This window comes from Dysidea avara, chromosome 7, assembly GCF_963678975.1.
Source record: "Dysidea avara chromosome 7, odDysAvar1.4, whole genome shotgun sequence".
NCBI lineage: Eukaryota > Metazoa > Porifera > Demospongiae > Dictyoceratida > Dysideidae > Dysidea > Dysidea avara.
In genome coordinates, this window is record NC_089278.1 from 35,678,188 (window position 1) to 35,800,083 (window position 121,896).

At 38.6% G+C, this 121,896-nt stretch overlaps 5 protein-coding genes and 1 long non-coding RNA gene across 10 annotated transcripts; 4 read left to right on the top strand and 2 right to left on the bottom strand.

The window, feature by feature from the left end:
- The first annotated feature begins 11,106 nt into the window (after positions 1–11,106).
- On the top strand, positions 11,107–38,663 carry LOC136260350 (ABC transporter G family member 23-like). 3 transcript variants are annotated; one of them, XM_066054041.1, is made up of 13 exons: positions 31,239–31,342; positions 31,467–31,557; positions 32,048–32,166; positions 35,162–35,209; positions 35,591–35,640; positions 36,161–36,226; positions 36,516–36,586; positions 36,635–36,723; positions 36,819–36,922; positions 37,178–37,250; positions 37,334–37,420; positions 38,159–38,263; positions 38,375–38,663. In XM_066054041.1, the coding sequence occupies exons 2-13, from the start codon at positions 31,535–31,537 to the stop codon at positions 38,479–38,481; spliced, it is 942 nt and encodes a 313-aa protein (XP_065910113.1). In that variant the 5' UTR covers positions 31,239–31,342; positions 31,467–31,534; the 3' UTR covers positions 38,482–38,663. The 3 variants fall into 3 exon arrangements, 2 of the variants coding, with proteins under 2 accessions (XP_065910114.1, XP_065910113.1); XR_010703507.1 differs by lacking the exons at positions 31,467–31,557; positions 35,591–35,640; positions 36,161–36,226; ... (5 more) ...; positions 38,159–38,263; positions 38,375–38,663 and adding exons at positions 11,107–11,333; positions 20,756–20,915; positions 24,185–24,339; ... (2 more) ...; positions 30,975–31,049; positions 31,109–31,192 and having other exon boundaries at positions 31,246–31,342; positions 35,162–35,184; XM_066054042.1 differs by lacking the exons at positions 32,048–32,166; positions 35,162–35,209; positions 35,591–35,640; ... (6 more) ...; positions 38,159–38,263; positions 38,375–38,663 and adding exons at positions 11,107–11,333; positions 20,756–20,915; positions 24,185–24,339; ... (2 more) ...; positions 30,975–31,049; positions 31,109–31,192 and having other exon boundaries at positions 31,246–31,342.
- Positions 16,206–19,235, bottom strand: LOC136259745 (zinc finger SWIM domain-containing protein 3-like). Its single transcript, XM_066053266.1, has 5 exons — positions 18,913–19,235; positions 18,233–18,341; positions 17,235–17,463; positions 16,286–16,866; positions 16,206–16,244 (listed from the first exon to the last, which is right to left on the bottom strand). The coding sequence occupies exons 1-5, from the start codon at positions 19,152–19,154 to the stop codon at positions 16,206–16,208; spliced, it is 1,200 nt and encodes a 399-aa protein (XP_065909338.1). The 5' UTR covers positions 19,155–19,235.
- A 2,430-nt stretch (positions 38,664–41,093) lies between the features above and the next one.
- On the top strand, positions 41,094–68,550 carry LOC136260763 (RNA cytidine acetyltransferase-like). The gene is made up of 25 exons (XM_066054622.1): positions 41,094–41,256; positions 41,303–41,394; positions 42,751–42,919; positions 43,067–43,189; positions 43,355–43,416; positions 43,468–43,582; positions 44,332–44,439; positions 44,866–45,093; positions 46,056–46,154; positions 47,058–47,194; positions 47,571–47,668; positions 48,017–48,167; positions 48,288–48,384; positions 48,674–48,790; positions 49,129–49,305; positions 50,440–50,556; positions 50,995–51,183; positions 51,444–51,531; positions 51,784–51,888; positions 53,356–53,469; positions 53,516–53,571; positions 53,629–53,679; positions 53,725–53,898; positions 67,734–67,807; positions 68,286–68,550. Exons 1-25 carry the CDS (start codon positions 41,149–41,151, stop codon positions 68,467–68,469), a joined length of 3,033 nt encoding a protein of 1,010 aa, XP_065910694.1. The 5' UTR covers positions 41,094–41,148; the 3' UTR covers positions 68,470–68,550.
- Positions 68,551–81,116: 12,566 nt separating this feature from the next.
- LOC136261533 (ABC transporter G family member 23-like) lies at positions 81,117–91,172 on the top strand. Of its 2 annotated transcripts, XM_066055547.1 has the most exons (10): positions 81,117–81,549; positions 86,353–86,512; positions 87,286–87,440; positions 87,778–87,885; positions 87,944–88,037; positions 88,105–88,179; positions 88,240–88,323; positions 88,379–88,472; positions 88,682–89,949; positions 90,649–91,172. In XM_066055547.1, coding segments are annotated over exons 2-9 (678 nt in total). In that variant the 5' UTR covers positions 81,117–81,549; positions 86,353–86,446; the 3' UTR covers positions 88,684–89,949; positions 90,649–91,172. The 2 variants fall into 2 exon arrangements, with proteins under 2 accessions (XP_065911619.1, XP_065911618.1); XM_066055546.1 differs by having other exon boundaries at positions 81,118–81,549; positions 88,379–89,949.
- LOC136261534 (uncharacterized) lies at positions 87,192–91,700 on the bottom strand. 2 transcript variants are annotated; one of them, XR_010703936.1, is made up of 4 exons: positions 88,372–91,700; positions 88,231–88,321; positions 87,737–88,184; positions 87,192–87,595 (listed from the first exon to the last, which is right to left on the bottom strand). It is a non-coding gene; the product is annotated as an uncharacterized lncRNA (long non-coding RNA). The 2 variants fall into 2 exon arrangements; XR_010703935.1 differs by having other exon boundaries at positions 87,737–88,321.
- A 2,447-nt stretch (positions 91,701–94,147) lies between these two features.
- On the top strand, positions 94,148–120,384 carry LOC136260011 (ABC transporter G family member 20-like). Its single transcript, XM_066053605.1, has 23 exons — positions 94,148–94,378; positions 96,476–96,635; positions 107,000–107,154; positions 108,698–108,805; positions 108,866–108,959; positions 109,025–109,099; positions 109,239–109,322; positions 109,375–109,471; positions 109,602–109,692; positions 110,410–110,528; positions 111,598–111,662; positions 111,710–111,813; positions 114,587–114,639; positions 116,647–116,694; positions 117,060–117,109; positions 117,621–117,686; positions 117,984–118,054; positions 118,112–118,200; positions 118,344–118,447; positions 118,799–118,871; positions 118,958–119,044; positions 119,889–119,993; positions 120,105–120,384. The coding sequence occupies exons 1-23, from the start codon at positions 94,242–94,244 to the stop codon at positions 120,209–120,211; spliced, it is 2,142 nt and encodes a 713-aa protein (XP_065909677.1). The 5' UTR covers positions 94,148–94,241; the 3' UTR covers positions 120,212–120,384.
- Positions 120,385–121,896: the final 1,512 nt, after the last annotated feature.

The window sequence follows — 121,896 nt, forward strand, 5'->3', positions numbered from 1 at the left end:
TTTTTCACCATATGAAGCTTGAAGTTTGTTGTGCTCATCATACAGCTGCATTCATGACCTATGCTAACTAGTCAGCTTATTTCAGAGGTGATATGTGAGTCAAGAAAAAGTGGTTTAGTCATGTGAGACTGTAGGCACCATGACTTACAAAGATGTCTAGTACAAGTATAGAATGTATAATGAAATATAATTTTTGGATCCTGGGTAAACTGTTTATACCAATCTTTTTATCACATCTTTTTCACACTAGTCTGCTAAACACTCATAGTTATTGCATCCTGTTGCATTGACCTTTGTGGTCAATTTTTATGTAAATGTGACCATAAAAGTCAAATCTGTGATGATACCATAACATGCATATCAGAATTCCATGCTTTTGTGAAAAAGTGTATGATTGTTTGGGTGGTGTTGTCTGCAGTGACCTTTTGTGTGCAGTTGCAACTACATTAGTGTTAATGGATTTAATGGACTCTAATGCATTGCTTTTAGTTATTGTGTTTACCTCAGCTGGTATTCTAATGTATAGTGCATTAGTCCAGTCATCTTATGGGTTGTGATAGTTAATACCTGAAATTATGCAACATCTGGTGTCCTTCAAAATGTATTGAAGATAAGGTAACAAAACATTCACTGGGGCCTATATAAACTGTACCACTTGTATTCTTAAATATAAGTATGAATGTAATATCACAACGATATATTACAAAGATTCACTGTGTTGTAATTAAAGCATTTGCATGGGCAAAGATCAAAGTGTTATTATTTCCATACAGCAGTGAAAGGAAAGTATAGCACTGCGTATAGAAAATACAGCAATGTTGATCACGTGCGTAACATTTTAAACCACCAGAAGTAGCCAAAACAATATTTATCTGTTTGTTTTATGACCAAACTTGTACTACAGACACCTACCAATTGTCTGGTGGAAGAAACTGACATCTACAAAATGAACGCTCCAAACAAAGACAACCAGAAAGCACTTTAAACCTGTTAAAGTATTTTAAACCAGTTAAAAGCACTTTAAACACTTTAAACCAGTTAAAGCACTGCCACACTCATGCACTATAGCACTCTGGTGTGGTCTCTAGCTAAATACAGTGCTCGGCTTCGCCTCATGCTATACTCGTCTCTTGCCCATGGCCTCATGCTATTTTTTTCATATTAACTCACAGCAGTGCTTTAACTAGTATAAGAAGAGTTTTTATCATTATAGTGACTTTGTTTTCAGCATGTAGAAAGTCTACCTAATTAGGAAAAGATTGTTACTACATTTATACAAGGCTAGAAATGTTTAGCAGACTTGATGATCACTTTTACATGCTGCACTGTGACATGCATCATTTATAGGAACTTTGATGAGTTGTAGTGTTATTAGTATATATGTATCAGATAATATTATTGGCATCAACTATCATTCCACCACTCAAGTTAATTATAAGTATCACTGCAACACTTTAAAGATAAGTACTGTGGAGCATAATGAAGAGCAAACTCCATAAAATACATTTCCTGCTTTTGCCACATTTCCATGACAATTTGGAGTGTAAACTGAAGTTATTGGGTGTACTTACACCATAACCTGTTATGCATCTTGCAGATATTTACAAAACAAAAAAAACCAATTTTCAGAAGTTTACATCTTGGTGCACTATTATATAACAATGTATAAGGAGAAATTTACATTTGTGTAGGGATCATAGCAATAAAACAAGGGAGGTCATCTACATCTGCAGCTATACTATTGCACATTTTACTTCAGTCATGTACAGAGTATAGCCATGACCAAAGTACAGATTAGGTATAGTTAGCATAGCTGCAGATATAGATGACTTTTATTTCTATGATCCTTACTCAAATATGTACACTTGTTTGTTTATTAATCGTTTTATAACATGATTTATGGCACACATACTGCGTTGAAGGATGGAGTGGTGTCAGCATTGAAATTGAATGACAGCTATGTTCTGACTAAGGAAATACAGACAATTCTTGCAATTATGGACAATTGTCATGATAGCTGGCCATCACGTGTTAACACGAATCAACATCTATGTGGTAGTGGAGAAAGAAATGGGACCAAAGGAGGATAAAGATAAGTCCATGATGCATGCACTGTAGCTGCTGCAGTTGGTAAAAAAGCACATCTCAAGTCGAAACAATGAATAGTGAAGAAATCAAGACCATAACATTATCCATAGTTGAGTTACACATAGTTAAATAGAAGTTTTGAAATTTTATAAAAGCTTGTTGATTTGCATTGGGATTCCTTTGAAGGCTTATTTTGAACTCAACTATGCCTAACCAATCCTGTAGCTAACCAATCCCCGCCGTGCTGGTGTGAAGAGAAAAACATGAGGCTGGTGTTTTGGGCAGGATAGCCCAAACCATCATAATCCCTACTATACGTTACTTTCATACTGTATGATACAGTTGTTGAAAATGCCTCTAGCCTTCCCTTGGAGTGATAACGTAAATGCCCACTCTCTATTTGCAAAAGCAAACAAATTAAATGGCACTTTAGGTCTAACTGATGGCTGATAACTTTGCTTTAATATGATCACTATAATATGCAGTCGTACATGGCATTAACATTTTACAAGCCCAAAGACTCTTTCAATAGCATACAGTGGTGGGATAGTTGTTGGTGGGATAGATGGTGCACAGATTCTCCTCTCCTGCATTTAGTACAGTGGCGGATCCAGGATGGGGCATTTGGGGCAAATGCCCCCCCCTTCAAGAAATTGCATACAAGATCGATATACTCTAATAGAGCAGTCAATTACTCTAATAAAGCAGTCACAATGTTCATGAGGCAGTGTAGCTTACCTATGAAGCTACAAATAGGATTTTATTTTACATAACAGACGTGATATAGTAGGTAAGGATAACTAGCTATTATTGTTGTGACCTTTTTTTTTTTTTTTTTTTGGTCTTCAACTGGTTTTCAGCAAGTTTTTTTGGTCTTCAACTGTTTTTCAGAAAGGTGCCCCCCCTCTTTCGAAACTCTGGATCCGCCCCTGTAGTAGTGGAATAGTTTGAGAGTGTTCTTTATTTTTAGCCTATATAATTACAGAAAAATCTGTTTCATGAACTGCTCTAATGTGGCCAACTTGCAAGACATGCTAGCAAAAAAGTGATGAGTTATTGTTTGTCTATCCCATTGCTCCCTCAGTTTGAGCGCTGCCTGAGTGGAACATCAACTAAAATGTTACATGATGTATAGATTACTGTTCATTAGGATTACACCGATTCCAGTGTCAGTTTCAGGCCAATACTGCTGTTTTTATTAAGTATTGGAATCGGCCATTGTACTCCATGTGAGAAAATTAATAATTTTAAATTGTTTGTGTACTTGCTTATTTTACTGGTGTAATGGATGCCTGAAAGCTTCAAGCATAATGCTAATAACTACCAACAGAATTACTGATCTATGCTGAAAACTTCTCTACACATCCAAGAAAAATTGATATACAGTAAATAACTCTAATAGAGCAATCAGGTAGCAGTTTGTCATAACTGCTTTATTAGAATATTAATTTTATAGTTGTGAGCACTACACTGCCACGTAGTGTGAAGTTACCGTGTGCAAAAGTACAACGTGATAATGGTGAAATTCAAGTTCCTCTCTGTGCAACAAATGGGATGTGCTGGAGATTCCTAAAAACAAACTTGCAGGTACCAGGCTGGTGGGGGTCAATATGCAGCAAGTTTCAATATGTTTGTGAGAATGTGCAAACAAACCTCTGCATGTGATCGTTGTACTGTAAGATAATATCAGAACATGTCTGTTATAGCCAATTTAAATTATCATTACAGCCTGATGTTGAGCATACATCCATATGCAAATAGTTAATTGCAAGACAGTTGTCAGTTACAATTATTTCCATTAGTGATATGACATGAAAAATAGCTAATAGGATGATTTACCAGTATTTGCATTTGAAATGTTTCTGCTCGACTTCATTGGTTGATTTACACTTGAGTCATACTTAGGTTTTGTAGTATAGTAAACCTCAGTTATTCTACACTCGTTTATCCATACCCTCATTTATCCGAAATTGAATATAACTGTTCTATTAGAGTATCTTTAGTACAAGTGTATGTTCTATTAGAGTACTTCAACAGAGCTCTGTATATATAAATGTATGGATTTCAGTTTTCTAAACAGTTCACTTATGTGAACTCCTTTATCATTGCATGAGACACATTGGGGTTCAGATAACCAAGGGTCCACTGTACAACTAATAACAGTAGGACTGCTTACTTAATTTCATACACTGTATTGGTATTTCATGTGAGCCTCAATAATCAATCAACCAGCAAACAATGGGTTTCACTTGGGCTCAGTAGATATTTAGATAGTGCTTCACATATGCTTGTAGGCTTTTTAAAAATTTATTTTATTACTGTGGAAGACCTCAAAATTGAGTATAAAAAGCACACTATATTTATAAATTACATAGTAAAGGTTTTAAAATGTTCTACACTTGAGGCTATGCACTTGTAAGATTTCTTATAAAAAATAGTTTTAAAATACTCTTTTCTTTGCCTATCAATGGGCTCTTTCAAAACAACATACAATTTGTGTAAAGCTTGCACTATGTGAGTGTATCCACTGAACCAAAGTGAACCCCATATAGTTTGCTGATTTTGTACTACAATTACTGAGACCCACATGAATACCAAATGGTACAATATTGCAACACGCAACCCAAGTCCTACCTCTTCTGCTTCTGCATATCTACAAACATGCAACCATGAATGAATGAAAACATAATATTCAGAATTTGCAGCATTACAATCTTTATCGTAAAATTTGACCTGTAATATTAAACATAAGGAGTTGTAAGTAAGTCAGCAAGCAAGGCTTAAAAGAGGCTGAACTTTATTATTGCAAATCTAAAGGAGATGTTCCAGACCCTACTAAATTGAGCACTCGCTTGGCAATGATCTTGTGCTGTACCTAAATAAAGGTGAATGTATGCCGCTGTTTACACATTGAAATGCTAAAAAATTGCAATACTTATTTCAGCCAAGTGTATAGTAGAAAGAATGTTTAGTATAGACTATTCTTGTGACAAATCTATCACCAAAAAGAGCAGTTTGGAGAGAAACCATACTGTCAATTAAAGAAAGTGATCATTATGGTGCTACCCTTCGCATTGGATGACCCAAAAACTATGGAAGACATCGGAGAGCTGCTGATTCCAATGTGCAATGGGGAATTATTGGGAAACTTGAAAATCGAGCTGCAAAAGCCAAGATATATACCACTATTCTGCTGCAATTTTATATAGCATGTGTAGTGTGGAAAGGTTTGTGCAACATCATAGTATATAAAAAGCATGTATAACTCTAACATTGTTCTCTACAAAATCAGAATATAATTGTATTTCCTCTGAGGCCTAATCCTATTCTACGTGGCTGTTGCATTCAATAATATGGACTAATAGACTACACTAATTGAATTGTTACCTTTCTCAAAGCTTGATCAGGCTGTTTACATGAAAAATGAACTTGAAGAGTTCCCTTGAAGATAGAGGGTTATGCTCCACACAGACATGGATTGGATGGATCCCAAAAGTCATATAGTGCATTGCACAACGAAGTGTTGGAATGGTCTGTTACAATGAAACAAGAACATTGGCTATACTAAATTTTAGTGTTTGCTTCATGCTCTGCTAGCACTCTATACAGGTGCTGCAGAGTTTTAGTTTCCTATCAAGGAAGGAAGGAAAGTGTGATATGCTTGGAAGATGTTCATGACATTCATACACATGATATAACGGCAATTAGGGAAGTGGTGTAAAGCTGTAAACTAAGAGCCAACAACGTGGCCCAGGGACTTTGGATAGCAAGAGTAAGAGAGACGTAAACTCACATGCAAAGTGATATGGGAGGATGTGAAATTTGTGACTGATGGTAATATGACATTGTATGTATTCAAGTATGTGCATAGGTCTGTACGATATTTATGTCACAGCTATATACATTTGTGGAAACTCCTACTAGATGGCCAGAGCCTAGGCTGGTCAATGAACAAGACAACAGCACTGTTAGTAGGGACCCACAAATTATGCTTTTAACCTATTATGCTTTTGAGCAGTGCTCAAAACTTTTGCCTATTATACTCAATTTTTCCCTCAGTTCCTATTAAATGTGAAGTAGAGCAAATCTTTATTTGTCAAAATGCATGTCAGAGAAAAGATCAACATATTCTAATAGAACAGTCAGGTGCTATTAGTGTTGCTGACTATTCTATTAGAGTACATGGATCTTTTTCTGTGAGTTTTGGATTTATTATGGCACAAGTATTCTGCCTATTATGCTAGCATTACGCTCAATCCTTTCAGGCACCTATTATGCTTAACATTATGCCACAGCATAGTCAGTGGATCCCTAACTGTCTGGATTTGTTATGGGCAGGCCTGTCTAGCAATGAAAATAGTACCAATAAGTGTTCATGTGAGGTGTGAACCTATATGGAGAGAAAAAAGATATACCGGTATACGTAATTGACAATATTATAAGACCCAAGCAAGATATTGCAATTGTAATTAGCACTCTAATAGTTCCATCCTTGCCATACCTTTGGTCTTTGTGGTTGCATGCGACTGAGGAATCATATGTATATTTAACAAATGGTCTAATCAATCTGTCAAAATATGGTTAAATAAAAATGTTTAATTGTACACAGTATCCAGCACAGCTGAATATGAATCTGGTAGTAGTCAACAACAACATGTACAACGCTGGTGGTTATGAAGCACTTTACATTTATTAAATAGATTCAGTTTACTGTTGTTACATGCAGTAAACTAGCAAAAGTGAAGAAGACAGTATGTTGTAGAATTTGGTAGTAGAAGGATAACACCACCCGACCAAAACAAATCTGATACTACAAACATGCAAGAGATGGAAGAAAGCACTACCCAATTATGCTATTTACAATGTCTAGTGTTTATTTTAAACATTTAACTAATCTTGTACGTACAATGGAGCCTCGGTTACCCAGACCCCACTTTTCCAGATTCTCGGTTAAATTGAACTACAGAAATTTAATGACTGCTCTAGTGACTGTTCTTATATGGTAGTTAAAATACTAGTATTTAAAAAAGAAATCTTTATGCTATTTATACACAGTTTCAGAGATGTTGACTTTTCAGAATAATTGACCTCCCCTGGTTCCAAGGAGTTTGGATGAACTGAGGTTTCACTGTATATATACGTCCACAACATGTAAAACCATACAGTACAGTATTGTTTACAGATCACTTGATTATTCAACACTAACATAGACCTGGAAAGAGAAAAAAGCAATAGTTCATCTACCCGTGTAATCTCACCACTCCCACAGCCTATTAGCTCTGAATGGTGTGACTACCATTTCACATGAAGTGTTGAACACCTTTGGCAGCACAATGGTCTCCACACCTATCAGTGCAAACAGCCACAGCAAGTTTTTAACACTGAAACAATCTTAAATGAAAGCCCTTGTGAAGTGCAGTGATTAGCACGCAATGTAGCTTATAGCTTGTGTCTCGTATGATTTTCAATTTAGTGGCAGATTTTTGTGTAAACATGAAGACATGCAGACACTACATATAGCTAATAACGTGGATCCCTTAAGATGATTGACCACACTATCTCTAAAACAGCTATTAGTGGTTTTTTGGTGTCCTAAGTAAAATCTTTCTGGATATCCTAAGGATAGTGACATCCTCACTTGTTGGAAAAGCTGAAACATTCATTTACACCACATCTTTGATCACATATAAATTGACTCTCAAAAGCAACAGCATATCGTCTGAGCACACAAAAACTAGTATTGTTTATTTAAAAATTAAGTAGGGATGGAATCCAAGCAATAGAATCTAGTGAAACAACATGTACAAATGATGGTATTGCAACAGGAAAGTCCCTACATTAACATTTAGTTTGTTCAATGTCATAGTAGCTACAGGGCTATGCTGTAATACCATCATTCGTATCTCCTGTTTCACTAGTTTTCATTGCTTGGATCCCTATACACTTCATTGTATTTTTTTAATTACACTAGTTTGTTAGTTTTGTGCTACGTATGATATTCACATGTGACTGTATTAGAATATTGAACATGGCTGTTGTATCAGGGTGGCTACTTTATTAGAGTATCTCAAGTGGGCCTCAGGCAACTAGCCTATGAGACACATGCAGTATTTTAAAGGGGCGTAATCTTTCCATCCATGTGCTGTGCCAGTCAGAGGCATGTGATCAATATGATCGATTGCAATAAATATGACTATATCATTGCAGTGCTTGTCTGCTCGATCATTATTGGTGCTGCTAAGAAGGCATGGTAAATTGTAAGAAGCAGCTACAAGTCTAGCTAGTATACTTCTTACAGCAGCATGAGCACTTTAAATATGGAAGTGTTGATATGGAAAATTATTGTCTCTGGTGAACTCGTTAACGTGGTAGCATTGTTTAGTCTCAAATTGCTGCCTCATATCACTGCAATGCTTGAACTTAAACATAAATGTTCCACCATACAGAGGACTACTCACATGTAACACAATTATTGTGATTTGTTGACTACACTATTCACCATAAGCATGTCCTCACTATTTCATGTCTACTGATTCAGGTGTCAATGTTAGGTCTGTGTAGTACGTGCCAAACACAGGTCAATGCCTCTTTCATAGTGTATATATAGCCAATCTGTATGCAAATTGAAGTGCTCCATTGCACACTTGTATAACAAAATTAATTATGATTATGTAGCCCTAGGACCTGTCGTCCTTGAATTGTCTATGTGGTGTGTGGATGTGACATAATTCGCCTTTTTTTTTCAAGGAATAGTACTCTGGTGACATTGATGTAACAGTGATGTAACAGAACAAACAATGGGGCCATTTGATTATGCGTACCAGTTCTCAGTAAGGATCATGCAAGAGCATGCATAATACTGTTACATGCCTCCTTTGCGGGTCAGCGTAGCTATGCCTAACTATTGTTTCCTCGCATAGGGGACATGAGGCAAGATACACAACTCAACTAACATTGTACTTTCTTGTTTGCCTTTGTAAGTCAAAGGCAAGCAAGACAAAAACTTCAATTGGTCAAATAAAAAGTATACCACAATTCATAGCTTAGTGTAAATGTGATTTTACTAGAAATCAACCAACAGTCAAGTGCAGTTTTTATCATTACCACGCAAAGATTGCAGTAGACTACAGGATTAGAGTGCCACTCCATATATGTATCAGGCAACCACCTTACCTATCAATCTCATGCCCCACCCCCACCCCTGTGTAGCAATACTGACAAAGCCTAGCATCAAACTCCCCAGTATAAGAAGCTTGCCAAAACCCCACTATTTCCCCACCTCAAAAGGGGTTTCATAGGGGATTTGATTTATCTATTAAAATAATTTTTGGCTGCTATTAAAAGCCCAAGGGGTGGGGGAAAGATGTAGATGTCAAGGTGTATGGGGATCCCCAGGGATGGGGGTGGGGCTTGACATTGATAGGTGCATGTAAATACAGGCCGGTATTAGTTTACTTTAGCTACAGGTGTTTTGTAATCACTCACACTGAAAACGTCATGGGCAGCATCTCGAATTTCATGGTAGCTCTGAGACCAATACTACGATTTATGACTCTCTCACCTTTTTGTCAGATGCATTTAGACTTGGAGTGCGTTATATAGATATCGAAGCGGCCGGTTGTGGAAGAAAAAACTGTGCAGCGGCGCCGCTCACACGTGTCTAACAATTTTCGCATGCGTAACAGAAAATAACCAAATAAGGAAAGTTTAGAAATGAAAACTATGATGATCATAACACACGTACATACTGAAAACTACAACATACTACTACTTATTACCTAACTATAAACTTATTACTACCTATACGTACTTAACTTAACCAATGTCAAAGTCAGGAAATTCGTCCTCAGCAGTAAGCGAATACTGGCGGAGTATCATTTTTGCATTGTACCTCCACAAAGTCATAGACAGTTGCTGGAGAAGTTGGCGCCTAGCAAACTTTCGAGGTAAACCGTTTCTAACAGTTGTTCTGTCAGCTATGGATCCTAAAATTGATAGGGCATATGGTGACCAAACACCAAAGGTCTTACATACAAGAGGGATAAAATCTCCTCCATTATCATTCACAATGTCCTGGTAGTGGTTGTCCTTAGCTATCTCACCAACAGCAGCGGCCACCCCAGCCTGAGAAGAAGCAGAAGATATGACAGCAGACTGAGTGGTACTCCTGACGGAGAGATCAAAATAGGCAGGACGACCAAGATGAAAGTCAGGGTGGTATATGTCGCCAGGACGAGATCGGTCAGATAGAATGCCTTGCTCCCTAAGAACACCAGGGTGATCTTGGAGCAAGGCATGGTGTACAACAGACACTAAAGTAGGGTCCGCAACGTGAAATTTCGACCTCCGAGAATCAACTCCAAACTGGTCAATGACAGATAGACAAGTACAGAGTGGTAAAGAAGGGAACAAAGGAATGCCAAGCCACAAACGTAAAGCTATAGTAAAATCGTGAGGAGGAATAGCTAGACCCAAAGCAGGCTGTGGAAGTGCTTTAAGCCAACCACTGCTGGTGCCAGAAGAATGTGATAAAACATGCAGACGTGCTTGATCACGAACGGTGGAACTGCTTACAAGCTGTTTAAAAAGTGAATCATCTAAAATGGCTTGAAGGTCAGTTTGAGAGGAGTTTTGCAACACAGAAACAGACATACCCGGCTTCGAAGAAAGCGAGGGAACAATCCTCCCAGGGAAATGGCATAAAAACATCAAAAGTTTCCACTAAACGTGACACTAAAATACGGGAAGAATTACAGGATCCCACAAATGCAGGAGCAGCAGAACGCTCAGATTCACGTAGGTCCAAGCCTCCTAACCTAAATGGCAAGGTGGCTTGTGTCCAACCACTATCAGAAATTCCACAACACAAGATTCTACTAAGGCATTCTCGCAACCTAAGGTCAAAATGTGAGGGAAAGGAACCCAAAGAGGAAGATGGCACACAACGTAAAAGGTGAGTGACCTTGCAATAAGGAAAGTTTTGCTGCTTTTTAAATCTCATTCTTTCCGTTTACGAAGTTATCCGTCTCTCGTCCTCCGGACTCTATAAGCCTCTTCAGTGCGTGGAGTGTGGGTGAAATCCAAACCTGGTCTAGCGAACATTGGAGGATGGATTATTCAGCCGTCGACAGTGACGCGAAGACTTTGGCAATACAGACACAAGATCTGCACAAGTTTTATGGAACTGGGCGGAACGCATTCCATGCACTCAAAGGACTCAACTTGAGTGTCCCGTATGGGACGTTGTGAGTTAGCAATAGTGTTATGAAGACTGTTAACCTTTTCATTTAAAGTACGTTCAACGGCTAGTGTTATTTAATAAGATCCGGTCAGGATGCATTTTATCTACGGCGTATGTGGTCTTTAGCCCAAAACGCTTCCTTTTTTAATTAGTCTCGTGCCCAGACCCCACCCACTGCGTTGAACAGGGTCTGGTGACATTCGCAGGAGTTTTGGGCCCTACGCCATTTTCCTTTTCTGACCAATCGGACGCCTTGATTCAGGTACAACACGATTTGATAGGCTGGAACTAGGAAAATGGCTGACAATAACTATGGATACAAATGCGTAAACAATATGGCGGCGGGCCCAAAAACATAGTGTAAGTCACCAGACCCTACTCAACGCAGTGGGTGGGGTCTGGGCACGAGACTATTTTTAATAGGCAGTTGCTATTCGTACGTGACCGTGCAAATAGTACAGAATCTCGCTCAGAGCTATTCGCACGGTTACTAAGAAAATGCAGATGCAGTTTGCATGTGTGTGCATATAGATCCTTTACTATGGTGTACATCTTCCGGGTGTGTATATACGTGCATTCGGGAAGTATAATGGATACGGCACTAAATGTGATCGTGCGAGTCCAAGGACACCCGTTCTCTCTGCTATGCACCACTCCCTGTACGGGTTGTGTACTTAAATAGCCATCGTTGTACGACATGCAAGCATGTCTCTGAGTCTTAAAGACACACCTACCCAACTTGCAGTCACGCAGAAGTTCATAGCTAATCAGTTAGTCATAAGAGTTTATAAACTGATACGGTAAAACTAATACGTAGATTTACAAAATAATACACACTGTAAAGTTGCAGATTAAGTAAATCAATAGGAGTCAGTCTGAGTCAAAAACATCACCAAATGCATCGTCGCATCCCTTATAGTCACAAAACCACATTTCTCTAATAGTATTCATTCTCTTTGCCTCTTTCAAAGTGATGCCAACACAAGAGTAATGGTATAAATTGTCACAAATGTAGCACTTAATCATTGTTGTAGCTTCCTCAGCAGGTGGATGTTTTACATGTTCTATTGCACGTGGTAGCCTGCAGCAACAGTACACATTAAGCTGTTTGACTAACGGCTTTTTCTTTGCAGTGACTGTTGATGGAAATGGTGACAATTGACCATTCTCTAGACAACTTATAAGATGATTACATAATTCTACAATCCCAGCATACTGACAAGATGCTGGGTCTTTTCCATGACACAAATCAGTTAAAAAGGCGATTGCATATACACCACAATCAGTACTATTTCGTTGCACTTGTACCCTTTCTAAGTTTAACTCTATAGTGGACGTTTTGCATTGAGCGATGGAAGCAATCTGCTTTAATGTATTGTAACTTGGCTCCAAAAAAACACTATCATATACGTCCACTTCATGGTCTGAATTCATTTTAATTGTAATCCAGTGGTCTTCACCCGTGTGTAAAATTTGAAAATAGGCGAATCCTGCAAATCCTGCCAACCAGTCAAACTTTGGAAATGATAGTTTTAGACCCAGTAAAGGTGTGGACAAGCCCTGGAAATCTTTGAATTTATCATACAGTAGCTGATTGATGGCATTAATGTGATCATCTCCAAGCTTCTCACCAGCTTTAATGTCTTGAACCAAATGTTTAAATCTTTGAACCACATCATGTCTATAAGAAGGGCCCTGGAGCATTTTTCTTTTCCGTCGCCTAGTCTACTTTGTTGAATTCCCTTTGTGTTGCCCATTTTGTGATACTGATGTAACATCCTACAGTAAACAAAGAAAAACATCATTATATACAAGCCCAATTTAACGTATACAAGGCTACTATTATGCCAAATGCAGAATTTTACCTTAATTCCATTACTTTCATTGTTTCTCAATACATCAGTAGAACAAGTAGCATAGCATAACCCACAAAACCACTCTGCCTTTTTTGAGGCAACATTTAAGCCAGAACATTTAATATGGTACCACACCAGGCAAGATTCACATACAATTGATGGTGTCAATGATATGTCTTTGTGACAAACTCCACATTTCCACTGAGGATTCTTCTCTAACTCAGCTATCATGTCTGCTACCTTTACCCAAGCTGCTTTTGTAAAAAATTGCTGAACTGACACCCAGTTGACATTTTCATCAAGCAGACTTAGAGAAAGTTGAGCATCGCTAATAATTTCTTTTTGTCCTATCTTTTCACCTGAAAGAGCTTTCTTTACCAGTTCATCAGGTAACATCCAGCTAAGTATTTGTTTATCCCGTTCCAGACAAGGTTTCTTTAAAAATTTTATTGGTTTCATGGTGCACTTTTTCTTTCTTGGCAATCCTATTACTGTTAAATCTGCACCTTTAGGTCTACCTCTCTTTTTGATTTTTGGTGGCAATTTTATTGAATTGAGATCCGTAATTTCATCATCACTGATAATTTGACAGTCAGTAGGATCAATGGATTTCTGTGAACTTACCAGTAAGTCCTCTTTGACATCACTATGATCACTGTTAAAATCAGCAGCCGCTGAATCATTTTTGTGACTGGGATTATCAGAGTCATTGCTGATGTGAACACAATTACTGGAATGCATCTTGACATGGCAATGGTCATCGGAGTTCTTAATACAACTGTGATTATTGGAGTTAGGCTTGGTGCAACTGAGATCATTGGGGTTCATCTTGACTCGACCGTGATCATCAGAGTCCTTTTTGACATGACGAAAACTACTGGAGTCTTTCTTGGCACAACTGTGATCATTGGGATTGACATGACTGTGACCATCAGATTCCTTCTTGACTACATGATGACAATTACTGGAGTCCTTTGTGACATGACTGTGATCAATAGAGCTCTTCTCAGCTTGACTGTGATCATTGAAATCCTTCTTAGCATGACTGTGATCAGTGGGATTCATCTTGACATGACCGTGACCATCAGAATCCTTCTTAACATCTAGACGATAACTAGAGTCCTTCTTGACACAAGTGTGATTATCAGATTCCTTCTTAGCATGACTGTGATCATTTGGATTCATCTTGACACGACCGTGACTATCAGAGTCCTTCTTGACATCAACATGATTACTGGAGTCTTTCTTGACATGACTGTGATCATTGGAATCCTCCTCAGCATGACTGTAATCATCAGGGTTCATCTTGATATGACCATGATCATCAGAGTCCTCCTTGACATCAACACAATTACTGGAGTCCTTCTTGGCATGACGATGGTTACTGGATTCCTTCTTGACATGGCTATGATCATTAGGGTTCACCTTGACTCGACCATGATCATCTGTGTCCTTCTTGACATCAACATGATTACTGGAGTCCTTCTTGGCATGACGACGGTTACTGGATTCCTTCTTGACATGGTTGTGATCTTCAGGGTTCATCTTGACACGACCATGATTATCAGAATCCTTCTTGACATCGACACGATTACTGGAGTCCTTCTTGACATGACTGTGATCATTAGAATCCTCTGCATGACTGTGATCATTGGGGTTATTGACACAATGAAGACTACTGTAATTGTGACTGATCATGTTGCAGTCTGCCACTGAAGTATCATTCACACAACTATGGTCATAATCCATTAGGGATGACTCTGAGTCCCAACCATTGTCACAAGGGGCATCAGTTGCAATAGCAGAGAAACTAGCAGAAGTTGAATCCTCCAGATCAGCAAAATTAGTTAACGATTCATCAGTGTTGGTTAAGTCATTGTCATCTTGTTCCACTACATCAGAGCTTGCATCAACAACTTGAACAGTCACTCTTTTCCCTTGTTCCCAAGCCTTTTCAATATTCTCCAAGCACTCTACAGCATAAGAAAATTCTTGTGTTGAAATGTAGGAGGCCAAATTAGCCAGTTTTTGTGATATTGTGAAAACTTTCCGGTACTTATCATGCTGAGATAGGACTTTTTTAGTTGGTAAACTGTCCACAGTAGAGACCTTCACATCAACAAACTTATGAGCATTAGAAATGAAGACACAATGACTACTCTTATAGTAGTTACGAGTCCATCTTTTAGCACACAGCATTGGCTCAAAAACATCGAGTTTAGCATAATTGCGAAATGAGAAAATGTGTCTACATGGTAGCTCCATAGCTGTATTAAATCCACAGTTACAATGATGGTCTGATGTATTCAAATTTTTCCCTTTGGAATGGATAACGATTGTCCGTGTATCACCATCTAACCTTTCTGTGCTCTCCACTTTTTTGGATAATTCAAATTGTTTTACAACAAATGAAAATGCATAAGGCAGAGCTTATGATAACGTCCGGACACCGGACAAAATCCGGTCAAATTGCATAGATGTCTGACCATAATGCAATTTGTCCGGACACAGTGTCCCATCAAAGCATAAAGAAGGAGCCTAAGGGCTGAGCTGGCATGCTATCAACAATAACATTCACTTGGTTGCCAGGAGATAGTATACATTCTTACAACCCAAGGGAGTGACCATAAATGTACCATTGCCAACCCACTGGTGTACTTTAACCACATAACAGCTGCAGTAAGGCATGTGATGTCTTACCACTATAATGTTTATTTGCTATGCTACAGTAGACATGTTGGGCATTCATCTCATGTCCAGTCAATTTTGGCAATTGTCCGGCCGATTTTGGTTTGTCAGGACATTGTGGCAGGACAACAGAGAATTCTTATCATAAGCTCTGATAAGGTGTTAACAACTCGCGGTACTCAGAAAGGGAATTATGTCCAGGGAATAAATTCACAGGTGTCTTCTTAAAAATCATAGCAGCACGATGATCCCGTTCCAAAGCCAGTGAATTTAAGCATTTCATCAAATCTTGAAAGAAATTCAAAACAGATGAATGCTTGCTAACAACACTTTTAATCTTCTGATTTATGCATTCCAGCCTGTTGTTGGTACTGTTCAAATAATGGCATGATTCCCGTTTAAGCCCTTCTACCCATTGCTCCCTAATGTCATGCCAGTTAGTATCAAAATATTCAATCACTGCTGTAAGCTTGGTTTCCTTTAGTTGTTGATAATACTTAAAGTACTCATCCTCGTCTCTGGCATAAACAAGTTTAGAGATGACCTCTAAAACTGTGATTCTTTGAGCAGCACTTAAGTTCAATTTTTCAGTGGTGATCTCCCGACGAAACGTTCTTAGTGTATGAAATAAACATATCATCAAAGCTGCACTTGGGATCTTTTCTGTAATAACGTCTCTTTCTGTCATGTCTTTGTCAGCCATTATGCACCTCACCTTAGAAGTGTCACAGTGCTTAACAAAACTATCCATCATACGGCTGATTGTAACCTTGTCCTCATTAACTACCAGCCACAGTGCTACCACTTCACTTTCTCCATTGCCATCAACAACCATGATAATGTACAATGGCATATTCAGATTATTCAGTTTATAAGTTGCATCAATCAAAATCAGCTCCGGAAACTGTTCATATGTGTTTTGCCAAGACTTAGTTTGGAAAAATATACTTGTAAAAACATTATTATCATCCTTGGACACTTCAACAATAGCACCTACACAGATATTGAAAGTACATGTATAGTGATATGTACATTATGTACATATGCGTACCTACATACATACATAAAAGGGCTATAACTTAAATACTAGAAAACAGCACATCGTCGCAACACTTCAACTATGTATGCAGTTCAATTATCTGGTTTTATTTTGTGGATCAATTGTTAAACCAGGTGTGTGCCAACAGCCAACCACAAAGGTTGACTGTGGACATGTACCTACTTTTCTAAGTTCTTTTTGAAAACGAATGTATGCATTAGAGATGGATTAGACAGGTGACTTTTGATACAGACCACAAATGTATGGGAAACACTGGCTTTTATGCAAAAGGTTGTTACTTTATGATCCCTGTAATTCTTACCATCAATTTTTCTCATTTCATCAACAAGTGTGTTAACACTAACAACTGATTTGTCCTTTATCCTGTCACTTATATTTTGCAAGTCCTTCAGAGTAACAACTCTGCCAGCCTTTTCAACTATATATTGCTGAACCATTTTTTTGTTTCCTTTAACACTTAACATGTTCTCTGTCTCTTCAAGCAGTTGTCCCTCCATTCTCCGTTGCTTAGGATAGTGTCTAAATGTGTTCTAAAAGCAAAATTATAGTTAAAGCAGCATAACAAATACAATGTAGAAAATATAACCCAGACTAATATAGTGCAATGCAATGCTGGATGTTTATATAAGTACGCTGTGTATAGTTGATAAATAACATGAGGAGTGGGTGCTTAAAAACTAACACCCATTTGTTCAGACACATGCAAAGCCATCTTCAATATATAGTATATAGCACACGCTTGATGATAAAATGTATCTGGTATTGGAAATTGATTCGATAATAATTCACTCTTCTTTGTGTTAGGCCCACAACCACATCTAAAAATGAGATTAGATCTTGGCAAATATCTCTAAAATTGTATCTGCTAAATCTGTACCATACACCTGAAGATATCCTAGTGGACATTCAATCCTTATTTTAAGCTATACCCATGACTTAAGATACTATTATGCTATCATTATGACACATGATGTATGCATTATTTGTATTACACTAACAATAGTATGCCAACAGGCACTAAAGTGATATCTAACAGTAAAATATCAAACCCATAGTCCTAGCTGTTGTTGATTTACATTAATCTGAACGAACTGTCAATCATTAGAAAATTCTATAGCAAATCTTGGAAATGTTTTGGCTGCTCTTAAGTCACTTTTAAGGTTTGATTCTGTCTAATCAAAACAAGGGGTGCTATGAAAATGTTGTTAAGCTACTTTACATATTTGCGAAAAAGTATAAACCTTAATATATGGTAACTTTCTACAAATACGACGCAGTATAAGTGTTACATGACATTACCTCACTAATTTCATGATTGTGTTCATTGACCACTGACCACACAGCTAATACTTGGCCATCACGACTGCAACTCAGTTTTAAAGAGAATGGGCACTCCCTCTGAAAAGTCCTATAAAAGAAATGCATATAGATTTCACTGTCTGGACTAGACTCCTGCAAGCAAAAGCAATTGCAGTTAATCAAAAACACTATTATTATCATGACATTTTGTAAATGAGGTGACTGTTCCATTAGGGTACAAAGAACCCTAGGTTAATTATCTAAATTTTGAACATAAATGTTTTCAGACAAAGGGTATTTTTGCAGCCTATACATGTACATTTACAGTAAAATACTCTAATAGAACAGTCATGGGCATTCCAGAGTAGATAAACAAGAGTATGCTGTATTTTGATTTCTGGAAATCTTTGAAGCCATTAGGACTACTGCTTAGACCCCTTATTTAGTTATTGAACTGTGGTTTAAAAGCATTCCACCATGCACCAAAAGATGTTGAGGGGTGTGTAACTCTTGAGAAATTATGACAATGTTCAGAATTCAATTCAAACATTGGAAGTTTTCTCTGATACCTGACAAGCAAGAGTCAGTGATTCTGGCACCAGGATTCACTGGGAATTAATTGTCAAATCACAATGTCTCTGAGGACAATTGAGACACGGCAGTAAAACAAACACACTTACCATTGATTCGGCCGTTCACCCTTAGATGCAGTCTTGAACTTTTTCCCTCCTTGTGAGCAAACAAAATCTATTTCTGTATACCTTAGATTTTCATTGTACACCTTCGATGGTGCACGTCTCACTGCTGAGTCGATTGTTCTAGATCGCTGAACGTTCAATTGGACAAATTCAGTTCTTTCAAACACAGAAACTTTGTCTTTAAGGTCATTGTAACTAGCGAACTCGTCTCCTACACAAAACATCTGGCATCTGACAAAAAAGATCCAGAAAGAAACGTGAAAAAACCTACTCAAAGCTAGGTGTAGTTTTCGAATTAAATAAACCGTGTACTATCCGTAAAATAATAACATCACGTGACTGCCGTGTGAATAGCACGGAGCTATTAGCACGTGACCGTGCGAATAGCCACTCCGTTTTTCTGTTGCTAATGTGCCTATCAATGTAGTCCCCAGATTCGGGATTGAGGTGGGGGAAGGTAGGAATTTGCATCACAGAACTCACCTACTGGGGAAGTATTGGCAATAAAAACCCTGACCAAGCCTCGACTAGCAAAACCCGGAGATAGTGGGGCTAGGAAGGGATTTGTATGATTATGTGGCGTTCAGGCGTTGGTCAAGAGATTTGGGTTGTGAGTGGATTCTAGTAGCTAGCTAGCATCTGAGAAACTCCTTTCTAAAGGTACACGACTGCTTCAGTAAATTTCTTGTGAAGACAAACCCTCACCAAGTTGCACTGAACTGATTAAGGGCAGTGATTAATTGGACAGCATGTTTATGGTAATGCACAAACAAACGTGGAAATCCATAGACAACAGCTCACAGAACGAACTCTTATCAGACTTCCCAGCTACTGTTGATATAATTAACATTCACGCTTTAAAAACATTAACTCCAGCTGCCATCTGGTGATTACTGTTATATGGAGCGCACCCTGACTAGCCACACGGTCTCTCTTGCTGAATGACTTCAAATTATGCACCACAGACCATCAAATTTGGTGTGGCCATCGGGTAAGTGTTACTCTACACTTTGAATTTTCATGATTCAGGCTTGATGGCATTGTTAGCCAATGTTGTAGTCCATGGGTATGCATTTTCACTACTTTCCATGTTGTCATCAGTAAAAAGGAAAGCATAAAATTGTTCTACAAGGTGAGAAGTGGTTGAAATCAAAACTCCTTACTGTCCTTAGCACTAGATTGTTCATTGGCCAAGTTATCTTTAAAAATTGACTTGAAATTTATGGGTTATATAAGCGTACAATGAAGGCACGATATTTTACGATGGTCCAGCAGTCTTTGTATAGTCCACTGTTTAGTTCCAATGCTGCGTGCCATATGGTTTGTTAGGGGGTGGCAGATAAATATTCTGATTGCTGTTGCACTTATTCCATGACCACTGCCAGAATGAATAAAATCACTTCGCGGACTTTAAGATGAAACAAACACCAAAATTCTTAGCGGCTGATTACCGACTACTTTTACGAAAGTGTAAAAGTGTGATGTGCTAAGACTCTTTGTTCTAGTCAAAAGTGCAAGGAATGGAAGAAGAATGGTTTGCTATGGATTTGTGAACAGCAGAAAGGCCTTCAACAATGTTTCAGATATATCACCAAGACATTACCAGTAAATCTTTGCTTGGTCAACCTTGGTGCAAAAAAAAAACCGTGATGTAATCTAATTGCATTCTGGGAAGTATGCAACATTACCTCAAGGATGAACGAAAGTAGATTTACTGTACTGTAATTTATACGAAGGATTAATATCATTTTACTATTATAAGCATAGTTAACTTTTGCTGCCAGCAGGGGTTAGGGTTTACTGTTGTGTTTGTGCTTTTCTTTAGATATGGTCTCCTTGGTGCCAGTGGGTGTGGCAAGACCACATTGTTACGTTGTGTGCTGGGACGACTACCCATCCATTCAGGACAAATCTCCTTCATGGGTAAACCTCCTGGAGCTCCTGGACATACTGTACTTGGCAAATATGTGGGCTACATGCCTCAGGTATGCATTAAATAGGGTGGAATGTGTTTTCCTTTATGAATGCACTCACAACAGGATGGTGATTAGTAAACTTTTTTGTTCGCTGACAGGTATCACTATAGCTTATTACAGAGTACTTTCTGTTTCATTTGCTGTATTTACTGATCACCTCTGTTGAACCTTTAATAGTAGCCACCCTTGCCGCATGGTTTCATTAAACACTGCTGAATTTGTAGTAGAGATGAGCTAGTGTAGTTCTAGGGAGTTGCTGCTGTGTAGTAGTACTATGGCATTTGTTTTATAGATACTCCTTGTGTTAAACATTTGCACTTTGTGCCTTTTATTGTGTGTATTGACTAATAATGGAAATTGCTCTAGTTGTTGATCTACTCATTATTGTATTACTATAAACACTGCAATACTGTTAATGCGTGTTGATTTGCTGGCTAAGAAATATTGCTATGATTAAAATGCAGAACTGGGTGAAACAGATTCCAAAAGAAGCTTACCTAAGACATCTTCAGTGTATTTACTACAGTTAGCCACTTGGAAACAATATAAACCACTCCCAATATTAGGATGCAGTGTAACTTACAGCTTGTGTCTCATCTAATTTTCGTAATAATCAACTTTTTTTAGTGTCAGATTTTTTGTGTTAACATGAGACATGCAGACACTACATATAGCTAATAACAGATCCTTTACATGATCTTTTCATTTCTTAAGGCAATTGACCACACTAGCTCTGAAATGGGTATTAGTGATTTTACTATTTCGGTATCCTGAACAAAATCTTTCTGGGTATCCTAAGAATGGTGACATCATCACTTGTTGAACAAACTATTGCTGTAGTCTCAACAAATAAAGATAGAATCACTACAACTGCAGCTGAGTGTGGTTTCAGTACACTACTAATCTTAGTGCAGAATTAGAAAGTATTTAACTTTGTTTCATCTACCAGGGTTAGTTGGTAATGATTGACAAGCTCTGAAGAAATTGTCCCAACTACTCCCTTTTTCCACGTTAACATTGCAGCACTATTGCCTAGTGTTGTGGTCACTTGAATGTTGCAAGAAATAAGATACGAAAAATATAGCATGTAAAGAGAGGGCAAGAGACAAATAGTAGCACGAGACAAAGTCAACTCTTGTCTTGAGACCAGTATTTTAGTGCTATATTTTTCATATATCACGAGCAAGGTAATGCTTTAACTAATTTAAATAACTTCCCTCAAGCCTGTAACTAGAACACGCTTGCACCACTAATAGCATTTAATAATAGCTTGAAACAGCCTACTTCATTCCGGATCATGATTAGAGGTATGCGATAAAATCTCGATACAAAGCACTGTAACTTTCAAAGCGTCCAACCTATGGCGGCTGTGTAATTTACATCATTCTACTAGTGATGCAACAAGGATTGAATTGATACCTAGGGTTTTACACTAAATGGTAAGTCCAAAACAAGCTGTGTAAATAACTTTGGTAAGGAAACACGCGGACCTTTTCCATTTCTTTATAGAATGGTCCATAACTTGTTCTCTATCACCTTGCAACAACTTCCATTCAATTCGCCGTTGAATTTCTATCAGGCCTTGTATGACTCGCGTGGGTAAACCCACAATTGAAATTAAACATGTGGCAGGGATTTTGAAACTCAGTCACAAGGGTCCGCGTGTTTCCTTACTGAAAAGTTATTTACGCAACTCAGTTCATCGCTTCATAATGATGTGGCTAAGTGCATTATTGTGGGTCTCATTGTGGTTGTAAACAAGTATATCAGGTTTCCTCATAAATGAGGTACCTACACACTTCAAAGTCAATTCTGCATATATACCATTGTTTGAAATAGAATTAGTGTTATGTTGTATAGGATTATTTAGACCTTTTTACAGCACTAATAATGACTACTTTGCTTGTGACTAGTTTTAAGCTCAGGGCTTAAAGCCTCAGTATTCGCAATACAAAAGGCGGGGGTAACAGGGGGTTGTTCGATATATGGATTGCTCTCGTAAACATTAAGGCAATGTATTTTGTTTTGTAAAAGACCCTAGATTTTGAGGTGAAACTCTCGTATCTTCTAGCACTAATCGGGTATGTATATTCTTGTGAACAACGTAACAATGCCACACTTTGTTGCATATCCCACACATTTTTATTTCATCCCAGAATGTCGACTTTTGCATAATTAATTATAAAGGCACTTATTCGCTGCTGACCTCCTCTGTGTTGTGCTTAATATTTTCAAGAACCTGTTTTATTTTATTTACAATATCATCTAAAAAGCATACAATCAGAAAGTGAGCATTGACTGCTGCTCAGTGATTTGTTGTACCATCACCTTCAAGCTGTTTATGAGCTGTATATTTAGTAGTTATACAGTGGACACTAGTGCTCTGCCTGAATGCAATACGCGCTACGCAATGTTTGAACGGACAGAAAATCCTCAGTGCCACAGTATAACACTCTATGGCTACTTAGCACCTGTTGACATAACCAGGGACAGCCCAGTAGTGCATTCCACAATAGTTAAGAGACAATCTGGCACTAGTTTATGATGCAATATTAACAAGTGAATGATGCAATAGCAATAAAAAGTTTTGAAAACGTTTTCAGTGTGGGGAGGCATAGCACACCAAACTTGTTGTCCATGCAATACTCGTGTCCCTCCCAGCAGGGTTCTGCCCACACTGGTCGGCAGCGGTTCCAACCAGTACAATTCTTACTTATCAATTCATGTTAACATTAGGCCACTACTCAGGAATATCTGGGCAGAACCCTGCAGTCCCAGATGTAACCAGTGAACTGTGTAATGACCACCATTGTTGTACTGTTAATCGGCAAGCCTGAATCCTTTGTCTCCATTCCTACTATTGTAAATTGGAGTTCACGGGCTGTGAAATCATAGAATATCTTTAAATGGCTTCCACTGTCCCTTTAAATCCTGGCCTTTGTGCCTTCCGACACTTGATTTTGTTTTTGGTATGCAACATGTGCTCTTAACAGAACCATCAGAAATGTCACAGTATACCATTCACCCTGTCAAGAAGCACACTCTGATCACCTAGCTCTTAATAATGAGGACAATCCCCTGAAGGTCCATTTGCCTATGTGCAGTGTTATATTTAGATAGTACTTTCTGTTTTTGTTTTTGGGTGAGCACCCCCCCCCCCCCCCCCTCAACCACAGTGCTTGCTACGTCTATGAATATTAAATACTCTGTAATAATTATTGTTGGGGTATACTGCCTCAGAAATTAATTATACAGTTTTAAACTTTCTTTATCTGAAGGAAACTGCTCTGATATATGAATTCACCATGTTGGAGTTGATGTACTATTTTGGTATCCTCTATCGGATGAACATGAAATACACGCGCAAGCGTACTGAATTCTTGAAGGAGTTTTTGAATTTGCCAACTATCCATTGTAGATGTGGAATCATGAGGTAATGTTGTTGCGTGGGTGTGTGTGTGTGTGCGCGCGCGCGTGCGCGTGCACACTATCAAAGCTATGTACAGACTTGTTCATCGTTTACTAAATTTAATAATCATCCTTTAAATTAACTGCTAAGGATATCATATTGCGTCCTAGTGCTATAAAACTGACACCTATAAAGATTTAGGAGCTTACATTATAAGCCTATCAGGCACATCCCTAAAATCATAGGAATGTGGGTAACTGGATCTCTCACACAATATTGCACGTAACATAGTGTAATAACCTGTGTGTTGTCAGTGTCAGACAGATAATGAATTGTGGAAGGTATGGCTTCATTCTCCTTTCCAAATAACTTCCTGATAACAAAGCTATTAATTTTATTGATTTGTGTTTAGGGTAATTCAGGGGCTTCACTCAAGTGCTTCGCACCATTTTGTGGTTTAATGGTATGCTGTACACATGTGCCAATGTGGGTATCAACAATCACAAAATTTTGCCTGTTTCACTATAACTAAGGGTTCCTAGTGGTACACAATGAAAACTTGTCCCAGGCGGTGTACAATGTTTAGTTATTACAGAGTATGGTGATCCAGTACACAAACAGTCTGCTCAAAAAGTTCTAAGACACTACTGAAATTTATTTGCATTCTGATCAAGTGATGTCTAATCCGGCTGCCAAGAAGGGGTGCATCATGCTGACTTTCAAATTAAACTAACCAACTGCTCTCCCTACATTATAGCTTAAAACCTATGTCACCAAGATAAAGACTATTATTGCTTAATGTTTTATGTAATTAAAAAGTTGTTGTTTTTTCACTACATTTCCTTTTTTTCTCATAGTCAGGTGGCTTAGTGAAATTACCGTTACCAAGTGGACAAAAGCACCAAATTTGGTGTGAGACTTCTTTAGGACCTATTAACCAATTTTAGCCTAGGAGCCCTCTCAGGATTTTAAGTACACACCCCCAAATCAAAATGGCTGCTATTTACATTAAAAATTAATTTTTCAATGTCATAATAACTTAAGGACATTTTGCACTGTACCATTTGGTATAATAACATGTCATTTGAGTTCTTTAGTCAGTTACAGTATCTAAAGTGTTATTGCATTTACAGTTGCAAAGTGGTGAACATGGTAGATTAGCTTTTCCACACTTGCATTTTGTACAGTCTCCCTTACAAGCACACTTGATTAATTCTCTGCATGCCTTGGATACTTCTGGAATTGTCATCCAAACTGGCTGCCATGACTGTGCCTTGGTCCAAGCAAAATCTTCCAGAGATGGTATCTCTGGCTGTGCGTCAGTGCTGGTCATCCATACTCCAGCGTGGTACAAAGCCCGCTTTGTGTGCTGGAGAAGTGCATTCTGCGTAGGTGGTATTTTATCCATACTTCTGTTCTTGTGACAAAACAATTCCTTCCTTGCTTCATTCACTGAACTCGGCGGACTGGTTTTGTCATATAAGATGACTATCATCCGTTCGATTTTCTGGAAATGACCACAGTCTGTATTCAAATGCACGAATGGGTGGGTAGCCAGATACTGAAATGTTTCTGTAATCTCTTCATAGGCTTGCCATGCCTGCCATGCTGACTTCTTGCCCTTCCCTCTGAAGGCAGATGTCGTGTCACAGCCAGTCAGTGCATGGAATACTGGTAGTGCACGTGATCTTGGCTCCCCAAGAGTGGCACATATTGCATTAACACTGTACAGCCTGAAATTCTTACCCATACCAAAGGCAATCCAGATATCAACAGGTGATTCCATTGTGGTGAGCTCAAAAAATATGCCGACGAGAATGACAACTACATCAGTGTCTACAGTGCGTACTTCAATTTTCTTCAATCCCTGTTCCAGTGCATGACGTACGTGCACAACAATTCTGGTGTCAGCTTCTTCATGGTTGCAATTTGGCATTGCATTGTTGCCGGGGCCTACAGACACCACAGAGTGACCCAGTGTTATGTAAACTACTTTGTTGGGTGGAAAGGAGAACTCAGAAACCTTGGATGTGAGATATGCAAACAGCTCCTTTTTGTTATTTGGGTCATGAAGAAAATTCATCCAATTGCCTGGGATTTTGGTTGGACCAGACACCTTTCTCCGCACACCTCTACCTCTTTTCTACCGTGTAGATTCCTTCAGGCTGTCTGGCAAGTATAAGTCCCATACAATATCTACTCTTGCACAACCTTGTAGCTGCTTATTTATGTATGGAACAAATACTTTGTCTGCATATTCATTGAAAGTACTCACAGCTTTAGTTGGCAGGAAGTGAACAATTACAGCACCATCAAGCACTATGCAATCATATGTTGATGGTGGATCAGGTGATTCACAATCAAGACATCCCAGAAGATCTGACTTTGAGCTAGGTAAGTTTAGCTTTCCGAAGTCTGAGAGGGAAGGTGGGAAAGATAGTATCTCATGCGCAAAGAATTCGGTCAGGTCTCCATCACGATTCTGCATGGAGATGTACAATTGTCCAAAGAGAGCTACATTGTTTTGAAGCACTTGGATCTTTTTCCCTTGCTTTGATGTTGTTTTTATTTGTGGTCTTTTGAAGAGAGCAAGAGAATTTCTCTTGATAGGCTCGTGAATAGAGGTGGTGCAGTTTTCAAGGATGTTTGTTACAAAATCCTGATACTGCTTGATGCCTGTGTCTTCCAAATTATACAAAGCAAGTCTAACCGATTCATCCGCACAATTTCTACTGTCAAGTGTTACAAGCTCCTCACAATCATCAAGGAAAGGATTTCCCATTCTCTCCATTGTTTTAAACAGACTGTTAACCTGCTTCTGAAACGTCTTCTGTGCTGCACCACCCTGCTCATGATTCTGAAAATTCCTGGGATTGTCTGGGTTGGTTTCAGGTAAGTACTCTTCTTCGAATTGTCTCTGCAGCTTGGGTAGCTCTGGCCCTGATAACATCCAGCGTCTGAATGCAGTAGGGTTTTCTGTAAGTCCAACACAGCCACCAGAACCTTTCACATAGGCATTTTCTTGCTCATGGGCCTGATCAAATGGCATTGCTGAAAACTTGTTGTTGGTCTTGGATAAAACCCAGTGTCCTTGGTTTTCGAACTCATCTCTAATACAACTAGGTAAAGCTTTCATGTCTCTGATGTGGACAGGCACCCATCTTGAGTAATTAGTGTGGTCCAAGGCAAAGAATAGTGGTGTAACTTTCTCTAGAACTTCTACAAACAAAGGAAAATTCTTCTCTCTGTGAGCGCGGACAAATATCAGAATAAGGGTTTCATACCGCAAGATAAGGTCCCAGTACATAAAGGTAGGGCTCTTCTGGCACATGCTATTCCTCCATACACCTTCTGATTCACTGCTCTGGGGCTGGTGGAAAGCTTCCTTTTGTAGCTTCTGGAGAGTCAAGAGGGTGACTTGGTGGGCATGTCTAGTTCGAATGAGGTGCGAAGCCTTCAGAAACGAGTCAGCTGTACCAGAAGTGGCAACCTCGGCTTCAGTTAAAGCTGTAGTCCAACCAGACGATTCCAAGTGTATTCCAAAGGGTCATTTCTATATGCAAACCACCCATCATAACCACATGTACTGACTCACCATAAACATCTGGCCACTTCCACTGCACAAGCTTTGCCAAGGCAAAGAGAGGCTGGTCAAACGTGGTGACAGGAATCTGTCCTGGGTTGAGATATTTAATTGCTTGCCTATGTATGTCCATGCCATGCTTTATCATTGCAGGGGTAGCAGACTTCTCATAGAAAAGAGGCAATAGTGCACAAACAGCAGGAGGGTCTACTGCAAGAGGCTGCTGCGAAGCATGATATGCTGCCCATACCAAGGCATCTTTACTGGTTAGGTCATTCCTGTCCAATAATTCTAATGCATGCTCAGTCCACCTTTTCTCTTTGGATTTTGCTTCCTCCAGACGTACTTCAAGCAGTTCTATGCTGCTTGTTGATTGCTTTGGTACTTGAATAGTATTTGCTGCCAGAGCCACAGCTGGGACTATAGCATAGCTGTCAGGTAGTGAGAACTTCTTGGGTCCTACTGGAGGTACTGTTACATTAATTGGAGGTCTGTATTCACCAGGAGCAACTTTTGTTGGGAGCTGGAAAAGACTTAGGCCAGTGCCATGAAAGGCATCCACAGCAGTAGTTGAGCTAGGGTTGTGGTCTAAATTGTCTAGAGCACCTACAGTGAAAACTCCCTTTCGAAGCAGAGCAGGTGCAACCATGCCATCTTCTTCAAATCGCTCACAGACTGAAGTAGCTAAAGAATCCTCAAGTTCTAAAACCCGGTCATATGAAATGCTAATACCCATTTGGTATAACTGTTGGATGAGCTTTTTGCTCCTTGTCATCTGATGTATGTTAAGACCAATATATATGGGGAGAGGTGGCTCACGATTCAAAGTGTGTCTTGTTTTGACAGAAGAACTGGAAGGCCTTTTCTTTATGTGATAGAGAATGAGTTGGCTGATGGTGAGACAGGCTTGGGATTCGTGTTCATCCTGATCTTTTAAATTAGGCCCATTGAATATGAGGGAAACTAGGGACTTGAGGCTTGATGGTACTGAACTCTCTTGGCAGCCTGGTGAAAAACTTCCAGAAAACTGAATGCATTTATGATTAAAGACATCATTTCGAATTATTGCTGCAGCTTTAGCCAGAATAACAGAAAAATCCCTTTTCTTTAGTGCTTCCTTTAGCATGTGGTGCAAGGCATGATTGAAAATTATAATGGTATTTCTTCCATCATACTGTTCTTGTGCATCTGGGAAGTGCTTTAGTAATAGGTCTTTTAACCTAGTCTTATTAATAGTCTTCAAGATACCTAACTCTGCAAGACGATTTACATAGAGGGAGTGAATCTCAGAGAGCTTGAAGAGTAAATCACCTGACTCTACAGCTTTCTCAATATAGCTTGTCAGCTCTACGAACACTCTAGGCTCATTCATCTTCTCTTCATCCATTCTTCTCTTTTCTCCTTCTTGATTCAACCTCCTGACATTACTTCTGTAACGATTTCTCAGAGCTGTTAGACAATTCAAGTGGTACTTGGATTCTTTTGCAGTGAGATCTCCTCCATCAATTCAAGTGAGAAGGCAGGTATCCTGTAATTCTGTGATCATGGTCCGGATGTTGGAGTCAGCGTCAAATGTCGAAACCTGGTGGAGATCACCTTCTTCTTGTCCCTTTTCACAAAACAAACAGCTGTTAACTTCCATTGCCTGGCGTTTCCTTTGTGGTGTTCTCAAATCATCAGAACTTGTGATGCTGATGCTCCTTTTCTTGGCTTTGGCAAGCTTAGAATTGTTATATTTTAGATGGCATGATTTGTGCCAAGAAGCATTGTGGGTTGCAAGATCACCAGCACTATAATCACATGGAAAAGATAATTTGGTTGGAAGAGCATTAATATCTTGAAACTGTTTAATATTGGTTAAAAATGATTCATAGGCATCTGTCATCTTTTCATAGCTTGTTCCAGGGGTTTGCATTGGACATCGCAATGGTTCACTTTTATCTTGCTGGCAAATAATGCACTTATTCCAATCTAGTTCCATGTTCTAGAAACACATAGTCTTACCACAATGTGACACAAGCTAATAACTCACCAAAGAACTCAAAAGATTCTATCAGTCTGTTAATCACAAAATGAAACACATGGTATTTTACTTTCTTATTAGTGATCTGCAAGCATTACGTCATACAAAATTGTAGTTTACCAGCTGTGTTGTGTATTTAATGCTTGTTTTGAACATACAATGTACGAATTAGATGGCTTCTGTACAACAAAACATAATAGTTTAGTAATTGTAACATGATTTCTAAAAACACTAAATAGAGCATTTTAGCTGAACTTAAATTGTGTAAATAAAGTTCTACAATGAACCTTCGTGAGGGCTCCTAGGCTAAAATTGATTAATAGGTCCTAAGGAAGTCTCATACCAAATTTGGCGCTTTTGTCCACTCCGTAACAGTAAAGTCAAAATATGACGCTAAGCCACTTGACTATCACTAATAAACAACTACAAATTAGCATGTGTTGTCTAAACTTGAGAATCACATAGCAGCAACATTTCATTTTGTTGCTTAGCTTTTTTTGCACAACAAAAGAAGACTTCAGTATGAAATACTGTACAGTCACAACCATTATGATGTACTTACAACACAACTACACACAACCGCTATGGTACAACCAGTGACAACTACTGGTCACATGTACTTTCTGTTATATATGTATGGATTTATCAGTACACATAATTTACAATTCATTCTTGTATGAAGAAGCAACCTATTTTAACTCAAGTAATATTTCTTTTGTTTCAGTGGTGGACAGAAGCGACGTATTTCCTTTGCTCTTGCTCTGCTTCAGGAGCCACCATTGTTGATACTGGATGAGCTAACTGTTGGAATTGATCCCTTGTTGAGAGCTAAGTAATGCTGTGACTAATAATCAAGTAGTGCTTGTATTAGGATGTGTTTATTTATTATTTAGGATCTGGCGTCATTTACTGGAGATTACCTCAGCTGGTAACACAACTATCGTTATCACCACCCACTACATTGAGGAGGCCAGACAGGCCCATGTGGTGAGTTTTAGAGGCTCTTATTGGTTATGTGTCTGTAATTGTGGTACTGATTTTGTCTTAATTTAGGTCGGTCTCATGAGATCAGGTAAACTGTTGGCCCAGTCCAAACCTGACGATCTCATCAGAGCCTTCAATGTTACTGTAAGTTATATAGTTGCATAGACATAATCATGATAGTATCAATTGCTTTGTTATCAAAGACTCTGGAAGATGTTTTGCTAAAGTTATCTGAAGAAGATGAACTTACTGGACAGAAGAAGGCCAGCAAATCAGGAGCAGCCGTCGTACGTAACTGCAAAAAAAAATGATTTCATGTATTTAATAATTCTATTCCCAGAGTTATCCCACTTCAGCAGAGCCAACTGAGAGGACGCCATTGGTACGAGGCTCATAGGAGGAAGATGATGATGTAACACCTCCGCCACTTTTAGAGTGTAAGGTTATATCAGTGTCATCAGAACTCCTGGCTTAGATGGAAGTACATGTATTATGCATTTGTTATATTAGGTCACTTGTGTACTTTATTGATTGTTGTATGTGTTCTTAATGTTATTGCAGTACCCAAGTGTGGCATACCAAATCCTCCCAAGTTTTTTAACTTAGCTGCACTAATTTGAAAACAGTTTATGAAATTCTTCCGTGAACCACTGTGAGTGTGTGTGTGTGCATGCGTGCTTGCATGTGCGCATGCCTGGTAATGTATGTTGTTGGTTGTCATTATTAATTTACTATAGAATATCAATTATGGACAAAATTACATAAAATATTGTCTCTAGCTTTTATTTGTACCTGTTGTTGTATTGGTATGATGAGTATTAATGTATACCGTGATTCTCATGATACTTATTACATTATATCATGATATAAAAAATTCTATATCATGGCATCACTAGTTCCAATGGCCTCTATCCATGAGACTTGAACATTTCTCCTGTTACTGAAGTGCCTGAGTAATGCACAGGTATCCCAATGTTGATTTGCTAGTTGGCAATGGCTGTGTGTCACGTGGCTGCCAAAGGCTTTGCCTTGTGTGTAGATACAGTGTACAATGTAGTGTGTGTAATAGGTTATGGATATGTTGCTAATGAACAGCTAGACTTAATGCTTCAAGTTCATGACATGGTTGTATTTTTCTACAGCCTGCTGTTTTTCATTCTCGTCAGTCCACTGATCCAGTTATCCTTGTTTTGTGTCAGCTACGGAACTGACTTAGAAGACCTCAAGGTTTATGTCACTAATCTCGACACTGCTCAACCAAGTAATGTATTATATTGTTATGTATTTTTAGTGTATCCATTTTTGTGTATCCCGTATTGCCTACCTATGGTGTTAAAAACATGACTACTACTGTAGCACTTGTGCTGTAAAGCATTAATAAATAAAAACAAATAAAAGTATTAGATTGACCAACAAAGATACTAGACATATAGTGTTACAGTAACTGTTGCATTATGGTAAATTGTGTTACTTTTATACAGATTATTTGATTATTCCCATTCAGTAACTCCATTCAAACACCAGCTGAATTATCCTTATAGTTAAACTATCAATTGGAATGGAAATCCATAGTATGATATCCTTTAACCCTTAAGGGTGCTAGCGCCTTTTTTGAAGCCACACAAATGCTGTTATTTTTACCTTTGATACAGGCAAAAAGGAAGCTACAGGAATCTAAACTACTGCTTCGAAGATTGACCTAACTACTATACAGAAACCAAAGTATAAAGATTGTACCTTGTTTCATTCACGCGCTATAGTCCCTCAAAGTCAACCCATACATTTTTTTCTTATTCCGAGATACTGGTTGCTTGCACAGATATCAAATTGACTGTGAAGATTCTTCAACAAACTTGTGGAAACTTAGCTCAGGGATTTGTCTTTGCACTTCTTCTTTCTTGAGTTATAAAACAAAGAGCGAGTGCCCACGAGGGAACTTCAACTTCCGGGCCTGGTAACTTCGTGCTGGATCATATCAATTATTATTCCATGCGCTAAAAGTTTGCAAATTTATCACTGATGGTCCACCAAAAGTTTGGTAGAGATCTGACTATCGTGTATTCCAGAATATTACCTTTTACCAGGCAGTGTAGAACATGCGTGCGCCAACCAGTTATCACAACAAATTCCAATAAACCACAAATGCCAACTTTATCAAATAACAAGTTATAAATGAAGTTCTGAACAAAAGAATAGTTCTTGTTCCTTTTCTTTACACACTGGGACACCTTCCTGTTGCTTGTGGAGTCGCCAAGCCTGCTCTTCAATAGGCAACGCCTCGTAACGCACAGTCATTGTCTTGTTATGTGTGATAAATCCAGCTGGAACATCGTCACTACCTAAGAACAGGTGTACAATACAAATATAACTTACCAGTGTACACTATCACTCAAGAAAACGCAGGAAGCAGGAAGAACGTGTGTTGGCTACAAACCAGCTTGTGTCACGTATCTTCAAAACTAGCACTAACTTTCAGGCTAATTCACTCTATTGGCACTCTTAGACACCCAGACGATCATTTTCGTGATGGTTTTCAAACGAAACAGGCTGTTTCTTGGCCAATTCCTTTGGTGCAAAACACAGCCGCCTAACACGGATACTTTGAGTATGCGTAATATTGCCAACTATGATGTAACAGCCGCATGTGGTTATGTGGGTTGTCCCTTGAATGGCTTCAAAAACCCGCTAGCACCCTTAAACCTGCATGAAAGACAAAGCAAACTTATATGGTGAGGCAAGATAGCCTTTCTTAACTCTATTACCCTAAAACGATATATCAATAGAAAGCTTATTCATTGGCCTACTTGGGGAAGGCTAAATAACCACTGTAACAACAAAGGCTTACTTGTTATAAAGCAAAGAAGAATAACGTCTCACTTTATTGCAACAACACATTCTTTGTCTTGCCTGTCATATTGATTGTGGGTTTAATCATGTGAGCTGTATATGGCCTGATTCGCTATTGAATGGCGATTCGACTAATACTTGTTTGCAACGATTCGGACCAACTGGCAAGGAGTTATGGATCATTTTCTAAAGGTATGTAACACATTTTTGTAGTTCTTTGTTAAGAATTATTTTCACAGCGAGTTTTAGATCCTATACTTTGGTCGTAGGGTAAACCCCTAGGTATCATTTTAATGCTTATTACATCACGAGTAGAATGGAACAAACTACAAAGCCATACGATGAACGCTTCAAAAGTTACAGCGCCTTGTATACAGCCATGCGTAAAAGCCTATATATAGGCTTATGCATTTTCCAGGGGCATGCGTAATCTGCCTATATATAGGCTTATGCGCGTTTAAGGGTTAATAAGCTTACTGTGTTGTTGTCTGCCACCTTTATTTCACAATGATTACTCTTTTCATAGCTATGTAATATAATAGGGAGAGTATCCAACCTCTTTATTGTAGACACTACTGTATTGCTTATTTAAAACACACTGTGTAGTATTGCATCATATCCAAATACTTTGTAAACTTCAGCACAAGGCTTCCTCCACAAAAAGACCCATCGCTAGGCATTAAATACTAGTTAAAGCACTGCTGTGAGTACAGTATGGAAAAAAAATAGCAAGAGTGCTGTATTCGGACACCAGAGTGCTGTTTTTCATATTGCACAAGCATGGCAGTGCTTTAAGGTTACAGTATAGTCATGGGCAATCATTCAAAATTTTGAATGCCTATCGATACTTTTTGAGAAGCCCATAAAACCAGTCTAGCAGCGTGAAAAGTTTTAAATGAAGGTGAAGCCCTTCATATTTAATGTTTTTATTTAGCTACAGTGTAGTTTATGAGGCAGGTGGAACACTACAATTTGTTGTAGTAACACAAGTAAGCCAGCTCATACATGGCTCAGCTCCAGCTATCACTACCATGTTTTTCCACCGCCAAATACAACAAAAGCTGTAGGCTCTATTGGCATTTCTGGGGCATAGTGATGCTGTATATTAAATTTATTAGGGCCTGTGGAAGCGTTTTTGGCGTTTAGTCACTTGTGTTGAAACGTCACTATAAAACATCACTCTATCATGGACCACGCACCCAAGAACAGCCATTGTTCTACAGTAAAAACAAACAAGCACAATTAGTTGTATTGCTAACACAACACAATTGTTGAAATTATTTATCCCTGCTTGGTTGAAAGCACTTTCACCCTTGGACATCCAGCTCCTGGATTTAGGCTTATGTATCAGGGAAATTCCATATGGGCATAGTCTGTTAAGTGTACTTAATATATTTGTTATTGTGTAGATGACGAACTGGACAGAGCTACAATTCAGGTGTCGATGGATGTTGCCAGTGAGTTAAAAATTTGCATCACTTGTGAATATGCACACATCTGTAATATGTCATACAGTCTCTTTGTTTACTGCAGTACCTAATTTTGTCAATGTCATTGTGAGTCATCAAGTTTATTCATCATGGGTATCGGCAGTATTTACAAAGCTTCGGTAGCTTTTGCAAGAAGCCTCAGAGGTTAAAATCTGACCTTCATTTCACCCCTAATTTTTTTGCAGTGTTCCTTATTAAGTTGCTACACTGCAGGGTATCCCCCATGTGTCACAATATAAAAATTGATATGAGAAATTTTGTATTTTATTAACATTATCATGGTAATTGATATAACAATGATATTACACATCACTAGTAATTACTAGACTCACTATCATTTTAATACAGACCAACAGGTTTACTACACAGTGAACGATACTCTTGATGCTGCATTTAAAGTAAGTAATAAAATGTGAAATATGTATGTAAGTCACAACCCAAAAGAGCAGAACAATGTATTGCAACACAAATTTCTATGCACTTTATAAAAATGTTTCACAGAGACTGACAACAGTGCCTAGAACACTATCAAAAGATGTTGTTTTTAAAAGTGTCCCCTTGTTAAATAAAGACTGAACAGACATGGAATAGAGCAGTTTGAGGGTACTTTGTGATGAACATTGCAGTGAAAGGCCTGCATATTCCACGATTTCTGCAGCTTTGCCTTTGATTTTATGCACTGAAAAGGCTGATTTAGGGCTCATTAGAGCCACAGTGTTGATATTACACACATCAAGAACAACAGTATGATGTTACACACTTTTCATACACATAGTAGTACATTTTGGCTACTAAAGAATTTCTCAATAAGCAATGATGTTAACCAAGCATACATAAATACCTGCATGCACATGTGTACAGATAAACACAGCTACACAATGCACACATTATATTTTTTTTAAATTGTTTTTGGCGTAGTCGGTGTTAAGAATCATCGAAAGGAATGAGAGTATCCCTGATTATGTTGACCACCCACTGTTAAATGTAAGTGTACTTGTGTATGGGAGGATCAAAGTGTTATGCTGGGTGATAACTAATTATACTGAGTGATAAATCCCAGTGGCTGGGTTGTCAATTAGCACATGGGAACAAACCTCAAACCAGCATGAATTGTAAGAGATAAACTGGATAAGATAGATACATTGGATATTATTTAGTAACTCGGAGTGGCCTTGATGATGTATACTACTTGAGCTACTTTGTAGTGAATGAATTAGTTAGAATACATTGCTACAACCAGATTAATGATAGTTTATAGGCTGTGATTTAATAGGTTTCCAGATATGTTTATGGTAAAGCAAGCCTGAACTTTTCTGATTCTGTTTTCACACCTGTCATAGGATCGTAAGTGATGGAACAATTAGTATGTACATTAAATTGTGTTTGTTCCAGTGTCATTACTGGTTTGTCTGTTACCTTGACTGCAACTCAGCTGATCACAGAACGCAAAGAAGGTGTCATAGACCGCACATGGGTAGCAGGTGTGTGCGTGTGTGTGTGTGTACAACGCAAGTGTTATTGTAGTTGAGTAATAAATAAACAATTAACGGTCTTTGTTTTTTGTTGTTCTTTGTAGGAGTCACTCCTGTGGAGATTATCCTTGCTCAGATCATGTCATTCTTTGTTTTGTTGATTATTCAGTTGCTCCCAACTTTTTTCACTATAATTTTTGGTTTTGATGTAAGTTCCTATGTAAGAATGATGACAAGGTGTTACTAAGGGCTAACATTAGTATAATGACAAAAAAGCTTGGTTGTGTAAGTACGGAAATTGAAATGCAAGCTCATAATGGTGTTTCAAGTGCACCAAAGTAATTTTTCAGGAAGCCCAATTTTCATGATCTCTAATACTCAGTACTATATACCTGTAAATTATGAATGTATACATCTTTATGTATGTTTGCACTCTTTTATTGTAATTTTCTTTTTTTTTAAGCTCCCCCGAGAGGGAAGCCTGGTTCTTGTCTTTGTGATATTTGTTATTGAAGGAATGGTAGGATTTACATTTGGTAAGTAGTACTTGTGGTGACATTTTAAATTATTTGTTTTGGAGTTACACATCACATGTTAAAACTGATTATTGTCTTTAAAGGTTTGACAATATCTGCATATATAAGCTCGGAGTCCTTTGCTCTACAGTTGTCTGTTGCCATCTTCTACCCAATCCTACTCAGTGCTGGTATGTCAATACTGTTGGGGTATCTGCTGATATATGTATTTCCTTGTACTACAAGCCTGCAATGTGTGAACAAAACACGTATAAGATTTTCTATTGTCATTTTAAAACTAAGCGTACGCCCACAGCCGGCTGCAGGCACACACCTGGTTTCCTGAAATTGGTTTTGGGAAAACTGTGTGCCTGTGTGTCTGTTCACAATGATGTGAGCAAACTAACTTTGAACTACACGAAAATAAACCTTCATTCAAGGAATGAAGGCTGTTTATGTATAAAAAGTTAGCTTTCTGTTTTACTTGAAGGGGGTGTGGACAGTTACTGAAATTATGTTAATCTGCTTAGTAGGGGCTTACCTATGTGCTGTAACAGAAGTTTGACAACCATAGCAGGCCTCGTATCTTTTTGAGTTGAAAGGGGGCATGTCACGTTTGTACATGAACGAAAGTTAAGAGCAGCCGTGATACTTTGTCTAAAGAATGTGCACGTGAAAGCACAATAAACAAACTATAAAAGTATAGATTATCACATAAATCCAGTTATCTTTGCTATTTTAGAGGTCTGAGGAATGGCACAATAATCACTGAGGGCGAAGCCTGAGGTGATCATGTGCCATTCCGAAGGTCTCTAAAATGGCGAAGATATCGTGGATTTGGGCAATAGCCGATTTAGACTATGGCTCAAACCTCCACAATCCCATACCACCATACTGTATAATTGTTTACTCTGTTTCTTCTATTCAAGGTATAATGTGGCCGCTACGAGGCTTGGAAGCCTGGGTAAGGTATGCCGCCTACTGTTTACCAGTGGCCATGCCTTCCAAAGCAGTTAGGGATATTTTATTGAAAGGTAACCAAGTAGTATATATTGCACACTGTAATAATGCACGTGATCTTATATCAGTTAAATCTCATTGTTCCATTAAAGCATTGTTTTATACTTGCTGTGCTAACCCTATAGGTTGGGGACTAGGCCATCAAGAAGTGTGGTTGGGATTAGCAATCCCAACTGGTTGGTTTCTATTTTTTTCCATCGCAGCTACAATTGGACTTTACCTGAAGAAGTAGATCCACTGCTACTGTGAATGAATGAATGTTATTATATATAAACACTAGTAGTTTGGTATTGCTGTTTTGTATATATAACAGCCAGTAGCACATAGTATTAGCTGACTAGGATTTTCTGAATACCTTTGTTGTATGAATGTTTCCCTTTATGAAGTTTTCAATCCATAAAATATGAAAGTTGAGTATGTACACAGCAAACTCTTTTATAACTGCTGTATCTGTAACTATACTCTAGGGCTCAAACGAATATTCTATTATTCGAATATTCAAATACCATTTCTGGTATTCGAATATTCGTTTCAAAGGAAATATATAACATCAGTGTGTAGAATACTCGAAATTCTTTATCCTACATAAGCATATCTTTGACATATGTGATCAGATCATGTTGATTCTGAATTGTATTAAAAAGACATCTTGTACAACTGGATTATTGATATCTCATCCATACTAATGCCGAAAAGAATATTCGGTAGTTGTGAATAAAGAATATTCGAATAGTAAAAACCACTATTTGTTTGAGCCCTACTATACTCCTCTATCTGCTTATCAACACACTTTGTTGTCACTTTAATTCTCTCAACTTTGTGGGTGTCTCAAGAGTATACACTTGGCGTGTATGAATTTCTTGATGAATCAAGTATACATGTCAACGTTGTAAGTGGGTCAAATCGTTTTGATTCCTCTGGTTGAAACTGCTTGAGTTGAGTACGGTATATAAGCCTCCATGGATGAAATTATAATGCTCAATTGCTTTGGTGGAAATGGAGCCACACCCACCACTCAGGAATGTGTTGGTGCAGGTACTTCATGCTCTCAGAAAAAGTGGACCAGAGCATAGATATGTAGTATATAATATCTATGACCAGAGTTGCATTTGTCAAAACTGAAATTTTTCTCAGTTTCTGTTGAAAACATTCTGAAGCCACTATTGAGCTCGATTTAATACCTAGCCAACACTGCCAAGGTCCCATGATGATTGTAATGCACAGTTGTGGTCATAGTGATTGTGCTGATGCATCTATATTAAAAAGGTAAGGGAGTTAATAATCAATGCTATAGTTAAATATGGCATTCGGAGAATTCTTTGATATTTGCTAAGTATAAGGAATTTTTATTCTGGTAAGAGACCTGTCTTACTTGGTAAGACAGCATACTTTGTGGTCATGGGTTCCTAGTGGTGATGTGCGATATATCGAAAAAATATCGATTTCGTCGATATCGTTATCGTATCGATTTTCGATACTGCTTTAGCAGATTTCGATATTTATCGAAAAGGTAATATTTTGCAATAATTATCGAAATATCGAAGAATATTTCGATAAATCTACAGCATTTAGTGTGTGATTGCGCAATCACGCTAGAAATGAAGGTTGGTTCTGTACTATCTAGCCACTTTAAAATCTTGCCTGCCAGTTTTCTAGGCTTATTATTAGTTTTATGCAATAGTTTGTGTGCAAATTGTATTTCAAGCATATTTATAAATATCGGCCGCCCACGCAATTACACTACCCACACATTAAAAAATTATCGAAAATCGTATCGAAATTTCGATATTTACCCCAATATTTTTTTTATTTTTTTTTTATTCTGGCCCTAATGGCACTCCCATCCTCCCCGATCTCTAGCTAGAAGTTAAACCTAATTTAAGGCCACTTCAACTAAATCTTTTGTTTCTCGGGCCCGACCGACCCTATATTTTTCAGTATAAAATAATTATGTTAATCACGTGATCACCTTGCAAAGAGTGGCAACGCCACGAAGGAGTTGCAAATTTATCTTTAAGCTCTCAAAAAGTATAAGTAACACTAAATATCTCAACATATAGCTGCCTACTCGCAAGTGATACAGCAACCGTAATGTAGCTTAGCCACCGTTTGACTCACAATATCACTCTTCAGCTAGCAAAATAGCCTATTTTTATTTTTATTTTACCGACCTACCGACCTTTATTTGGCTGAATTTTGCCCGAGAAACAAAAGATTTAGTTGAAGTGGCCTAATTTATAAATGACAAAAAGCAGAAGAAAGAAAAAGCAGCTAAACCTACAGAGCCTACACAGGCCTACCCAATATCGTATCGATATAATATCGAAATAAAAATCCTGATATCGCACACCACTAGTTCCTAGTATAACTAAAGACACACTACATGTCTTATCAGCTTGGTACTTGCGGACTCTTGACATAGCTACACTTGTTGTTTTTAAGTTAACTGGCTCCCATTTAGACTAATATAATTGGATGGTGTGGATCAACCGAGTCAGCAGTACTGATCCACTTACAAACCTGATACATGTGGATGATGTGGCTGACGGTTGTTTATAGAGTATTTCATCAATTATAACCCAACAGCTACAATGTAGATATGTAATGTTACTATGCCAGCAAAAAGTGCCCAAGTGAATTCGAAGATACCATGCTCACGTGTGCTACAGCTGTGCAAATAGCTATACCTACCGAACTAATGGAGACTTTATGAGAGTGTTTTAAAGAGCACGTACAGCATGATAACTAGCTACTTCATATTAGTAATTGCTAATTGCATGCACACTTCAATCCCCAGTATCTATGGTGAACAGATGTGCAGTTAGTCTCACGGCGCGCCGCGAGACTAATGCGTTAAGTGTACGCACGTGGCTCTACGTGTTCAAGTGTAGATGCCAACATGAACAGAAGAAAAGTTGATAATCGGATTCGAGTGCTGATTGAAAATGGCGTCGCCCTTCGTTATCGCACCATGTTCGTGATTATCGGGGACAGGGGCAGGGATCAAGTAAGAATGAACTGCTGTTGCGCATTATTTAGAGCACTAATAACAGGTTGTATTTCTGCATCACATGCTGTCAAAAGCTGCAGTCAAGGCGCGCCCTAGTGTACTCTGGTGTTACAAAAAAGAGCTAGGCTTTAGCAGGTAAGCAACCTTGGCAGCCATGCCGTGTGTGTGTGTGTGTGGAGGGGAGGTTTTGATGCTCATAGACAGAAACAAAACCAGTGGTTTAGTGACATGACACCAGCCGCAGGGTGCTTTCCTGGGAGAGGAAAAAAAGTGACATTATATTGTATAACTATGCTAGAAATGTAACTTTACAGTTGTTTTTATTATTATTATCAAGTCTACCAGTTGGGCACTGGAGGGTTTGCACAGAAGGCAGAGCCTGTATGAGGTGCTTCACCACTAGCCCAGGGAACCTAAGCGAAAATTGATGAGTTTAGTATCCTAAAGTAAAGTGGGACAAATGCTGAAAAAAAGCCAACCCCAGCATGACTTCGATCTGCAGGCCACCCGGATACCAGCCAGGCACCACACTCAGTGGTCAAACCAGGGAGGCCACCTAAGTTGGGAATTTTAAACAGTTTTATTATCAAGTCTACCAGTTCGGCACTGGAGGGTTACATTTAGGCTACCAATACTCCCAGTGAACATGTGTGGCTTTGCATTTGGCTATGCCAAGGGGTAGCCAACGTCTTGGGACTCTCATACACTATCAGAGAAATCCAGGAAATATTTAGAAATCCCAAATCCAGAACCATGTACAAAATAGGTTATTCTCGTTTCCGTCCATTCATAAGTTCAATTATGGCCGCCGCTCTACAACGATTTAAATCGACAGTGTAAAGTACACCTGTGTCTCTTCGACACTTCGGAAACAGCGTACGAGATTTCCAGATTTCTACCGTGATTGCTGATTTCCTGTTTGATTTCTGCTGATTTCCATCCACATAAGCTGTAGTTTACGGGAAAACTCCAATTTACAGAGAAACATGGAGGTTACAGGCTTGATTTCTGATTTCTATTGTGAAATTTCACAAAGTGTTGGACCCCTCGGTCTCTTCTGATGTTCCTCTGATCCCCTCAGCTACTCTCATAGGTGTGTCTTCTGCACAAGTATTAGCAAAAAAACTCAAGGTAAAAACATCATGTTAAAAATCAAAATGAGAGTTTCATTGTATTTACAAATATATTTTAAATACAGAAATATTTTTTAAATACTTAAATATTGGGACTCTCGTACACCATGTTGGGATTTTGCGTGGGTGCTGGCTATCCCCTGGGCTATGCAAAATTAAAGTTGGTTGCCCAATATTAAACTAGCAGCCAGTGGATTGCTGTTATCCTTAGCACTATTTGTACTGACTTAGCTTACTGATACCTTCAGTCAAGTGTACTAGTGTAACACAATAGTGTCTATAATACTGTCTTGTCAAGACATGTGTGTTCAATATGTGTATTTCAGCACCCAGGATTATGCTAGTTTGTTTTGCTTAGTCACAGGAAGAAACGTATGAAGCAACTACAGAAAAAGATCAAAGCTGGTACACTTGATGTAAAGGATGATCCGTTTGAGTTGTTCATTTCGGCCACAAACATTCGCTACTGCTACTACTCAGAGACACATAAGATACTTGGCAACACATATGGGATGTGTGTATTACAGGTGTGTGTGCATGCGTGTGTGTGTGTGACTGTGTGTGGGTGTGGGTGTGTGTTTGCACCTTTCTTTTTGTTTGTGATTGAGATACAGAGTTGTCCATAATGTACGTATGTATAAATGCAACTGTCTAGCTAGTGCTTGTTTTTAAAGGATTTTGAAGCTCTTACTCCCAACTTGTTAGCCCGTACAGTAGAGACGGTTGAAGGTGGTGGGATAGTGTGTCTATTGTTAAGGACCATGAACTCTCTAAAGCAGCTGTACACCTTAAACATGGTGAGGAAACTGTATTTGTGTTATGGGTCATATGCTTACAGTTTCTCTTTCACACACATATGTACATGCACACGTAACACATGTATGCACACACAAACACTAGATGGTGTACAAGACAGTATATACACAGTGTATCACTTTATGGTGTACATATACATATGCTAGGATGTACATGCAAGATACAGGACTGAATCTCACCAAGATGTTGTTGGAAGATTCAATGAAAGGTACAATATCAGTTCCTGGGTCATATCAAGTGTTGTTACAATCTATGTCAGGTTTTTGCTCTCACTTGCTTCCAACCCTCACTGTGCTGTGATCGATGATCAACTAAATGTTCTACCGATCTCATCTCATGTGCTATCAGTTGACCCCATCCATCCTACTACAAAGGTATAGAGGCCTAGTCACCATGTACATCTACCACATACAAAGGAGTGTATAGTTGTAGTACAGTCGAGTCATTTTAGTTACAAGAATCTGAATTTAGTTGAACGCTTCTGAAGCATTTTATGGGGTATTAATGGCTTCTCCATTGGAATGTTTCTGCAGATTTTTTGGTGTTTGGTCAGCTATATGTGATTAATTGGAAAATGGTTTTATTTCTAGTAAGGTAATGCTTGAAATACATAACAATCTAGGACATATTGTCTCATCAAAGTCATATGACATTTGTTCAAACTTTGAAGTTTTTTGTGTTTATTTTTAACCTTGAGACACTGTGCCAAGTCTGATATGCTTTTTGTCTGGGTGAAGTTTCTACCAGTAATGAGTACATTATGATCAGACATCATGTTCAACCAAAATAATCAAACATCTGGCTATTACATGTATTTCAAGGGCTGGTAAGACTACCTGTATAACCCAGCCAATTTGTAGCTGGTGTCATTTAAATGTAAAGGTTAAAGTGACCAGTTTTTAATACAACCAGAATTTTCCCAAGTAGAGTATGTGGGTTTTATTCAACGTTTTATTTTGTACACTTTTCAAAGAATATTTGCATTCTATTCTAAGTGAAACCGTATAGAGGCCAGACCTGGGACTGCCCTTGCACCCAGCTTTTGTTATTTTTATAACATTATATCCTGTCATCTCTCTTGTACTGTAGTACTTGAGTGATATGTGCATATGTTGATGTGTAGGAGGAGTCGTTGACTAAGGCAGAAGTTGAGTTGAGGGATTTGAAAGAATCCTTGGAAGACACTCAACCAATTGGAGCTATTGTGAAATGTACTAAGACATTAGATCAGGTGGGCCAGCCTGGTGGTGTTATGTATTTGTCTTGTATCAAAAAATTTAGCCAATTACACCTGTAATTGTGTAATTATTTAAATGTTTATTTACTATATCTACAAGGTACGTATGAGAGGAGTTTGCTAAAGGAAAAACATTTTTTATTACGAAGCACAAAAGAAGTGTCTTTCAGGTGTTGTTTTTGTCTGGCTACATATAGTCTTCTTGTACATAGCTTACAACATTTGACCACAGTGTAGACTGTAGACACACACCTGGTAATTTTATTTTGCTATAAACTCTGCTTAGAATTGCCACAAAAGCACATACAGTACAATTCATATGTTTACCAGCTTTGCAAATGGTAAATGGTTCGGGTTCAATGCAAGGAGGATCTCTACTTTGTTTAGAAGATGAAGTGTTACCCTATATGCTTGTTTCAGGCCAAGGGACTGCTCAAGTTTGTGGAAGCTGTTACAGAGAAGACCCTGCGTAGCACTGTTGCTATGACAGCAAGTAGAGGGCGTGGCAAGTCTGCTGCTCTTGGTTTGGCTATTGCCACGGCTGTGGCATATGGGTACTCCAATATTTTTGTGACTTCTCCTAGTCCTGAGAATCTGAAGACATTGTTTGAGTTTGTGTTTAAAGGATTTGATGCCTTGGATTATCAGGTGTGTGTGTGTGTGTGTGTGTGTGTGTGTGTGTGTGTGTGTGTGTGTGTGTGTGTGTGTGTGTGTGTGTATGTGCACGATATTGCATGTTCAGTAGACCTAGTATACCACTATAATAATAGAACAATCACATTTTAAATTATAGTTTGATAACATTAGTCATCATCAAAAAAACTTCTTGAGGTATGTACCTAATCCATACGCTCCAACACGTGCTTTTTGCATGCTTCAAACACCACTGTGTAAGTTTCATTGCCAAAATTGCCCTTCATTCCCCCACCACTGTCTTGCTTCGCTTGGTAGTAAGAATACGCTATAGCAGATTTTACACTCAAAAGGTAAAACATTGACACCTTATACACAATATAGAAAACTTCACAAGTGCAATACCTACTGCCCATTTCAGAAACTATAATTATTCTCTTGGTAGACCTACATATCAAAATACAAGCTACTTTTTAACAAATAAAAATCCAACTGACAATCAAGAAGTAAGTGAGGTGTCGATTACAAGGTCCAATAATAAAAGAGCAAGATACTTTAATAGAGCAGTCATAAATTCTACAGGATGTTGAACAAAAATAAACACAACGTATTTAAAGTGGAAAAAAGTCACGCTGTGAAAAGAAAGTGATCTTTAAAAAAAAAAAAACAGCTAGCTAATTAAAAGTGGTGGCCATAAAATGGCTACAGTGATACTTTTAATGTCAAAAAAAATATGCAATACACACTTTTTTGACTGATTACACAAACAGTATCATGGCACTCACTACCACAAAGCATGTGCTAATGAGATAGACAAGTATCTTAGCTGAACACAATAGTCTGTTTTTATCCAGGCACAACCAAATTAGGGATGCATTAATTTTCAGTAGCAGTTTGTCACTCGTCTATCACATACCAGCCCTTAACTGCACAACACAGTCGTTATAATGTGATACACAGAATTACTATATTTGTAGGAACATGATGACTATGAGATAATCCAGTCCACTAATCCAGAACTGAACAAAGCCATTGTACGTGTGAACATCTTCCATGAGCATCGTCAGACCATCCAGGTTTGTGTGTTATCATGTCTGAAGTCTTGTTACTTGTCAAGTTGCAGTAGTTTGTTACATGACCATAACAACTGCTGTAACTTTAAGCATCCTTCCTCTACATATAATAATAATATCTGGGATTTTCGCCTATGATAAAAGTACGGGGACCGCACTTTAAACCCTTGACATTCTGTGAAAAAAAAAACACAATTGCATGCTTATTATATGATTAACCCATTAACCCTTAAATCTGTATGTGATTTTTAGTAACAATGCACTGAAAATGCATACGCCAATAAAATAGCTTTTACACATGACCTCAAATAAAGCACTATCACTCTTAAACCAGTCATGACTATGGTAATTTTATTTGTAATGTAATAAGGAATACCTAGGGGTTTAGCCTACAACAAAAGTATGGAAACAAACCTCACCATAAAACAACAATACTGACATGCATGCCTTTACATACCTTTAGAAAATGATTCCCTCCCAGTTCACTGTATCAACCTGAAGATCAATGCTAGTAGCTTGGACAATCACGACATCCAAAACCTTACATGGGTCAGACACTGATTTTAAAATGGTTGTTGTGTCACGCGCATCACAAAATTTAACTAGGAATTGATCATTACTGTGCTGTATCATGTGAATGTTGTTGCAACAATTAATGCATATCCTAGTGAATGAACTTTCTGTTAATAGATGGGTTTAAATTAGGCAAGCTTGATACACTGCCAGAAAAAAATGTGCATTTTTTGTACTTTATAAAAAAAACGTACGGTTGTAAGAGTTAAGATACAGGCATGTTAACTTTGTGTATAGATGGCCTTTAAATTGTTTTAAGTTGGTTGCTTAGTCAGGAGACTTTACTTGAGATTGGAACAGGTCTCACAATATCATTTCCTGTATGTTCCATAGTACATCAGTGCTGGTGACGCACACAAATTGGAGCAGGCTGAGTTGGTTGTGATTGATGAAGCGGCAGCTATCCCACTTCCTTTAGTGAAGAAACTGCTGGGACCCTATCTTGTATTCATGGCCTCCACAATTAATGGGTACTAATGCTGTATTGACAGTTGTGGTTGTTATGCATATTTGTGATCAAAATGTGTTTGTAATTTTTGTGGGAACATTTGTGAGTGAATATAATTTATGATGGCCTGGTATCTTTGTTACTTATAAACTTATAACATAGCTAAAAATTAAAGCATAACTTTGACATACTGTACCCGGTCTTCAATTATAACCCAGAATTTATTTGTGCCTACTGCAGGTTTTATATCAAAATTTTGGTAGTTCTTTTTAATTACAATTCTTTGTTTTACGGTCTCCCATTATGATATAGATTTTGCACATATCATCAAATGATCTCACCGATCTTGTTACCCTTAGTACTCTGCTACCTGTATAAGATATGTATGTTCTCTACAGGTACGAAGGTACTGGACGATCATTGTCATTGAAACTGATTGAGCAACTTCGTCGACAGAGCAGTGCTTTGGGTGTGAGAGCTAGTTCTGCAACTACTGGTCAGCATTTGGTATAGCAAATACTATAATTGAACAACCAGCCTTCAATAGTGGGGACCATTGTGTTATTAAAAATGCTAGTCAATGCCCATGGCTTTTATAATAGCTGGCTCTGTCTTAAATTACACCCTGTAGGGTATATGTATATAATGATAGTATCATGTTATGAAACAGTGAACTAGTTAATATTTGTAACATTGTAAAATACTTAATATACTCTAATAGAACATTCACTTTGCTGGTGTTATATAAAACCGATGTTCCACTTTAGTAAAGTATAAACACAGTGTGTGCGTGTGTGTTCAAGTATGTTCATTGTGTGTTTCAGTTTGGTGCTACGGTGTACAGGTCGTGTTCTACGAGAGGTGACCTTGTCAGAACCGATACGTTATGGTGATGGAGATCATGTAGAAAAATGGCTTCATGACTTGTTGTGTCTTGATGCTGCCACTGTGGGTCGTATCACCACAGGATGTCCCCCTCCTGATCAGTGTGAATTGTATCCTTCATAATGTGTTTGTTGTGTCTGTCTTTCTTTCTCTGTGCGTGTGTAGTGTGCATATGTTTGTCCACCTGTATAGCACAGAATCATATAGTTCATTCTTGACTACACACACAGATATTATGTTAACAGGGACACATTATTTTGCTACCACAAAGCTTCTGAAGAATTTCTAAGGAAGATAATGTCCTTATATGTCGCCTCTCACTATAAGGTGTGTGTGTGCACGTCTTTTTTTCCATTACCATACAAGTTGGAGACTGGTGGAAAATTACTTAAAACTCTGGACCTTGATAATCAGAAAACTCACCCATGAAATCCAACTGTATTTTTTGTGAAATCTCAATGTGTTTCCACTATGTCTGTAATAAAAGGGTCCACTGTATGTCATATTTTAAAACCAAGAGTGCACCCACAGCCGACAAAAAGCTGTATGTGCAGACCTGGTTTCTTGAAATAGTTTTCCAAAAATATTACTTTTTGTTTTCTTTTTGTACATACAGAATACACCTAATGATCTCCAACTGTTATCGGATGCTCCTGCTCATCACATCTTTGTGTTACTACCACCGGTGACTTCGTCACAGACCACTCTACCAGATGTGCTCTGTGTCATACAGGTGAGCAGGGGACAATTGTTGACTGGTGACCTTGTTTATGGCTGCCTCTAATGCTCTAATGGATGCAGCAAATCTGAGTAAATACTAAGGAAGAAACTTTGCATACATTATTGTTGCACTCTACCCAGCTGTATTAATGGGTACCCTGTGCTAACTGAGGAAACAGCTGTACTTGTCTCACAGTTTAGTTTGAGCTCAGGTTTCTCAATTGAGCTGTTGAAATGATTTCGGTACGATATGATACAAGTGCTTCTTAACAACAATACTATGCAGCACTGTTGTACATATATTTAATATTTCTCTGATACTGCGCTTAGTGTAAATACATATTTTTGCAGGTGTGTTTGGAGGGAGCAATATCACAAGGTTCTGTGATGAAGAGCTTAGCTCGAGGCAAGAGGAGCTCAGGTGATCTCATCCCATGGACATTGTCACAACACTTTGTTGATCATGAGTTCGCCGGGCTGTCAGGAGCAAGGATTGTACGCATCGCTACACATCCTGACTACCAAGGGGTGAGGGCACTTACTTACATGTAATTTGTTATCTGTGTTTTGATGATGTGAATGTTACCAACCGTGTTCATCTGAGCTACAAAAGTCAAAAGGTGGTGTGTCTGCTTTTTTAATGGTTTGTACTGGAACTGCCACTATTTCCTCCTAGCAACTAACTGTGTGGGTTTTTAAACCAGGCGCACGCCCACAGCCGGCCTTCGGGTTTACTGTAATTGTTTCCGTAAAAGTGTGTGTGTGTACCTATCTATCTACCTATCTACCTATGTTTGTCCGTACGCACCCACGTGAGCAAAATCGTTTAATAACGGTAAAAGCATCTTTTACGTAAGAAATAAAAGTGAAATGAAGTCTGTATTAAACTTCTGCACAGGTGAACTTTGCTCTGAGGTGGTTTCTTTTCGGCGGACTGAAATACGGGTGTGGTGACTTTCCTCAGACTACCTTCCCCTGGTTTTCAGGCATTTAGCAACTGAAAAACAACGGTGCAGGCCTCGTACACTGCCAGGAATAGCCTATCGCTTCGAGTTGAAAGGGGGCGTATCCCTTACGTACGCGAACGAAAATGAAGAGCAGCTTTGAGGCTTTGTCGAGAGAATTTGTGTGAAAAAAACACATTAATCACACTAAAAACATTTTAGAATATAGTTTTGTGCGTAATATGTTGGTTAAAGCGGTTTATTTAACAAACGCTTCCTTAGCAGTGCATAGCAACGTAATTGAACGAATTACGAATATTTCATGAATTATGAAATACGAGAAATAGCTAATTATATTATCAAACTACCCTATTGTAAAGTAGTAATACATCATAGTTGGTTAATTCATAGTAGTATATACTGTCTATAGTTATTCCAGATGAGTTAGCTAGCTGCTTGGCGCCTGGTTTTTAGAAGTAGCACAACATCAACTTGTTAAGTGTTACAGTTTCATTCTTCAACTTTTTTCACTGCACTTTTTGATAAACAGTTCTGAAGTTTGTAGGGCTTTGTTGTTGTTTAGAACTAGTATGATGAAAATATTAAGAAAAAATGGGTGCTCAGGTCAATGCAAATAGCCTATACATTTTTATTGAGTCTCTTTGTTATAATATTAGTATTGTCAGATCATAATGTTAATTGTTTTGTCTCTATCCAGATGGGATATGGATCACGTGCTCTTAATCTGTTAGGACAGTACTACAAGGGACACATTCCCAGCTTGTCAGAGGGACAATTACATATCAACCCAATTACATGCATTGATCCCGACCAGGTGAGTAAACTATTGTAATGTTTTATGTCATGGACCACGAGCATGTATTCATCATCAAACTGGGAAGATAGCACAGCTGGTACTCCCAGGAAAAAGGGAACAATATAATCAAATTGTTGCTAACAAATTCAACGTAGATATATTCAAACTTTAAAAGTACAGTAACTTTATAACTAACTACCAGGTAAGCAATATGCAGTACACACTGCTGTAGCCCTTAAACCCGCATAGTCCAGCAAACTTGGATCTATACTTTAAAAATACTTGTGCCTTAAACAAGTGCTGTTAGTATTCCTTTACCAGTCATATAGAGCCTGCCATGATCTAAATACAAATTAAAAATCCACTAGAATAGCTACAGGTGTAGATGACCTCCCTTGCTTCATAGTTTAATGCTATGATCCCTACACAAATATGTATGTAATTTTTTTTCCACAGAGTGATGGTAAGGGATTACTAAAGGAGTCAATCATTCCTAGAGCCAAACTTCCCCCGTTGCTATGCAAGCTTAGTGAACGGGCCCACGAGAGTTTGGATTACATGGGAGTATCGTATGGCCTCACCAAGGAGTTGTTGAGGTTCTGGAAGAGAGCAGGCTATCAACCCGTCTACCTTAGACAAGTACAGGTATGTACTGGTAACTACATAACCCACAATGAGAAATAAATGTGGTGTAGAACCAACTGATTAGCCATCACTTCTAAAATAGCATAGTTCACACATGCTCTTGTTGGCCCAAACTAGTGACATAATGGCTGGGACAAAATGTGCAGTCATTTTTTATATTTAGAACAGTGTTGCCATTTTCTATTTAATACCTTAGCAAGTGTTCATATAGACATATATTTTGTATCAACTTTCTGTGTATTTTTGTAATTACTTAACAGAATGAGCTAACTGGGGAGCATTCCTGTATCATGCTCAAGTCACTTCAGGATTCATCAGATGCTGACTGGTTGTCAGAGTATTATGATGGTATGTGAGTACTTGTGTACAGCTAGAAATGTGTGTGCGTACATATTTATTGGATAATGAGAGCTGTAAATCACTGAACTCAAGCGTTCCCAGAATACATGGTACATACACATGCACCCAGTAACAATATTACCAGCTATTTACAAACAAGGTCGGTAACTAGCATTAAACTTAAACAGATGTGCAGAGTTTATTTAATAATGGTATGTATCTTTTGCGCATGATTTATTGTATCTCCAATTCTGTTGACAGATTTTCGGAGAAGATTTTTGTCACTACTTGCCTTCCAGTTCAGCTCATTACCAGCCACAGTATCACTTAGTATTTTGTATAACAAAGATCAAAAGCTTGAATCATGTAAGTGTTTGTACTGTATGGGATTATAGCATATAGGGCTGAAACAAATACTAATACTCGACGAGTACTCGTTGAAAGATTTTGATACTTGGATAGTAAAATTGGTACTCGAGTACTCGTTAAGATCACATGACCCAGCTCACATGATGTATTTGTCATCAGGGAGTGACACAATGAAGGCTGTAGAGTTTGATTACATAATTTGTCAGGGACTACTCACATCAGTACTTTAATGCAATGTGTGTATCATTGTTGTTATTTGAAAAGTTGTAAACTGGTACAAAACATGTCAAATGGGTATTACTACATGCAACTAGTATTCGTGAGTACTCGATCATAACTCTAGAGAGTACTCGAATGCTAAAAAACCATGATCGTTTCAGCCTTACTTAGAATACCTATAATTAGGAATTGATTTTCTAAAAGCAGCAGTGTATCTGTATCTAATACAGTGGAACCTGTCTAAAGCGGTCACCTTCGGACCAGAAATATTTGGCTTTTATAGAGAGGTGGCTGCCTAACTCAATATCCTCCATAAAGCAGTCATAGGCCATAAACCGAGGTTTGGCCTTTATACAAAGGTTTGGACCATAGTCATGTGGCCGTTATGTTGAGGTGACCACCCGACCGTTAAGGGAGGTTCCACTGTATTTGTAAACTGGCTATACAACATATCATCCCTGATGTCTCCAGAGGTGGTGGTAAATGGTAGTTGCACATGTACAATGTGGAGTCTACAAAATTTATAACTCAAAGGCCTGAGGCTAAACTGCAGAAGAGCAATGAGAGTGCTACTGAAGGGCTGAGAGTTTGTAAACCAATATCACTGCTATAGGCTCTATTTATTTATTTATTTATTTATTATTGATACTGTGCAGACCTCTATTAGGGAGTATAAAGCACAGATACACACAAGAATACATACACAAGCACAAAGCATACAACACTTTAGTCTATATAACTGGGTTAATACAAAAATATACTGTCAGGGGTTAATCTAGGGAGGGGGGGGGGGGGGGGGCACAGGCCCCCTCTGGGTTAGCCATTGCCCCCCTTAGGTTTATACCTAAAGCCTTGAGAAATGGAAAGGCTTAATTGATCCCAAAGTTGTATAATCCAATGGTCAATATTCAATGGCATCACAGTAAAATTTCACCAAAATTGAGTATATTTATACCTAAATTTTCCTGGGGGAGCATGCCCCCAGACCCACCTAGAATCCGAAGCGACTTACTTCGTCCCCTCTAGGTTTATATTCTGGGTTGAGCCCTGACTGTCAGTTAACTCTTTCATGATTCTTTCTGTTGTAGCATTACTTATAACATTGACTTAATGGATATAACCAAGCACCATGGCATTCGTTAATTCTCACGTGACACGCCCACTACATTAATGCTTATAGGGAATGTGACTAGTTTACATGTCACATGTATCCTGGAATATTATATTCTCTGTTTTATTGTTTAGCAATTACACATGATGAATTGTGTGCTACATTCTCCAAGTTTGATTTGAAGAGATTGGAACTATACTCGCGCAGTATGGCTGAACACTACATGATCACCGATCTACTGCCATCACGTTAGTGCTCTTCTCTTGTGAGATAATTGATATATTTGTTTTACAGTTGCTAAGATGTACTTTTTAAACAAAACTGATATACATTTATCTGCAGTGCAGTCAGTGAGTCTCTTATACTAGCAAAGACCATGTCCTTATGTTTGACTTGTACACTTATAGACTATTCTATTAGGGCTTGGCCTACAGCACAAGACAGTGGATGAAATTCAGGTACTTATATTTCAGTAATAGCATTTCCGTAATTCAAATTGTTAGGATGAGCTGGATTTGCCTGTTAGCCAGGTAATGGGGCTACACAGTCGTACCATGAAGAAATTTGTCCAACGTTTTAATGCTCTGGAAGAAGGGAAGATTAGTGCTCAACTTGGAGACAAGGAAATAGTCTCTCCTGAAATGGAACCAGTAGTAGAATCTTTGGATAAAGAACTGGTAAGCATGCTATGTTTAAAAGTCTGCAGCACTTGTGTAGGTCTAGGCTCAGTTACCAATTATTTGAGTTGCTACCAATTTTATCTGTGGACTCTGTTTTGGTGTGCCAATAGTGGCAGTCAAACAATGCATATTAAACAAATAAAGATTGCAAAAAAAAACTTACGAATGGCTCAGGGCATGAAGTGCCTGCATGCTATTTGGAATTACATGAGGAAGGTGAAGTTGAAATATCAACATGTATTTTGCACAAATACAAGGATGTGACGGCCACTTTGAAGTCTATATACGTGACAAAATAATTAAAATGACGTCCCACTATAAAAAAGTGCTTCACGGTCGAGTTCCATTGGTTTCTTTGTAGTTCTTGATTTGCACTCTTCAGCTGGAAATGGTGCAGGTGAGCCTAAAAGAGAAACTGGAGATAATATACCAAATATTAATTAAAAACAGGGTGTGGTGGGAGGGACATGTTGATATTTCAACTTCACCTTCCTCATGTAATTCCAAATAGCATGCAGGAACTTCATTACCTGAGCCATTCATAAATTACATTTCGGAAGGCTCCATTTCATATCAACATGTATGGTTTGAAGCACCATGGGATGCCAAAACACTTGTGCCAAACTTAGTTTTGTCATTCCCATTCAAATTCCTATGATAAAACTTCTGGAAGGTGCCTTCTGAGGACCAGTCCGCAGCCTCTAGTATTTGCTTAGTTGTAACACCTGCTCTAGCTGCTTTAGAGCAGACAGCTCCTCACACAGAGTGTGACTTGAAAATGCTGATATCTACCCAGCATCCTTCATGGCCTCCTTAAGCCACCTGGCAATTGTAGAGGAGGTCACTGGGTTGTGCTTCGCAATCCAAGAGAGGAACAAACAAGTTTTTGGCTTATATGATTGCAAGTCTCTAAATTCCTTGGTACACTCTTCATAAGCCTTTAGTGTCACTACTGGGCATAATATAGGGTCATCCTTGAAGCATGGAAAGAAAAATCTGGTATGTGCTTAGATGACCTGTGCTGCTTTTGCTAAATGAGTTGGTCGGAATGTCACCCCAACTGACCGATAAGACCTCCAGTGTACATTCAGGTTGGACAGGTCATCTGATCGAGAAGGTCTAGTCAAGGCTAGCAACATCACAGTCTTAAGTGTTAGTTGCCTAAGGGTCAGTCCCTCATTGTTACCCAAACTCTTGAGGTAGTTAATTACTGTACCTACATCCCAAAAGGATGAATATTTAGGCATGGGTGGTGTCGTGGATGATGCACGTTACAGCAGGTTCACAACAGCGGCAAGCAGGAGGGCCGACGATTGAGCGGATAGAGGACAACGTGTCACACACTACTCATCGCGTACGAAAAACATGGCATACAGTCACACATTACAGTATACGCATGCGCATAACCTAAGGCCTAAAATACAATAAGGAAGTACAATAATGAATTTACTATAAAGTCAGTTCATGACATCCTCCGGCCCACGCAAGATCTGGGCCCAATCTGAGACTTGTGCTCTAGCTTTAACTGCTGCTGACCGTTGAGGTCGCGAGGGCAATTGGGGTTCAGTATCATGAGGTACCGGTGTATCTGGAGTACTGTCATCCAATATATCTTGAGAGTCTGGCGTTTCTGTTTCTACATTCACTTCCAATGGATAAAGTTTGATGATAGGCCTATTCGTAACTCCATTTACAGTGCGAATAACAGCTGATCTTACTGCATTATCATGCCCTCGCTGTAGTTCCTTCACCACTGCCAATTGCCATTTCAATCTAGGAACATCATCATGTACAATGACTATATCGCCAACCTTGATTCTTTCCTTGTTTGTACCATTATTGACAGTGTGAGTTTCTCTGAGAGATGTCAGGTATTCCCTTTTCCATCGATTCCAGAAATGTTGGATTATTAGTGCCTGGGCCTTTGCTTTCTTGCTGAGAGTGTTGTGTAACTTAGAGCCAACTTCCTGGTAGTTCTCATCAATCACTTCATCTTCTGCAGCGAGAGAGTGTGGCACAGTGTCGATAATCCTTCCATAGAGGAGATGGGAGGGCGTTAAGGGCTCTGGTTCATCTAAATCCGAACTAACATACGTCAGAGGTCGATTGTTGAGGTGAGCTTCAATTTCTACAACGATTGTTTGCAAGCTTGGTAGAGTAACGTAAGCACGACCAAGAGCTTTCTTGAGAGCATTCTTTGTTAGTCCAATGAGGCGTTCCCAGTATCCACCATACCAGGGTGCACGACAAGGGATGAACTTCCATTCTACTCCCTGTCTTCCTAAGCCTTCCTGTATGGTCCTGGATTCAAACAATGCTCTTAAATCCTCAGCGGCCGACATGAAGGTAGAAGCATTGTCAGACACAACAAGTTTTGGCAGGGACTTTCGGCTTGCAAATCGTCTGAAGGCTTGTAAAAATGTCTCTTCAGAGAGGTCAGTAACTACCTCTAGGTGCACTGCTCTACTACTTGCACAAGTGAACAAGCATATGTACGCCTTAGATTCTCCTCCGGATGTTCGAACATACAGTGCTCCCGTAAAATCTATTCCGGTGACTGTGAATGGGTTCATCATCTGCAACCTGTGCTTAGGAAGTGGAGGTGGGCTTGGAGCCTTGTAATGACTTCCAGACAATTTGTTACAAGTAACGCAGTGTCTCAAGATACTTCTCACATGTCGCCTGGCTGCTGGTAGCCAATACAGTTGTCTAAGGTATGTCACAGTGCTATTTGTGCCACTGTGGAAATGCCTTTGATGAATATCTTGAATGATGAGTTCAGTGAGCCAGTGCTTCTGTGGCAACAGATAAGGGAACTTCACTTGTTGAGACACTGGGGTGTTATGTATCCTTCCCCCACAGCAGATAATGCCTTCGTTGTTTAGGTGAAGGCGTAGTTGACGTATTAGTGGCAAGCGAGATGCTTTGAACTGGAGATTGGCAATTTCATTACAGAAGGAATGTTGTTGGACAGACTTGATCCACAATACCTGTGCATAGCTGAGTTCAGTTGGAGTTAGATGTCCAGACAACTTTGGTAATGTTCGCTTAATGTTGGTTATGAAACGCAGTACGTAGGCTGTAACTCTAAGAAGTTTTGTCAGCTTGCTATATCTGGTGATGTCAATGATCTGGCCAAGTCCAGGCTTGAGAGTAACAGGTGCATCTGTAGCTGGGAGAGTTGGTTCGACTTCTTCATCATTGGTTTGGACATGGATGACAATGGCTGGAGACCATGTAGGCCAGTTAGATTGTGATAGTAACCAAGGTGGACCATGGGACCATAATGTTGATGACTGTAACTGGGTTGAAGAGATTCCTCGGGTTAGAAGATCTGCAGCATTATCATCCGTATGACAATAACCCCATACAGAAGTAGGAAATAAGAGGCAAATTTCTCTGACTCGATTGGCTACAAATGGCTTGAGCTGTTTCTTGCTAAAGATCCAATGCAGTGTGATTTGGCTGTCACTCCAAAGCTTGATCTTGATGGAGTCTAACTGGAGTTGTAGTGTAGAGTGAATGAATTCTGCAAGCTGCTCAGCTGTGACAGCTGCCCTCAATTCAAGTCGAGGCAGTGTTGTGGTCTTCAGTGGTGAGACTCGTGATTTCGCCATAACAAAGTCAACTTGTCCTGCACTTTGCAGGTACGCTAAAGCTCCATACGCTTTTGTACTCGCGTCAGCGAACACATGTAGGTAAACAGACTTGTTTGAAGACATGACAGAATACCTGCGTGCCATTACCACACTTGCTGATTGTTCGACATCTGCTGCAACTTGAAACCATCTGTTGTTGAAGTCATCATCAAGGGGTTCGTCCCAGTTCACTTGCTTACGCCATAGTTCTTGTATCAGTAGTTTAGCTCGTACGACTATTGGGGAGAGCCACCCAAGTGGGTCATATTGCTTTGATGCTGCTTGTAATATGTTGCATTTGGTCATGACAGTGTTGTCATTTGTAAGTCGACGTTGTGAGAGTGCTAGAGTGTCTGTGCAGGTGTTCCACTTCAGACCAAGAACACTAACTGTTGTGTCAGTGTCAAGTACTCCATCAGCTTGTGCTGTTGCTTGTAACTTGGGGCTATTGGATGCCCATGAACGCAAGTTGAAATGTGCAGTGGCCATGATGGATCTGGCATCAGTGTAGTAGCTTAAAATCTCTTCCTCGGTTTGGCATCCCGAGATTACATTGTCAACATATAGGTTGCGTTTAGTGTCAGATGAAACTGGAGACTCGTACAGATCAAGATGACGGTGTAGAGTTGCACTTAACATGAACGGGGAGCTTGTGGACCCAAACAAGACTACCTTAAATCTATATGTGGTGAACTGGCTCTCTGGATCATTAAGGTTTGATAACCACAAAAATCTTGTGTAGTCTCTGTCCTGTTCGTCAAGTTTAACGTGGAGAAAAGCCTTTTCAATGTCGGTTGACAAGGCATACCGGTGTAAACGAAAGCGTAACAGTATCGCACATACATCAATTAAGAGTGTGTCACCAACCAATAGGCAATCATTGAGACTAGCATACTTTGGCGATTGACGACAACTGCAGTTGTATACAATTCTCACCGGAGTTGTAGAGGAATTCTTGTACACCGGATGGTGCGGTATATAATGAACTCCAGTGGTGGGTTGGTCACTCTCAGTAGGTGCACGCTCAATGAATTGACGTTGTTCTTGTTCAGTGATGATGTTACCGTAAAGCTGAAGCATAGTTGGATGGCATCCAAGCTTTCTAGCAAGTGCACGTGTTTGCCGTTCACAGATTGCCCGATTAGAAGGGAGGAAAGGATGGTTTGGTCTCCATGGGAAACGAACTACATAGTATCCATCCTTGTCACGTGACATATGGTCCCTCTGATACATTGCCATGAATGGTTCAGGTGATATGTCAGTAGAATGTTCCACAGGTGTGGGAGTGTCTGAGCTAGTGTCAGGAGATGAATCAGTACAATCACAAAACTCAAGATTAACTGCTAGAGTTGTGTAAGCATGAGTGACATGGGGTTCTGATTGCATAGGAAGTGGCCCTGAAAGTAGATATCCAAACTTGGACTCCATGGCAGTTGGACCCGTACCCCTGACAATGTGATTGCCCATGATCTCCCAATAATGGTCGACACCAATTAACAATGAAATCTGAAATTTTTGTGTAAAGCCAATAGGATGGGCCAACTTCAAGTCCCGCAAATAAGGAAGGCTGTGTAAAGTTGAGTTAACAAAGTTTTGAACAGGTGCTGCTATCTGGGGTACAACTAAAGCTGAAATTGCGATGTCACCAACATTGGTTTCGAGCATGAACCTGATTGTGTCAACCTGGTACTTAGAGGTAGTTTCACCACCAAAGCATGATATACTCAAGTTTTCTCTATGGTGGGGGCGCAAGCCCAACTTATCAGCTAAAGTCTGTGTTACAAAGGACCGTTGAGCCCCTTCATCAAACAATATATTTGTGGATACCCTGTGGTTGTCAGCTCTAACAAACGCTACAGCGGTTTTCAAAAGACAAGCTGGACTAGAATCTCGGTTGCCAATCAGGGGCTGTGTAGCTGTAGTAAGGCCAGCAATTGGCTGAGTTGGAACAAAACTCTGTGGTGTTGGATTCAACGTACTTGGCAATGTCTGAGAGGATTGTGGGGGCTGTGGATTGTTCTGTGTGGTAGGGTTTGTTTGGGTGTGCTTTCCATTCCACACAAGCTACTGTGGTGCTTCTTATGATATCCCCTGCACCTATTCTTTGAGTTGCAATTAACAGCCTTGTGGTTTCCCAAACAATTAAAGCACAGCCGTTCCTTCTTCACTATATCCAATCGCACCTTTACATCAGTTACCACATTACAGTACACAGCACTATGTTGTCCCTTACAATACACACATATTGGTTTTGCATTCACTGACCTCTTCTCGCCTGCTGACTGTCCTTTTCATACACCCGTGAAAAAGGATCCAGTGACACTGAATTGACTATGACCATCACGACTTTCCTGACCAGATTCTAGAATAGTAATCTCTCGTTCAATTCCAGTACGAAGTTCATCAATATCCCACTGATCTGAGGTGTGATTCCGAGTGAGATTCCTGATTACAACTGGTGGCAGTTTCCCTAAAATCAGAGAGACTAACAAATCTCCATAGGTGTCCTTGCTCTTCCCCAATGATTCCAAACCTCTTATGTGGCTTTCGACAGTGTCATACAAGTGCCTTAGACTAGATGCAGTATTGGAAGTGTCGGGTAAATTCAATAACGCTTTCATGTGTGCATTTATGATTTTCTGTTTCTTTCCGAATCTGGCTTCCAGTAGAGAGATGGACTGTTCATAATTGGCACTGGTCAAAGTAAATCCGCTTACAGTTCTGGATGCTTCACCCTCTAGTAATGATCGCAAGTAGTTGAACTTCTCAATGCCTGTGAGCTTGGGGTTTGAGTGGACAGCTGATTGGAAGGAGTCCCAAAATGTTTGCCATACAAGCGGGTCTCCAGAAAACTTCGGCAAGTCAAGCTTGGGTAATCGACTGGCGGGTGCAGATTGAACTATGGACTCTCTTGATTCAGAGTCAGGGGGAGTGACTGGTGAGATAGCTGTGGTATTGTTCTTCTCTAAATATCGCTTCAAACATGTCAACTTCTCTATTAAGGTGTCTTGGATTTCTATGGTCTCAAAGGTGTCTCGTTCTGAATCATCAGCTCCTTCAATCATGGACTGTATTTTCACATCGAGTTGCTGCAATGATTCAGCCTTGCGGTTCAACTGGTCAATGTATGACATAACTAAACTAATAGTGTCTTCAGTAGCGGGTTGCGTCAGGTCTAGTTCCTCTATCTTGCCATAGATGCACGTTAAGTGTGCGCGGTATGCTTTGCGGGATCCCTTTAACTTGTCCATTCCCTCCATCCTGGTTTGCTGTAATAAAACACCAGAAAAGAAATGTTTACCAGTGAATTGGCTTGCTTTGACGGGTACCGTTATTCACTGCCACGGTACCACGACGTCGGCGGGGCGGGTTACAAAACAGCAAACCAATCCTGGTCACAGCACCAATGTCGTGGATGATGCACGTTACAGCAGGTTCACAACAGCGGCAAGCAGGAGGGCCGACGATTAAGTGGATAGAGGACAACGTGTCACACACTACTCATCGCGTACGAAAAACATGGCGTACAGTCACACATTACAGTATACGCATGCGCATAACCTAAGGCCTAAAATACAATAAGGAAGTACAATAATGAATATACTATAAAGTCAGTTCATGACAGGTGGTGTTCAATGTAAAGCACCCTTCAATAGCCTTGCGACTGCAGGATGAGTTCCAACACTGACTCCATCCACCACTTCATGTACTGAAGATATTCCTGAGTGGTAACAATTAAGATACTTAGATTGGTAGCCCTGAGAGGAAAGGTCAGCCAGGAAGTTAATGACATCTGCTATAGGTCCTGAAAGGGGATTTCTATCCCTCTGGTGACATGACACCAGCTAGCCCATTTAGCAAAGGAGGAGCCATAGCTAGAGTTAGTCTTGTCTCTCCATGAGGCAAGCATAAGGCTCAAAGCCTTTGAAGAAGATCCCTATGGTGAGTAGGATTACCTGAGATAGGCCAGGCGATTGGTTGGGGCACTCCCTGTTTCATGAGAAATTCCTGACCTACTGGCATCAATACCAGATCTGACAGGGTTGGTAGAATCAGAGGGTAATCCTCCAGGAGTTCTAGCACTATCGAAAACCAAGATTGGGTTTTCCACAAGGGCATTATTAAGAGCTGATTGCATTTTCACCTTGGAGAGGCAACGATGGATCAGGCACCAAGGTGGGTTGGCATAGCCCCGCTGTTGAGACCAATCCTGCATAAAGGCATCTGTTGCTGCTGCTTCTGGGTTTGCTCTCCAGTTGTAAAACAGGGGAAGTTGCTTGGCGAGGTGAGAGGCGAACAAGTCCACCTCCAGGGGCCCCAGCTTCTTCTTTATTCTCTAAAACATGCTTGGGTTCAGCATCCAATCGCAATGGTCCCAAACTGACCAAGACTCCTGGTCCGCTATTGTATTGAGGTGACCCGGGAGGTATTCTACAGTAAGTGTGGACATGCACCAGGTCCACACTGTGATCGTTAACTGGCACAACAGGGTGGAGGTAGTACCTCCCTTCTGGTTGATGTATTTTACTGCTGTTATATTGTTCAGACGGAGAATAATTGTTGTATTCCTCCAATTCTTCCCGAATGTTTGGAGAGCTAGAAATGCTGCCAGCAGTTCCAGATAATTGATGTGATGTTTCCCCTCCTCTGTTGACCAAACACCACCAGTTTGAGTCTGACCATTCAGTACTGCACCCCAGCCCTTGCTGGATGCATTGGACTCTATTGTCACTGACAGGACTGTTGGTGTAATGGGTTTGACAAGAACTTCCTGTCTTGTGATAGCCACCAGGACAGATTGGCTCTGCTTAATGGGTTCAGCTGTACCACAGTATTGAACTTCCCATTCATCGGATGCACAGAATTCATCAGATACTGTAGTGCTCTGTAATGAAGGGGAGCTAATGGCAATTCTTGCATGGTAGCAGTTGCTTTGCATACAAATTGGGCTATCTCCCTCACTGACACTGATCTCTGGGCCAACAATCTGCAGGCATCCTTCCTCAGTTTCTCCTGGGGAATTGATAACTGCAACATTGACTGGAAGAGTGGCGGCTAAGTCATATGATCGTTCACTTTGTGATAAAAGCACCAAATTTGGTGTGGTGATGCTTTACTTCATGCATTTTCATTTTAGGATGGGTAACATTAAAAATTACAATGATAAAACCACCATAATTAACATTTTTGAAAAGCTTTGAACCAAGGAAACCTTACAAACGTGCACATCTTATCTCTACATGCATGCAACATGAAAACATGTTTGTGTGTAGCAAGAACATGTTTATAGTAAATTGTCTGTATTTTTCAGTATAATCATGGCCATAGACTGTATGGACCATTATAAAAAGAGCCACACTTTACCTGAAATGCATTGCAGTCAAAATTTTAACAGGTACTCTGAATCGATTAACACCATGTTTTTTCTTGTTGTGGATCATCATACAGTACAATAGTACTGTGTAGTAGGGACCACAAAGGTTTGGGCATGGCCCATGAAAAAACATCACCCAGGACGAGGAGGAGGCAGTATTGGTTAGGTAATACTATATAAGCTTAAAATAACCTTCAGATCAATCCGAAACAAGTTGCTTTGGAATTTTTGAAAAATTATTAAATAGAATTTTCTAGTGGCTGACTTACTGACTGACTGACTGACTGACTGACTGACTGACTGACTGACTGACTGACTGACTGACTGACTGACTGACTGACTGACTGACTGACTGACTGACTGACTGACTGACTGACTGACTGACTGACTGACTGACTGACTGACTGACTGACTGACTGACTGACTGACTGACTGACTGACTGATGCCTTCATACAAGCATAACTCGATAACGGCTAAGGCTACCTGCTTGATTTTTTCACTGTTCAAGGTTGTACATACAATGCATTCTTCATGGACTTACCAGTGTTCTCCTTTGCGTCCCATTCATCTTTGCTAACAGCACAAGGTGTTGATTCAGAGGTAGAGCATGATGGCTTCCCTAGCAGAAATTGTCTGTATTTTCCATAGTGGCTGTTTTAATTGCAGGGACATTTTTCTAACAGATCTTGTCTCATAGTGCTGTGTAATGGGCTGAAGATAGCTGACAATGCAGCGTAATGGATACTTCACTTTTCAGACGACAATTTATAGCTGGACCATTCCTTCTTTGATGTGATAAGCAATATAGGAATTTTAAATTTGAGTAGGGACCACAGCAGAAAGAAAAGGTAATGAAACCAGGGGAGTTGCCTATACATGTAACCATACTAGTGAAAATTTATCCCTACTTTATTTGATTCAGGTAGCTTCAGCTATAACCATGACTAAAGTAGGGATACATTTGCACTAGTATGGTTACATGTGTAGGCAACCTCCCTTGTTTCATTGCTTTTTCTTTCTACTTTGGTCCTTACTCAAATTTAATTTCCATCCACTTGTGTTAATCATGGATGCTGCTACTAGCACACATTCAAGATATGGGAGTACTATATAGTTCAGTGATTAACACATATTTAGAATGGCACAGAGTTATATGTAGTGCAACTTATGGAGATGGATTCTTGAATATAATCAATTTGCAGATGATGGAAAATCTTTTCTAGGCACCACGAGCAAACTCTGCACTACCAACCACCTTTTGAAAAATAAGTTAATACGACTTCTATTAAGCTGGGTAATGTAAAGGAGATGCTAGACCCTAAGGATATTTTGAATGAAAATGCAGTCAAATTATTTTTCTGCTAAACAATTAGGCACAGAGGCAATTTCACTGTTACAGCAAGAATAGCCTTGTTTAACTCAATAATTGGAGACAAAACACTGTTTAAAACAGCAGCACTCAAAAAAGATTGTCAACTCTCTGCTAGTTTGTTTACTGAATGACAGTCAAGATAATCGACTTTTAAATTAGAAGCTTCACGAAAATTATCATGTACTTTCTTTATCAGTCAGCTTACCAAATTTTTGCATTAGGTAATGAGTCAAGTCTGATCAGCTGTTGGTAATATCAAGATATTTTGAAATATGTGAACAACAATCTGATGCCATTTTTGTTTGCAGATGTTGAGAGACTAGACACTGTACTAGATCTATATTTTTCCAAAAGCTTCAAACAATAGGTTCATGTGGCTGCGGGAGGTTCCAGAAGATGTGTGTTAAATAACACAGTTACCTAGAACTGGTCTACTTTTGAGCAACAATAATACTAGAGAAGAGAAATTGCTTTGCTACATATATTTCTCCAAACAGAAATGTAGACATTAACCACAGAGTAATTTATAGCTAGCTACCGCTCATCTTAACAGAGATCTTTCAACGAGCAAAGTTAGCACTGAATTGAAAGCAGAAATTGAACCTGGGAATCATGAAGTGACTGATACTAGAATGCTAATTCCTGCTGATCATGCTACAAGACATGGTCCACTAAATATGGACACTTATGCTCTAGTTTAGTACTTGCCCCAGCAAACGATTTTGGGTTAACAGAGGAATGGGAGTTTAAAGATTTACCTTTATATATTTCTACATAAATTATTGCATCAAGATTATGGAAAGGCAAATGCTTTGCCACCACTTGACACTACATCAGCATTTTCCAGTGGGAGAAAATCAGCATGGGATGTTTGAAATGTTAAATTTAACATTTGGCTTACCTTTATAGTGCTCCTAATAGTGATTGTGCTCTGAATAATGAGATGCTTGCAAAGCAGCGTTGAAACCGGGTCGGGTCATCCGGGTCACATTTTCTCCGGGTCATCCGGGTCTGACCCGGTTTACAATTTATCCGGGTCTGACCCGGATTGGATCACGTGAGGAACGAAATTGTTCGTTTTACGACGTGGAAACTTATAAATGCTATCGCGTAGCTCTTTCGTGAGCCACGCCCACTTATTGCATTACCAACATACGCTCAGCCACGCCCATTTGTTAGTAAGTGTAGTATGTAGCACGAAACTGAGGGTATCTATGGTGAGGGGTAGCTATTGTCAGTAGGTGAAGACCTTTTTTTTTTTTTTGGTCTTCAACCTACAGCTAGGCTGAAGTTGCAATATTTACTCAACACGAATGGAACGCTCAAAATGTAGACTCGTTCGCTCGCTCACTCGAGACTAGCTGAAACACGTCTCGGCTTTAATTAATCCGGGTCACATCCGGGTCAGTGGGTCATCCGGGTCAGCAGTAGTGACCCGGTTTCAACGCTGTTGCAAAGATGTAATAATATTATGTTGTTTGCTTTACTCAAAAACATCTGAGGACAAACAATATAATGGAGCATGCCAAACCTTTGTGTCAACTGTACATGCAGTTAGAAATAATTCACCAACAAAAGAAGCAATACCTCAACATGTATATAACACATGCAAAAAGGGTTGAACAGCACAGGTTGGCTCAGAAGCATTTTGGCAAGACCTTTTGAAGTTGCAACAAAACATAGGAAGCAATCCATTTCCATCCCCATTCTATTTGGGAAGGAACTTCTTGTTAAGTAAATTTAATGCTTGTCCACGTCCCCATATACAGGTATGATATATCATTTGATAAACTGCATCCATTGTAGCAAACAATTTATGTAAATTAATGTGTACTGATCTATCATTTTTGAAATGATACTGCCCTATCAGTGGTATTTAATGGTTTATTTGTATTGTTTAATAATCCAGTAAATTAAATTATATTTGGGTGGTACCCATCCTGCAATGATTCAGAATGCCTTACTCTACATCTCCACTAAATTCCATGCTTTTATTACAAAGTGAACGTTCCTCTCTATATTTGAGGCTTAACCACTGCAATATTTCGAAATCCAGAAACTCTAGCTTCTAGAATAGATTTCTTGTGGTTGACAATCAGACCTAGACTCTCGAATAGTTGGCAGATGGATGGAATTATCTGCTCTAACTGGACTCTGTCTTGATGTAGAATTAACAGGTCATCCAGGTATATTATTAGGCGACAGCCCACCTGCCTTAGGAAGCCCACTACTGGCTTTATTAGTTTGGTGAAGACCCTCGGTGCAGATGACAGGCCGAATGGTAGACATTTGAATTTGTACCATTTCTGCTCCCATTGGAAGGTGAGAAATGATTGACGGTCTGGGTGGATTGGGACCTGCAGGTATGCATCCTTCAGGTACATTTTGGCCATCCAGCCTCCTTAATGGAGGAGGTCTGGAAGGAGGTGAAGGCCCTCCATCTTGAAGTGCTCCATCTTCACAAATTGGTTCCATCTTGAAGTGCCCCTTCAGATTTATCACTGGCCTCTGACCTCCATCCTTCTTCTCCACCAGGGACACATAATTGTCTGGTGTTGGATGGGTCTCCACTATTGCTCCTTTGGCCAGTAACTCTGCAACCTCTGCTGTTACTAGGGTTGCATTCTCCTCTGTGGTATGTATTTGATGTGGCATGTGGGTCTGATATGGTACACATGCTGAGTCCAGTTGGTAACCAGTCACAGTTTGTAATACTCACTGATCCCAAGTCAACACTTCCCAGTTTGGTAGAAAGTGTGACACTCGCCCAGCCAAATTTTGGCAGCTTATTTATTAACAGGTTCATTGTTTATGAGAGCCTGTATGTGATGTGCTTGTGAACCCTGTAACTGAACTGGTCACAGCATTAATGAATGATTTTGCACATGTGATAAAAATGGTGCACATGACTTATTAATTGTCATTTCTTTGATTTCTGTTTCTGGGCAATTTTGCTGTTGCTGGGTTGCCATCCCCTTTGCTTGTAATGGCTGCTGTAGTGGACGACACCCCCACAACCTTTGTATCTTTGACAGTGGCCCTTGTGAAAATCTGGACGATGCTTTTCTATTTGCCAGGGTCTTTGTTAAGGCTGCAGCTGCTTCCAGCCTCTCCCTTGCCAATGTGCCAAAGTTCTCGCCGGGCAGCATAGGAGCAACATCCTTGAAGTCTCCATCTCTCACTGAGTCCTCCAGTCGAGGGTTCATCTGTGTAAGTAGAGCCTTCCTATGAGCAACTGTGTTGTGGGCATTGGCATTGCCCAACAACCGAAGAGCTGTACAAATATCAATTTATTTGTGCTATTTAATGATGCTCTATCACACCAGCTACTTTGTCAACACAATACATTGCCATATGTCTTGAGAGACAAACTAGTAGTGACTTTGTGGCAAAAAAAGTAAAAATGTAGTGACATTTGTCAATTAATATGTGTTAACTTTATTATAGGCTGAAGCAGCTACAGAGATTAAGCAGCAGCAAAAGAAGAAACTTGAAACATTAGAACTATTGGATTTTTCACAGTGAGTAGCCAAGCATGATCAGTGATAATGCTATGTTTATCATAAGTAGTTTTGAAAGTACTGTGCAAAAGTTACTCAAGTGTAAGTATTGTCAAGTGAGAATTTAGAATATCAAGTTAAGTGCTTTTCTTAATCCGTAAACCTGCATGCCAGGCTTTCTAGACAACCTTGCTTAAAACCATAAAGCAACGGCCATAGAATACTTGGGAAAGTCTAAATAACCACTGTAACAACAAGGCTTACTTATTGTTACCATTCGCCTCAATCACATAGCATGCTAAAATAGTAGGCGAGTATCTACCTACTTATAGAAATGAGCAATGGTAGAATTTTTTATGATAATTTTGTGACATGGCAGTGCGTCTAAATGGCACATTCTTGTCTGGTGACCATTGAATGCAAGGATGTACTTTCCTGTAATGAGATACAAGTACTTGTCTTCACAAGTCAATCACTAGGTACATGTGTACTTCAACAGGTATGCCATTGCTGGGGATGAAGAGGAATGGGAGAAGGCAACCGGTGGAAGAACTAATGTGGATATAGTCAGTGTTGGCAAGAAGAAAAAGAGACTTGCAGCTGATGCTGTGGATGGGACAGATCAGAATACAAAGAAAAAGAAATTCACAAAGGAGAAGAAGAAGCATAAACATTTATTATAGTGTATAATGGAGTTGTAATGTATTGCAAGCAAAAATATTGCTTATCCTCTAACAAAAACTGTAGCTGCAGTTTACTGATGGTATAGTGCTGAAAGGAGTGAGTATACAGATCAGTAAACAAATAATGTCTGGTCGTAATTATGTATGTACGTAATTCTCTATCATCACTTGGTTAAAATTGGCAAGTAGCTGCAAGGCATCATTGCCCTACCAACTTCTTAAATTTTATATTTGTTGCTGAGTGCATTAAATAGAATTTTACGTGAACCTGGACAGCAGATATCCCTCTTGGAGAGTGTTCTGAGGAGTGTGGTATATTAGGGTTACTGGCCATCATAATATCATGTGCATTGCTGCTGTTTTGGCTACAAATTTTGCTGCTCGTAAGTGTGTAATGTAGCTATCAAAAGCCATACCTTTGTTCTAACAATATACTTCATGCCTTTTCCAGCCCTTTCACTGTATATAGTCGTAGTGTGTTTGTTACAGTATCAATTGTAAATAATTGTTGTTACAGCAACTAGCCAGGTGTTGGTTTGTTAAAAGCCTCAATAATGTCACTTTGTTTTGTGGCTACATTAATGAGGCTTTCAGTAACAGGGCCACTTCACTGACAGAGCCATTTATCACAGGTCCCCTTTTCATCACTGTACATTCCCAGCTTTATGATGTGCTACTAGGAGACTGTACATCCCTTAATAGTCAATGCATATTTTATGCACATTGCTTTATAGTGCACTGAGCATCAGACTAATAAATCAAATCAAAGAAATAATGTGAGAATATCCTTATTTTTAAAAAAACACTACCACAGTACATATTATGAAGATAAGATCTTTTACAACACTACCTAGCTACCAAAACTAATAGGGAAGAAAAGAAAGTGGAGACTACTGCTTGATGTGCAGTCCAGCCAGCCCAACAAATAGTGACAACCAGATGAAAAGGATGATAAAACTCCTCCAAACCACTTCATCACCAAGTCCCCAATCTGTAAAAAAACAAGAATAGGCAATTGATTAGCTACACATTAAAAATCGCTGATCTTAGAGAACTGTCCTGACATCAAGTACATGTATTTTGATTATGTGTGTGATGGTCAGTTTATAAATTAGGCAACGTTGTATACATACCAACTACTACTACACTAAACAGTTTTCCTTTTTTGGTGAGCTATTCTGAGTTTAGTATCAATAATAGGATTGGAGGCATATCATACAATACACTAGTACTGTATAGTAGGGACCACAAAGGTGTGGGCATGGCCCATGAAAAACATCACCCAAAAACCAGCCTCAGTTTTCCCTGACAATTGTATTGTATTATTGTATTAATGCTTTACAGTGACCAGCACTGAAGGTCTGCAGCAACATGTGCTGCAGCCTTAGGATTACCTAACCTAATTTCAAGGACTTAGACTTACTGACTTATAGCTGAAAAGGTGTAACAGAAAAGGGGCCAAAGTAAGGAAAAAAATCCCTCCAATCCCAGGAATTGAACTGCAGGTCACCCAATGTCTAGTCGGGGCCACACTCAGTCGACAATGATGAGACAGATTGATTACATAAAACTAAACCCAAACAAGCTTTCAGATCGACCTGAAACGCTTTCAACAAGTTGCTACGGAATTTTAAACAGAATTTTCTGCTGACTGACTGATGCCTTCAGACAAGTGTAACTCAATAATGGCTAAGGCTACAAGTTTGATTTTTCCACTGTTCTATGTCACTTCAGCCGGACACGTGTCTTGGCATACCACAGAACGTACAATGCATTCTTCATAGACTTACTAGTGTCCTCCTTTGTGTCCCATATATCTTTGCTGACAGCAAAAGGTGGTAGCATGTGATGGCTTTGTAACGGAAATTGTCCGTATTTTTTATAGTGGCTACTTTGATTGTAGAGGTGCTTTTCGAACAGTTCTTGATTCGTAATGCTGTGTAATGGGTTGAACATAGCTGACAACACAGCGAAATGGATACTTCACTTTTCAGACGATAATTGTTAGTTGAGGCGTGCAGCACCATTTCTTTTGGTGTAGTATGCGTGGGTTCACCAGTCATAATAATTTTATTTTACAAAAAAAAAGTTAACAAACAAGTACACAAAAATAAGAATTTTCAACTACAGTAGGGACCATAGCACATCGATAAAAGGTACTGAAACAAGCTGGAGTAGTGCATGATATTAAATCACAGTAAAACAATAAGAAGTGTTATATCCCTACCGTGTATTTACATTATACAGTAGGGACACTTCTTATTGTTTTACTGTGATTAATATCATGCACTACTCCAGCTTGTTTCAGTACCTTTTATCGATGTGCTATGGTCCCTACTCTAGTTGAAAATTCCAAACTTTTTTGTGTACTTGTATAAGTTGTAGTGTACTGAATACTGTATGTGATAGTAGAGTAATGACACAAAATGTATATCTGTGGCAGATTCAGGGAAGGCACAGGGGGCACATACAAGATCAAGATACTCAAATAGGGAAGTAAATCAATACTCTAATAGAACAGTCACCACGAGTCATTTAAGAATCTTCCACTCTGAAAACTTTTATCTGCAACATGTACAGCACACTTAGCTATAAAGCCTGGTAGGATTTTTTTTACAAATTAAACATACATGGTCCTCTATATACCAGTCTATAATTATGATGATGATAGGCTTATTACTAACTGTCACTGATCCCCATAGTTCTCAGGTCATATTTACTACATTCAGTCATACCTTTAGCTTCTGGGGGGCTACATCCCCCAGAACCCCCTGCTCTATATACATACCTACTACCCTAGCTGATGTGCCCCCTTGTCAAACCCTGGATCCACCCCTGCATATAATTCATAAATTTGCTAGGATGTTACCAGTTTTACAACTCAATTTGTTTGGGAAAAGTCTGAATATCATGCAGTACAGTAGTAGTACTACATAATAGGGATCACAGAAGTTTGAGTCTTCATGCTAAAACTATCCTCATTTTTGCTTCACAACAACTTGGCAGTATTAGCTAATACTCAGTCAATCAGTTGCTATATACAAAAAAGTGATTTTCTGCTGGCTGACTACCACATAATTATTAATACCTTCAGACAACTGTAACTTAATGGATAATATTGCAGGCTTGGTTGTTTTACTATTTGCTTCAAGTGCATTTACTTTTTGTAATATCAACACACATTTTTGAGGACTTCTAATGGTGAAATTACGAACTTTAGTGGATTTAAACGAGCTGAGCAGCTGGCAACACAACAGTTCAGTAGTTAAGGTTTGGGAGTTGGGTATGGATTTGTGCTTCAAGCTAGCTTTGGACAACTTTTTGTTCACTTTTTACTAATTGGTGACTGTTCTTGACCTCCGCAATTTTACATCATATGTGACCAGATTTTACAGAACCGATCCAAATCGCACATCAGGCAAAATCAAACTAACACCACCAGTGGATAGCTACACCATCGTACTACAAGTTTTGACCCTCAGCACTACTCAAACTACACGAGGCTGGTTTTTACACACGTCTTTTCTGGGTGGTGTGGAGTGCTCAAATGGCGGTTTCAGGCCTTGTGAAGGACCTGGCTTGGCAAGAGTCAGTGGTTTACTGGTGGACAGCCTTATAATGTTGGCCAGACGTGTTCTCTGTTGATTTTGCTACATATCAGCCACTAGGGAGCCAGCACAGCCCTGTAATCTCGTGTCTGGACTCCAATCGTGGTCTGCCTCCATTTTGAGGTCTAACTTTTGCCCTCCCCACCACCCCCCAGCCTCCACCCCTTTGTGAGCACTCGTGATACTACTTCGCTCGTCCAACTGCTCAGATTTTCTATCTTATTTGGCGGGAAACTGTACAAGCAGCTACAAGTACAGGAAGTGGCTTGAAAGGTAACAGATTGATGCATCTTGTGTGTAAATTTCATACGCGTGCTTGCTATCCTTGGAGAGTTATGCTGGCTTCAATTCTTTAAAACCGTTTATCTCGGAACTTCCAATGTGCGATTTGGATCGTTTTTCCAAAATCCAGTCACATATATATATTTGCACCAGACTTGATACATGAATTCACCTCAATATGTCCTTATTGTATGCCAAATATTGTGGCAATCAAGTTGCGTATTGTATTGGTTCTTGTAAATTGTGCAAAAATAACAAAACAAAAATTAGACTCTCAGGGAAAAAAACAAAATTGATTGCAGAGACTTTGTGTTTGTAGTGCTGTGTAATGGGTGGTATGTACATAGCTGAAAACAAAGTGAAATGGCCAATTGGCTTTCAGCAATTGATAGTTGGGTTGCACATGTACAGTTAATTAATTTTTTGGGTCCTTGTATGTACTGGTGTGTTACTACAAAATTTTAAGGAAAATATTGGAGTTTTAAATTCAAGGAAAGATCATTGAAATAAAACATTGGAGGTTACCTACACCTGCGGCCATACTAGTGCACATTTAATTCCTAATTCAGTCATGGGTATACAATGACTAGCCATAAGACTACAGTAGGGATTAAATGTCCATGAGTATAGCTGCAGGTATAGGGACCTCATTTGTTTCATAACTATGTTGAATTTTAAAAAAATCCCAGTTTTTGTATAAATATTTAAATGCCATCCATTATTGATATTGTGATGATACCAATATCAGTGCACCTCTATGTGTGATTATGTATCACAAACACCATGTATTTTTTGACCAAAATTGTGATGGATATTGATTTTTTAACAATAATGTATTTTGCCTAGTCTTATTTACAGTTGACTTTGTAGCATCGTGGGTGAACCTTGAAATACAAACCTTTTCATGATGGCCTTTTGTCTTTGTAGCTTTTTTACTGTCACCTTTTCCACAAGTAATATTTTTTTCTTGTTTACAAAAAGGGTTTTGGTAACTACTCTCTTAGCTTTCATTTTACATTTATTGTAGATCCATACTTAAAATCTATTCTATTCAAATGCAACCCACTACTACAAAATTGATAATGTAATACAGTAATTCTGTATTCAATATATCAGTTATTGGAATATTGGTAAATTTCCATATCGGTGCACTTTAACCATGCACTCTCTTTTTGACATGTGGACTTGTACTGTTCTGTGATAAAGCAGTGACATTTCATGAGATTCTCACTTCTAATCAACACAGACCTAACTGCTTCACTTGGCAAACTCAATGGTAAGCAACTACTGAAGGTTTGTATCCAACTGGGCAAGCTCTCTATTGGCGACAGCATCCCTTAAAGAAGAAAATAGGTAAATATTAGCAATTGTCCAAAATTGTGTGTGTACAGGGACAAAGCCAGACTTTTGGTGATACCAGGGCTTAGCTGTATAGCTGAGACCAAAAAGAAAAAAAAGGTAACTGCCTGCTGATAATAGCTCCCCTCCTAAACAATGTGACTGCTTTATTAGAGTGATTGACTGCTCTATAGAGTGTCTCATTCTTGACTGCTCTGTTAGAGTATCTCAATCTTAGTTATGTATACAATTATCTATGCCCAGGTTCTGGCTATGCCTCTGTGTGTGTCTACAAGAGACCAATTGGCAAAATAATAGTAAGGAATTTCCCTTAACTTGGGACACCAAGTAAACCAGTTCAACCCTCTTCAAGATTTGTGTCTTAAAGCATAATCTTGATCTTTTCTTTAGGTAGCCTGAAAGCCTTAAAAAGCAACTGCCATAACTCCACACAATTTAAAAGAATACTTATGTGGTCTCCTAATTGGCCCTGCCACCTCCAAGACATGCACTTTCAAAGTTTCTTACCTAATCGTATTACCCTATATCTCGAAGATTTAATGTCACGCTTAGCGCATTTCACAACATTAAAATTTGTGACATTATTAATCACGTAGGATTTTGTTTGTTGCATGCACCTGTAAAACTGTAATGTTGAACATTCACCAACAAACTAGTTTTACATAATAGTTTACTCATTATTTATAACAACCCAATCATTTGTTCATTCCCTACACAACACATGTTTCTTCACTGATCATTACTGAGTTTCCCAAAACAGCTGTCCAGCTACTCTGTTTCTCGTGAATTTCAGGCATCTGCATAAATTCATCATGGATACAAGGAAACAACCCCTATATATTTCAGGCAAAATTTTGTTGCTTTCCATCTAGTATGTGAATTCATTACCTACTCATTATTTGTTACTCGTTACTTGAGGAATTTAATGTCACAAATTTGTCACCTTGTGAGGTTAAGTATGGCACGGTTTTATTTTTGCATGTAAATTAGTTTATGAGAAAAAGCTGCTATATGGTATTCCTATACAGTCAAGTAATTTCTTCTTTTTACATGCAACATGCAGGCTTTAAGCCTTCTCACAGCTCACTAGTAGGATAGCATTCACAGAATAAAACCATTTGCTGGCAAAAAGTGCTCAAACTAAGCTGAAAGTAGTTTGTGTCACCAGTCATTAGCGAGATCCTTATCACCAGCAGAATCATGTAAACAATCCAACTCGCTTAATGTATTAAATCTCAGAAAAGAAATGTTAGGGACAGGTAAGTGGCCAATCTTACAGCTTCATAGAGAGAGCACTCTCTAAATTTTATTCTACAAATAATCAATCATGTTTTAAAATTCCAACTATAATTATCTACCAACTGCTACCACCACCAGATCAAGAAAGGACATGAAGCTCCATAATAACAGCCAACAATATACTATAGTCTTTCAAATGGAGCCAGATAATATCTCTCACGCTAACTCATTAGAGAGTTTCAAAGATTTATTGTATATCAACAGGTAATTTTTCTTGCACTTGCAGGAGGGCTCTGCATGCTATATTAATTTATGGAGTCACTTTAGCAATACCACCTGTAGTCCTCATTACCTTTGTCCCTGTACCAGCAGGGCCGCCCACAGGGGGGGGCAACTGGGGCACTTTGCCCCGGGCCCCAGCCTGAAAGGGGCCCCAGGAGGCCCCATGAAGGCCCCCCCCTGAATACCTGTTTCAAAGATCGATATACTCTAATAGAGCAGTCAGATCTAAATACTCTAATAGAGCAGTCACAGTATTCTTCAGAGGAGCAGTGTAGCAAGCTTATAGATAAGGAGATATGGTTGGTGATGGGTAGTTATTATCATTGCCAGCAGGTTGTGACCTTTTTTTTTTTTTTTTTTTTTTGGTCTTCACCTTACAACTTGGGTCAAGGGCCCCACTTTAACTCTTTGCCCTGGGCCCCTTAATTTCTCTGGGCGGCCCTGTGTACCAGTTGCACATTTCAAGACTCGTGTCTAACAATTATAACTATTTGTAACTAAACGTTTTTCTTTATAGTGTGTGGTTATGAATAAATGCATGTTAGGTTATCAGTGCAGGTCACTGAACGACCCTCACTCAGAAGTCATGATGTCAGATAGTTGTACACAGGTCAAAGAGATTCAATTTCAACTCACACATGCATGCACTAGTCTTTTCCCTGCATAGCTCAGAAGAGTTTTAATGAAACCATTTTGGGCATTCTGTTGACTAAAGTATTTAATTTTACCAGCCTCAATTTTAAACCTTACCTAAATTTAAACACTTCCCAGTGATCTCTTCCCCTCCCTCTTTCTACCTTTCATTTAAATGCAATTGCACCTGTAACTTCTACTAGCAAGTAGCTATACAGTAAAAATTCAGTGGGTACTTCAGCACTTCAAGTCTCCCCCCATCCCACTCTTGGTGTTGTCCACTTGTGTCACACTTCACATAAATGCACCTATATAATGCCTGATCTGTCAATAATCTGCACGTCAATTAATAATGGAACATAAACATCATGTCATCCAGATTTGATATAAAGAATGCATGTAGCTAATTATCCTGTTTCATGTGTTATTACATATGAACTTCAAAGAAATAATTATATGTACAAAGAAAGTAGACAAGTTACAGAGGTATACATATCTAATGTTGAAATTTCCACTGCAAAAAATGGTACTGGCTATATGTTTTATTCATGAGGGCTATTGTACACACTTGTCTGTTGTGCACTTACACTGGCTTCATTATTTTGTTTGCACAATACACTATACCACAAGTAGAAAGTGATATCTTGTCAAACTGTATAATATGCAGTTTTTTTTTAACTGATGCATGTTTAGACATGTATAGCTATTATATACACAAAACTCACCAGTTCTACTGATTATACTCATATCATACAGTATGGTAGTACTGTATATTAGGGATCATGGAGATTTGGGTTTTTCTGGCCAAAAAATCACCCAAAATCCAGCTTCACAATACCATCCTGGCACCTGGCAGTATTGGCAAGCACAAAAGTGCCTTCAGTATGATCCCAATAAATTGTTATGAAATTTAATAAATTATTCGATGGAATTTTCTACTGACTACTGCCTGCCTTCAGGCAAACGTAACTCGATAACGGCTAAGGCTATGGGCTTGATTTTTTCACTGTCTGACATCACTTCGTCCCGAGACATGCTTTTTGGCATACCACAGTACATACAATGCACGCATCATGGACTTACCTTTGTCCTCTTTTGTGTCCCATTTCTTTTTGCTGAAAGCCAAGGTGTTGATTCATGATAGCATGATGGCATGGCTTCCCTGCAGTATGTTTATAAACAGGAATTATCCATATTTTCTGTGGTGACTGTAGAGGCGATTCTAACACTGTTCTTTGTTTATAATGCTGTGGAACGGGCTGAACATAGCTGAAAGTGAAGCGTAATGACCTCTGGAACTTTCAAGGCAGTAATTTATAGTTTGGGCATGCAAATTATTGTATTTTCGTGGTGACTGGATTGATTGCAAAGGCACTTCTTCTACTGTTTTTTGTTTGTAGCACTGTGTATCAAGCTGAACATAGTTGAAAGCGAAACATAATGGCCACTGCACTTTCAAAGCAATATTTACTTCTGTAGGAGGAAATAAACAATTTGGATAGCTGGGGCAAGCGTTCCGACAAAAGCATTAATTCTGGTGCCATCCTTTCTTTTGATGTAGTATGCATGGGTTCACCAGTCATAATAATGTAGTAAACAAACAAAATTAAGGAAAAATTAGGAATTTTAAGTCGATTAGGGATCATAGAAAAAAAAAGTAGCAAAACAAGGGAGGTCACCTATACCTGCAGATATACTAGGAATTAAATGTTCACTAGTATATCTACAGGTGTAGGCGACCTCCCTTGTTTTGCAACTTTTTTTTCTATGATCCCTAATCAAACTTAAAATTTCTAATTTTTCCTTAAACTTGTATATAATTACTATCAGTATACCTGAGGATAGGGTTCCACACCAGTTACACTAACATCATAGCTAGTTACATTGCCACAGGAAGTGATCAAGCTATAAGCCTATACTATAAGACAATGCATTTAGTCATCTTATTGAAACCAAATACAATGTATATACCAGCGTTGAAACCGGGTCACTACTGCTGACCCGGATGACCCACTGACCCGGATAGCAATCCGGGTCAGACCCTATTTGACCCGGATGTGACCCGGATTAAATTAAGCCGAGGCGCGCGATAAGAGCTATGTTTCGGGTATTCTCGAGCGAGCGAGACTACGTTTTGAGCGTTCGATTCGTGTTGTAGTTATGTGATAACTAAGCCGGTAAGTTTATAATTTAAAATCAGTCAGTGGGTTTGGTTCCACGTAGCTACTATGAGTTTACAGACAGCAATTGGGTGTGGCTTCATACATACTTAGTATTGCAATTTCCCAATATATTAAAATGGGCGTGGCTCACAAAAGTGTTTATCCTGCTGCAAGACTAGACCTAGACTATATACAACTCATACATTAATCGATTAGTGGGCGTGGCTCCACGTAAGCTTGCAGACAGAAACGGACACAGTTTCATGCTACAGACTGCACTTACTAATAAATGGGCGTGGCTGAGCGTTTGTAACGCGATAAGTGGGCGTGGCTCATGAAAGAGCTACGCGACTAGCGTTTATAGGTTCCACATCGTCAAACGATCAATTTCGTTTCTCACGTGATCCAATCCGGGTCAGACCCGAATAATTTGTAAACCGGGTCAGACCCGGATGACCCCGGAGAAAATGTGACCCGGTTGACCCGACCCGGTTTCAACGCTGGTATATACCCAGTTACCAAAAAAGCTTCTTCCTAACACTATTACTGATTGGGACCAGCATATAGAGACAAGACAGAATAAATAAATCTCCAATCACCTGAAATTTAATATGAGTATGCATGACTGGTGGTTGGATCAGGAAACAGCTTCTTAAATTGTGCATTTTAAATGTAGCCAACAAGGCAGTGCAGATGCACTCTCCCTGGCTTCAAAAGGCTGTGTTTTTCTCAGAATATGAAAATACAAAATCAAATCATAGCTATATAGAGGAAGTCCAGCATTTTTAATATGCCTGCATTCAATGGCGGACGCCCCCTCCCTTTTGTGGAGGAATCATACTTCTTTTGATTGAGTTGATACTGTCAGGCCAAGATCAACTCTACCATTTATTGCAATCTCACCTGAAACCAAAGTCAAACCAGCTGTCAAACAGCCAGGCGCGGTTCTAAGGGGGTTTCACCGGTTTCCGGAAACCAGTCAGCTTTTTGAGATCAAAAAAAAATTAAAACTCAATGAACTTTAAGGTTAAAATAAGCTATTTAACTACTTGGATAGTTTATTAAGTAATCAAATTAATTTCTTCACCACAAAACAATCCAAAACATTTCTTTTGTAATGTCTAGTGCATTAGCACCTCTAAAAATAATTATTGTTCTTGATTCCAGAGCTTCTGTAACTGCTTGATAAAGTATTAAATCTCTCTGTAAAGGCTTAGAATGAGCAGATTCTACACTTTAGAGTGATTTTCACTCATAATTAACTATTAGTAGGTTCTAACTCCAATACCACTGTATGGACCCTGCCCCCTACCCCAAAGTTGGAAACCAGTCAGCAATTCACTTCTGCGAACAGCCACCCAGTACCTTCGTACTTACTAAGCGCCTTTAAAAATAATTATCGTTTGCTGGTATTTAAGACTTTCATAATCTTAATTCACAACCATCTACAAAAGCCAAAATGCAACAGCGAAACACTACTAAGAGGTAATCATTTACTGCTTCAAAGACAAAACAAGAGAATCTTCGTGCACCAGTAAAACTTAGCCTGCTTGTGTCCCCCCCTGGATTTTCCCCTGGCATCATAGATATACTGTAACCCCTGGGGTTAGTAGCTATATCAATTCCTGTTTACATGTATGCAAGGCAACCACAGTTTGGGTAGCTATATACTTTTAGATAGCAGTAGCCATAGCTAGTTATATATCTTGCAACTAGGTTACAATAGTTAGCTACATAGTTACTAGTAACTATGCTTTAAACATTTGTGCCATTCAAGCTACAACCAAAATACATTATTAAGGCTGTGTATTTTAGGCCACACCAAGTCAAACCTTAGTTTCTGGTCACCCGCCCGCATGGTAAACCTGAAACCCTAGTTTATGAGGACTATTATTAATATTACAGGTGCTTAAGTGCACGTGACCCAGCAAGACACTTATTTTTTACTGCAAAAGATCGATATACTCTAATAGAGCATTCAGGGATTCCAATAGAGCAGTCACACTACTCTTAACTCTAATATTAGGTATATATTAGGTATATATGCCACACTAATAAAATGTTTCTAACTATAGCTAGTTTTGTCCTTGATTATATAGCTGTTCAGATTCTAACTGTTACTAATACTTCTGTAACCAAAGTAATTTCAGTAGCATTAACTACTAGTCCATGCAGATCGGCCATAGCTTTAACTTTATAATTCAAATGTAGTCCTCTAATGATTAGTCTAATTCCTTATCACTGAACACTACAGGGGTATGGAAAGCCGGCAACATTCGGTGAGCTTAAACTTAAACTTTTCCATAACTAAAATTAGATTGGCAAGTAGAAACCCTTATAGTTTAAACATTCCCAGATGATCACTAAAAAACAGTAGTCTGGAGCACTCAATGACTCAAAACTTTGACAGTTACTTTTCTCAAGGTTACTGAATAGAAGGCTGGAAACACATAGCTAGTGGGCTAAGACTTCACATTTGAATGAAGAATTTCTGATGTGAAAATAGAAGTTAAATTTCATTGTGTATCATGATCATATGAACAACTTAGCTATAAGTCATAGTAATACTTTCCTGACATAGCTAATGAGACATTTATTTCACTTGGAAAGCATAAGTAGCTACATGAGCAAAACATTTCCTATAGTATATTCTAAATAATAAATAAATATATACTTAAATGCTATACATCAGTGTATAGCTAGCCATGATCCATCAACAACTTTCCTAGTGCATTTTTTGCCGAAGCACAACTACTTATGTTGTTGGTTAAGTATAAAATCAACATGAATTTGCTAAATTGAGCAAATAATAATACCATACAATATATTGTCACAATAGAGTCTATAGTCCTGAAGTCCTGATCATCCGCCCGCCCGCATCCATTTGTAGGCTTGGGAGTGACCAGAAACTAAGGTATGACTTGGAGTGGCCTTAGTCAAAACTGAGCTGAAATCAGTGTCTGCTTTACTTGTTATTCCTTTCGTAAGTCATATCTGAGTGGAATAATCATAGCTAGCTACAAAGATGCTTCAAAAGTTAACAAACAAGCATATAAAAGTAACTAGTATCTTGTCTAGTTACTTCTACAAAACTAAGTTAGAAGAGATAAAAGTAACAAGTAACTAGCTAGCTATATAGTAAGTTCTCAGTAGTTTTTTAGTACCTTAACTCTACATGACAACTCACTCTAAGGCAGCTAGAAGCACTTTCTTTATGGCTGCGGATGATACTACCAGGACCAGTCGTACTTTCATCGCCATAAAGATAGGGATGGATGAGCATACATTAATTACGTCATCGATTTCCTGTTTCCACACTAATCTTCACATCTTATCACAGATCACGTGATTTCCGTCTGTTGCAGTCATAGATAGCAGTGAACCGACAGAGATGGATCCTTCGGGAGACAGTGACGTGGAGTCCTTGGCACTACAGACAAGAGACCTACACAAGTTTTATGGAACTGGACGAAACGCACTCCACGTGTTGAGGGGAATGAACACGGATGTTCCATGTGAGCATTTAGCAGCTACTACACGTATACATTGTATTTTGTCCGCGAATCAATTTATTTTTATTATTTTTATTTACCTATACTGTACAACTTCAGAAATGAAGAAAAATGTACAGACAAATCACAAAAAAAATAATAATAATAATTCAATACAATAAGTAAATTATAATTTAATTATAGATTTAAATACTTCAAGTGAATTAGAGTCTTTAGCTAGGTTAGGTAAATCATTCCAAAGTGAAATTGTTGCTGGAAAAAATGAGGACTGATATGAGGTCTTTGATGCTTGCAATGATAGGAGGTTAAAAGGATGATAATTTCTTGTACTGGAATATGTTGCAAAGTTAGTATACAAATCAAATGGGATATCAATTTCATTGTGGATAATTTTGTACATCATGGATAATCTTAATTTTAATCGTCTGCTTTCAAGTGATTCCCAGTCCAGCTGGTCCATAAGGTTAGTTACGCTAACAGTAGGGTCACGTGTGTATGTATTGGTCACAAACCGGGCTGCTCTTCGTTGTATCTGCTCTAACCGGGATATTAAGGTAGACTGCCAGGGTGCCCACACTGTTGCAGCATATTCGAGTTGGGAACGAATAAATTCGGTGTATGCTAATTTCTTAGCATGGATTGAGGCACATGAGATAATTTTGAAGGTGTAAGCGGCTATTCGATGAAGCACCATCACATGAGTTACTGCAGTAGTCCTAAATCTAATTCCTAATAATATAGTCGGCATGCTGAACCAGCTGGCACACAATGAAAAACAGATAAACTTTACATAAGTAATGATGCAAGTGGAATCAAAAAAAAAAATAGTGGCTAGCTAATCAGCATCTCTAAGGAGACCTTATAGCTAGCTAGTTGAAACAAATTATACTGAGCTCAAAAAAAAAGCTTTGATGTGACGTACAGCACAGAGGAGGTTGGATACACTCTAAGCGCTACCTAAATATATTACTGTTTATTTCATTGTTTTTATTTCACATAGTCACAATATAAAACTGAAAAATGATGGGGCTCACTGGGGATTGATATTCAGAACGTGCTTCATGTAAGCTTCAAGACAATGTACTTTGTTTTGCTCCATTTGTAGAATACGTACGTGACAAGTCTAGTGAAGTTGTATACACCAAACCGCAACTTATTTCACCCAGAATTCAAGTCTTTTCACAATAATGATTCACTGCAGATCAGCCTATTACCCTCCTCAATAAAACAATTTTTGCATAATTTGTTTTAGTGGCACTTGAGTGTGTCTGGTAGAACAAGTGGGTTTTGTGATATCCCATTACTTTAGTGTTAGCTAGGTGTGAAAAAGCAAACAACACTGTTGCTACAAAGAAAACTGAGACATGCTAACTCCTTTGATGACTTGTCCAGGTAGCTAGCTAAAGGAGGACATTAATTTGTACTTAAAGGTGATGATTTCCTTTAGCATTTTAAGTTCATAATATTATTTAGCTAACAAGTGGCTGCAAGGAAAATTAGTTAGATTAGGAATCCAAACCTACTGATATACTAGTGCATGGTTCCTGGCTAGGGGTTAAATGACCACTATAGTATATCTGCAAGTTTGATACTTAAACTTTTGATGTCGTCTGTTTACTTTTCATAACAAAGCTAATTATGACTGGTAAAAGAAGAAGGTACAAGACATGTCGTTTGTTACTTTGTCTGAATGCACATCCCACTAGTGCTGGCTGATATCGATATATAATGACTTAGTTTATGTCATGGTACGATAGCAAATTATATCACAATAGAGCACAAATCAGCACAGTGTGAGCTTGTAAGATGGTGTCTCCAGTTGCTGTAGGACTCCTGCTGTTCCCGTGTCTTGCCAAGGTGGTTGTATTCTAGAACATTTTCCTACCATTTAGAAAGACGCTGGTTAATTATCTTGTTAGCTATCCAGATCTGTGTACAGTAGCAATATGCCAGTGCCAGAGATGAGTAGTAGTTCAAAGAGCCTATGCAATCAATAGATGAAGGTTGTAGATTAGTGTGCTCAGTGCTCAATAACCTTCCTAGGTCATGCTACAAGCACAACTAAACATCTCTACTGTACAATACTACTACACACTATGACATACTTCATTATCAGCTGTATATATGTTCAGCCCATTACACCGAATTACAGGCAAAGAACAGTACGAGAAATACCTCTGGGGATGATTCATTGTAAACATGATACAAGGATAATGCACCAAAGGTAAGTCCATGATGCATGCATCGTATGTACTGTGATGCCAAATAGCATCTGTTGGGCTGAATCATTGTCGGAACAGTGAAAAAATCAAGCCCGTAGCCTTATAGCTGTTATTGAATTATGCTCGTCTGAAAGCATCAGTTATAAATATTTAGTTAGTCAATCAGTAGAAAATTCTGTTTATATTTTTAAAAATTCTGTAGCAACTTTATGGAAGCGTTTCAGGTCATACTGAAGGCACTTTTGGGCTTTGGTTATACCTAGCCAATATTGCCAAGTTTCCATGAAGGTATTGTGGGGCTGGTTGTAGTGCCGGTGAAATTCTTAACCAGAAAAGCTATGATCCCTAATATACAGTACTATCGTACTGTGTGATAGAAATGTTATTATTTTTATCTAACAAAACAAGCAGATTTATGATTAAATAATATACGATGTTTTATAGTAAGTGATTATGTCACTATTATTATGTCTGGACACAGGTTTTTGGCTCCACACCAGTATGAAGACCAGTCACAAGTTCAAATACAGACTTCACCATAGTGTGAAATAACCATTTGCAATGAATCTTACCTATTTAGGTTCTTGGTAAAGTTCGTTTATAATTTTGTAGAAGGTGTGAAAGAGGCTTAACATACTCGAGAAAACAGATGGGTATTAAAACAGAATATTTCTGACTATTCATTGTAACAATTGTGATTACTACCTTATAGACTAGTGCCGAAACGATTATTCAGGTATGTGACTGTTCGGCCAGCATGACACTATTCGATTTGTTAACCTGCTATTTGATATTCGTTAGCACTTTAGTAAGCTGTAATCAGATGAATAAAGCCAACCTAGAAGCTTGAGATTCTGGCATAATCACACTGAAAAATTCTATTTAGAAGAGATATAAATAGTTCTCACCTTATTGTCCAAGATTTTGGTATTAAAAAGTAATCAAATAGCTAATCATAAAAATTGCTATTTGTTTCAGTGCTATAATGGACCATTAGACTGTACTTCCCCAGAGGAGGTTGATCTCCTGTTTTGTTAATAGAATACATGCATGAAGGCTGGTGAAGTAGTATATATCACTAAACTGCAACTTATTAATTTCACTTGGAATTCAAGCACTGATTACAAAACAGAGTGCATTGCCTTGAAGCTTACACGAAGGATGATCTGAATATCTAACGATCCCCAGCAATCCCCACCATTTTTCGGTTTTGTATTGCGACTATTGAGGATCACGTGAAATACCAAATCAAAGAATGCAATTAAGGGTACAGTTCACGTGAACACGTCCAACCTCCTCTGGTACTTCCTATAATCAAACATGCTATGGAGTTTTTAAACTTGTGTTGGCTTGGGTGACTGGTGCCTGTAGCAAATCAATGCTTGAGATCTTTCCATTGCATGTTTCTAACCAGTCTAACAGGCTAGATCTCTTAGTGGATTTTGAAAACCTTATTATCTTCCAAAAATCAAAGCATATTATGCATACCAATATCTACAACAGTTTTATTTCCAGTATAAGTGTTGATTTGACCAAAATGAACTAACATGCCAGAGACAGAACTAGCCAGGGTTTCAGGTTAATGCATGGGTAAACCACATGCACACATGTGTAGGGGTATTAGGTGACTAACATGTGTATGCATCTGGAGGCATTACCATCCCAACTTTTAAAAGGTTTAACATTCAATTATTGTTGAGAAAGCAAAGAGCCAGTATGCTTCATTTTCAGCTATGCTCAGCATGTTACACAAAGAACACTATGAGAAAGACCTCTGTCAGTCACAATGAAAAAATTGGACGATTCCCGTTACAAAGGTAGGGAAGTCACCTTGCAGTGTTACAGCAAATCGACACCTTGTGTTGTAAGCAAAGATAAAGGAGGACAAAGGTATGCCCATGTAGCATGCATTGTATATACTGTGGTATGCCAAAAGGCACTGGTCAGGCTGAGGGATATCTAACAGTGAAAACATCAGGCCCTTATATAGCCTTAGTGATTGTCAAATTACACTTGTCTGAAGGCATCAAGAGGCAGTTAATGTCAGTCAGTAGAAAATTCTGCTAAATAAAAGAATTAAAATTTTAAATTAACTTATTGGAAGCATTTTTGGCTGCCATGGATCACATGCGCAATTGATCATGTGATGCAGTCCTTAATTCAGCGATGATTCAGCATTTAAAATAATGCAATGTGACCCTCAAAAGTAGTACAGAGCCACGCCAGTGTGCAAGTAGCTACCGGAGAGCTCAGGGCTATAAAATTTGGTGTGATTTTCAAAAATTCTGCTTCTAATAGGGGGGTTCATCTGAACCATCTGAACCCCCCAACCTAATATACAATACTATTGTACTGTATGATAGAACAGGGAAAGGTGATACTCTACATGCAGTAGTGTGTTTCATTGCATGCAAAATTTATCTGGGTGGAGTGTTCATGACCTTTTCACCACTTTTATACCTGTAATGTGTGACAGATGCTGTAGGGATTTTTCCATTGCTCCACAACCGAAAAGCATGAATTTGTAACCCAGTAGATTACAAAAGTTATACTACAATTGTATATACAGATTGTTTTATTTTAGATATGGTCTCCTTGGTGCCAGTGGATGTGGCAAGACCACATTGTTATGTTGTGCGCTGGGACAACTACCCATCCATTTAGGAAGGATCATCATCATGGGTAAACCTCCTGGAGCCCCTGGACATACTGTACCTGGCAAAGATGTGGGCTACATGCCTCAGGTAAGTATTGCTTTGCAGTACCTAATAAACGAAGATCTGAATTTTACAACTGACTAATAATCAGCTCTGTGTTTCCTTCACAACAGCTTTGCAATATTCATCAAGCTTGAAGTACTATAACATGATTTTATATTAGTGGAGTTTTCTACTACATGTACTAATAAACTAACGTCTTTAGACAAGTGTAACTGTCAATGGTATACACCTATTATCACTTTTACACACTGCTTGGGTCCAAGATGTGCCTTTTTGGTATACTGCGAGAGAGAAAATTCACATTTTTCACAGGCATGGCTTTTCCCTTCTTTTGGTGCAAGGGAATTGATTCATGGGTCGTTGCTTTGAGTATACACACGTGCACTGAGTGAAACTGTTTGTAGATTTTGTACCATGGCTCCAACAGATAAATACAAGCATCCTTTGCACACTGCTCTGTATTGCTAAGTTGTGTATCAGGAAATGTATTGCTTAAAGTGAAATGGCCTCTTCACTTGTCAGCAATAGACATTCGAGTGTGTTTTTATTGAGTTGGACAATTCATGACAATGTTACTCATTTACTGAAGTTTCCTAATTATGGTTGAATAGGTGCATGTTGTTTGGTACTTGGTTCTATAATCATACTATTAGTTCCTCTTATTAAGGTTCTCATTTACTTACACAATTTAATGGATTTGAAAATGTTAAATATTTATAATAATGTTGCGGTAGTTTTCTTTGCTGCTTTGTGCTATACTTGTAGTGACTTTACTTTTCCATGATATGCTGTTAAAGGAAACTGCTCTGATCTCTGAATTCACCATGTTGGAGTTGATGTACTATTTTGGTATCCTCTATCGGATGAACATGAAATATGCTCGTAAGCGTACCAAACTGTTGAGGAAGCTCTTAAACCTGCCAACTATTCATCGCAGATGTGGACTCTTGAGGTATTGTTGTATGTTGCACATGAAATGTGTAGAAACTAAAGTACAACTACCCAACATATTAATATTTAAGAATAACAGTATCATATCAGTGTCATCAATACAGCAGATCTTTCTTGGTTATCATATCAGGTTTCATAACTTTTTAAGGACTGCATCTATAAGATGATTCAGTTAGAATATAAAGCAATTCATCTCCACAATCTCATTTATACCACAACTTTGTTCAACAAATGCATGCAGTTTTAGTAGCATGTGTGTCATGTTATATAGTTATGTGTGATTCAGTGATTGTTCACCTGTTTGTGTGTTATATTGTTTGTTGTATTCCCTGTTCCAGTGGTGATCAGAAGAGACGTGTATCCTTCGCTCTTGCTCTTCTTCACGAGCCACCATTGTTCATCCTAGATGAACCAACTGTGGGAATTGATCCCTTGTTGAGAGTAAGGTACTACCCTGCAGCTAATAATCAAGTAGTGTTTGTATTAGGGTGTGCTATTATTTAGGATCTGGCGTCATTTATTACATCTCACTTCAGCTGGTAACACTACTATTGTCATTACTACCCATTACATTGAGGAGGCCAGACAAGCCCATGTGGTCAGTTTTAGAGGCTCTTGTTAAACATGTGCCTGTAACTATGGTGCTAAATTTTGTCTTAATTTAGGTCGGTTTCATGAGATCGGGTAAACTGTTGGCCCAGTCCAAACCTGATGATCTTATGAGAGTCTTCAATGTTACTGTAAGCTGAATGTACAACCATAAGCAATGTATGTACATGGTACTGTATTACCAAATAAAGATGCTTGAAGATGTATTTCTAAAGTTATCTGAAGAGGAAGAACTGAGTGGACTAAAAAGAGCAATCAAGTCCGGATCATATGCTGTGTGTGGCACTAGCAATTTTAGTGAGTCATCATTTATACCAACTTACCTTTCAGAAATCTTCAGAAGAGCAGACTGAGAGAACACCTCTCATGAGTGGTCAAATGGATGATGACTGTAATGCAGTAATGCCTCCTCCATTGTTTTCATGTTAGTGCAGTGTCAGAGAAGGCTTCACTTGCGCACACAACACACGCACACACAACAAACACACTACGCACACATTATTTATGTATGCATGCACACACACACACGCACACTACGCACATAATGTCATATGTACATACACGCAAATGCTAATGGTATACTGTTTTGCCAGTAGGAGTCCATTCTATTATAGTGTGTGTATGTACTATTAGAGTAACTGAATGGTGCTTTGTGTATGGGCTTCATTTATCCAACAAGGTCACACTTATCTGAGCTCACTGAACTGTTATACTGGTGTTTGGATAATGTTAGATCATGTTGTACTAGACACATGGCTTTATTTCACAAGCTGCAGGGATTATGCTGTTAATCTTGAAAGCATCATTACATTAAATTACATCACATGTTATTTTTGCAAACAGAAAACTTACAATGATGATGATTTGTTATGTAAAGTAATAAGCTTTGCGGTTTAGAAATATACAAGTCATATAAGTAAATTAGATAGACAAATGTTAGCTGTTTTCTTTGTCAACAAGTGAATGTATGCCGCTGTTTACACATTGAAATGCTAAAAAATTGCAATACTTATTTCAGCCAAGTGTATAGTAGAAAGAATGTTTAGTATAGACTATTCTTGTGACAAATCTATCACCAAAAAGAGCAGTTTGGAGAGAAACCATACTGTCAATTAAAGAAAGTGATCATTATGGTGCTACCCTTCACATTGGATGACCCAAAAACTATGGAAGACATCGGAGAGCTGCTGATTCCAATGTGCAATGGGGAATTATTGGGAAACTTGAAAATCGAGCTGCAAAAGCCAAGATATATACCACTATTCTGCTGCAATTTTATATAGCATGTGTAGTGTGGAAAGGTTTGTGCAACATCATAGTATATAAAAAGCATTTCTAACATTGTTCTCAACAAAATCAGAATATAATTGTATTTCCTCTGAGGCCTAATCCTATTCTACGTGGCTGTTGCATTCAATATATGGACTAATAGACTACACTAATTGAATTGTTACCTTTCTCAAAGCTTGATCAGGCTGTTTACATGAAAAATGAACTTGAAGAGTTCCCTTGAAGATAGAGGGTTATGCTCCACACAGACATGGATTGGATGGATCCCAAAAGTCATATAGTGCAATGCACAACGAAGTGTTGGAATGGTCTGTTACAATGAAACAAGAACATTGGCTATACTAAATTTTAGTGTTTGCTTCATGCTCTGCTAGCACCCTATACAGGTGCTGCAGAGTTTTAGTTTCCTATCAAGGAAGGAAGGAAAGTGTGATATGCTTGGAAGATGTTCATGACATTCATACACATGATATAACGGCAATTAGGGAAGTGGTGTAAAGCTGTAAACTAAGAGCCAACAACGTGGCCCAGGGACTTTGGATAGCAAGAGTAAGAGAGACGTAAACTCACATGCAAAGTGATATGGGAGGATGTGAAATTTGTGACTGATGGTAATATGACATTGATGGCCAGAGCCTAGGCTGGTCAATGAACAAGACAACAGCACTGTTAGTAGGGACCCACAAATTATGCTTTTAACCTATTATGCTTTTGAGCAGTGCTCAAAACTTTTGCCTATTATACTCAATTTATCCCTCAGTTCCTATTAAATGTGAAGTAGAGCAAATCTTTATTTGTCAAAATGCATGTCAGAGAAAAGATCAACATATTCTAATAGAACAGTCAGGTGCTATTAGTGTTGCTGACTATTCTATTAGAGTACATCGATCTTTTTCTGTGAGTTTTGGATTTATTATGGCACAAGTATTCTGCCTATTATGCTAGCATTACGCTCAATCCTTTCAGGCACCTATTATGCTTAACATTATGCCACAGCATAGTCAGTGGATCCTTAACTGTCTGGATTTGTTATGGGCAGGCCTGTCTAGCAATGAAAATAGTACCAATAAGTGTTCATGTGAGGTGTGAACCTATATGGAGAGAAAAAAGATATACCGGTATACGTAACTGACAATATTATAAGACCCCAGCAAGATATTGCAATTGTAATTAACACTCTAATAGTTCCATCCTTGCCATACCTTTGGTCTTTGTGGTTGCATGCGACTGAGGAATCATATGTATATTTAACAAATGGTCTAATCAATCTGTCAAAATATGGTTAAATAAAAATGTTTAATTGTACACAGTATCCAGCACAGCTGAATATGAATCTGGTAGTAGTCAACAACAACATGTACAACGCTGGTGGTTATGAAGCACTTTACATTTATTAAATAGATTCAGTTTACTGTCGTTACATGCAGTAAACTAGCAAAAGTGAAGAAGACAGTATGTTGTAGAATTTGGTAGTAGAAGGATAACACCACCCGACCAAAACAAATCTGATACTACAAACATGCAAGAGATGGAAGAAAGCACTACCCAATTATGCTATTTACAATGTCTAGTGTTTATTTTAAACATTTAACTAATCTTGTACGTACAATGGAGCCTCGGTTACCCAGAACCCACTTTTCCAGATTCTCGGTTAAATTGAACTACAGAAATTTAATGACTGCTCTAGTGACTGTTCTTATATGGTAGTTAAAATACTGGTATTTAAAAAAAAAAATCTTTATGCTATTTATACACAGTTTCAGAGATGTTGACTTTTCAGAATAATTGACCTCCCCTGGTTCCAAGGAGTTTGGATGAACTGAGGTTTCACTGTATAATATACATCCACAACATGTAAAACCATACAGTACAGTATTGTTTACAGATCACTTGATTATTCAACACTAACATAGACCTGGAAAGAGAAAAAAGCAATAGTTCATCTACCTGTGTAATCTCACCACTCCCACAGCCTATTAGCTCTGAATGGTGTGACTACCATTTCACATGAAGTGTTGAAAACCTTTGGCAGCACAATGGTCTCCACGCCTATCAGTGCAAACAGCCACAGCAAGTTTTTAACACTGAAACAATCTTAAATGAAAGCCCTTGTGAAGTGCAGTGATTAGCACGCAATGTAGCTTATAGCTTGTGTCTCGTATGATTTTCAATTTAGTGGCAGATTTTTGTGTAAACATGAAGACATGCAGACACTACATATAGCTAATAACGTGGATCCCTTAAGATGATTGACCACACTATCTCTAAAACAGCTATTAGTGGTTTTTTGGTGTCCTAAGTAAAATCTTTCTGGATATCCTAAGGATAGTGACATCCTCACTTGTTGGAAAAGCTGAAACATTCATTTACACCACATCTTTGATCACATATAAATTGACTCTCAAAAGCAACAGCATATCGTCTGAGCACACAAAAACTAGTATTGTTTATTTAAAAATTAAGTAGGGATGGAATCCAAGCAATAGAATCTAGTGAAACAACATGTACAAACGATGGTATTGCAACAGGAAAGTCCCTACATTAACATTTAGTTTGTTCAATGTCATAGTAGCTACAGGGCTATGCTGTAATACCATCATTCGTATCTCCTGTTTCACTAGTTTTCATTGCTTGGATCCCTATACACTTCATTGTATTTTTTTAATTACACTAGTTTGTTAGTTTTGTGCTACGTATGATATTCACATGTGACTGTATTAGAATATTGAACATGGCTGTTGTATCAGGGTGGCTACTTTATTAGAGTATCTCAAGTGGGCCTCAGGCAACTAGCCTATGAGACACATGCAGTATTTTAAAGGGGCGTAATCTTTCCATCCATGTGCTGTGCCAGTCAGAGGCATGTGATCAATATGATCGATTGCAATAAATATGACTATATCATTGCAGTGCTTGTCTGCTCGATCATTATTGGTGCTGCTAAGAAGGCATGGTAAATTGTAAGAAGCAGCTACAAGTCTAGCTAGTATACTTCTTACAGCAGCATGAGCACTTTAAATATGGAAGTGTTGATATGGAAAATTATTGTCTCTGGTGAACTCGTTAACATGGCAGCATTGTTTAGTCTCAAATTGCTGCCTCATATCACTGCAATGCTTGAACTTAAACATAAATGTTCCACCATACAGAGGACTACTCACATGTAACACAATTATTGTGATTTGTTGACTACACTATTCACCATAAGCATGTCCTCACTATTTCATGTCTACTGATTCAGGTGTCAATGTTAGGTCTGTGTAGTACGTGCCAAACACAGGTCAATGCCTCTTTCATAGTGTATATATAGCCAATCTGTATGCAAATTGAAGTGCTCCATTGCACACTTGTATAACAAAATTAATTATGATTATGTAGCCCTAGGACCTGTCGTCCTTGAATTGTCTATGTGGTGTGTGGATGTGACATAATTTGCCTTTTTTTTTCAAGGAATAGTACTCTGGTGACATTGATGTAACAGTGATGTAACAGAACAAACAATGGGGCCATTTGATTATGCGTACCAGTTCTCAGTAAGGATCATGCAAGAGCATGCATAATACTGTTACATGCCTCCTTTGCGGGTCAGCGTAGCTATGCCTAACTATTGTTTCCTCGCATAGGGGACATGAGGCAAGATACACAACTCAACTAACATTGTACTTGTTTGCCTTTGTAAGTCAAAGGCAAGCAAGACAAAAACTTCAATTGGTCAAATAAAAAGTATACCACAATTCATAGCTTAGTGTAAATGTGATTTTACTAGAAATCAACCAACAAACAGTCAAGTGCAGTTTTTATCATTACCACGCAAAGATTGCAGTAGACTACAGGATTAGAGTGCCACTCCATATATGTATCAGGCAACCACCTTACCTATCAATCTCATGCCCCACCTCCACCCCTGGGTAGCAATACTGACAAAGCCTAGCATCAAACTCCCCAGTATAAGAAGCTTGCCAAAACCCCACTATTTCCCCACCTCAAAAGGGGTTTCATAGGGGATTTGATTTATCTATTAAAATAATTTTTGGCTGCTGTTAAAAGCCCAAGGGGTGGGGGAAAGATGTAGATGTCAAGGTGTATGGGGATCCCCAGGGATGGGGGTGGGGCTTGACATTGATAGGTGCATGTAAATGCAGGCCGGTATTAGTTTACTTTAGGCCACTCCAATTGGTAATTATGTTTCTGGCCCTTTGAAAATCAGTTTTAGGTGCGGGCGGGCGGAATTCAGCAACAAAGCAACAATGAAGTGACTGCTCAATTAGAGTATTTTTGTGATTTACTGACTGTTCTATTAGAGTATATCGATCCGTACTATGCACTCTGCCCATTTCTTGCAGGTTTTCACTGATAAAATACAAATTATGACACTTAGATAGTTACATTTAGCATACTTGCTGCAGCCAAATATTTGTTTCTGAAATCCAGGTTTTTCAAAAAGCTGATGCGGGCATCTTATACATGTATTTCTGAAATTTCACATTCTCCAAAAAGGACGCGGGCGGTGGACCAGAAACAGGTGTTTTGTAATCACTCACACTGAAAACGTCACGGGCAGCATCTCGAATTTCATGGTAGCTCTGAGACCAATTCTACGATTTACGACTCTCTATCACCTTTTTGTCAGATGCATTTAGACCTGGAGTGCGTTATATAGATATTGAAGCGGCCGGTTGTGGAAGAAAACTGTGCAGCGGCGCCGCTCACACGTGTCTAACAATTTTCGCATGCGTAACAGAAAATAACCAAATAAGGAAAGTTTTGCTGCTTTTTAAATCTCAATTTTTCCGTTTACGACGTTATCCGTCTCTCGTCCTCCGGACTCTATAAGCCTCTTCAGTTCGTGGAGTGTGGGTGAGATCCTGGTGAAATCCAAACCTGGTCTAGCGAACATTGGAGGATGGATTATTCAGCCGTCGACAGTGACGCGAAGACTTTGGCAATACAGACACAAGATCTGCACAAGTTTTATGGAACTGGGCGGAACGCATTCCATGCACTCAAAGGACTCAACTTGAGTGTCCCGTATGGGACGATGTGAGTTAGCAATAGTGTTATGAAGACTGTTAACCTTTTCATTTAAAGCAAGTTCAACGGCTAGTGTTATTTAATAAGATCCGGTCAGGATGCATTTTATCTACGGCGTATGTGGTCTTTAGCCCAAAACGCTTCCTTTTTTCTTTTGTTAATGTACCTATCAATGTAGTCCCCAGATTCGGGATTGAGGTGGGGGAAGGTAGGAATTTGCATCACAGAACTCACCTACTGGGGAAGTATTGGCAATAAAAACCCTGACCAAGCCTCGACTAGCAAAACCCGGGGATAGTGGGGCTAGGAAGGGATTTGTATGATTATATGGCGTTCAGGCGTTGGTCAAGAGATTTGGGTTGTGAGTGGATTCTAGTAGCTAGCTAGCATCTGAGAAATTCCTTTCTAAAGGTACACGACTGCTTCAGTAAATTTCTTGTGAAGACAAACCCTCACCAAGTTGCACTGAACTGATTAAGGGCAGTGATTAATTGGACAGCATGTTTGTGGTAATGCACGAACAAACGTGGAAATCCATAGACAACAGCGAAGCATCTCACAGAACGAACTCTTATCAGACTGCCCAGCTACTGTTGATATAATTAGCATTCACGCTTTAAAAACATTAACTCCAGCTGCCATCTGGTGATTACTGTTATATGGAGCGCACCCTGACTAGCCACACGGTCTCTCTTGCTAAATGACTTCAAATTATGCACCACAGAGCATCAAATTTGGTGTGGCCATCGGGTAAGTGTTACTCTACGCTTTGAATTTTCATGATTCAGGCTTGATGGCATTGTTAGCCAATGTTGTAGTCCATGGGTATGCATTTTCACTACTTTCCATGTTGTCATCAGTAAAATTGTTCTACAAGGTGAGAAGTGGTTGAAATCAAAACTCCTTACTGTCCTTAGCACTAGATTGTTCATTGGCCAAGTTATCTTTAAAAATTGACTTGAAATTTATGGGTTATATAAGCGTACAATGAAGGCACGATATTTTACGATGGTCCAGCAGTCTTTGTATAGTCTACTGTTTAGTTCCAATGCTGCTTGCCACATGGTTTGTTAGGGGGTGGCAGATAAATATTCTGATTGCTGTTGCACTTATTCCATGACCACTGCCAGAATGAATAAAATCACTTCGCGGACTTTAAGATGAAACAAACACCAACTATTTAAATTCTTAGCGGCTGATTACCGACTACTTTTACGAAAATGTAAAAGTGTGATGTGCTAAGACTCTTTGTTCTAGTCAAAACTGCAAGGAATGGAAGAAGAATGGTTTGCTATGGATTTGTGAACAGCAGAAAGGCCTTCAACAATGTTTCAGATATATCACCAAGACATTACCAGTAAATCTTTGCTTGGTCAGCCTTGGTGCAAAAAAAAAACCATGATGTAATCTAATTGCATTCTGGGAAGTATGCAACAGTACCTCAAGGATGAACGAAAGTAGATTTACTGTACTGTAATTTATACGAAGGTTAACTAGAATCAGGACATATGTCAGCGATGAGTCGATCTGGTAGTGGGATTATGGGCGTATTGTGGTGCTCAACCGACAGGCTTTAAATGGAATCAGAAGAGCCTGTGAGACATGCCTGGCTGATCTTATAATGATGGTCTTAAACCGTGACCGGCATGTACTGTTAGCATAAGTTTCAGGCTCAAATTGTTCCTAGAAAACTAGCCTGACATACTTCAAGAGACATTTGGGTCTAACCCAGCCAACAAAGTAATGAGCACTGCCCATGTCACATTAACCAATGTACCCTTGGCTAATGGAAAGAATTAAGTGGGAGGGAGGGATGGGAGAAGAGCAGAACACGAACAACAACTTCAGCAGCGTGTTTACGCAAATGTGTCTGCGCTCTGTGGGGCCTACTTTGAAGTGAGCGCCTGAATGGTAGGAATGCACCCACTGGGGGTTGTCTAACCGGTTTGGGTGCCCTTACAGGTAGCACCAAGTCTGTCCTGCTAGTTAACCCTGTTTAACCTACGGTTAAACTTGCAATTAATATCATTTTACTATTGTAAGCATAGTTAACTTTTGCTGCCAGCAGGGGTTAGGGTTTACTGTTGTGTTTGTGCTTTTCTTTAGATATGGTCTCCTTGGTGCCAGTGGGTGTGGCAAGACCACATTGTTACGTTGTGTCCTGGGACGAATACCCATCCGTTCAGGACAAATCATCATCATGGGTAAACCTCCTGGAGCTCCTGGACATACTGTACCTGGCAAAGATGTAGGCTACATGCCTCAGGTATGCATTAAATAGGGTAGAATGTGTTTTTCTTTATGAATGCACTCACAAACAGGATGGTGATTAGTGAGCTTTTATTGTTCACTGACAGGTATCGCTACAGCTTTTATGTTATTACAGAGTACTTTTCTGTTTCAGTTGCTGTATTTATTTTACCTCTGTTGAGCCACATGCTTTCATTAAACACTGCTGAATTTGGAGTAGAGATGAGCTAGTGTAGTTCTAGGAAGTTGTTGAGCATTTGTTTAATAGATACTCCTTGTGTTAAACATTTTGCACTTTGTGCCTTTTATTGTGTGTATTGGCTACTAATGGAAATTGCTCTAGAAGTTGATCTACACATTATTGTAGTATTATAAACACTGTAATACTGTTTATATGTGTCGATTTGCTGGCAGAAATATTGATTAAAACTGGGTGAAACAGACTCCAAAAGAAGTTTGCCTAAGCCATCTACGGTATAGACCGTATTCCAAATGACATCACAAAATATAATGGCCACAGCTATTTGGGGTATTCTAACAACTTTGAGTGAGAGTTCCAATGGGACTTTAATATACAATCCTGGAAGAATATATTGACCTAAAACTAACGGGTACAGTTATAAAGATATAAAATCTATTCTCTAATGCCGGGTTAGAATTTTTCAGCTGGCTTTCAAAGTTTAGAAGAAATACTATTGTTTCTTTGCTGTAATAACCAAACCTGGTAGTTTCGCCTCGATATCTTGTTTGTTAGCCTGTATATCAATGTTTGAAATCATTGTTGATAATCAGTGTTGGGAGTAACGCGTTACATAAGTAACGCGTTACGTAATATTATTACTTTTGTGGCAACTAAGTAATATAACGAGATATGCTATAAAAACGGGTAATATAACTCAAGTTACTTTACTTACAAATGTAACGCGTTACCTAAGTAATATAGTTACTGTAACGAGTCTAATATTACGTAACATTATTACTGCAAGTAACGAAGTTACTAATCTCGTTAGTTATCCTCTCAGTAACGCCTAGCCACAACGAAGTAACAAAGCCTACTGAATGCAACTTATTCACCAGTTTCTTACTTAAAACCAAGATTTGCACATTGTCCAACAACACAATCATGTCACGTGATAAAGTGGTAGTTCACACGTGACAACTTAAGGCTGTGGACACAAAGTAATATAATATGTAATATTATTATAGTTACTTTATTTTATGAGTAATATGTAACTGTAACTAAATAGTTCAGTTGCAAGTAATATGTAATATGTAACTAGTTACTTTTACAAAGTAACTTGCCCAACACTGTTGATAATACTCAAAAAGAGTCCCCCAAGTAGAAAATGCGTGTGACATCATTTGGAATACGGTCTATGTTTACTACAGTTAGACAATAGTATGCAGTGTTTCGTTTGATGTGTGGAGGTCTCTTATTTGCGAAAAAAACCTGGTATCGGGTGTCTTACTGGTAAGACACCCGACAGTTGTTTACAACCACAATGTGGCCTACAGTAATGCAATTAGCTTTTTGTGGACAGTTAGTATTTCGCACATCAGTAAACACCAAGCGATTGCGAGCAGATTATTACAAAGAAATTACACTCAGGTGCGCTGTTATCGTGGGTAGCTCAGTGGATTTATAGACCATCGCGGTACAAGCCATTAATTCAGTTTGTGGCCTTCGCCATATTAAAGCACGCTCTGTAGACCAAGACAGCCATGTTGGCACTGGCTATTCCCATTTGCTGCCATTCACACGTATCTATAATGCCTCAAACATACTTTTTATCGACTTTACAAACCTTCAGTTATTCGCACTTCATGGCTTGCGCGACCTCACATCTTTTGCTCGCTGAAATATCCTAGGTGTTTACAATGGGAACTCTCTATACTAACTCACTGCTTCTACGCCATTGTCTAAAACACTTAGACACTCACAATAGGCGTCTTCGAGGATTTAAAAACCATCGGTGACGTCAATAATTACCTCGGCTGTGTCTCGGTAATTATTGACGTCACCTCAGGTTTTAAATCCTCGAAGACACCTATTGCGAGTGTCTAACTGTTACTTAGTCACTTGGAAACAATATAAACCACTCCCACTGTTAGCATGCAGTGTATACGTAACTTACAGCTTGTGTCTCATCTAATTTTCATAATAATCAACTTTTTTTAGTGTCAGATTTTTATGTTAACATGAAGACATGCAGACGCTACATATAGCTAATAACAGATCCTGTACATGATCTTTTCAACACATAAAAATAGAATCACTACAACTGCAGCTGAGTGTGGTTTCAGTACACTGCTAATCTTTGTGCAGACAATTAGAAAGTATTTACAGTAACTTTGTTTCATCTACCAGGGTTAGTTGGTGATGATTGACAAGCTCTGAAGAAATTGTCCCAACTACTCCCTTTTTCCACGTTAACATTGCAGCACTATTGCCTAGTGTTGTGGTCACTTGAATGTTGCAAGAAATAAGATACGAAAAATATAGCATGTAAAGAGAGGGCAAGAGACAAATAGTAGCACGAGACAAAGTCAAGTGCTCTTGTGTTGATACCAGTATTTTAGTGCTATATTTTTCATATAGCACGAGCAAGGTAATGCTTTTACTAATTTAAAGAACTTCCCTCAAGCCAGTAACTAGAACATGCTTGAAACACACCAAATAACTTTTAATAATAGCTTGAAACAGCCAATTTCATTCCGGATAATGATTAGAGGTGTGCAATGATACAAAGCACTGTAACTTAAGTGTCCAACCTATGGCTATGTAATTTACGTCATTCTACTAGTGATGCAACAAGGATTAAATTGATACCTAGGGCTTTACCCTAATGCTAAATGGTATGGGCCAAAACAAGCTGTGTAAATAACTTTGGTAAGGAAACACGTAGACCCTTTACATTTCTTTATAAAATGATCTTGTTCTTCTGTCACCTTGCAACAACTTCCGTTCAATTCGCCGTTGAATTTCTATCAGGCCTTGTATGACTCGTGTGAGCAAACCCACAATTGAAATTAAACATGTGGCAAGAATTTTGAAACTCGGAGACGCAACTCTTTCATCGCTTCATAACAAGTAAGCTGCTGTAGTTACAGTGTTCATTTAACCTTCTCCAAGTACTGTAGCCCAGTGAACAGACTTTTGATCAATAGGCTATAAAAAATTAGGCTGCTCCACCTAGTGTCGCCATGTGTGCCCCATATTGTGTAAACACGCATTCTCCAAGTGTTCTTTGTGGGTTGAAGGGTTAAATAAACCTGTCATCCCAATCTGTCTTAACGATATCTTGATAATCAGATAATTGTACACACAGCTCTAATAATAAGACGCACCATGGAGATCCTCTGGAGTGATTTCTTCTCTGGCTTTTAGGAGCTTTCTTTTTTTCAGGTAAATCGGCATTTTGCCCATGCAGAGTTCTATAATTTCCTCGATATAGCATGAAGATAATACTGTTTTTTGCTTTGATTTTTCTTTAATGATGTGGCTAAGTGCATTATTGTGGGTCTCATTGTGATTGTAAACAAGTATATCAGGTTTCCTCATAAATGAGATACCTACACACTTCAAAGTCAACTCTACATATTATATACCATTGTCTGAAATAGAATTAGTGTTATGTTATACAGGATGATTTTGACCTTTTTACAGCACTAATAATGACTATTTTGCTTGTGATTCGCAATACAAAAGCTAGCAAATGGTGGGGGTAACAGGGGGTTGTTCGATATATGGATTGCTCTTCATGTAAACATTCAGGCAATGTATTTTGTTTTGTAAAAGACCCTAGATAACTCTCGTATCTTCTAGCACTAATCGGGTATGTATATTCTTGTGAACAACACAATGATGCCACAATTTGTTACATATTCCACACATTTAATTTCATCCCAGAGTGTCGACTTTTGCATAATTAATTTCTAAAGACGCTTAATCGCTGCTGACCTCCTCTGTGTTGTGCTTAATATTTTCAGGAGCCTATTTTATTTTATTTACAATATCATCTAAAGAGCCTACAATCAGAAAGTGAGCATTCACTACCAGAGGAGGCAGGACATAACATCACAATAATTGCGTGACGTGTGCGTATTGCACATTTTTAGCATAGGTTATAATTCTAGTAAACTATGAAGTTTAGCACTGGCTTTATTGTCAGAAATGGTAATTCACCAGTGTAGAAATTGTTTCATGTGTTGAGCTTCACTGAGCTCCAGATGAATTTTGCAGTAGAGCGTTATTTAGAATATATTCTGATCTTATTTTCAGGTACCTGTGCTATTGTTTGCTGTACTCTTAGTCACTAGTAGTAAATGCAATCTACTTCATCATCTACAATGATGCAAGTGGGTAAAGATAAATTATATTAATTAGATTTGCACCCCCATGTATATAGGAGCAATTTTGTTTACCCCTACACAAAATATCTCCTACCTCCTCCCACCACTGATTCACTACTGCTCAATGATTTGTTGTATCATCACCTATAAACGCATTATAAACACATGCTTATTTGTAAACTTAAGTCTTGCAGTATCGAAAGTTCTTTTCCGCTGTATGGACCTGGACAAGAAACAAACTTGACCATTCTTTTACCACAGTATTAACACTCTATGGCTGCTTATAGCCTGTTGACATATATAACCAGGGACAGCCCAGTAGTGCATTCCACAATAGTTAAGAGACAATCTGGCGCTATTAAATTTATGATGCAATATTAACAAGTGAATGATGCAATAGCAATAAAAAGTTTTGAACCTTTTCAGTGTGGGGCTGTTAAAAAGGCATAGCACACCATAACTTGTTGTCCATGCAATGCTTGTGTCCCTCCCAGCAGGGTTCTGCCCACACTGACCGGCAGTGATTCAAAGCAACCAGTACCTCTAAAAACCGACCAGTATCCTCTTAATTCCGACCAGTACAATTCTTGTATATATCACTGATATACAACACACAGGATATCAATTCATGTTAACTTTAGGCCACCACTCAGGAATTTCTGGGTAGAACCCTGCAGTCCCAGATGTAACCAGTGCACTGTGTAACAACCACCAATGTTGTACTGTTAATCAGCAAGTCTGAATCCTTTGTCTCCATTCCTACTACTGTAAATGGGAGCTCACAGGCTGTGAAATCATGGAATATCTTTGAATGGCTTCCATTGTCGCATTGTCGCTTTTAAATTCTGGCCTTTGTGCTTTCCGACACTTGATTTGTTTTTGGGATGCAACATGTGCTCTAACAGAACCTTCAGAAAGGTCACAGTATCATGAACCACAATAGTGGGCTCATAATAGGGATCGCAGAAGAATTTTTGAAAATCCTAATAGAGCAGTCATCTAAAACCAGCCTTAGAAAGCAGACTCGAGCATAAAACAACACTCAGAAGGCTTATTATCAAACACTGAACTCAGACAAATGGTGATATAGCAGTAAAAATTGTCTAGACGAAATTTGGAAACATTCAAAAATTGCAAATTTTATGCGAATTGTTCATATTATTATTCATAATATTATTTTGTTGCAGTCGTGTACAGCCCAAGGCTTCCATTTTTTTGCAATAAAAACTACACAGCCTTACTCACTGAGTCCTTCCGCGTGTCCATGACCCATTAATTAACCCGTACTCCACAGATCGCTAACCAGCCTCCGCCTCAAGTTCTTTGCCATTGCCTGCTATTCTGTATATGGAAGAGGCCATAGAAGAACAAAATTATGGGATCTTGTGTGCTCAGGGATGCATATTGTTCGACTATAGTCTTTATAACGTTAATAGATGGCAGATTGAAGTTGTGCAGCACTCTTTTACCTTACAAGATTGCCATAATAGGGTCTCTAGTGGGCTTCCCGTGTTCGCTACGAGAAGCCGTTCAAGCGCGTATGCAAGGCATCCAGTTTATTCTTCTTCCTAGTCATCACAGTGAGTGCTTTGTTTGTCCATTATAGGGGGAAGATAAATAGTAACGCTGATATCATGGCTGCTTTTCACACACAACAACTTACATGGTGTGAAGCCTGACGGTCTTATATGGGAGGATTGTGTGCTACTGTGCTTATGTCACTGTAACTAGCTACTATGTACTTACTCTAGCACATTCTCCTATCAGCTAGTGACATTGACAATTGCAAGCATTTATGACCACATGCTAACCAGACTTTGTTGACTATACCTATGGTGTTCCAGTTTATGACACACTGCTGCTAGCAGGCTACACCTAGGCTTTCCAGGGCTAGAGCCCAGTCTAAGTCCTGGCAATTGGAACTCAATATGCCAGTTTAAAGTACTCCTGCATGGTTAATGACTGCCAAATCCCTGGTAATCATGTAAGACTGGCTACGCCACTGGCCACTAGTAGTGACATTGTGATTTGTACATGCAGACACCGGCATAGGAAGACTGTTCGGCCAAGCCTAGCCATCTCCTCCTATTTAGCTTGCAACTCACACGGTTGCTGCTGCATGCAGCCTTGTTCACACGTGCATTTATAGGTGTTGTAAAGTGTCATCGCTACAATAATAGCACTACAGCTACAATGTATAGCTATCTCTTCACTACCTATTCTGCTAGACAACTCTACACCTATAATGCACGTGCTTGATGTATGCATCGTTATATCACGCGAAATTTATCTTCTCTTTTGAAAAAAGTTTGGACTCTACAGGAATTATAACACTAACAATTACCATGCTTATAACTTGTATCATAGAGTTTCATTCTTGTCCTTCTGTTAGAATAAACACCTAAGACATCTTGTTCTTCTTCAAGTCTCCTGTGCCGTCATCAACACTGTCTCCTGTATGATAGGTGCACAATCAGTAATTCTTCTGACAGGTAGCTAGCTTATATAGCAGTTAGGGCTGAGCGATTGTGACATTTTGCTACTTTCACGATTGTGGGATGCAACATATCACGATTATGATAACTATCACGATGTTACAACTGCACAACTTTGTATGAATTATTTAATACACAGTGAAATTGAAGACCTCAGTGGAAAAAGGGGATAAGTAACATTAAGTTACTTTTGAGAAAAATGGATTTAAATCTTTAAATATGTGCCATTTTTCTTTTTCTTTTTGTACGATCATTAAACTTGGTAAAATTACTTACACATGAGTATAGAATGTGTACATAATCATTTACACATATATATGCAAATACAACATGAACTATGGATCCTTTTATGTCAAGCGTCAGAGTCTTCAGAATCTGATTGTTCCCTAAGATCAATGTAAAATTGCTTATGTTCCTCCGGGAGGTAAGGAATCATCTTCTTCAGGTCCTGGACTTTTGTTTTTAAAATGGAGTGTCCATTTGGATACTTAATAGGTAAGGATATAGAAGTAGCAGGTGGAATTTTCTTCCTTCCTTTAAGAAGGCTTACTTTACTCCAAGATTCGTCTAAGCTATATGAGTAGTGAAGCCACACCTCATTGAGGTGTTTTACCTCCCTTCCATGTTGATCAACACCCTGCCCAAAGTTCATCCATCTTGCCTTACTGATCAATACGTCCTTTTTGTTACTATCTTTTCGCCTGCGTGTATGCTGTTCTACCAGATCTGAAAAATCTTTAAATTCAGATCCGACCATACTTTTCACTGTATAGGGTTTCTGACGACAAACCTTCCGAACCAACTCTTCCCAGTGAGTAGGTATGTATACCACAGCTGTGTCCTTTTTCTTCTCAATGTGACTAAAGTCACGGTCATTTGGAAAGTAGGTGTGGCCTCTGACGAGGAATTTGTGGTCGATTTGGCTAAAGCGACCCTGCACTATTTGCCAACTCCAGAAGCATATCATTTCAAAGTTTTTGTTTTGCCCAAAACAACTGTCTGAGTAACAAGTAAGCTTCTTCACTTGAAGTGGGAGATTGGATATGTACTGCATTAGACAAGAACAAATTTCATCGGCTCCTCTCTTGGCAACTAGTTCACTCCACATATACATTGTAGCAGAATCAGTTGTACAGTCATGAACACCGAAGTTGTATTCCCATAACTGACGTAAATAAAACATGTTATGAGTGAGAGTAGGCACTGGCAGATTTTGCATCATATCAAATGTGATTATCGTACTATTACTTGCTTTTTTTACAGCTTCTTTGTCCTTGTGTAATGATTGGTACCCTTGACCTGCCGTTTCTTGGTGAGTTGCTAGTTCCTTTTGAAGACATTCCCTTTCTTGGTTAGACATCGCATTTCGGGCTGCCATATGTAGCTGATCACAGATTTCACAAGTGTCAGAGCGTGGGAATCCAAATCCACTCTTCATTAAAGATTTTTCGATAAAGCCACTCTTTAACCTATAGCAAAAAAGAAGTGTGTATACTGGTAAGCAACAAAGTACGTAGGATACTCAATAAAGTGACTTACATGTGGCTTTGATTCAGAATCTTTAGCTTGTGGTTCATATTTGTCCAGATACATATCATACATGCGAGAAATACTAAGCTCTGCTGGGAGGAATTCCTTTCCTTTGTTTCTTGTGAATGAATAATGACTCTCTCTTCGTGGAATGGAATTGATGTGCTCACGCACTTTGGCCTTCCATTCTTCCTGAATTGCATGCGGACGATTTAAATGCCTCCCTCGTTGATCTCCAGCTATTAAAACTCCACTTAAGACTTTCTCCGTAAGATTTTCTACTCGACGTTTTCCAATAGCAAAGAGGTCACAAAATGATTTCTTGCACACTCATACACGAGTACCATCCTTCAATCCAACATGATAAACAATAGTATTTGTCCGGCGTGTTGTCCCGCTTTCATTTCACGTGTGCCTCTTTACTTCCTCCTTGCTAAGTAAACCGAACAGGTACTTATTTTGTTCATCATGAGCGCCCAGCTCGTAAAACTCAGTAAACAATCTTTGTCGCTCTTCTTCGTCCAACTTCCGACCGCATTGATACTGGCACCTGCACGTTAAATCCCTTATAGTTTTCAAAGGCTGAAGCGCACCACAATACGTTTGGTAGGTCTTTCCACTATCTTTCGATAACTTTATTTTCTTCCTTTTCCACTCGGATTCGAAGTGCAAACGTTTCCTTCCGCGCTGTCTAGACAAACTTACGGACGCCATCTTAACTCGTTTGAAATTTTTGCTCACGTGATACCATGCGTTTTACGTAAAAATTTATTACCTTATCGATTGAGTTTGCTCACGAAATTTTGTATAGATGTTCTCTGATACTTGAAGTTTGTTCGCACAACAGAGTAGAAAAATGGTAAAAATGTCACTTATCCCCTTTTTCCACTGAGGTCTTCATTATTGTGTACAACTGTTCAACATAATTAAGGCCATAGGCAGTTATAGTTTAATACAAACAAAACAGCATAATGAATAATAATATCCTTAAAATTCAATGGTTTCTAACAGGTAAGCTTTAAACTACGCAGTAAGAGTTATTCACACAATGAACTATAATATCAAGCTTGTTTCCCAGATTGTGTTCTTCCACAACAGTATGTGCCACCATTTTGAATTTACAATTTACTAATACACATTTGCATGTGATGTCACAACATCACGATTATTTATATCACATCTCAACATCACGATGTTCACAGACAATCACGATTAATCCCATAATCGATATAATCTCCCAGCCCTAATAGCAGTGTGTTTTCAGCAATGGCACCAAGTGTGACAATGATGTCTGAAACACTGAGTAGACTAGGAATTAATGTATCCTGCCTTCTATTTTGTGCGTGTACAAATCAGGATGAAAATACAGTCAAATTAATATTGCATTAAGATATCTAGTTAATGAGTTAACCTTTTAAACTGAGGAATTTCTGTTAGCTTACTACACTAATGTGTCAATTAACTTATAATCCATAAATGGATTTGGAAAAAAATACACAAACTAGACATATTAAAATTTTAAAATAAGAAATAGGGATCGCTGAAAAAAGGCATGAAACAAGAAGGGATCGCTGGGGTGGTAATGTAAACCACAAATCCCTATTTTGACTCTCTATAAATGCTCCATTTGAGTATAAAGAGTCAAAATAGGGATTTGTGGTTTACATTACCACCCCAGCGATCCCTTCTTGTTTCGTGGCTTTTTTCAGCGATCCCTATTTCTTATTTTTAATATGTCTAGTACCATTCACCTTATCAAGAAGCACACTCTGATCACCTAGCTCTTAATAATGAGGACAATTCCCTGAATACTAAATAGGTTCATTTGCGTTTGTGCAGTGTTATTTAGATAGTACTTTCTGTTTATGTTTTTGGGTGAGCACTGCCCCCAACCACAAGGTGCTTGCTACGCCTATGAGTATTAAATACTCTGTAGTAATCATTGTGGGGGTATACTGCCTCAGAAATTAATTATACAATTTTAAACTTTCTTTTTCTGAAGGAAACTGCTCTGATATATGAATTCACCATGTTGGAGTTGATGTACTATTTTGGTATCCTCTATCGGATGAACATGAAATACACACGCAAGCGTACTGAATTCTTGAAGGAGTTTTTGAATTTGCCAACTATACATCGTAGATGTGGAATCATGAGGTATTGTTGTGTGTGTGTGCGCACGTGCGTGCGTGCGTGCGTGTTTTACTAAATTTAATAATCATCCTTTAAATTAACTGATAAGGATGTGTGATATTGTGTCCTAGTGCTGTAAAACTGACACCAATAAAGATTTAGGAGCTTCTATTATAAGCCTATCAGGCACACCCCTAAAAACATGGGAACTTGGGTAACTGGATCTCTCACACAATATTGTACGTAACATAGTGTAATGACCTCTGTGTTGTCAGTGTCAGACAGATGATGAATTGTGGAACATGTGGCTTTATTCCCCTTTCCAAACCATAACTTCCTGATAACAAAAGCTATTTATTGATTTGTGTTTAGGGTAATTCAGGTGTTTCACTCAAGCTCTTCACACCATTTTGTGGTTTAATGGTATGCTGAACACATGTGCCAACGTGGGGATCACCAATCACAATCTTGCCTGTTTTGCTAACTAAGGGTTCTTAGTGGTACATGATGAAAACTTGTCCCAGACAGTGTACAGTGTACTTAGTTATTACAGTGTATGGAGATCCAGTACACAAGCATTCTGCTCAAAAAGTTCTAAGACACTATTCAAATTTATTTGCATTCTGATCAAGCAACGTCAAGAGTTCATAGTATATATATATACTGAGGAGAGTATCCTACTCTCGTATAACCCTGTAGAAGGGTGTATTGTGAAGTTATGATGTAACGACTAGATGTGGTTTGGGATGTATGAGCAGCCGTAAAAGTGCAAGAATTGTTAGCACCGTTTCACACCCACAAGGCTCAGGATAGCCGCATTCACAAATGGCCTAGTAAGAAACACCTATGAAGCGATCTTAACCCATGAAGGAACGATTGTAGTTTGGTGAGAAATTTTTAGAGCTGAAGTTGCTAGCGACGTTGTTAGACACGTGTTCAATCGATACCATGTTCAACTAATGACATCATTAATTCTACAAGGAAAAACAGGCGAACTCAGAAGTGCTATGTCATAACTTCACGATATTCCCTTCTACAGGGGTATATGAGAGTAGGATACTCTCCTCAGTATATACATTATGAACTCTTGGGGACGTCTAATCCACTATAATCATGGCTGCCAAGAAGGGGTGCATCATGCTGACTTACAAACTAAACTAGCCAACTGCTCTCTCTACATTATGGCTTAAAACCTTTGTCAACAAGATTAAGACTACATTGTTTAATGTTTTATGTATAATTTTAAAAATTTTCACTGCATTTCCTGTTTTTCCTCACTAATAAACAGCTACAAATTAGCATGTGTTGTCTAAACTTGGGAATCACATAGCAGCAACATTTCATTTTGTTGCTTAGCTTGTACAGTCACAACCATATGATGTACTTACAATACAACTACACACAACCACTATGATATAATGTACAATCAGTGACAACTACTGGTCGTATGTACTTTCTATTATATTTATGAATTTATCAGTACACATTATATTTACAATTCATGTTTTGTGATTCTTATATGAAGAAGCAACCTATTTAAACTCAAGTAATATTTCTTTTGTTTCAGTGGTGGACAGAAGAGACGTATTTCCTTTGCTCTTGCTCTGCTTCAGGAGCCACCATTGTTGATACTGGATGAGCCAACTGTGGGAATTGATCCCTTGTTGAGAGCTAAGTAATGCTGTGACTAATAATCAAGTAGTGCTTGTATTAGGATGTGCTTATTTATTATTAGGATCTGGCGTCATTTATTGGAGATTACCTCAGCTGGTAACACAACTATCGTTATCACCACCCACTACATTGAGGAGGCCAGACAGGCCCATGTGGTGAGTTTTAGAGGCTCTTATTGGTATGTGTCTGTAATTGTGGTATTGGTTTTTTCTTAATTTAGGTTGGTCTCATGAGATCAGGTAAACTGTTGGCCCAATCCAAACCTGATGATCTCATCAGAGCCTTCAATGTTACTGTAAGTTGTATAGTTGCATAGATCTAGTTCTATGCAGTAGCAGATATATTTTGTAAATGTGAATGCTATCAGTATAGTGGCGAGTTGTTAGCTAAAAACAGTATTGTTCATAATCATGATAGTTTCAATTGTATCACAGACTCTGGAAGATGTTTTGCTAAAGTTATCTGAAGAAGATGAACTGAGTGGACAGAAGAAGGCCAGCAAACCAGGAGCAGCCATTGTACGTAACTGCAAAAAAAATGATTTCGTGTGTTTAATAATTCCATTCCCAGAGTTATCCCACTTCAGCAGAGCCAACTGAGAGGACGCCATTGGTACGAGGCTCAGAGGAAGAAGATGATGATATAACACCACCACCACTTTTTGAGTGTAAGGTTGTATCAAGTGTCATCATAACTTCTGACTTAGATGGAAGTACATGTACATGTATATGCATTTGTTATATTAGGTCACTTGTGTACTTTATTGATTGTTGTATGTGTTCTTAATGTTATTCCAGTGCCCAAGTGTGGAATACCAAGTCCTCCCAAGTTTTTTAACTTAGCTGCACTAATTTGGAAGCAGTTTATGAAATTCTTCCGTGAACCACTGTGAGTGTGTATGTGTGCGTGCATGCGCGCGTGCCTGGTAATGTATGTTGTTGTTTGCCTAAGAGTTACTTGCAGTCTATCCAGCTGTCTTGTCTTGCTTAGTGATGGTAGGGTTGTTTTAGAACTTCAGGTTCCAATTAATGATGCCACGATAATCATGATATAAATTGTGGTGATACAGTACAATAGTGCAAATGCCTATATCGTGATACTATGGAATTTAATTTAAATTTTCATTTGTATAATTGAAAAAATTGTTCCAAAAGTTGTATTACATGCTGTAAAAAGACCTTATCTCAAATTTGTCGTCGGTTGTCATTACTAATTCACTATAGAATATCAATTATGGACAAAATTACATAAAATATTGTCTCTAGCTTTTATTTGTACCTATTTTAAAACCGTGTATTGGTAATGCAATGATGAGTATTAATGTATATCGTGATTATCATGATTTGTATTGTGATATAAAAAATTCTATATCATGGCATCATTAGTTCCAATGGCCTCTAGTCTCCTGTTACTCAAATGCCTGAGTAATGTATAGACATCCCAATGTTGATTTGCTAGTTGGCAATGGCTGCGTGTCACGTGGCTGCCAGTGGCTTTGTCTTGTGTGTAGATACAATGTAGTGTGTGTAATAGGTTGTGATATGTTACTAATAAACAGCTAAACTTAGTGCTTCAAGTTTATGACATGGTTGTATTTTTCTACAGCCTGCTGTTTCTCATTCTCATCAGTCCACTGATCCAGTTATCCTTGTTTTGCTTCAGCTACGGAACTGACCTTGAAGACCTCAAGGTTTATGTCACTAATCTCGACACTGCTCAACCAAGTAATGTATTATGTTATTATGTATTTTTAGTTTATCTAATTTTGTGTATCCTGTATTGCCTACCTATGGTGTTAAAAACATTGCTACTACTACTACTGTATTGGATTGACTAACAAAGATATTAGACAAATAGTGTTACAGTGACTGTTGTATTAGGGTAAATTGTGATACTTCCTTCATATTATTTGATTATTCCCATTCAGTAACTCCAATGATTCACCAGCTGAATTTAGCAATTGTAATGGAAATTCATAGAATGATATTCTTTAATAAGCTTACTGTGTTGTTGTCTGCCACCTTTATTATCACTTAATTTCACAATGATTACTCTTTTTCATAGCTATTTAATATAATAGGGACAGTTTCCAACCTCGTTATTATAGACATTACTGTATTGCCTTTTAAAACACACTGTGTAGTATTGCATCATATCCAAATACTTTGTAAACTTCGGCACAAGGTTTCCTCCACAAAAAGACCCATTGGTAGGCATTAAATACTAGCTAAAGCACTGCTGTGAGTATAGTATGGAAAAATATAGCACAAGGCAAAGCCAAGTGCTGTATTCGGACACCAGAGTGCTGTATTCAGGCACCAGAGTGCTGTTTTTCACAATTGCATAAGTGTGGTAGTGCTTTAACTAGCTTAAAGTGCTTTCTGGTCGTCTTTAATATGTATGAAAGGGAAGACCTGCAATCATTGATATTATGAGAAGCATTACCTAGAAGGGTGAGTGCTGTCTCCCTATTTAATACATCATCACTGACAATCATCTTTTCAAGTCTGGACTGGTGGGGCATCTCCTTCAGAAACTGTAGTCCATTAGCAACTAAAAGTAGTGAACCAAGAGATGAATGAATGATGGTATTGCAGCATAGCTCGGTGGGAAAATCCCTACGTTGGCAACTGACAAAAAGTAATTGTTATAACACTATACTGCAATACAGTCATTCATCTCTTGTTTCACAATTTTTATCGCTTGGATCCCTTAATTCATTTTTTTAAGTGATAGTTTTTAAATGTACTATTACATTATTATAATGCTGTATTTTTTCTGTAAATTATGTAGCCTTATTTCCACGTCCCCTTGGTGCCTTATTCATTGCTCACATTGATGAAGATTCCTTAGATCTGGTAGGGACTTCGATATTTTTAAGTGCTGTAATTTTTATTTCATACAGGACTTTACAAGCGACCCTCGTGAAGGAGTTGAAAAAGTGGAAGATGGAAAAGCTGTTGCACATGTGTTGATTCCTGAAAACTTTACAGATAGCTATTTTAAAAGGTGATAGTGCGTTGTTTTAGAAAACTGACCTGTTTGTCATAAAGCAAACAAAAAAAAAAATACAAGGACACATGCAGCAGTTACACTATCCCACTAATTAACTTAAACTTGTCAGAGTTGGTTACTGGAGCCACACTTCATTGTAAGAGTGTGTGCTTTTTTTTTACCAAGAGTGTGTGCTGCTTACCTCTGATCTTGGGAAGGCACTGCAGTGGCTGTAGATGTTATGGGCTTGGCCTGCCTTAAAAGTTATAAGTGAATCAGTACATGAAAAATGTTTGGGACACAGCAGTGCAGAGATCCAAAAAAAAAAGGTGGTATCATCATTGTTAGCTATACTAATTCAGCTATCATTGTTGTCCAGGAAAGCATTTGTGACCCACTGAGCGAAATCCTGACTTGTTTACATAATTCTGTTTTTGAGAAATTCCATTTAAATAAAAGACACATGCTACATAAATAATTTTACGTGTGTTTTAATTGCTTCTGTAAACAGTGAAGGAAGACTTGAACTGAAATATCTAATATACCAAAGGATATGCCTCTTCATGGAGAGTAAGAATATCTCTGTTTTGTTTCTGTACCATAAAGTAAACATGTTTGTTTACGTTGCAGTAAAACGTAACTTTATCATTGCCGTTTCTAAGCTTGAACAGTCTGCTTGCTTAATAGCGTTGGTGTATTTAGGCCAAAAATTATACCTTGATGAATGTCCCAGTTCATGGTGAATAAAATGAAGTCCCAACTCTGTAGCTTGTTGCACTCAAAACTTATGATCGAATAAACAAGTGCCTGTAATTTTTTCCCCATATACTGTAGATTCCCTAAAATTTTGGCATCTCTAAATATTCGGCACTCCCCATGCTTTGAATGCAATATGCTCTAAATTTCGGCAAAGGCAAAGAAAGTTTCTAATTATAAGTGCACTAATTTTTCGGCAATTGGAGTACTAGTTGACGAAGGTCTCTTGAGTACTGAGGATTCCCAGTGACCTCACACAATATGCTATCCCGATGCTGGATGAAGCATCAAGTGTGAAATTGTTCAGGGAACATGCCCAACGATATCACTGTGTAACATCATGCGCGGCTGCCGCATAATGATCTTCGTTTTTGTTCACAAAATAACATCTCTCCTGGAACCCACAAACATGATACACCTTCAGATAATGCTCTGTTAAATCATGGAACACTTCATGCAGCATCTGGTAGCAAAATTTAATCATCACGAGATAGTTTAATAATATTATTGGTTGTGGTTTCTATTTTTATGGAATCCTTAATATTGCGTCTGAGTGATTGTATTCAAAAGCGATGTAGTAATGACATGGATCATCTCTCCTGGATAATGTAGGCAATCACGGTATATAAGTTAGTGCTGCAGCCAGTATCATCAGTTCCATCGCAAGGCATTCCTGTTGGTCCCTGTAGAAAGAAATCCAGAAAGTAAACAATAAACGGATTGCAAATAACATAGTCATGAAGCATGCAGAGAGTATTAGGGATAGATCCCTAAAAATTTGACAATAACACCGGGTTGGTACTTTTTTTCCTACTTGTTTGGCCAGACACGAACGGAATTAATTTATTTCTGCCGAATTTTTAGGGAATCTACGGTAGGCACTGTACAAATGGATGTTTTGCTCTTGTTGTCTTTCTATAGCTGTGAAAGCTCTTACCAGATAAGACTGAAACTTTAACAGCCCATTGGTTTTTCCCTCTAGACAATGAGAAAGTCATAAAATGAAAATGCAAACTCTACTGCTAAAACCGCTTGACTGCAGCACAATAGTTATACAAGATTCCTTATAGTGCGTTTACACTAGTAGCTCCAGCTCGGTACGGCACAGCACGGTACGGTACGCTACGCTATGTTTTAAGTGCGCGTTTACATTGGTAAGGAAATAACCGTGCTGGGCAAGTTTATACATAAGCACGTGATGGCTAAAGTATCGTCCTACGAGATGCCCTCGCCATTTTCAAGCTGTTGCTGTCGTACAAGTTACCAGCAATCCGTTTGAGGGACAATATCAGCGGCTACCGCTCGATGGACAGCTCATTTCAAGTTGAACGTGGTAACTGGACTTTGTTTCACGTTTGGCCATGGTAGAAGCCATCGTATTTACGTACAGCAGCCAAGGATATAGCAAGGTTTGTTTCAATTTGTCTACCGTGCCGTGCCGTACTGAGCCAGCACGGTTGAAGTAGTAGGGCCAGGCCAGCCCAGCACGTAACGGTTTGGTTCGGATCGATACCCATTTACACTAGCAAAATTAAGCGTGCCGTGCTGTGCTGTGCTGTACCGTACCGTACCGTGCCCAACTGCTAGTGTAAACGCACTATTAACCTGAACACAACTAGCATTCAAGATTTTGGCCTGTTATGACAAACTGCTGTGGAAAAAGAACTTGCTTAGCAAGTGTAGTGGTAGAACGGTTACTTGATTGTACAAGTTACATCTCATTGCATAATCAATGTGGAATTACACAGTGGTGTATTCAACAAAGTATTCTGTGAGGGTTTCTATTCTACAAGAGCTTGTGTTAAGATATACATTCCCCTTGCTATTTCCATCTTTTTATTGAAGTACAATTACACTTGTAGTCTCCACTAATTATAGTCAGCATATATAGTAGAAATTTTAGGGTTCTTCAGCACACCCAAAGAATCTCTCACAATTAAGTGGAGCATTTGTCTGTCCATGGGTACACTTTTGTGACCTTCTGGTCAGGTTGTTTTTCCACATGAACATCATGTCTTTATTTTCCATACAGGAGAGAAGATGTATGCATCAAGATACTAAATGTAGAACCTGTCATTATTTCTGGTAAGTTCTGTGACTGTGTGGTCAAAGTTATGGGACTTTTATAGTATGACAAAACACTTGGTATATCCCAGTAATGATACATCTCTTAGAAAGTAATGGGTCTTATGTCATAACACACCTAATAACAATCTTAACTAAATATCTGATTGGTATACGTGATGTATAAGTATATAAGTATAGATTCTTGGTACTATTACTAACTATTACTATGGCAAGTTAATGGATTTGAGGATCTGGCTTGTGAAGGATGTTTCATAATCACTGAATAGCCTATGGTTTAGGACTATGAAATTCAAGCAAGTTTTGTGATTTGGTTGCTGGTTATAATGGTAGCTTCTTGATCTAATTAGTGCTCAGTTAGCTAAATCTCAGTTCCACATGATGGCTGCTAGCATGATCTGTCATGTAACCTTATAAAAGCCAATGACATCACTAATTGCTAATGGATGTTCTATTTGGGGGACTCTAACATGTCCAAGTGTAAATTATAAATGGAACTAAATAAGACTATTGAATCTCGAGTTAAAACTAACAGGTATGGTATAACAATATAGAATTCACCCTCTCTCTAGAGAAATACTATTTCATTGTTATAACAACCATACCTCACTATAATATCTTGTTTGTTAGTTATCATACAATTTTTTGAGATAACAATACATGAAAGAGTCGGCCAACTAGAAAATTCTGTGACGTCATATTGCAAATTGTTTTTAAAGTCAGCTCGAGCCCTCTTTGTCAGTCCATTCCACATTATAGTTTCTTGCTTTTCAATAACCTCATAGGTTGGCATAAAGAGGCTTGTGGCTTACCACCAATCAACCAATCACACCTAATACATTTAAGACTTTAAAGATGTAACTACATTGCAAAGACAGCAAAGTGTAGTATTGCTTAAAGGGGTAGTGGAAGCTGTTTAACTATGATGATTGATTTCTGAAAGTTAAAATAACATTTTTACTTCCAAAAAGTACAACTCTTCCACTTAAGTAGAAAATAATTAGGATTCCCCTTGAAGTAAACTCTTTTACTTTTAGCATACTTCACCTTGCTATAACACTTGTATGACTTACGACTGTATGGATGTTTTAAAAAGTGATATTGAGCCTTGTAACAATTTCATTCCAGTATCCCATTCCACTCCTATCACATTGCAAGTGTCCTTAATGGACATGACTAGATGTAAGTATGATAGCTAATGATGCTAATGGACAAGGCTAATGGCTACATTAATGGTGTAATAATGGTACAATTAAGACATCACAGATGTTCATCTTTCACCTCGTGACCTTCTCTCAAACAGTGAATTTCATACATGGATTCATTTATGAGTTGTCCTCCATTTTTCTCTACATTTTAATGCTAGTCACTCTGCCATAAACCCATACTGCAATCAACTTCTGCACACGTTCATTATGTCACAGTTATACAGCTTCACTAGTTCTGTGCTACCCCTTTATCTTGGTGATGTACTGTACAATAACCAAGTAAGTGGACAAAGTTTATAGACGTGCTTCAATCTTTTTGAAAGGATAGTGAGACATCACTGTCATAACACACATTCATTTCACACCTATGTAGCACTGAAGAGTCACTAATGCATAATTTTGGTGCTAATTCTGAAATTATTTCACTATTACCGAATAAAAAAAGAGAGCTCTCTTTTTATATGATGAACTCTTGCTATCACAACAATCTTGTCATACTGTTATGCAGGTGGGAAAATGTGTTAGACTATATCTCACCTACTACTGTTGATGTACAAGCTCTGTCATTTCTGGTGTACTTGCCATATAATTACGACTACGTAATGAATAATGCACTACTGAATGGCTTTGATACCAACCCACTGTCAACTTTTTTGTAGGTTATTCAGAGCACAGGGAATACCCTATATTTTACACCTCCATCCTTGGATGTCCAACTCTTGAGTTTGGGCTTATGTATCAGGAAACTCCATATGAGGATAGTCTGTTTAGTGTACTTAATATATTTGTTATTATGTAGATGACGAACTGGACAGAGCTACAATTCAAGTGTCGATGGATGTTGCCAGTGAGTTAAAAATCTGCATCACTTGTGAATATGTACATACGTCATACGGTCTCTTTGTTTACTGCAGTACCTAATTTTGTCGATGTCATTATGAGTCATCAAGTTTATACATTATTGGTATCAGTAGTGTTTACACAGCTTTGGTAGCTTTTGCAAGAAGCTTCAGAGGTTAAAATCTGACCTTCATTTCACCCCTAATTTTTTTGTAGTGCTCCTTATTAAGTTGCTACATATCCCCCAAGTGTCACAATATAAAATTTAATAATAAGAAATTTTGTATTTTATTAACAGTATCATGGTAATTGATATAACAATGATATTACACATCACTAGTAATCACTAGACTCACTATCTTTTTAATACAGACCAACAGATTTACTACACGGTGAACAGTACTCTTGATGCTGCATTTAGAGTAAGTAATAACATGTGAAGTATGTATTGTAAGTTACAACCCAAAAGAGCAGAACAATGTATTGCAACACAAATTTCTATGCACTTTATATAATCACACAGACTGACAACAGTACCTAGAACACTATTAAAAGATGTTGTTTTTAAAAGTCTCCCCTTAAGACTGAACAGATATGGAATAGTCTATTATAGAGCAGTTTGAGGATACTTGGTGAACAGTGCAGTAAGAGGCTTGCATATTCCATGATTTCTGCAGCGTTGCCTTTGATTTTATGCACTGAAAAGGCTCATTAAGAGCCATAGTGTTGATATTACACACATTAAGAACAACAGTATGATGTTACACACTTTTTGTACACATAGTAGTACATTTTGGCTACTAAAGAATTTCCCAATAAACAATGATGTTAACCAAGCGTACTATAAATAGTAAATACCAGTATGTACACGTGTACAGACAGCCACAGCCACATCATGCACACATTATATTTTTTAAATTGTTTTTGGTGTAGGCAGTATTGAGAGTCATCGAAAGGAATGAGAGCATCCCTGATTATGTTGACTACCCACTGTTAAATGTAAGTGTACTTGTGTATGGGAGGATTGAAGTGTTACGCCTGGTGATGACTAATTACACTGGGGGATAAATCCCAGTGGCTGGGTTGTCAATTAGCACATGGGAACAAACAGCATGAGTTGTAAGATAAGATAGATACATTGGTTATAATTTAGTAACTCAAAATGGCCTTGATGATGAATACTACTTGAGTTACTTTGTGGTGAATGAATTAGTTAGAATACATTGCTACAACCAGATTAATGATAGTTTATAGGCTGTGATTTACACTGAAATATAAAATATTTCTCTTCTATAGGTTTCCAGATATGTTTATGGTAAAGCAAGCCTGGACTTTTCTGATTCTGTTTTCACACCTATCATAGGAGCGTAAGTGATGGAACAGTAAGTAATATTAGTGTGTACATTAAATTGTGTTTGTTCCAGTATGATTACTGGTTTGTCTGTTACCTTGACTGCAACTCAGCTGATCACAGAGCGCAAAGAAGGTGTCATAGACCGCACATGGGTTGCAGGTGTGTCTGTGTTTGTGCTTGCGTGTAGTGCGTGTGTTCATGCATGCATACATGTAGTGTGTGCGTGTGTGTGCACAGCACAAATGTTGTTGTAGTTAAGTAATAAGTAGTAAACAATTAACTTTTTTTGTTGTTCTTTGTAGGAGTCACTCCTGTGGAAATTATCCTTGCTCAAATCATGTCATTCTTTGTTTTGTTGATTTTTCAGTTGCTCCCAACATTTTTCACTATAATTTTTGGTTTTGATGTAAGTTCCTACATAAGAATGATGACAAGGTGTTACTGAGGCCAAACATAAGTATAATGTTGTGGGTATGCAGTTAAGCACAGAAAATTGAAATGCAAGCTCATAATGATGTTTTGAGTGTACCAAAGTAATTTCTTAACAACCATAAAATCATGAATATGTTCACAATGCTAATAGCTAAATCCATCAAGTGCCACCCTGGGCAGTGTTTCTTGAGCAGGAAAGTCCAATTTTCGTGATCTCTACTATTCAGTACTATATACCTTTGATGTACTTGTTAATTATGAATGCATACATCTTTATGTATGTTTGCACTGTTTTATTTTAACTTTCTTTTCTTTTTTTTTAAAGCTCCCCCGAGAGGGAAGCCTGGTTCTTGTCTTTTTGATATATGTTGTTGAAGGAATGGTAGGATTTGCATTTGGTAAGTAGTACTTGTGGTGACATTTTAAAGTATTTGTTTTAGAATTACACATCGCATGTTTAAAGTGATTATTATTATTTTTAAAGGTTTGACAATATCTGCATATATAAGCTCGGAGGCCTTTGCTCTACAGTTGTCTGTTGCCATCTTCTACCCAATTGTACTCAGTGCTGGTATGTCAATACTGTTGGAGTATCTGCTAATATGTGTATTTTCTTGTACTACAAGCCTGCAATGTGTGAACAATAAGATTTTCTATTGTCATTTTTAAACTAAGCGTATGCCCACGGCTGGCTGCAGGCGCACACCTGGTTTCCTAAAATTGGTTTTGGGAAAACTGTGTACCTGCATGTCTGTTTACAATGACGTGAGCAAACTAACTTTGAACTACAGAAAATAAACCTTCATTCGATGAATGAAGGCTGTTTATGTACTGTATAGAAAGTTAGCTTTCTGTTTTCCTTTAAGGGGGTGTAACCGGTTACTGAAATTATGCTAATCTGCTTAGGTAGGGGCTTGCTTATATGTTGTAACAGGAGTTTGACAACCATAACAGGCCTCGTATGCTATAAAACAATTGTTAGATACTTCTGTGTTAATTTAAAGTGCTTCATTGAGTTACACTTCCTTAGCAATGCATAGCAACGTAATTGATGAATTGCTAAATAATTGGTAAATTACAAAATTACCGCGTAATTCTGAATTGCTGAATAATTGGTAGATTACAAAATTACCACGTAATTCTCCATTGCCACACAAGTGTTGATTTGTCATGTGATGACTTCAGTGTCACGATAATCATCTGTAGTTTCCATCATCATAGGTAATAGTGACTGCATGGATTGTAGAAGTTGTGCTGTATAATGGTAGAACATTTTTGGACTCAGTTATGCCTAACCAAGTGTTATATTATGAGACTGTTTTTTTGTTGTTTTTTTTTGGGACAAGAAAGCCCAAACCTCCACAATCCCATACTACCATACTGTATGATTGTTTACTCTGTTTCTTCTATTCAAGGTATAATGTGGCCGCTACAAGGCTTGGAAGCCTGGATAAGGTATACCGCCTACTGTTTACCAGTGGCCATGCCTGCTAAAGCAGTTAGGAATATTTTATTGAAAGGTAAACAAGTGGTATATATTGCACACTGTAATAATGCACATGATCTTATATCAGTTAAATATCATTGTTCCATTAAAGCATTGTTTTATACTTGTTGTGCTAACCCTATAGGTTGGGGACTAGGCCATCAAGAAGTGTGGTTGGGATTAGCAATCCCAACTGGTTGGCTTCTATTTTTTGCCATTGCAGCTACAATTGGACTTCACCTGAAGAAGTAGATGCAGTGTGAATGAATGAATGTTAATATATATAAACATCAGTAGTTTGGTATTGCTATTTTGTAGATAGCAGCCAATAGTAGCACATGGTATTAGCTGACTAGGATTTTCTGAATATCTTTGTTGTATGAATGTTTCCCTTTATGAAATTTTCGATCAATAAAATATATAAATTGTTGAGTATGTAGGCAGCAAACTCTTTTATAACTGCTGTAACTACTCTATCTACTTATCAACACATTTTATTGTCACTTTAATCCTCTCACAACACTGAGGGGGTTGTCTGGAGAGTATGCACATGCGTGTCAACATTGTGAGTCAGACTCATCTTTGGTCAAACTTTGGGTTGAGTACATACCATTGTGTGATCATTAGGGCGAGCCCCACACTAGCGAGAAGTTTCGTAGGGTGAACCATGTTATTATTATCAATTTTGTCAAAAGACCGGGTTGTACAAAAGGACAAGCCTGTAGGCGTACTTCCCACAAAAAGCACATACACACCAGAAATTACAAAAACAATGACATAAGCAAATACACCTGTAAAACAAAACTGCTACAAGAACAAAAATAAATACTAACAAAACAAGAACATTAAGTATACAGAAGATTCAAAAAAGAACGACGGAGGGCTAAACGGAACAAGGGTGGCTGTTTAATTTGCAGGATGGTATGGGGTATGGTATTCCACAGAAATGGGCTGTTCACAAAGAAAGAGTAACGAAACGAATTGATAGACGATGTCACAGGCCAGAGAGATAGAGGGTGACACCTTGTGGGAGCTTGGGACAACTGAAAATGTTCACTAAATGGTAAGGAATTCCTGTGGTAGAGACTATCATGAATGCAACAAATAGTAAAGTAGTTGTGACACTGTTGAATGGTAGGCCACTTTAATGCTTGGATGCATTCGTCAGAAGACTTACTACAACAGTGAGATGAAGGAATCCACCTACTATTGGAAGCCCAACGGGCAGCTCTACGCTGAACAGATTCCAGAGCATTGATGTTTTTAGCAGTATGAGGATGCCAAACTGGACTGGCATATTCCATAACAGGGCGGACAATGCATTTGTAAGCAGTAGATTTAATGGATGAAGGAGCATTGAACAGGCAGTGGCGAAGAAAATTGAGTGCTTTAGTAGCTTTAGCTGAAACATATTTACAGTGTTCATTCCAGTTCAGCTTTGTGTCAACTATAATGCCTAGGTATCGAATTACAGGATGGTGTAGAATAACAGAAGAATCTAGATGGTATGAAGGTAAAATTGGGGAACGCTTGTTGGAAATCACTATGCTATCACATTTAATTGGATTGAGACGATCAAAAGCGGGAGAAAAACGATAAATTCAACAACACTTACGGAAGAATCACAATATAGTTTACTGACACTCCAAATAAGGCTAGTAGGATCAACCATTAACACGAACAATAATCAGCGTGGCTTACTGACACTCCAAATAACGCTCGTACCTTGTGTCATTTATGCAGGGGGTAGTCACTTCCATACCGCCAATTGATGCGACCTAGTTCAAAATATTGCCTTGATCACTTGATTTCACCTTTCCAAGAGCCTTGATTCTTGATCGTCAACCGTAAAAGCTTAGTAAAATAATTCTCGTGTTGCTCAAAGGCGCTTGACCGCCACTTTTGCAGACACCTTGATCGCTTAATTTACTGTAAAA

Bases quoted from the DNA above. Each gene is read 5' to 3' on its own strand.
- LOC136260763 (XM_066054622.1), top strand. From the start codon at position 41,149: ATGAACAGAAGAAAAGTTGATAATCGGATTCGAGTGCTGATTGAAAAT. The intron at 43,190-43,354 runs GTGAGGAAACTG...TACATATGCTAG, and splicing joins AGCTGTACACCTTAAACATG to GATGTACATGCAAGATACAG. The intron at 49,306-50,439 runs GTGAGGGCACTT...GTCTCTATCCAG, and splicing joins CACATCCTGACTACCAAGGG to ATGGGATATGGATCACGTGC.
- LOC136260011 (XM_066053605.1), top strand. From the start codon at position 94,242: ATGGATTATTCAGCCGTCGACAGTGACGCGAAGACTTTGGCAATACAG. The intron at 118,201-118,343 runs GTGTGTCTGTGT...TGTTCTTTGTAG, and splicing joins AGACCGCACATGGGTTGCAG to GAGTCACTCCTGTGGAAATT. The intron at 119,045-119,888 runs GTATGTCAATAC...CTTCTATTCAAG, and splicing joins CCCAATTGTACTCAGTGCTG to GTATAATGTGGCCGCTACAA.
- LOC136259745 (XM_066053266.1), bottom strand. From the start codon at position 19,154: ATGTTTTGTGTAGGAGACGAGTTCGCTAGTTACAATGACCTTAAAGAC. The intron at 16,867-17,234 runs GTAAGAATTACA...ATATCTGTGTAG, and splicing joins TGAAATGAGAAAAATTGATG to GTGCTATTGTTGAAGTGTCC. The intron at 16,245-16,285 runs GTAGAAGGGCTT...TTATTTGAACAG, and splicing joins ATGACATTAGGGAGCAATGG to TACCAACAACAGGCTGGAAT.
- LOC136261533 (XM_066055546.1), top strand. From the start codon at position 86,447: ATGGGTAAACCTCCTGGAGCCCCTGGACATACTGTACCTGGCAAAGAT. The intron at 86,513-87,285 runs GTAAGTATTGCT...ATGCTGTTAAAG, and splicing joins ATGTGGGCTACATGCCTCAG to GAAACTGCTCTGATCTCTGA. The intron at 87,886-87,943 runs GTACTACCCTGC...GCTATTATTTAG, and splicing joins GATCCCTTGTTGAGAGTAAG to GATCTGGCGTCATTTATTAC.
- LOC136260350 (XM_066054041.1), top strand. From the start codon at position 31,535: ATGAAATTCTTCCGTGAACCACT. The intron at 36,587-36,634 runs GTAAGTGATGGA...TGTTTGTTCCAG, and splicing joins TTCACACCTGTCATAGGATC to TGTCATTACTGGTTTGTCTG. The intron at 37,421-38,158 runs GTATGTCAATAC...CTTCTATTCAAG, and splicing joins CCCAATCCTACTCAGTGCTG to GTATAATGTGGCCGCTACGA.